General features: G+C 36.5%; 5 protein-coding genes and 4 pseudogenes across 6 annotated transcripts; 5 read left to right on the plus strand and 4 right to left on the minus strand.

Moving 5' to 3' along the window:
* Nucleotides 1-20,613: 20,613 nt before the first annotated feature.
* On the plus strand, nucleotides 20,614-23,482 carry LOC143558146 (polyamine oxidase 2-like; annotated as a pseudogene).
* Nucleotides 23,483-23,531: 49 nt separating this feature from the next.
* Nucleotides 23,532-25,153, minus strand: LOC143558147 (pentatricopeptide repeat-containing protein At5g08305 pseudogene; annotated as a pseudogene).
* Nucleotides 25,154-31,301: 6,148 nt separating this feature from the next.
* LOC143558148 (membrane-associated progesterone-binding protein 4-like) lies at nucleotides 31,302-36,002 on the minus strand. Its single transcript, XM_077047044.1, has 8 exons — nucleotides 35,873-36,002; nucleotides 35,681-35,757; nucleotides 34,887-34,958; nucleotides 34,544-34,581; nucleotides 34,335-34,378; nucleotides 34,177-34,223; nucleotides 33,915-34,089; nucleotides 31,302-31,539 (listed from the first exon to the last, which is right to left on the minus strand). The coding sequence occupies exons 1-8, from the start codon at nucleotides 35,993-35,995 to the stop codon at nucleotides 31,372-31,374; spliced, it is 744 nt and encodes a 247-aa protein (XP_076903159.1). The 5' UTR covers nucleotides 35,996-36,002; the 3' UTR covers nucleotides 31,302-31,371.
* A 9,710-nt stretch (nucleotides 36,003-45,712) lies between these two features.
* LOC143558149 (succinate--CoA ligase [ADP-forming] subunit alpha-1, mitochondrial-like) lies at nucleotides 45,713-48,802 on the plus strand (annotated as a pseudogene).
* A 1,284-nt stretch (nucleotides 48,803-50,086) lies between these two features.
* LOC143558164 (glutathione S-transferase T3-like) lies at nucleotides 50,087-50,721 on the minus strand. The gene is made up of 2 exons (XM_077047059.1): nucleotides 50,652-50,721; nucleotides 50,087-50,568 (listed from the first exon to the last, which is right to left on the minus strand). The coding sequence occupies exons 1-2, from the start codon at nucleotides 50,719-50,721 to the stop codon at nucleotides 50,087-50,089; spliced, it is 552 nt and encodes a 183-aa protein (XP_076903174.1).
* Nucleotides 50,722-61,935: 11,214 nt separating this feature from the next.
* LOC143558165 (uncharacterized) lies at nucleotides 61,936-63,012 on the minus strand. The gene has a single exon (XM_077047061.1). The coding sequence runs from the start codon at nucleotides 63,010-63,012 to the stop codon at nucleotides 61,936-61,938; it is 1,077 nt and encodes a 358-aa protein (XP_076903176.1).
* A 987-nt stretch (nucleotides 63,013-63,999) lies between these two features.
* Nucleotides 64,000-66,310, plus strand: LOC143558166 (chaperone protein dnaJ C76, chloroplastic-like). Its single transcript, XM_077047062.1, has 4 exons — nucleotides 64,000-64,326; nucleotides 65,085-65,341; nucleotides 65,419-65,602; nucleotides 65,687-66,310. Exons 1-4 carry the CDS (start codon nucleotides 64,000-64,002, stop codon nucleotides 66,308-66,310), a joined length of 1,392 nt encoding a protein of 463 aa, XP_076903177.1.
* Nucleotides 66,311-90,984: 24,674 nt separating this feature from the next.
* LOC143558150 (cytochrome P450 CYP72A219-like) lies at nucleotides 90,985-95,367 on the plus strand. Its single transcript, XM_077047046.1, has 5 exons — nucleotides 90,985-91,264; nucleotides 93,469-93,689; nucleotides 93,779-94,020; nucleotides 94,355-94,727; nucleotides 94,907-95,367. Exons 1-5 carry the CDS (start codon nucleotides 90,985-90,987, stop codon nucleotides 95,330-95,332), a joined length of 1,542 nt encoding a protein of 513 aa, XP_076903161.1. The 3' UTR covers nucleotides 95,333-95,367.
* Nucleotides 95,368-123,347: 27,980 nt separating this feature from the next.
* On the plus strand, nucleotides 123,348-127,458 carry LOC143558151 (cytochrome P450 CYP72A219-like; annotated as a pseudogene). Its single transcript, XR_013139686.1, has 5 exons — nucleotides 123,348-123,633; nucleotides 125,502-125,722; nucleotides 125,811-126,052; nucleotides 126,432-126,804; nucleotides 126,978-127,458. The product of XR_013139686.1 is annotated as a cytochrome P450 CYP72A219-like (transcript).
* The last annotated feature ends 7,810 nt before the right edge of the window (nucleotides 127,459-135,268 follow it).

Here is a 135,268-nt window from a genome sequence, read left to right on the forward strand (position 1 = left end):
ATAGTGCAGGTACCAAGGGAAGAAAACACTGAAGCAGATGCCCTAGCAAATTTGGCATCAGCTCTCAAGATACCAGGAGATGTCAAGATACCTATCGTGCATATCTTGACTCCAGCAACAAAGGAGAACCTCAAAGTCTTAGAGACTTCAAATTCTAAGGATAATCCAGCATCTTGGACCAATCCCATAATACGGTATCTTCAGGATAACGAGATCCCAGAAGGGGAAAATCCTAGAGCTTTCCGAATGAAGGTAACCCAGTACATTATCTTAAATAATGTTTTGTATAGAAAATCACTTGCAGGTCCATACTTGAGATGCTTGAAATATCAAGAAGCACAAGAAGTTCTCAAGGATATACATGAAGGTAATTGTGGAAACCACACCGGGGGGCAGAGCCTTAGCATCCAAGATACTGAGGACAGGTTATTTCTGGCCAACAATGAAGAAGGATGCAATGAACTTCTCTAGAAAATGTGATGCTTGTCAAAGACACAGCAACATATTGCATCAACCAGCTGAACCATTATATCCTATCATGTCCCCATGGCCATTTATGAAATAGGGAATAGATATTGTGGGAAAGCTGCCCAAGGCTCCTGGCAGAAAGGTCTTTATGCTGGTCATGACAGATTACTTCTCCAAGTGGATCGAAGCAGAGGCATTTGTCCAAGTTAAAGAAAAGGATGTGATCTCATTCACCAAGCGCAACATCCTGACAAGATTTGGTATCCCAGCTGAGATTTTTTGTGACAATGGATCACAGTTCATCGGACGAAGAACAACCAACTTTTGTGAAAGTTGAGGAATCAAGATGGTGACTTCAAATCCAGTACATCCTCAAGCTAATGGTCAAGCAGAATCCAGTAACAAGATCATCATCAACAATCTGAAGAAGAAATTGGGGTCCAAGAAGGGAAAATGGGCTGAAGAACTACCATTTGTTCTTTGGGCCGATAGAACCACTTCAAAAAATGCAACGGGACAAACACCATTCTCTTTGGTGTTTGGGGCCGAAGCGGTTATCCCTACAGAGATGGTGATCCCCACAGCAAGAACCAGCACCCAGGATATTGAGTCCAACAACCGAAGTCTTACCGAAGACCTAGATACCATCGATGAACTCAGAGACCTCACCAGGATCAGAATGGCAGCATACCAACAAAGAATAGCGAAGTCCTGCAACAAGAATATCAGGGTTCGAAGGTTCCAAGTAGGAGATATGGTATTGAGAAAGGCATTCCAGAATACCACTAACCCATCAGATGGAAAGCTAGCTCCAAAATGTAAGGCCCTTACTTGATCGATTCAGAAGCAGGTAAAGGGGCCTACATGTTAATCACTATGGAAGGTGTTCCTATACCAAGAGCCTGGAACGCTATCCACCTTAAAGCATATTTTTGTTAATATCCTCGACTGGTATGTTGGTATCCTCAGGATAAAGGTATGTTCCCTCATCTATTTTTATATTTTAAACTTTATTATCTCTAAATCAAGTTTACTGACTTAAGCATCGGAGGGGTGTTAGCCAGGCTAACACCCACCCCTCATCAAGAACTCGGTGTTTTTTCAGTTATCCCAAGGATATGTTATCTTCATAACGGTCAGAGGCTGATCACCTCACACACGAATAAGATATCTTGGATATCTTCTAAGGTTTAAAGGTCTTCACATTTCCAACGAACGCCTGGAGCGCACGAATAAGATATCTTGGATATCTTCTAAGGTTTAAAGGTTTTCACCTTTCCAACGAACGCCTGGAGCGCACGAATAAGATATCTAGGATATATTCTAAGGTTTGAAGGTTTTCACCTTTCCAACGAACGCCTAGAGCGCTTGGATATAGTTCGAGGCAGTCGGACCAGACCAGCTGATAATCCGTTTGTTGTTGGCTATATACCGAATCCTTAAGATAAGTGGAAGACGTGTCACACATACGGTTTATAACATTTTCATGTTATCTAAGGTTTATAACATTTTCATGTTATCTCAAGTTTTGGCATTTACATGCCCGTACATTTGGACTTTCCCCAGTATTATCTCAAGCTTAGACATTTTCATGTCTCCTAAGTCAGGGCCTAGTCGCCAGTGAAAAGGCTTTATCGCCAGTACAAAGGCCTTGTCGCCAGTAAATGGGCTTTATCGCCAGGATTATCTAACTTTGTTTTGACAGATTGAAGATCGGACAAATCGCTAAATGTAGATATATTACAAAGTTGTTTTTGACTTAGCAAAATTCCAGAAACATGATACTCCAAAAAGATCAACAGTTAGGGACATCATATGTAAGCTTGTTAAATTTATATATGTTCTCTACAAAGGTACTCTTTACACTTAGTCTTTTTACATGTGTTGTCTGTCGAGACGTAATATTTTGGTTTAATTGTGACAATTCACATTTACACAAGACTTAAGTATATATTATCCTTAAGATATTTTATCTTAATACATAATAGGTCTTTTTTATGTCTCTCATGTAAAGGCCTTGTCGCCAGCATATCGGGTTTACCCCAGTAAAGGCTTCTTCGCCAAATTTGTCTAACTTGATTTTGCTAGATCGAAGATTGGTAAAATCGCTGATGGGAAAGATGTTACTTAGTTAATTTTAACTCGAATAACACAAATTCCGAAAGTATGATGCATGAAGACTCAGCAATTGGGGACATCGTATGTAAGTTTGTTAGCTTAATATCAGCTGCAAAGGTACAATTTTATGTTCAACTTTCCCTTTGCATTTTTTTTTAAATATGATCTTTCGGCTTAATTGTATCAAATCTCACTTATAGAGATTTTAGACGTGTATTTTCTGGATATGTTATTCTTAAGATATTTTTCTAAGTATATTAAGGACATGTTTTCTACACATACAAACTTAAGATATTTCCCTAAATATAATAAGTCTTAAGGATATATTTTCCATATATATTATCCTAAGATATTCTACTTTCAAACATGATAAGTTTTGAAAATGTATTTTCTAGATATATTATCCTTAGGATATATCATTCTGAAAATAGATAAGTTTAAAACCATTTTGGACATATTAAGTTTAAAACATATTCAGATAAATTATCTAAAAAGACATACAAAACACAATGCTAAAGCCACAAGATCATATCATTACTAACATTAAATGCATATAGATAAAAAGACAATACAAGGGCTTCGTCTTCAACAAGTGGAAGATCCCTCCACCCAAGCATTGCTAAATGTTCAAAAGTTAAGATAACACGGGCTTTATCTTGAAAAGTCAAAGATTCCTCCACCCATGTATCCTGTTATCTTAAGCCCAACTGTTCAAGACACAAGTTCCAATTGTTCAAAATACCACAAACCTACAACCAACCATCATAAACCCCAAACAAACATTCATAAAAACCGGGCTCAGGCCTTGTCTTTATCGCCATCATTGCCCTGTTGATCCTTCACCGCCTCATCAGCCACCTTATCCGCCGTGCCCCGGCTCTTCCACATTCTCTCCGCTCAGCTCCGCCACAATCTTCTTCCAACCTGCCACATCCCAAAAGGGAATCTCCAACCCTGCAGCCTTAGCCTTCTGAGCCTGGACTTGATGACGGAGAACTTGAGTTTTTTACGCATGGTGATTGAAGATGAAGAGCAAAGAGAGAAAGAGGATTACCGAGAAAGATGACCGAATGATTTGGGAAATATTTATCATGGATAAATGTAAAGATATCCAAGTGTTTGATATGGTAGCAGATGAGTGACACGTGCAGTGAGATCCTTCAAGCGTGTAGAATTCAAATTTCAAAAGTTTTACAGTTGTAATCTGTGACAATCGTCAATTTCAGGTTAACTCCGTTAACTCAACTCCGTCAAATCAAACTTAAGATCATTGAATCTATAACGCACACTTCATTACATTTAAACTAGGGTTTAAATGACGCTTAACACTTACTACATGTGTAGTCTTTCAGGAATTGCACCGAAACGCAAACGAGTTGACGCAAACGATTGATGAATAAACGAAAAATGTCAAAACAGTAATTATGTGATAATTATGTGTTAGACTTATGTGTTATGTGATAACATGGTTATAAACGTTAACTCAAGATGTAAACAAGTTAGTTTAAGCTAGGAAAAGTAATACTTAGAAGTGGAGGGGCCAAAGTGTAACATAGATTATTATAAATACATCATTAACAATTAACCCTAACTTAATTTTCTTTTTCCTTTTCCTCTACCCCGATCGCGGCAGCCCCTTCACCCTCCATCTTTGCGATCGGCAGCTCACACACACCCACATATCACCTCGTTTTGATATTGTTCGTCAAAATCGGAGCATCCTACACTCGTTTCTAAGCACCCCTCATGTTTCCCTTGGTTTACTTCTGCGTTTTAAGGTATAAATATGAAACCCTAACTATTGAATATCATATTAAGTGTTCTTATGATTGATTATGTATTGGTTGTTGATATTGAGGATCATATGTGATTTTGAACGGTGAAAGATTGATGAATCGTTGATTGTTTGTAAACCCTAGAGGGTTGCTACTGATTTTCTATGATTAATTATGTGTATTACATGTTTTGGGTTATGTCGTATGCTTAGGATGCATGTTAGATGATTGTTTAGGCTTGCTGAGTTTTTGACAGCAGTGATTGTTAAGATTGAATGATGTGTAACTCGTTGAATATAAAAGCAAACTGAGCAAATTATGAGTCTACAAGGTAGTACTCTGAGTCTAGTTTTCAGAAAGTCCAACCACGCCAAATTTGGAGATGTTTTGGTTGGTTAAACGATTTAATTGTGATTAAAGGTCAAAACTAGTACTGGACAGATTGTAAGTTATGTTTAGACGACTGTAAATAAATGTTAATGTGGAAATTGGTTGAGGTTGTTAACACTACAGGGTACTTTGTTGAGTCTAGTTTTCATAAAGTCCAAACTTGTAATTTTTGGACAAGTAAAGGTTAACTTTTATGATTTTACAAAAACGTTGTGCAAAGCTGAGCTGTTAGACCTGCTGTTAGGTTGTTTTGTAAATGTTATATCTCATGAACTACGAGACCAATTGGGTTGGTTCCACTTCTGGAAGTTGACTCATTGAGTTAGGAACCAAACCCAAGTGGTCTTGCATTTATTGGATTTTTCGTTTAACGGGAATTGCAAATAACATTCTGTTGTGCATGAATCTGACTGTTATGAGTTTGCTGTAATGATTTGATGATTGTGAGAAAACTATGAGGAATAAAAATGTAATAAAATATGTTCTGGAAACCTAAGACATATGTGCTTCTGTGATGATTTTTGGTAAATTAATTGAGATGCTATGATCGGTGAAACAGTACAATCTTTCTAGTAGGATTCCTGTCTCGGTGAAACTAGCTGCTGAGTTGTGTAAAAATGCATGAAATATGATATTTGTTATGTAATTGTTATGTTTTGACCAAAATACCCTTGCGGGGAATAGTTGCTAATTGATTGCCATGATTTGACCAAATTGCCCTTATGGGGAAAAATGGCTAGTTAATTGTTATTTGTTGACCAAAATGCCCTTACGGGGAATAATTGCTAGTAATGTACGTTATGAATACATGACACGTATATGATTGCTTACACATGTGATGTGTCACAAAAACACTTGTGAAAGTCACACACGATTCACAAACGAAACACGAAACATGTTATGTGCATAGGTATTATGTGCCGGGTCTAGAGACTCGATAATATTCCGACACTTAGAAAAATCTCTTTGTTGTTTTAGAACGTTAGAGAGAGTTTTTCGGTGACGCGCATCTTGGTGATTTATTTTGGGAAATTCTTCGCAAACAGTGAGTTTCACTTTCCCCTCTTTAAACTGTTTTTAAACGCTTTTCTTTTGGGGGAGATAACATACTCCACAACGCATTTTAAGATTTTGTTATAAATTATATATCACTTGTAAAGGCTAAGTGGCAAACGAAACATTTGAAGTCCTACACATCGAACCGGTTAATATTTAGAATAGGGAGTCACTGTTGAGTAGTACTACTGGGTTTGACAAACCCCACCCAACGCTAAACTCGACCGGAGGTCGAGCGGGTGTAATTTTGGCTAACACTTACCATGGTCTGGAGGACCTGGTGACAAGGCACTTACTAAACGAGTCAGCTCCGGTGTCGAACACTTAGTAATACTTGTTGTATAGACTAGCTACCTATCGATATATAATTTGACATAACACTATCTGGTAACGCAAAACGCCGTAACGTGGTTACGCAAAACACAAAACGCCGTAACGTGGTTACGCAAAACGCAAAACGCCGTAACGTGGTTACGCAAAACGCTTAACGCAAAATGCCGTAACGTGGTTACGCAAAACGCAAAACGCTTAACGCAAACGCTAAACGATTTATTTTTATATAACTTGTGAACTCACCAACCTTGTGTTGACACTTTTAGTATGTTATTCTCAGGTAGCCGAGGCGGGCGCGCGGTTTAGGGACATGCATTGTGTGATAAACTTTTAACTATGCAAACTTGTTTTAACTGTTATCCTTGGTTTTTAAATCGTCCTGCGTGACGTAACATTGTTCTATGGTTTTACGCTTCCGCACTTATTTTCATTTAAACGTTTTTATGGTTTGATTATAACTGATGATTCCGATCCTGCCAGTTCACACCCTCTGACGGTAAAACTCCGTTAGTGGATTTTGAGGGTGTGACAGATTGGTATCAGAGACATTGGTTATAGCGAACTAGAAGCTGCATGCATACTAGACTATAACCGCGACGACCCATTAGTTATAATGATACGCACTGCATAGGTTTGTGTAGTCTTGTAATCTTATCTCTTTACCTCTTTCACTCATACGCGCGCGCATACGCGGCTTACCTGTAGAAATGTCGACGCCGCCACCCTCATCATCATCTGATCCGATGACTCATGCTAACGGGAAGGAACCGTAGTTACCCACCGCATCGCCACCCCGAGTAGTCCCGGAACTCGAAGCTCCCGCACCAAAGAGGTACCGCCTATCCGGAGGCATTTACGAAAACGACGTTAGCTGGGATTGGTACCCAAACATGATCAGACGTATGGTCTATCGCGAACAAGTTCCCCCGTTACCTCACCCGAACCATCCTGCTTATCCCAACACCCTACCACCCATAACCGAACCTGTAGAGCGAGTTCTCGCAGTTGTTGTTTCTTGTTTGGAGTGTGATGTTGGTTACATGCGCTATACGAGAGCGAACGTTTCCGGACTGTTAAAAGACGGAACCGAGACTAAGGAGGAGATCGCCCGCATGGCAGCGGCAATGAAGGAAATGCAAGAGGCTAGTGATCAACAGATGAAGATTATGAGGAAGATGCAAGCCGAGATGATAGACTTGCAAGAGCAACTCCAAGTAGCAAGGACCCGAACCGAGATAGCTCGAGAGCGTTGCGATGTCTTACAAATGCAACTTGCTCAGAACGCAGCCGAGCCTGAGGCGGAGCCTGAGGCCGAACCTGAAGAAGATCCCGAAGAGGAGCCTGAAGAGGAGCCCGAGGAAGATTCCGAGGAGAAACCCGAAGAGGAACCGGAGGAAGAACCGGCTGAGCCAGAGGCACACTCAGAGGTGTCCCCAGACGATGTGCAAATGTGCAAATTCTTGGACTGGAACTGGCTAACGCTATGAACTGAGAGGAGTTCAAGAACATGATGCGAGAAGAGTACTGTCCTAGAGAAGAGATTTCAAAGTTAGAGTCGGAATTTTGGTCACTGAAGATGGTGGGCTCAGAAATCGAAGCCTACACCACCCGTTCTCACGAGTTGGCTGTGATGTGTCCGCGGATGGTGGATCCGCCGAGTAAGAGGATTGAAATGTACATTGATGGGTTAGCACCGCAGATTCAGGGCATGGTGACGTCTTCCAGACCAGCCAAGATTCAACAACCGATCCGTTTAGCTCACAAACTGACGGATCAGGCTGTGACCCAAGGTGCGTTACCACCTAGGGGTTCGACCACTAAGGCCCGTGACAACCCGAGTAACGAAAACAACAGCAACAGCAACCCGAGCAGCGGAAAGAGGAAGTTGACAACACCAGATCTTCATCCTCGAACCTCCCACCGCAACAGCACTACCGTAAGCCCGAATTCGCTCGGAGCTTTAACTCTCAGAGTCACAACAACAACAACAACAACGGTAGCGGGCAGGTTTCGAGCGGATATGCTGGGAGATATCCAAAGTGCAATAGGTGCAACTATCATCATGTTGGCCAATGTGACCGCGTCAAGTGTCAAAGATGCGGAAAGATGGGTCACCAAGCGAAAGAATGTAGAGGAGACCTTGCGGCAAAGGGTGCTCCTAAACCACCTATAACAACGAAGGGATGTTACGAATGTGGGCAGGAAGGTCATTTCAGGAAAGATTGTCCCAAGCTGAAACAGAACGACAACAATGGGGATAATGGAAGTGGCAGTAATGGTGGAAGCAATGGCAAGGGAAGAGCTTTTGTGATTGGGTCGGGTCAAGCCCGCAATGATCCGCACGTGGTGACTGGTAAGTTCCCTGTGAACGATTGTTTTGCTTCTGTTTTGTTTGACACTGGAGCTGATAGGAGTTTTGTGTCGAAAGCCTTTAGCCAACTCTTAGACTTAACTCCAACTCCGTTAGATGCTAAGTTTCCTGTTGAATTAGCTGACGGTAAGACTATAGTAACAACTCATGTACTTGCGGGATGTAAGTTAAAACTGTCAGGTCATGTCTTTGATATCGACCTTATTCCTTTTACGCTTAGTAGTTTCGATGTCGTTGTCGGCATGGACTGGTTATCCGAGAACCGAGCGGAGATTATATGCCATGATAAGATAGTCCATATTACCACCCCTTCCGGCGAGATCATTTCGGTCCGAGGCGAGAGAAGCGGCATGACCACCAGCGTCATTACCCTTATGAAGGCGCAGAAGTATCTACGAAAGGGTCATCCGGCAATTTTGGCACAGATTGTTGAGAAACCCGCGGAGGAGAAACGAACTGAAGATATACCTGTTGTGCGAGATTTTCCGGAAGTTTTCCCGGAGGAATTGCCTGGACTCCCTCCTATTCGTCAAGTCGAATTCCAAATCGAGTTGACACCCGGTGCAGCACCCATAGCACGAGCCCCGTATCGGCTCGCACCGGCGGAGCTTCAGGAACTGTCCACTCAGTTGCAAGACTTGTTGGATAAGGGTTTTATCCGACCTAGCTCATCGCCATGGGGAGCCCCTGTCTTGTTTGTCCGAAAGAAGGACGGGACTTTCCGCATGTGCATCGACTACCGGGAGTTGAACAAGGTGACGGTCAAGAACCGTTATCTTTACCCCGAATCGATGATTTGTTTGACCAGCTTCAAGGATCGAGTTACTACTCGAAGATCGATCTGCGATCCGGTTACCACCAGCTGGGAGTGCGCGAGGAAGATATTTCAAAGACGGCTTTCAGAACACGGTATGGTCACTACGAGTTTTCGGTTATGCCTTTTGGCCTAACCAACGCACCAGCCGTATTTATGGATCTCATGAATCGAGTATGCAAGGCGTACCTCGACAAATTTGTGATTGTTTTCATTGATGATATTCTCGTCTACTCCAAGAACGAAGCTGACCACGAAGAGCACTTAAGGGTAATTCTGGAATTATTGAAGAAGGAACAACTATACGCTAAACTCCCGAAATGCGAATTTTGGCTTCGCGAGGTTCACTTTTTAGGACATGTGATCAACGAGAATGGTATCCATGTCGATCCCGGTAAGGTAGAGGCCATCAAAAACTGGGAAGCACCTAAGACTCCGACTGAGGTGCGACAATTCCTAGGACTGGCCGGCTACTACCGGTGTTTCATCGAGGGATTTTCAAAGATTGCTCAACCCCTCACCGCTTTGACTCACAAGGGCACTAAGTACAATTAGGGTGACGCGCAAGAATCCGCTTTTCAACTGTTGAAAACCAAACTCTGCAGCGCCCCTATTCTAGCCCTCCCCGAGGGAACGGAAAATTTTGAGGTACACTGTGACGCATCTATACAAGGTCTCGGTTGTGTGCTGATGCAACTCGAGAAGGTTATAGCCTACGCCTCTCGACAACTACGGGTTCACGAGAAGAATTACACGACCCATGATTTGGAACTCGGAGCTGTGGTGTTTGCCCTTAAGATATGAAGGCATTACTTGTACGGTACCAAGTTTACCATTTACACCGACCACAAGAGTCTCCAACATATCTACGATCAGAAGGAGCTGAACATGCGACAGCGTCGTTGGGTCGAGCTGCTCAAGGATTATGATTGTGCCATCAAGTATCACCCTGGCAAGGCCAATGTAGTGGCCGACGCCCTCAGCAGAAAAGAAAACAGATAAACCCAGACGGGTGAGAGCATTGCAACTCATGATTCATGCCAGCTTACCCGATCAGATTCGCGATGCGCAACTTGAAGCTTTGAAAGATGATAATCTTCCATCGGAACTCATGCGGGGCATGAACAAGCAACTTGAAACCAGATCGGACGGGGTCCGATATTTTGAGAACCGGATTTGGGTTCCACGATACGGAGAGTTGAGAACTCTAGTGATGGACGAAGCTCACAAGTCCCGATATTCTATCCACCCTGGCTCAGATAAAATGTATCATGATTTAAAGGCACTTTACTGGTGGCCGAACATGAAAGCCGACATTGCCACCTACGTGAGCAAATGCTTGACTTGTGCCCGAGTCAAAGTAGAATACCAGAAATCATCTGGCCTACTACAACAACCGGAACTTCCAATGTGGAAATGGGAACACATCTCAATGGATTTTATTACGGGTTTACCAAGGACACCGACGGGATGCGATACCATCTAGGTGATCGTTGACCGGTTGACTAAATCGGCACACTTCCTAGCGATTAAAGAGACGGACAAAATGGAAAGACTAACTCGTGTTTACATGAAAGAAGTGGTGTCTAGACACGGAGTGCCTGTCTCAATCATTTCTGATCGAGATTCTCGTTTCACTTCGCACTTTTGGAAGTCGCTGCAAAGCGCACTAGGCACCCGTCTCGATATGAGTACAGCATATCATCCTCAGACGGATGGGCAAAGTGAACGAACTATTCAGACCCTGGAGGATATGTTGCGTGCATGCGTTTTAGATTTCGGAAAAAGTTGGGAACCCCACTTACCCTTGGTAGAGTTTTCGTACAATAACAGCTACCACGCAAGTATTAAGGCAGCGCCGTTTGAAGCGCTGTACGGACGGAAGTGTCGATCACCACTCTGCTGGGCAGAGGTGGGTGACAGCCAAATCACTGGTCCAGAACTGGTACTCGAAACCTCGGAAAAGATTGCTCAAATCCGAAATCGCATGGCAGCAGCACGAGATCGCCAAAAGAGTTACGCCGACAAGCGCCGAAAACCTCTCGAATTTCAAGTGAACGATCGAGTGTTACTCAAAGTCTCACCTTGGAAAGGTGTGGTTCGATTTGGTAAGCGAAACAAACTCAACCCACGATATGTTGGTCCTTACCAGATAACTGAGCGCATTGGTCCGGTGGCTTACCGACTGGACCTACCAACGGAACTCAGTGGCGTACACGATGTATTCCACGTATCAAATTTGAAGAAATGTCTATATGACGAAACCCAAGTAGTCCCTTTGGAGGAACTACAAGTTGATGAACAGTTACGTTTCATTGAGGAACCAGTCGAGGTTTTGGATTGGGAAACCAAAACGCTCAAGCACAGCAAAATTCCAATCGTTAAGGTTCGATGGAACTCGAGACGTGGACCGGAGTTCACGTGGGAACGCGAGGATCAAATGATGAAAAAGTATCCTCACCTTTTTGAAGGGCTAACCAAACACAGAAAACCGCGAAACCCGGCAAACCGTCAGACATCACCGGAGGTATGAATTAAATTTCGGGACGAAATTTCTTTCTACTAGGGGATGATATGACAAACCGAAAATTTTTCTTACTTTTTCAGACACTCATCACGACTTGACTCAAATTTTCGGGACGAAAATTCTTTAACATGGGAATGATGTGACAATCGTCAATTTCAGGTTAACTCCGTTAACTCAACTCCGTCAAATCAAACTTAAGATAATTGAATCTATAACGCACACTTCAATACATTTAAACTAGGGTTTAAATGACGCTTAACACTTACTACATGTGTAGTCTTTCGGGAATTGCACCGAAACGCAAACGAGTTGACGCAAACGATTGATGAATAAACGAAAAACGTCAAAACAGTAATTATGTGATAATTATGTGTTAGACTTATGTGTTATGTGATAACATGGTTATAAACGTTAACTCAAGATGTAAACAAGTTAATTTAAGCTAGGAAAAGTAATACTTAGAAGTGGAGGGGCCAAAGTGTAACATAGATTATTATAAATACATCATTAACAATTAACCCTAACTTAATTTTCTTTTTCCTTTTCCTCTACCCCGATCGCGGCAGCCCCTTCACCCTCCATCTTTGCGATCGGCAGCTCACACACACCCACATATCACCTCGTTTTGATATTGTTCGTCAAAATCGGAGCATCCTACACTCGTTTCTAAGCACCCCTCACGTTTCCCTTGGTTTACTTCTGCGTTTTAAGGTATAAATATGAAACCCTAACTATTGAATATCATATTAAGTGTTCTTATGATTGATTATGTATTGGTTGTTGATATTGAGGATCATATGTGATTTTGAACGGTGAAAGATTGATGAATCGTTGATTGTTTGTAAACCCTAGAGGGTTGCTACTGATTTTCTATGATTAATTATGTGTATTACATGTTTTGGGTTATGTAGTATGCTTAGGATGCATGTTAGATGATTGTTTAGGCTTGCTGAGTTTTTGACAGCAGTAATTGTTAAGATTGAATGATGTGTAACTCGTTGAATATAAAAGCAAACTGAGCAAATTATGAGTCTACAAGGTAGTACTCTGAGTCTAGTTTTCAGAAAGTCCAACCACGCCAAATTTGGAGGTGTTTTGGTTGGTTAAACGATTTAATTGTGATTAAAGGTCAAAACTGGTACTGGACAGATTGTAAGTTATGTTTAGACGACTGTAAATAAATGTTAATGTGGAAATTGGTTGAGGTTGTTAACACTACAGGGTACTTTGTTGAGTCTAGTTTTCATAAAGTCCAAACTTGTAATTTTTGGACAAGTAAAGGTTAACTTTTATGATTTTACAAAAACGTTGTGCAAAGCTGAGCTGTTAGACCTGCTGTTAGGTTGTTTTGTAAATGTTATATCTCATGAACTACGAGACCAATTGGGTTGGTTCCTCTTCTGGAAGTTGACTCATTGAGTTAGGAACCAAACCCAAGTGGTCTTGCATTTATTGGATTTTTCGTTTAACGGGAATTGCAAATAACATTCTGTTGTGCATGAATCTGACTGTTATGAGTTTGCTGTAATGATTTGATGATTGTGAGAAAACTATGAGGAATAAAACTGTAATAAAATATGTTCTGGAAACCTAAGACATATGTGCTTCTGTGATGATTTTTGGTAAATTAATTGAGATTCTATGATCGGTTAAATAGTACAATCTTTCTAGTAGGATTTCTGTCTCGGTGAAACTAGCTGCTGAGTTGTGTAAAAATGCATGAAATATGATATTTGTTATGTAATTGTTATGTTTTAACCAAAATACCCTTGCGGGGAATAGTTGCTAATTGATTGCCATGATTTGACCAAGTTGCCCTTATGGGGAAAAATGGCTAGTTAATTGTTATTTGTTGACCAAAATGCCCTTACGGGGAATAATTGCTAGTAATGTACGTTATGAATACATGACACGTATATGATTGCTTACACATGTGATGTGTCACAAAAACACTTGTGAAAGTCACACACGATTCACAAACGAAACACGAAACATGTTATGTGCATAGGTATTATGTGCCGGGTCTAGAGGCTCGATAATATTCCGACACTTAGAAAAATCTTTTTGTTGTTTTAGAACGTTAGAGAGAGTTTTTCGGTGACGCGCATCTTGGTGATTTATTTTGGGAAATTCTTCGCAAACAGTGAGTTTCACTTTCCCCTCTTTAAACTGTTTTTAAACGCTTTTCTTTTGGGGGAGATAACATACTCCACAACGCATTTTAAGATTTTGTTATAAATTATATATCACTTGTAAAGGCTAAGTGGCAAACGAAACATTTGAAGTCCTACACATCGAACCGGTTAATATTTAGAATAGCGAGTCACTGTTGAGTAGTACTACTGGGTTTGACAAACCCCACCCAACGCTAAACTCGACTGGAGGTCGAGCGGGTGTAATTTTGGCTAACACTTACCATGGTTTGGAGGACCTGGTGACAAGGCACTTACTAAACGAGTCAGCTCCGGTGTCGAACACTTAGTAATACTTGTTGTATAGACTAGCTACCTATCGATATATAATTTGACATAACACTATCTGGTAACGCAAAACGCCGTAACGTGGTTACGCAAAACACAAAACGCCGTAACGTGGTTACGCAAAACGCCGTAACGTGGTTACGCAAAACGCTTAACGCAAAACGCCGTAACGTGGTTACGCAAAACGCAAAACGCTTAACGCAAACGCTAAACGATTTATTTTTATATAACTTGTGAACTCACCAACCTTGTGTTGACACTTTTAGTATGTTATTCTCAGGTAGCCGAGGCGGGCGCGCGGTTTAGGGACATGCATTGTGTGATAAACTTTTAACTATGCAAACTTGTTTTAACTGTTATCCTTGGTTTTTAAATCGTCCTGCGTGACGTAACATTGTTCTATGGTTTTACGTTTCCGCACTTATTTTCATTTAAACGTTTTTATGGTTTGATTATAACTGATGATTCCGATCCTGTTAGTTCACACCATCTGACGGTAAAACTCCGTTAGTGGATTTTGAGGGTGTGACATAATCCACATCAATAGCTGTTAAATTTGGGGACAATTGTTAGGGCTCGGATTTTCGGTATCCTCAGCCAGCAGTATGTTCGGGATAACTTCAAGATATGGTATCTTCCGAGGTAACAGGTATCCTAAATATATTGTATAAATTAACAATTTGCTCGCTATTTTCCTTGTTTAAACAGGTCAAAGGACGTTGCCATGATCTCCCGGAGACTCGGACCTGCAGTTATTAGTGCGTGGTTAAAAAGGAAACGTGGGAAACAATTTATTTGCAGCCTTTCCATGTTTACCAGGTCAAAAGATGTCACCATGATTGCCTAAAGACCCGGACTTGCCGTTAATAGGACGTGCTGGAAAAGGAAAACGTGCTAAATTGAGGGAATAAAATCCTCGTGTTCAAGCATTTTTACATTCATTTCATACAAGCACCAAGTACCGATTACTAATTTAGTTACAAAATCATTGTTGTTAATTTTTGACCAAAAAAAGTTTCAAAACACAATTCAAGGTAAATAGGGAATGGTGGAAATCCCAACTTGCTGGACGATAGGCTGAAGGTTCTCAAAGGTCAAGGTTTCAGAAGTATGCCCAACTGCCTCACCCTTCTTTCTCTTCTTCGATGAGGAGGGCTTGCTCTTGGAAGACGGAACAGATGGTTTGGAAACTTCAGCAATGGTTGGCTCTTTTCTCTTGATGATGTTCTCAAGATCCTCCAGCATAAAATCTTGCTTGGCTAAGAAAGAAACTAGAATCCACATAATTATGAAAAGACAGCTTGGAATCATGATTGGGATACTCACCAGAGAAGGATCCTTTGAACGTTTTTAAATTCAGGATCCTCTAAAGTAAAAGGATAATGGATCTTGCCGATCAAGACATATTTACAAAATGGAGAAATCCCAGCTAACGAAAACAATCATAGATCCTTTCGAATGAAAGTATCTTATTTTATTTTGTTATATGATGTTTTGTACAGGAAATCATTAGAAGGTCCCTATCTTAGATGTCTTGAGGATCCTGAGATCCAAGAGGTATTAAAGGATTTTCACGAAGGAGATTATAGCAACCACACTGGGGAGGGGGGGAGACCACTCTTCTCCAAAGTACTAAGAACATGATACTATTGGCCAACTATGAAAAATATGCTATGGATTATGCTAAAAAATGTGATGCTTGTCAAAGATATAGCAATGTGCTTCACCAACCAGCAGAAAGCTATGAAATGCAAATGAGTGTTTAAAGTTAAACACAATGCAGATGGGACGGTTAAGCGTTATAAAGCAAGATTGGTGATGCGAGGTGAAACTCAAAAAGAGGGGATTCATTATAATGAAACGTTTTCTCCTTTTATCAAGATGACTATCAAAGCTTTATAGTTGTCGCTACAAAACGAAGTTGGCCTCTATTTCAGCTTGATGTTAGCAATGCTTTTCTTCATGGGGATTTAGATGAAGATATCTATATGTTGTCACCACCTGGTATGCAACTTCCTGATAACCAGGTGCTTAAACTTTAAAAATCCTTATATGGTTTGAAACAAGCTTCTCGACAATGGTATGGGAAATTGTCTTCCGCATTAAAGTCAAGGGGGTATGTGGTTTTTCAAAATGATCATTCCTTGTTTTCAAAGTTTATGGGATCATCAGTGGTTTATGTTGCTGTATATATCGATGACATTTTAGTCACTGGGAACAATTTGGAAGAGATCAATAAACTCAAGACTTTCCTGGATTTATCTTTTAAAATCAAAGATCCGGGAAGTCTCAATTAATTTTTAGGAATGGAGGTTCTTTACACTACAGAAGGTGTTATCATGTGTCAACGCAAGTTTGCTAAAGACATGCTTTCTGAATTTGATACTTCCAGTCTTTCTGTCACTAACTCTCCATTGCCTCATCATTTACAACTCAAAGCTCATGAGGGACTCGTTCTTGATGATCCTTTATGATATAGGAAACTTGTTGGTAAACTTAATTACCTTACTCACACAAGACCTGATATTGCCTTTGCTGTTCAATTTCTGAGTCAATTCATGCAAGATCCGAGGATGTCTCATTGGAATGCAGCTCTTCACACTCTCTTATATGTCAAAGGAACTTTATCTCAATGATTATTCTTCAACAATAATCCTTCCTTTACTCTGTAGCATTCTGTGATTCGGACTGGGTAGGTTGTCCTTATACTCGTTGCTCAGTTAGTGGTTTTTATGTTTCACTTGGGGCTCCGATTTCTTGGAAATCTTAGAAGTAGCCTACTGTTTCTTTGAGCTCAAATGAAGCCGGGTACCGTTCTCTTAGACGTGTGACGGCTGAACTTGCATGGCTGACAAGACTTCTCTCGGAATTTAATGTTCCTAACATTACTCTTGTTAAACTCAAATGTGATATTCAGGCTACAATCCATATTGCAAAGAATCATGTATTTCATGAGTGGACTAAACACATTGAAATAGGTTGTCATTTTGTTCGAGCATAGTTACATGAGGCCTTAGTGACTCTGGTGCATACGAACACGCAAGATCAATGAGCTTACCAGGGCCTCATTTTCACTCTCTTTTATGCAAGTTGGGGTTTTCTCAACCTCCAACTTGGGGGGGGGTCACACCCCAACCTAAGACGGAAATGCCGGGGCATGATCCGATTGCTCACAGCTCAAAGATACTATCATGAATATAAATGACAATATCTAATTAATTATTTTATTCAAAGAATACACACAATATCCAAATACAACAAAGCTATTCAAGTAAACAAATATAATAAGTTTAAATCCATGTTTGTCTTCAATAAAACCCTAAGGTCTTTCTAAGTGTCCATACTTCAAATTCAAGCAACCTGCATATGCGTAGAAAATAGAGTTTGTCAACATAAAGTTGCGTGAGAATATCGCCAGTTTTTCATGTCAATATAAATAAGCATAATGTGATAAGTGCGGTAAATGTAATCAAACCACAAACAAGTATGTAGACCGTTGCCAAGCGAATCGGACGTTGGTCAATAGCATGAGCACCCAATACATGGGAATATGTTGTACCCCTCCGAATATACGAATAAATGAATAATTAATACAAGTAAGCATGTAACACGTATATTTAATTAAGTCACACACAATTACACATATGCTATAGTTTGATATACGTATATATATATATATATATAGAGAGAGAGAGAGAGAGAGTATGAAATACGAATAATACGCATATGTCCCCAAAATGTTTAGAAAAACTTAGTAAAATAGGGGAATGATAAACTCACCTTAGATTAATGACAAGCGAATATAAAAATGAATAAGCGAGTTAACGAATAAGCGAGTCGTCTAATACGCGTCAAACAAGATTAACAACTCAGAACCTGAAACTTTGAGATATGATAATATAAGTAAAACTAACTCGTTGCCGCTGGAATCAATCCAAACGGACGTTTAGAATTCAAGTTATGTTTGTTTTAAGATTTAAGCGAGCTGGTACTGACCAGAATTCGAACAGCGAGTCAGAAGTCGGGTTTTGGTCAGTAGCCTTAAAACTTCGTTACAAGAATAAAAATCTTCTAGACCGAATGTTGAATCCGACCAGAAGTATGAGAAAACGTTAAGTCGAACTTGTTGACTGATTTGCCCTTTAACGAGTTTTAAACGACTTGACCAGTCAACACCCTTCAACCACCAAAATTTATTGAAGGTTATTAACTAGGGAATATGTATGAACGATTTCTATGTTTACAACTAACTCGGAAAGTGAAAGAATAAACAGAAACGACGAGTCAAAGGTCCACACGTATGCAATGTCAATCGTTTATGAGTGTATCTTTAACCAAATAAGCAAAAACCGAAGAGTTTATGATGAGCAGAGGTATGTGACGGCTGGGATTAGTATATTAGGGTATGAGGAAAGTTTATGACAGAGATTATGAGGATTGTTTATATAGAACACTAAAACGAACCATATTTAGTAAATTCACTCATTTAGGAAACCGAATATGTATTTAATGACTAAATCAATGAAATAAGTTGTAGATTTCGTACATGATCAGTAATTTATGAATATGGACTTGTATTTTAGTTATAATCCTTTTCTTGGGGCTTAATTCACTCGATTTTGTCCTAAAATAAGTGATTTCGATGCTAAAAACGAACTAAGAACCAAAAATAACAACACGATCTGACTAGTTGCACCATGGCGCTGCACGGCCACCTTGAGGGTGTGCCGTCGCGCAGCGCTCCGGGAACCAGGAGAGGGAAGTTTCAATTTTTACATATTTAGTCCTTGTAGTTTGTTATTTGGTCAATATTTGAACATTTTAAGAAATAAATAGAAAATAAACAATGTGTAAAGGATAAAGGGCCTAAAGTGAACATTATAAACTTAATTACTTATAAACATTTGATTTTTAATTTATAATAAAGATCCCAAAATATTCCGGGTTGGGTTAAACGCAAACGAATACGGGTTTAGAAAATTCCGAAATGTTACAGGGTGTAAGCGTATAAGTATATTAGAGACATGCACGTCGTGTATGTTATACGGCTGTAAGTACTTAAGGGGGTGTAAGCGTATACGTATATTAGAGACATACACACCGTATATGTTGTACGGCATGCAACATACACGCCGTATAACATACACAGCGTGTATGTATGGGTATATATATATATGGTTTGCTTATTTCTTGTATGTAATTTTGCATTATGAGGTAATAGAATTTTCCTTCCCTGCTTTATTTTTTCTTTTCTTTATGTGTCGTTCTTCTATGATTACAAATTGTCCACATCTCAAACGAGATTTCAATCGTTCATCATTACATTCATTAGTGTGACGTTCAAGGATGGCACCAATCCATTCCAAGAGAAAACCGACAGCTCGTAAAACCCCTGAATTGCCTATACCTGAGAGCTCATTGACAACAAGAATTTTATGTTGGAAATAAGATCCGAACTAGTTGCCAAAGTCTTATCCACCCCAGCTTAGTGTTAATGGACCAAGTTCATGACTTTCGTTTTAATGTTTATTCCAAAGGCTACATAACTTTTTACAGGATCAAATAACTTCTTCCTTCGTTTTTTCTTTCCTTTTTTTTTCCCAGTTTTTGATCGGCAACTTTCATTAAACAACTAGCAAGGTGTTGGAAACCGACCAAACAAAATAAGATTTGCTATAAGAAATGACACAAATCCTTCCATAAAATGCTATCCCTAGATGATTTATTTTTAATCTACAGGTAACCCAAGGATTTAATGTCCTCAACTATCTTAGAAATATAAATATTATCGAATATAAGCTCGTTCCTTGTCTTCCAAATACAACAACATACAATGAGAATGATGTCGTGTATCACCTTTTTTTTTCTTCAATCAAGATTCCTAGATTCATGAACTTAAGCAAGTTCCGGACAAAGAAAACGTAAATAAGAGGGATAAATACCAACTATTAACAAATTGGTAAACCAAAAGGCAAAATAGCATGAGGAAAAGAAGATGATCGCTACACGATCAAATAACTATTTAAGTGTTTACTTTTGTTAAGTCGAAATCATTATTTTTTGAACGGACTCTGAAGTTTGACCAAAACCGTTACGTTGACCATGCCCTGTGATACGCTGTTTTCCTTACCACCGACCTTATTAACACCAAACAGAAAGAAGATAAATAAACAATGAATTATTAATCAACATAAAGCCACGCAATTCATGTGTCTATGTCACTTCTTCTTCCCTATAAAAATTAACCACATATCATATCCATCACCAGTGTCACAAAAATCTATAAATCTGCATCACATCATCTTCATTCATTCATATATCAACCAACATTTGAAAAAATTTTAAGGTTTGTATGTATTAATAATATTTCACATATGAACTGGGCTAACACTTTTTTTTAAATGTAGCATCTTGTTGTAAACATGAAAACAAGGCATTTGGGCTCACCTTCTGTGATCGTAATCGGTGGTGGGATTGCGGGTATAGCTGCGGCTCGTGCTCTCCATGATGCTTCATTTCAGGTATGTTATTAATTGTCTTGATCATATGTAAAAGGGGATATGCTAGTAGTGTTAGTGTGTTACTGATCAAGTTACATGATATTCAGGTTGTTTTACTCGAGTCTCGTGAGAGAATTGGTGGCCGGACGTGTACCGATTACTCGTTTGGCTTTCCTGTAGATTTAGGGGCATCGTGGTGAGTGGTCATGTTATAGATCCTTGATTTATTTGCATACACTTGTTTGTAGGGGTATTGGTTCAATATGGGTTGCAAGCAAAACGGGTTTGGGTCAAAAATGGGTCGTTTTTTTAAAAAAAACATCAATTTGGCTTGCTCCTGGAGTTGGGTTGAAATAAGTTGTTTTTAGAGAAAAAAGTACCAATAAAGGGTTTACAAGCTATATTTTCTTATGATGGTTATTGGCGGAGAAGGAGGTGGCAGGCGGTGGTGCCATGGTGGTGGAGACAGTGGCGGTGTCGGTGCCAATGACAGTGGAGTGTCGGTGGCGTTGATGGTTTCGTGTCGGCAACAAGTAGTGGTGGAGACAAACAATAGCCATGAGTGGAAATAACCCATTTGGACCCTTTTAAGTTAGCAAGTTTACATTAGTTACCCGTTTTTACCTGTTGACTAATTTAAGTAAACCAAATTGACCCGTTGACTAATTTAAGTAGACCAAATTAACCCGTTGATTGATTTGAAATGACTCAAATGAACTCATGTATAATTTATTTTTGCCTAAATCAACTCGTTCTTTGAAGAATGGGCCATGATTGCGCCATATACCTGTCTGTAAGTATATCCCCAGACTCTACTTATAGACAGGTACACTCTGGTATGATTGAGATTACACCGGGTATGTTTGCCGTTGTTGCTATATGTAACTATATGCTTATGATGCTGCAGGTTGCATGGTGTTTGCAAAAAGAATCCCTTGGCCCCCATCATCGGAAGACTTGGATTACCTTTATATCGTACAAGCGGTGACAACTCAGTGTTGTATGACCATGACTTGGAGAGGTAAGCTCATTTCTAAAACTAAAGTTAAGGTTTTTAAAAATTCATTGTTACAGATGTATTCTTTCTTCAGTTATGCCTTATTTGACAAGGATGGGAATCAAGTTCCTCAAGAACTAGTCTCACGGGTCGGGGAAACATTTGAAATCATATTAGAAGAGGTATTGTAGGCAATTTTTTTTATTAAACAAGCACGGTATATAGTACAAGCAATATCTTTTGTTTGACTTGTGGAGTGAATTTTGTGCAGACGAATAAAGTTAGAGAAGAGTTTACTGAAGATTCGTCTATACACCGGGCATTGTCAATTGTGTTTGAAAGAAACCCAAAACTAAGGTTAAATAACTTAATTTAAACTACCATGATGACCTATGTAAAGAGATAATAATCATGACAAAATGTAAAAGTTTTTATTTTTACAGGCTGGAGGGGCTTGCTCATAATGTGTTACAGTGGTACTTGTGTAGAATGGAAGGCTGGTTTGCTGCTGATGCTGATACCATCTCTCTTAAATGTTGGGACAAGGTTTGTTTTTGTTTTTTATTTTCATTTTTTAAGGTAGTTAGAAGTGTCGTCTTACGTCTTATTTATGCTACCTGATGTACAGGAAGTGTTGCTTCCAGGCGGGCATGGACTCATGGTCCGGGGTTACCAACCGGTCTTAAACACGCTTGCCAAAGGCCTCCATATTTGCTTGGGTCACAGGTAAAGAAAACTGTTTCTATGACTATCTGATTATATGTGTTTGCGTGCATTTCTTATATGCGATATGTTAATTGTTTTTAAAGGGTAGAGAAGATAACGAGGCGGACTAATGGTGTGAAGGTCACGGTTGAAAACGGTAGAACATTCTTTGCGGATGCAGCCATAGTGGCGGTCCCGCTAGGTGTTTTGAAGTCAAACACAATCAGTTTCGAGCCGAGACTACCCGAATGGAAGGAAGAAGCCATAGCCGACCTTGGAATTGGAATCGAGAACAAGATAGCTTTGCATTTTGACAAAGTGTTTTGGCCAAATGTAGAGTTTTTAGGAGTGGTTGCTGAAACCTCGTACGGATGCAGTTACTTCCTTAATCTTCACAAAGCCACGGGTCACCCAGTGCTCGTTTACATGCCTGCAGGCCAGCTGGCAAGAGATATTGAGAAAATGTCGGATGAGGCTGCAGCTAGTTTTGCTTTTATGCAACTTAAGAAAATTCTCCCTAATGCTTCCGACCCGGTAACATACATTAGAAAACCGACTTTCAAATGGCTAGACCGTTAAAGTTTTAATTTTTTTGGTGTCTTGTTTTACGCAGATTCAGTTTCTGGTATCTCATTGGAGCACTGATGTAAATACACTAGGTTCATATAGCTATGATAGAGTCGGGAAACCGCATGAGCTATATGACAAGCTAAGGATCCCAGTGGATAATTTGTTTTTTGCAGGAGAAGCAACAAGTGCTGATACCCGGGGTCGGTACACGGGGCCTACTCGACCGGATTAATGGCTGCAGAGGAATGCAGAATGCGTGTTCTTGAACGGTATGGCGAGTTGGATCTTTTCCAGCCTGTTATGGGTGAAGATTCCCACGCCTCGGTGCCATTGTTGATTTCTCGTATGTAAATAACTAGTAGTGTATAGTTCAATGCTAATATAAAAAATATAAACTTAATGTTTTTCTACTGCCAAAAGGATCCGATTACAAATCTACAATATTAAGCATGTAATCATGTTGTGGCATTTCAAAATCTGCATCGGTTAATTGTTTGGCTATAAAATTCATCATGTCGTATATTTGTTCAAACTGAGGATGAGTTTTATCATGAGCTATGAACCTGTGGGTCGACCCGAGAATCTCTACGAAGCTCCAACCAGGCGACTTCTTCACGCCTCTTTTCTCCATTGCTTCTCTCAAAGTTCTGGCTTTATCCCATCTCTTAATCACTGCATAAACGTTTGATAAACCGACATATCTCCCGTCATGATCGGGTTCTAGTTCTAGAAGCTTCTTTCCCACTAACTCAGCAAGATCAAGATTTCTATGGTTGATGCAGCCATTGAAAAGAGCACCTAACATGGAAGCTGTCAGTTCCATTGGCATTTGAGTTAGAAATGTGTACGCCTCCATGAGTTTTCCTGCTCGTGCTAACGCATCCATCATGCAAGCATAATGTTCAGTCTTGGGTTTCATATTGTTATCAGTAAGGCACTTGAAATAGTGCCACGCTTCGCTTACTAAACCGCCATGAGCACAAGCGCTTAGTATGCATACGTACGTGATCTCATCAGGGGTAATACCAGCATTCTGCATTTCTGTAAACATGTCAAGTGATTCATGAACGAACCCGTGTGTAGCAAGCCCACCAATCATTTCATTCCAAATTAAAACATCAGTTTGCTTCCTGGAAGCTTCACGAAACACGGTTAGCGCCTTATCTACCGCTCCACATTTAGCATACATATCCACAAGTGAAGTTCTTAAAACCAAAGTTAAAGTTATTCTCTTATCGGTAATGTAACGATGCATCATGATCCCTTGATCAAGTGCACCTAAATGAGCACAAGCACCCAACACACTCACCATGGTCACCTCATTCGCATTGACACCCGATTCATGCATCTTTTCGAAGATATCTAGCGCCTCATTATACTCACCACTCTTAGCATACCCATCAATCATCGAGCTCCACGACACCACATCACGCTCCGGCATTAAATCAAAAACTTCCCTTGCCAACACCACTTCCCTACACTTAACATAACAATCCAACATCGAGTTCCACGAAACCAAATTCTTCTTGGGCATTTCATCGAACAGTTGGCGTGCATAGTTTGCGTCCTTAAACGAACCCACAAAATGAATCGACGAATTCTTAACGAACCTATCCGCCACAAACCCGACTCTAACAACCCGCCCGTGGACCGATAACCAAGCCGAACTTCCTGTAAATGCGACGCGGCCTTGGTTAAAAACGGATAAGTTAAATGATCTGGGGCCACACCAGTTCGCAGCATTTCGATGAAAACAGATATTGATTTGTTCGGGTTTCGGGTTTTTGAGTAGCCCCTAATGATGGTGTTCCAGTTGAATACAGTTGGGTTAGGAAGCTGGAGAAAAATGGCGTATGCATAGTCCATGTTATTGGAATAAGTGGCTGCAAAAGTTAAGAATCTTGATGTGAATGCATCTTGTTGAATCAGAGGGATCCCAAATGTAATAATGATTGAATGCATTTGCTTGAATTCATGGAGTGATTTGCAGTTTTCGAGTAAGGTGATTAGATTGCCATTTTTGCATAATAATGCAGCAGCATTCAACATCGGATGTGTTTAGCAATACTTGGTTTCGTTGGTTGCCAACTTATCCTGGTATTTATATAGCTTTATCTGTCGTCCGTTTTCATCTATCCATTTGTCCGATTTGTAACCCAATGAAATCCTTCCACCTGTTAACAATATTGGCCATCTGACTGTTTTGATTGGCCACCGACTGTTTTTTATAAAAATCTAACCCTTTAGATTGGCCACCCGACCGAACTTTAAAAAGTTAGATCCGACATAAACAAAACTTTAAACAGTCGCCGGATGTTTAATAATTTGTCGGTTTTGAGCAACATCTGTCAGTTTTTTTTTTAAACAAGCGGACCTGCCTTTTTATACGAACATGTGTCCGGTTGTGGATGATGTTTCTACAAATGGGGGCTATTTATACCATTATTATTCTCATTATATAAATATGATAAAATAACTAAATAAAAATTGTTATGTCACATTTAATATATATATATATATATATATTTCATTATATCTATATTTATATTTCATTATAATACATACATGCAACCTTTCAAATTCCTATCATCTCTCTTCTTAAGACGTTGATAAATTAAATACCTCATTAATCTCTCGGGCAACTCTCCAATCTCCGGCTTTCCGTTCAATCAATTAGTCCTCCCTCTACGTTTAATCGTCTTCTCGCCTACCCTAATTAATGATGGATTTCAACTGTAACATCATTGTATATTCTATTGGGCAGTTGAACATCCAATGATTCCTAAGCTCATCCTGATTAAATCCCCGCTTCTCCATGGTAGTTGTTTGCAACAACCTCCAGCCCTAATCGATTATCTGCTTCTTAATTCCCCAATCTCATCAACTAATTCTGTTTTCGATTGATTTCGTTGTCTCAATCCGGATGAAAATGTATTGTGATAACATATATTCATGTCAAAATCATTTGATAACGGTTCAGGTAAGCGTTTTTGTGATTTCAAACTGATGACTGTTGGTTTTTAATTTGGTCATTTTTTTGTGAATATTAGTATCCATGTAGTGGCAAATATGCACAAAAGGAAAGCTGGCAAGGCACGAGAAGCTAATGCGTTTATTGCACCTCCTGATATTTTTATAATTTTGTTCAAATTATATGATTTTTGAAAAAAAAAAAAAGTAGTATTCAACTATTGATGTTTATTGCACTTATAATTTTGTTCAAATTTTATGATTTTTGAACATAAAAGGAGTATTCAACTATTGATGGTTTTTCAGGAGGTTATGGAACCATGGAGGAAGCTTTAGAGATGATCACATGGTCACAAGTTGGAATTCGTAAAAAACCCGTGAGTTGTTTCAGGTTATATTATTACATCTTTAATGGGCCAAACACATATAGTAGATAACTCAATTTGTGGTAAAATTTGATGAATTTGCATGTATTAGTTGAAGGCAATGCATGCTCGAGATCCATGGTGCTCAACAGACTGTCATTCCTAAATGCGCTCAATGCTCCCATGGTTACATTTCTAATCTTGGATTTTGGGTCAATGGTTATCTTTTAAGTTTTAATTACATGGTAGCTTAAAAGGTAAGTATTTAGTTTTGTTTCAGGGTCATAGGCGGTTTCCACGAGATAAGCTTATGCAAGGATATGTGCACATCTTACCCCGTCTCTAATATTGGATTTTGGGTCAACGGTTATCTTTTAAGTTTTAATTATATGGTAGCTTAAAATGTAATTATTTAGTTTTGTTTCAAGGTCATAGACGGTTTCCACGAGATAAGCTTATGCAAGGATATGCTCACATCTTACCCCGTCCCGGGACGCAAGGACGGTAATTTTGTTTTTTTTAAATAACATAACCTAACTTTTTCTCTTTTTACCACTATTGTTGACTTTTTGTTTCCATTCTATTACCTTATAGCAGTTTTCTTTACCACCATTGACTTTTTTTCCATTCTTTTTACCACCGTTGTTGGCATTAATCTTGAAGTTTTTTTTTCCATTCTATTACCTCAGTTAAAAAGCTCAGAAACATTAATTGACCAGCTTCAATTTAAGTTTGGTATATATTGTAATAGTTCAAGCTGTTTGTCGAAGAGGCCTAGATTGTCTTCTGCTTCTAAACCTTCTATTGCTGCTTAGGTTGTTGTTAACAGGTATGGAGTCTGTTTCAGGGTGTTAAGTCGTGATGCTTATGCTGTCATTGAGTGAGACCTTGGTTTTGATTTGATACATTTTTGTTATAAGTTTGTTTGACCTATTGATTATCGTTCATTAATGTATTTTGATTATTGATGGCTTTATGCATCATTTGTCATCTTGGATCTTTAAGATATTGTTGCTTATACTGAAACGGAATAGATCTAATTTGTTCAACTTCATTAGAAGTAATGTTGAAGCGATATGATGTGCCGTTGTCGTAATTTTGTGTTTTTTAAATAACATAACCTGACTTTTTTTTTTTTTACTAACGTTGTTGACTTTTTTTTTCCATTCTATTATAGTAGTTTTTTTTTACCACCGTTGTTGACTTTTTTTTCCATTCTTTTTACCACCGTTGTTGGCATTAATCTTGAAGTTTTTTTTCCCATTCTATTACCTCAGTTAAAAAGCTCAAAAACATTAATTGACCAGCTTCAATTTAAATTTGGTATATATTGTAATAGCGGGCCTCAATCTATAAACTTCAAGCTGTTTGTCAACTACGCTTAGCTTAAGTTAAGTACTTATGATGCTTTTAAATAGTTTAAGTTATGCGTTTAATTGTGATATGTTTAGATTAATTATTTTAGATTATTCATTGTTTATGGTCGAAGCTAAAATTAGCATTAGGCTGAGCCACCGGGCCATGTTATTCTACTTAGAAAATATGACTTGATGTGCATTTTAGTGGATTATTTGCTCAGTTTGAGTCCAATAACATGGTTTTGTGTAATTGATTTCAATATTTTACTTTTTTTTTCAGGTTCAAAATCATTTGGTTACTTGACAAGGTATGCACAAAGAAAGAAGTGATGGTAATATTTCTTATAATGGTATTCTGATCTAAATGGTTCTGCACCAGTTGATCAAGTAGAGAAGGGCCCACATAGTAAGAATGGAAAATAAAATGTTAAAGATGATAATGGTGATGGAAATATATCTAACAGCTCTCCAAATTTACAAGATATAGACACTTGACCAACCAAAGAGGATCATGCTATTCAATTTGGGGTATCTTATTTTGTTGACTATCGTTGTTGTAAAACCAACATTTTTCTAAATATTTTCAATATTAAGCTTTTTGCTTGTGGAATATACAGGAGATGCTCAAGGAGCGTGGGATGGCTTCATTTTCCAAATGTGAGAAAGAACTTCCTAAAGTTTTGTTTGATCCACATTTTAAGGTTTGCTAAAGTCCAATATTTGTCACTTGTTAAATTATCAACATGATATTTTTCTGTTAAGTGTGTAGAAACAATATTCTTGTTGCAGCCAATACCAGTCTATAGTGCTCGAAGAGCCATATGTGATCAACATGTTTGTTGAGGTTATCATAAATGCTTTCTTTATAAATAAACATGGGAGAAATGGAGGGAAAGTGAGTGGGTATTGTGTAAGAGAAAAGAGCGAGAAAACAAGTTGAGCGGGTGTGTTCAAATTTTTTTAGAAAGGAAGCTATTGAGTCATATTAAGCATTACTTGCAGAGACAATTAAAGATTCACTTGTATTCTAATAGTAAGTTTTTTAAGTCAATGTTTTGTATTTAAATAATTCAAATTGGTGATAATATTTCTTGATGTTGGGCTTTTCATATATTGTTCCAAGTTTCAGAGACGGATACAAAGACTAACCTAGAGAAGGATCCTCAAGGGCGTGCTGGCAACCCTTATTTAGATCAATCAGATCTCAAGAAGATTTTCCTGTGAACACATTAAGTCATTATACGATGTGAGTTGTATTAAACACTTCAAATCACAAATTTAGACCTTTTAACATATTTTTCCTAATTTGTCTTTTCTTCTAACCTTGGGTGCTGTCATGTTTTAAAGATATGCAAATGAATATAAAGCATTGTTAGCTAACGTAATAACCACATATGCAGCTACAAAAGAATATGAAGAGGGTAAACATAGTTTTACTTCATGGTCGCCATCTTGATAGCTGCTCAAAGATGACACGACACAACAAACGGCTAAGGAAAAATAGAGAATAGTTGTGGTGGTGGCATGTTGAGGACCTGCAACTAAGGCAGAAGTCAACAGTTGACCAACATTCTGAAAAACATCGAAATGGTAAATCAGGTAGTTCAGTTGATTCTAGAACAGATATTTCATTTCATGGAATGAGAGGACCCTTGAAAGCCAGTAACTTTTAATGGGGCTTTGTATCCCTTGACATATTATAAGTCTCTTTAACTGCTTGCATATGATCTCTTAAATAGTCTTTTTATTTTGTATACTATGCAATGGCAAAAGATATTATTGTATTGTTTATTTAGTTTTAATTAAGTTGGTTTTTTGTTCATCTTGTTTGCTTTTTGTTTTTCTTTTCTTTTTGAACTCTATAAAGTTGTCATTGCTAAAGAACACTTGAAAAGAAATTTCATGTGAATCTAGTTATACTGTTTGTTTCTTTTTTGTGCGACTGGTTTCTTGTTTGTGAAAATCTCACCCATAGCAAAGCTATTGGTGGGGTACGTGGAGGGTTGGATGTAGACAAACTATTATCTCTAAAAGTTGCTTCACATATATACAAGTAATGGAAAATCGCAAAGAATCGTAACAGTAATTTATTACTGATTAGTAACATCTTATTTATCAATGAACAGGCATAAGTGCTGGTAAGTGGTCATGGGCTATAGTTGGGAGTAGCATTTAACCATAATCTTTTTATTATGTTCAGTTTTCTATTTGGTGTGCAATTTACAAATTATACATTTTTGATGATGATGGAATGAAGTGCATTATAATTTTTTTTCTTTTTCTTTCATTAAAATTTGTTTAAAATATTTATTAGTGATTAAAACTTAGTCAAGTGTATGCTCGCCTTGCAAATCGCCTTGTGTTGGCATTAGCATTGTTTTTACTTGACCTACACTAGCATATGTTGCATTAACCTATAGCAAAGTACAGTATCGTCACAAAGCGTTCCAATGTTATCGAATTTATGTCGCGTCTCCGCCGCAAACCTAAATCATACCAACCTAATCCTCAATGCATCCCAGCCGCAACGCACGGGCACATCTACTAGTATATATATATTATTTTACATATATGCGAATTGATTAATAATAAACTAGTTGAGAGTTGAGACTAAGCCAAGCTCCAAATTAAAAACAAGCTATTAACGAGCTAAAATAAATTAAATGACAGTAACTTTAAAAATACTCTCGACCCCTTCCTTGGCTTGCTATAATATGTTTTGTTGGATCCTATTGTGAAGGGTCTTAATAGTGATTTCCCAAAGTGACCCTATGGTCGACACGCGTACATCACGTGCTTCTTATAACAACACATGACATGAATACCTCATGAAGGGATGTGGTCCCCACACTAACCGTTTCATCTGTCTTCACACTACAGGACCACACATTCTATGCAGTTCCACCACAAGACCACACATTCTATGCCGTTCCATTATAAGCCCACACATTATACGATCTTATGCAATCAAAAGAGTGTTTAAATAGGTAAATGGCTGTGTTAATAACCAATGCCTTTTAATTTATCACTTCATTGTATGCATATCAACATTTCATTTCCTTTTTTTTTTAATTTTCATCCATTTTGAAATTTTATTTATCCAGTCACATGCTACTTTAGGCTACTTTAGGTTTGCTACTTTAAGTAAAAAGAGTTTTTTTTTTTTAGCATTTAAAATTTTAAATGGGCACTGACTTGGGCCTATAAAATAGAGCTCAAAACGAGCTGAACTCGAGTTTAGGCGGGCAAATGCGAGTTTAGTTAAAATTTATCCATTTTATATAAATTTTATTAAATAAAAGGTAAAAGTCTAAACATTACAAGTTAAATGCAGCATAAAGTCATAAAACCCCAAATTCAAACCATTTTTGATTTTCAACAGTCTGATAATCAAATGCTATTATAGATATAATTCTTTTGACTATTAATAATGTAAAATGTGATCTTCCACTATTCCAGTAACGTCAAAGTACAAATGAGTAAAACTAAGGCGAAAACGTTTCCTATAATAACATATAAATAATCAAAGTCGCAAAATATAACCCACATCTCGTTGATAATCGTATCACAACAATTAAAGACGACAAGCTTTGGATAAGAAATCGCATCCTTCATAAACTTCTAAACCCGGTTGATCCAAATCTGCTTCATTGTAACACGCACAACGTTTGCTCATTTTTCCTGTTATTGCTATTTCTAGTGGTCTCTGAACGAGCCGTGGGTATCCATGGTCACACCACACCTGTCACACACACACACACCCCAAGGCACAAAGTTACTACTTTTGTGACTTTTGACTTTTGAGTCAAAGAAACAAGCTATAAATTTCCTATAGCTATATCAACTTTGTACATTAAACACATTTTTTGACTGATATCTGCATTCGAGTTGCTACCAAAAACGAATAAGCAAAAGCTTTGGGATTACTGCTGTGATAAATCCATATAACTTTAAATTATGAATGAAGTATGTTTGACCTCAAAAGTCAAATAAATACCTCAGAGTAGAGATGGCCAAAAAAACCGGTTGGGGAACCGGTTTACCGGTTTAAACCGGAAACCGGTTTTTACGAAAACCGGTTTTTTAAAAACCGGTTTAGAAACCGCCGGTTCGTCTTTCGGTTACAAGTTCTAGATCCAAAACCGGTTAACGAACCGGTTAATGGAAAAACCGGTTTTTTTTATTAACCGGTTATGGAAAAACCGGTTAACCGGTTTATAAAAAAACCGGTTTATAACGGCTATATGCCCGTTTTTTTTGTTTTTGGACCGTTTTTTTTTTTTTAATCATTAATTGCGTTTCATCAAATTTTGTCAAGTAGGGGTAAATGTGCACCGTACGATCCTAGAAACTGGTTATTGATTGAGATCGTTACGAAGGTCCTTCAAATTTTTAAATCTTGCACAACTATTTTATCCGGGGTTTACTACCAACAAGCCCCATTGCTTTACCAAAAATTGCTGTCATGTGAACAAAGTTGAGTGAACTTCATTGTAAGGGTACACCTTATTTTGATATGGGTGTAAAAATGAAAGAAAAATTTAGAAAATATTTTCAAGAACTACCTGCTGTTTTGACATGTGCTGCTGCGTTAAACCCTTGCATCAATGTTGGTGGTGTTGAAGCTTTAATAGAAAAAATTTGTGATGAGCTAGAGTTAAACAACGATCAAAACCCCTATTATAGCCAAACTTTAAAGAATGCTTTCAACACCACCTTGTCAAACATGTATGATGTCTACCTTACAAAATACGGGTCGTCTTCCCAAATTCATGACTCGTTAAGAGCTGTTGCCCAATCCCAATCCCAAACCGACCTTGAAATGGGGATGTACTACATGATTTGGGAAGACGCCGGTAAACGTCAAAAGGTAAACACCCCAAGCAGTGAACTTGGAAGGTATGGTGGTACCAACTTTGTGAAACACATGACTCCGGATGAATTTAGAAGTCTTGATTTGCTGGCTTGGTGGAGAGGTAAGGAGGATGAGTTTCCGATCCTCGCCGCCATGGCCAAAGATTTACTAACTGTCCAAGCTTCCACGGTAGCTTCGGAGTCTGCTTTTTCTGTTTCTGGCAGGGTTATATCGATTAGGAGGACTCGACTCACTGCACCAGCTATAGAGATGTCGATTTGCTACAAGGATTACTTGGACTCTTTAGATAGGGCACAACATCAACGCTCACTCGAGGGGGAAATGGAGTATGAAGCGGGCTTGTATGAAGACGAGGTCAATGAAGGACACACTCAACCAATGACCGATGAAGAAGCCGCGTACGACGATTACCTAAGAAATAGCTCGGGATCGGGTAGCGAAGAAAATTAGTTAAAGAAACAGCAAACATGGAGGCAAATCATGAGTAAGAAACAGCAAGTTGTTCATGTAATCGTGTCTAAGCATTCTTTTTCCTAATATGTGCTCTTATTTACTTGTTGATTTGGATTTTTCTAATTTAGTTAAAGAAACAGCAAACATGGAGGCAAATCATGAACAAACTGCGATTGGGAACAACAGGAGCATCTGCTAGTTCACGATTTAATGTTTGTATTTTTGAGTTAAATCATGAACAACAGTTCTTGGCAGAGATTTCTTCAGTGTTAATGATTTAATGTTTGTATTTTTGAGTTACGAATATGCGATAACGATTTAATGTTTGTATTTTTAATGTAAAAACTATAAATGAAAGTTATGTGTTTTTAATCTTTGGTTTGTTGAAAACACATTCACCAACACACACTCATACTCATCTTCCAAGCAAAGAACCCTAACAACGAAAGCAAAGAATGGCTTCGGTCAGTCCGTTTTGCCTTGTAGTTACCGTTTTGCCTTGTAGTTACCGGTTTGTTTATACTATGAAAAAATAATGGTCTTCATTAAGTACAAAATATAAAAAACAAATATTCGTATTTGAAACCGCGAAATTTAAAAAAAAAAAAAAAAAAAAAAAAAACCGGTTAATAAAAAAACCGGTTAATAAAAAAACCGGTTTATTAACCGGTTCTAACCGGTTTCCCGGTTAGACCGGTTAGGGTTTTGACAGCAAAAAACCGGTTATTAACCGGTCCGGTTATTAACCGAACCGGTTTTTTTAAAAAAACCGGTTTGTGCACCTCTACCTCAGAGCCTTCATCCTGGCTCCATTTGGAATTGCAGCCAGGTACTTTGGCTTCTTCCTTCTTTTGTTTTTCAATTAACTGTGCACCTCTTGCTGCCTTGGCTTCTACTCCTTTAAGATATTTTGTCGGCTTCCCTTCACTGTCATAATATCTGCCAACTAACTTGCCAACGGGTCTGTTGATTAGCCAATAATATAAAGATATTAATTACCTATATTTTTCACTTGTGATCCATGATAAAAAAAAATGGCTACGCACTTACATGTACGTCCTTATATAGAAATCTCTCCATTCAACTACACTCTTCACCTATAAAATAAAGATAGAATGTCAAACTTTTCATTATCATGCATATATGATTCATTATGGCAATCATCAAAAAACCATTATCGGTAGATTAGGAAGCTAAACATTAATTACCTCAGTGCTAGATAAACCAGCTAAAGAATCCGTAAGTCCGTCTCCTGAATCCAATAAATGATAAAAACCAACGATAATATATGTAAGTTCACGATGAAAAGTTCTTTTGGAACTTGTTACTCAAATTATGCAAAATGCATCTTTTTTCTATTATATGCAAATCAGCATCCCAAAAAAGTGCGTTGTTTGACAAGAATTGACAAATGTACCTGTGAAGTTTCCGGAAACAAATGCTCTGGAAGCATCTCTGGAAAAGAAAAGACAGAAGGAATGAACGGTAGTATAAGATGAAACAGATGGATAATGCAAACTACAATTTTGTGATTAAGGTCGACTTTAAGTCATTGACTTTTTAATCATTAAAATTTAGAACTCTTGAGTTAGGTCATTCTAGTTTAAGCTTGCGTGACCTTATTGACATGAGGTGACGAAAGAGTAGCACTAACACCTTTTTAGAGACATAATATACAATGTTCCTACAGTTTTATCTAAACAACCAATATAATTTCTTTGATAGATACACTTGAAAATAATAAGGAAAAAGAATAAAACCTTCCGGCAAAGTGATTGTAGCCACCTCCCTTGCCATAATGAGATTTCCCTTTTGTCACATCAAACACTGACCTGATATTCCACACATGAAAGAAAAGGAACACATTAAAACCCGATTCACCAGCATTTATCATCTACGCATAATACATTCGATAGACCTAATTACCAATGTCCCAGAAAAAAAAAAGTCATGAAATATCATGATACCGTTTCATTTAGCTAGCATTTAGAAGTTAGTCATCTACTAATCATAATCCTTACTTCCTTGTATTTCACTACAAACTTAACGGGCAAATTAACTATTTCAATCATAATTGACTTAATTAAAAAAAAAAAGTAACCCCTCCTTCAATGAATAAGGGATAAATATCAGAAGTAAAATTATTGTAAGCAAACTTATTATAGATATGTAATCAATGGTATCAAAATATCAAACAAAATAATTAAATTAATTCAGAAAACATAACAGTCGATATACACTTGCTGTGCTAGTCTAATTTTAAACTTGCCAATTGAGCATGTTTCCACGCTCATCAGCCACTGACAAATCATTCTTTAATCGTCGGCAATCAAATATACTATCCATCAAAGTTAATTACCGAACATTCGGCCATATCTCTAGTTTCAAACTAAACAATTACCTAGACAAGGTAACATCAGATGCATACAATCACCAATATTCCTGCCCAAACCCAAACCGAAACAAAGCTATAATAACAATATCCGGAACTTAAACAAATCATCGAAACCTAAGTATTGATAATACTTGAAGGAATGAATATTAATGAAAGTACCCGAGAATTCCTAACAAGATTGGCAAGGCGACATCGGTCCCGTTGTATATAGCCAAATCTTCAGGTGTAAATAATCTCTGATCCGAATGGTGAAATTAACAGGCTTAACTTAAAATATATAGAAAAACAAACAAGCATTATATGATATGAATGAAACTGAAATCATAAATTAAATAGAAGTTATATGCATACAAGGGATGAGGGTGAAATAGATGCAGGAAGAGGATGAAAGGTGAGTGGATATAAATATGCGAAGAATAGAGAGATGAGAGCGATGGTGATGGCGATTCCAACGAAAGGGGAAACCACCCTCATGTTTCTAGGGTTTGAAATACTCTTTTAGAGGTTTAACTACCACTACCAGTCCTTTTGTCGGATCCAACTGCAAGACGATCGAATTTCAGCTAACTGACATTTGCAGCCAACAACGTTGAGCATTCAGGTTGAATTAGGGGTGTTCTTCGAGTTATTTATTCGGGTTTCGAGTTGTTTGGGTCAGGTTGTTCGGGTTTGAGCTCAAAACAAATTGACCCAAGAACCGACCCAAATAAGTTCGGTTTGTTCGGGTTTCTGGTTATACGGGTCGGGTAAATTCTGGTTGGGTTTCGGGTTTAACAAATTAAAAAAAAAATCCACCTTTAACAATATCAAAAATTAAAAAACCAAATTCCAAGCCGTTAGAAAACCACAATATACAGCCATATTCAACAATAGCATATATTGTTTAGCAAAACATGAAATTTATCATACAAGAATGTATTAGACGGGATGAAGGAGTGTTGTAGCATGTGGATTAATACTTGTGTAGATTGAAGAAACATGCTCAATATATATTGGTTTAAACACAATACTATTTAAGTTTGTGAAATGAATATACATTCTCCGCATGCTTTATGGCCATTAATACATTGGGATGTGCTAGATCCAATATTAATTGGAGTCTTGAGAACAACCGAACAAGAATACATAAGGTCACTGTGCTTGTGACATTTGTCAATTTCGGGTTATTTTATACTTGTATTCTTAATGTAAACCCGACCCGTTTTGTATCCCAAACCTTTCGATATTATCAAAATGATGAATTGTATGTTAAATATTTGTTTTATAGTTGTTGGATAAAAAAAACACCCTTTTCGGTTCTTAAAATTCCCCGAAAACGCTCAAAACGAACTCCAGGGACTAAAACTACCAAAATGGAGACTTGAAGGACCCATTTGTAGTTTGTGCTTTCTTGGGTCTATAACCAACCCATTTTCATGAAACACCCTTTATGAAAGACCCATTCAACTTACCCTATATATACACACCCATCTTCTTCATTTGTGCTTGCTCATTTCTTCATTTCTCTCTCAAATTCTTGAATTCTAAGGTTGTTCTTCATAAGCTAATCTTTCATTTTAACTAACTTCTCAATACTTAAAGCTTGATGTTACAACATATATATAATATACACTCCTTGTTTACCTTCGGTCTTTCATTTCTCCGGTCTCGGCCGGTTGAAATGTCGGACTAGTAAGGCAAGGTTACATGGAGGACTTTGTAGTCCTTGTTTATATATTTAACAAATCTAACCATATAACTTGTTATACTTGCTTAAATTCTACATATTTTAGTTTATTTTTCATATTTGTCAAGTTCCATGGTATTGGGTATGTGGTGACTAGCCTCGGTTTCATCCCGAGTTGAGAATCGAACCAAAAACCGAACTTTTGTTTAAAAGCATTATTGTTAACTTTTTGAATGTAAAACTTGAGTATTATTATTTATAAGTTATTTTACAAGTTCCATGGTAATTGGGTATGTGGTAACCATCCTCGGTCTTATTCCGAGTCAATGACCGAACTAAAAACCGAACTTTTATTTAAAAGCATTATTGTTAACTTTTTGAATGTAAAACTTGAGTATTATTATTTATAAGTTATTTTACAAGTTCCATGGTAATTGGGTATGTGGTAACCATCCTCGGTCTTATTCCGAGTCAAGGACCGAACCAAAAACCGAACTTTTGTTTAAAAACTTTATTGTTAACTTTTTGAATGTAAAACTTGAGTATTATTATTTATAAGTTATTTTACAAGTTCCATGGTAATTGGGTATGTGGTAACCATCCTCGGTCTTATTCCGAGTCAAGGACCGAACCAAAAACCGAACTAAACCGAGTTCACTCGCTTAAGACACACAAGTGTGTTTTTAGCCACCAAAACTCATATTTTTCTTCAAGATTATAATTTAAATCAATTTTAGTTAATTTCTAAACATACTTGGCATGTCGGTAACCAACTTGATCTTATAACAAGTTCGAACCGATAAGGTCGTATACTCGCTTAACGAACGTTAAGGTTCTTCACAATAGAACTACATACTTGGTTAAGTCTATTTTGATTTTATCGAGTTATCTCATAACATTTATTATTTTGGGAAGTTAACTGTGAGCTTGGTCAATTATCAAGTCTCGAACCGACAAACCCGAACACTCGTTTAAACCTCGTTTTGGTATTCTTATAACCAAAGGTTTTGCAATATCGCATTTTAACCCACATTATTACTTAACATAGGTTGAGTAAAAAAAGAAAAAAACTAATGAATAGAATACCGAGACCCGGTTTCGAGTAAACTTATTTTACAAAACTCGTTTCTTTAATTTCTCAAATATTTACATTTTAAATTCTAAACTTTATTTATTTACTTTATTTGTCATGTATTTTATTTTAAACCCTTCCAAGACTACCTACTAACACAAGACCCGTTTAATATAGGTCTTGCTCGTTAAACCGATCTCTCCGATTATTCACGACACTATCTTTCAAGTTACTTGTTAATGTGAGTACTTTTTCATCCCCCGTTTTCCATCTTTCGTTTTGGGGTGGCATTGCATACTTATTCAAATTCAAATGATTTATACTTGAGTCTTAAACCACAACACGTATTGTATATGTTTACTTAAATAAATGCTCGATTTGGTATTATATGCTTTACATGATTATGTGCAAATTTATCAATGCTAAGGCGGGTAGCCTCATCAAAGTATGATCATACGTTAATTCCGAGTATATATGGTATCCCCATATAGAAAGGTGTCGTCAATGTATTCTTATTGACGATTTCATTATTGTCGTCAATGTATTCTTATTGACGGTTTTATTTTCTAAATTGTTGCTATTATTTATTGTTTTCATATACTAGTTGTGGATTTCATACTATATACTTATTGTCCAAAACTATGAAAAATTGCTCACCAACCTTCGTGCTGACAAACTCTATTTTATGCAATGTTACAGGTTTGATGTTAGCTTGATTGGATTACTTGAAGAAACTTATTATCTTGGCTTTAGGATATTAGAAAATAAAAGAACAAGTTATTCGTTTATCTATCTATTTGGCATTTTGTATTGTTGTGTTATTTATGATGATATGGATTTAAATGAGTTGTTTAAATATTCTAACTTTATAGTGTCATTGTGCAATGAGCAATCATGTCGCGCCTCGACGTTTCCGCCTTCATTGGTCGGGGTGTGACAGTGCTACTTCACCGCTAACCTACCCTACAAAATTAGGGATACATGCATCGATGTATTATACTTCGGGTTATACGGGTCAACCCGAATCTGGGTATATCAACACAAATATCAACCCGAATATTTTATCTCGGGTTCGGGTTAGGAGTTTAATCGGTTCAGGTGAATTCGGATTGGGTTATTTGGGTCTCGGGTCGCTTCGGTTTGGGTTTGTTATTCGGGTACGGTTAAAAAACACACCTCTAGGTTGAAGAGACAATCCCCTTTGTTGGAGTCGAACTTTTTATTTTGACTATTTTTGTTATATTAAAAGTTTATTATAAGATAAATTCCAGAATCTGTCATGTTACGATCACAAGTTAAAATATCGGCAGGATTTTAATGAAATTCAAAATTTTAAACGATAACCGCAAAAGGCTAAGTTACCAACCATAATTTACAAAAGGATTTCTCCGATTTTAGGTTGCACACACTGATTTATTTGGTTCTCTAATTCACACAATTTACATACTAAGAACTTGTCAAATTACTAAGTTTTATCCGATCGAATTTTCAGTCGAACCGCCGAAATAATTCAATATGAATATGCTTAAACGAATGACTCTTAGAAAATTTAAGTTTTCAATTTCAAAATTTCCCACAGGTTCAACGGCCTTAGCCGAACTATTTCATTACAAGTTCAATAAAACTCAAATTTGTTGAATAAAACATATTTTGATAGACTCAACGAATTGATTGCAACTTGTGGTATTTGTATATTCATCCTTGCAAACTTTATTTCAATGGAATAATTTTGCATGCATAATTGTGATGAAAGAAACTCGGTTTTATACTTACACACGAGTAGAGTGATCCTCCGCGATGCGGCGATGTTTAGATGATGGTTAACAAAGGTAGTCATGTATAATTGTTTTATCAAGGACATATGTTTGCCTTCCGTAGCATTTCTAATACAAAATGTGTTTGTTGCTTACTAAATAAATTGCAATTTGTGTATTGAATATGCCACCTAATTACAGAAGATCTACCCAGTAGCTATTGCTGGTTAGAGTTAGTGATATACAAAAGCAACAATGTCTAGTTACACAAAAAATTGATATCACTTCCTACTGCATGGTGCTTACATTTTATGTACTTGACTATTCTGCTGCCTTGTTTTCTTGGTTGGTGGTTCTGCTTCTGTTGCTGCAAAACGGGTGTAAATAAAAGTCACTGACCAAATGGTTTATCAAATGATATCATATGTTGTAATTTAAAACTAATATCTCATATATTGCCCGCTTGCCTTCTGTTTCGATGTAATCCAATGAACATGATTGTTTTAACATATATTCTTCAATTATCTTCTCAAAAAACATATATCTCATATAGTTTACCTTATTTGAACCTGAAACACATAACATTTTTGCTGTCTTCATTTCCATGATATAATAGGTCCCAGCTGAAAATCAGTCCGTAACCTGGGTGACTCTATAGCGAAGCCTGATTGAAGTTAAGAATTTATTTGTACATCCAATGACGATGTGGTATGCCTATATTTTGAAAGATCTCACTTTTGGCCCTAAGGTTTTTCGCTATGGAAGGGCTTTAAAGCCTCTCCGTGTCATCGTCACGTAAGAAAACGCAGCTTCGAAGCCCTTCTTCATAATGCCCTGCTGTGGTTTAAAGCCCCTTTACCGCCCTATTATATGTATGTGTGTATGTATGTGATGTACTAAAAGTAGTTATTAATTTATTAACTAAATAAACGCTAATCTAGACACTAAGTAATAAATTCTAGACTCTTAAACTTAACTAAACTACTAGCCGGCAACTGAACCGATAGACTCTAGTACAGCTAAGTAAGTCCGGATATCGAACCCACGAGACTCTTTAAATTACGTAACCAGCTAAATTAGACTCAACTACAGACACGACTATTTATTTGTTATTTGCCTAAGGAGGGTTTTACTAATAAACTAATTTTAACTAATTAGGAAAACTAAAGACGACTAAACTTAAACTTAGACTTAATTCAGATGATGATGAACAACCACCTAGGCTAGAATCCCCTAAGTTTCAGTTATCAATTAACCGAGAGACTATTTAGTTATGGAACTGGGATCGTAAAATAGACGCCTAAGAGAAAACCCGAACAGGACCACTGACCCTTCTCAAGAGACACCTATGGATTTCTAATAAGTTTTAACGCACACCAGTAGTAAAAATCAAGTTTCCTTACGGTCACCTAATTAATTACAAACTAGTTCCTTTATACGAACTCCTACCTTACAGCGCGGAAATCAAAGGCAGTCTAATATATTCAATTGACTCGATAGACAAGTTAATCAATCAAACCTAGACGGACTCCTTACGAAGAACTAAATCTAGCAATCCTGATCAACAAAGACCTATCAATAACCTAGCACCTTACAACTATTTAGGTTAGCAGCACACTTAGGTTTATTTGATTAACTAATTTTATTCCTATGATCTTATCGCGAAATCAATCATAAAATAGTCCAAAACACAAAGTAGATGACCTAATAGAAACCTATCATAATGACAAACAATAATCAAGGCAACTATGGAATAATAAAACTTAATTAAACAACCTCAAGCACACATATGCATCAATTTAATATAATCAAACCTTTTAACTAGTTCATAAAAACCATAACGATAAATAAATCCCAAGTCAAAATCAAACGTCAACAAAGGTTCATCATAAGCCTAGGCAGTCTTTAAAGTTTAGCCTAACATCATAAAAGCAAACAAAACGATAATAAAGGAAATCATGGCGAAAATAAATAAGAACGGAAGATTAAAGGCGATAAAACCCGTGGTATTCGTTCTTGATCAATTGGCACTTCGCCGGCTGATTCCTAGCCTTCAAACCCACCAAATATTGCAATCCTAAGCTCCAGGAAACTCCAAATTCGACTCTGGTTCGCAGGGTATTCAGGTTATGATTAGGGTTAAGTTTATGGGTGTTTATATAGACTTTCAAGACCCAAAACTTAAAATTAGTGGAAGATACTGGAAATCTGAGCCCAAAAACTTAAAATTCATAGAAGATTCTGGAAATCTGAGCCCATGGACGTAAAAATTCGTAGAAGATCCTCCGGTTCTCCGGTTTGGCTTATTTTAGCTCGTTTTTCACCCTTTTTAACCACGAACAAGTCCCGGGACCTACATTACTCAAATATGTTAGTAATATACAAATCCTAATAAAAACCGAACATAAACTAATAAAATATTATATAAAATATACAAGGGAATTATATATATTTAGTATTATATCAGTATGTATGAGAGAGAGAGAAACACATGGGCCCACCAAAACCCCCTATATTGCGGTCTTCGTGACCCCCCCCCCCCCTCTTAGCGCCCACTTTAATGCCCATAGAGGAATGTATAACTATTTGAAAAATACATAAAAGTTTAATTGCACTTTTCTTGTTGTTACCCATATCAATCAATCATACCCAGTAAATCCCACCGACAGCAAAGCTATAAGTAGGGTCTGGGAAGGGTGGGATGTAGGCACACCGTACCTCTATCCAAAGGAATAAAGAGGTGGCTTCCAGAGAGACCCTCGGCTTGTTGTTACCCATAGTCATTATCAATTACCAAGAACATTGCTTGTTTAAAGTCTTCTTTGTAAACTCCATCAATAAAAATCAATGGAGATCAAAGTAACTGTCCTATATATTTGGATAGATATAAGAAGGATTAAACAAGTGCTTACATGTTCTAAAACTTCTGGACATGACTTGATTAGATATAAAAACTAAGGAACCTGATACGAAGCAGCCAAAACCCGATTAAACAACACCCAAAGCCCGAATGACCCCACCCAAGAAAAAATGAGTTTCTTTTTCCTTTTTTATATTAACCCGAAACCCGATTAGCCTATCATAGCATGACTCAAAAAACCCAAAACCCGAGAACCAAACCCATTTAAACTATTTCATTACAAGTTCAATAAAACTCAAATTTGTTGAATAAAACATATTTTGATGTACTCAACGGGTTAATTGCAACTTGTGGTATTTGTATATTCATCCTGCAAATTTTATTTCAATGCAATAATTTTGCATGCATAATTGTGATGAAAGAAACTCGGTTATACTTATACATGAGAGAAAAATATGATTTCATCACATTATAATATCTTAGTATACTATTAAAGCAATACAAGGTTTCTACATGACATTTAACTAGAATGTTCACATAGACTTCAACTCGTCAATTTTTCATTTATAGAATTTCCACATGTTAATTTGAAGATTAATTTTAAATATTAAATCCTAAGTTGAGGAAAGTTTCAAAATAAATTGTTATGATTCTCATTTATTAAATAATAAAGACAATTGTTTTCATTGTTATTTTATTAAATTTTGAGACTCTGTTATATTTTTTTTTTTAGATTTTAGGAAATTATTTATGAACGTTTGGACTGGATGTTTGGATTGAAATGGTAGTATATTGTTATATTCATATTTTTAGCATTTTTATGTTGTGTACTTAAATGTTTTGTAATTTCAATAAAAATAGTTTTTATAACACACAACTTATGTTACTACATCGAGATGCTTACGCTTCATAGTTTACAACATATGACTTCAGTAGATGATGAAATTTTTAACTAATGTCTTTTTTGTTTCAATGGTATAAGTTATAAATATGTGCCATAACTTAGAATTATGTTTTAAATGTTGTTTTTCTTTATTTTTCTTTGTATGTTGGGTTCTTTTAATTAAAGTAACAATGTGATACCTTATAATAATAATAATAATAATAATAATAATAATAATAGATTGTCCGACGTTTACAATTCGTTAAAATGTATATAACATCTACATGCTTACGTTTCATAGTTTAAACCATATGACTTAAGTAGATGATGAAGTTTTAACTAATATGTCTTTTTTGTTTCATGGTATAAGTTAGAAATATATGGCATAACTTATAATTATGTTTTAAATCCTTTTTTTCTCTATTTGTCTTTGTATGTTGGGTTATTTTAATAAAAATAACAATATGATACCTTATAATAATCTTACTATAATATTAAAGCAATACAAGGTTTTCACATGACATTCAACTAGAATGTCCACATAGGTTTCCAACTACTCAAGTTTTCATTCATATAATTTCTACTTGTTAATATAGACATTAATTTTAAACATTAAATTATAAGTTAAAGAATCAAAATAAATTGTTATAATCATCATTTATTGAATAATAAAGACAATTAATTGTTTTAATTTTTTAAATTTTGAGACTTTGTTATTTTTTTATTTTTATCTTTTTTTTTGAATTTTGGTAAATTATTTATGAACGTTTGAATTGGATGTTTGGATTGAAATGGTGGTTTAAGTCACGAGCTTTGGATTATATTGTTGCTTTATTAAACGCACGGTTTAATAAAAATTATAATTATATATCATTGTTATATTCATATTTTTAGCATTTTTATGTTGTGTACTTAAATGTTTTATAATTTCAATAAAATAGTTTTTTTATAACACACAACTTATCTTACAACATATAAATGTTTACGCTTCATAGTTTATAACACATGACTTTAGTAGATGATGAAGTTTTAACTAATATGTATTTTTTATTTCATGGTATATGTTAGAAATATGTGGCATAACTTAGAATTATGTTTTAAATTATTATTTTTCTCTATTTGTTTTTGTATGTTGGGTTCTTTTAATTAAACTAATAATGCGATACCTTATAATAATAATAATAATAATGCTAAATTATCTGACGTTTACAATTCGTTAAAATGCATATAATACACACGCGTATGCGCACGTGCGTGCGCACACACTCACACTCACACTCACACTCACACACACATACATACATATATTTTCTATCCGTATGTAACATGAGATCTAACCTACTATTTAAATCAAAGAATGACGTGAGCATTTAATCAAGTGACCTAAACAAAGTCTCACATAATGTGAGTATCTAGCATTTAAATAAGCAGAAAAAGTATCAAGATATCAGCTAGCATCTTCAATCATACTTGTTAATGATTTCATCACATTATAGTATATTCAAACCAAATAATCATTGGCGTCTTCGAACAATCAATGATGAACTTAATTGAGCATCAAGTTTATGTCAAATGACAATTATATAAACACATTTGTAGAAGAATATTCAAACCTAAAAAAATCATTTTGGGTCCCATTAAAATTGGTTCGGGTATACAAAATGGCAGTTTGAATCGAGTTTTGTGTTATATGGTCAAACCGTTTTTTGCCACAAGTGGGGGCACCGTATCTAAACAGTTTGGTAGAAATCGATTTGAGTTAAACCGGTATACCGGGCTTAAACCCGACCCGTTAGAAAAAAACATTGGTACATTCATCATAACCCGACTCGACCGAGATTCATAATAATTCTCTAATTCCTTAAAATAAAATAAAATAATAATAATCGTCTCCCTCCATTAGGTATTAGGTCTTTGCGGACGAGAGATTTGAAGCAGCAGTCGGTCAGTCAGTCAATCAATATGTCTCGACAAGCCGCTAGATTCATCGCTAATCTCTCATCAAAACTCTCGATCTCTCAGTCTCGTTCATTCGCCACCGGCTGTCTTCGTCGACAAGAACACTCGCGTCATCTGCCAAGGAATCACCGGCAAAAATGGCACCTTCCACACCGAGCAAGCCATCGAATACGGCACTAAGATGGTATAATTACGCACGCTCACTTTATATACCTCATTTGATCTCGTCTTGATCTAGGGTTTAGATTGTTCGCTGATCTGTAAAATGACTGTTTTGTGTTAAAATTAACCCTAGCAAACAGAGGAAACTTGTGGAACAAGTCAATTTACCTGTATTTTGTATGAAATGTTGCATCCATTATGATCCTGCAAATGTGTATTAACTAATATCAATCAGGAATTATGGAAGAGTGTTTTAACTTTCAAATATTATTGTAATCAACTTTTTTTGAATGTGTGCCTTCTAAGGTGATGCTATGCTGTTCACTGCAATCTGTAGTGTGTTGAAAGTCATGAATTTAGGGGTGAGCAAATATCAGTTCGGCTTTTACTTATAACCGAAACCGATAAAAATCCATAACCGAAACCGGTTAGGTTATATCGTATAGTAGGTCAGTTTTCGGCTCTAAATTTTTAAACTTAACATAATGCACCAACCAACGTTTTACTTATAAATACATGAAATGGAGGTACAAAAGCTAGAAATTGCTGGTGTTTTATAGGTTGGTGGAGTTACCCCAAAGAAGGGTGGGACAGAGCATTTGGGGCTCCCTGTTTTCAACTCGGTTGCAGATTCTAAAGCTGAAACCAAGGCTAATGCATCTGTAATTTATGTACCTCCACCATTTGCGGCAGCAGCAATCATGGAGGCATTGGAGGCTGAACTGGATTTAATAGTTTGCATTACTGAAGGAATACCACAACATGACATGGTAAGCTGCATTTCTCTTATTTGCTTAGATTAATCTTTGTTATCTATGTATTTAGTATTTGTTTGTGAGTCAACTGTAAGAGTAATCTTAACTGTCTTTAACCTTACGTATGCATACAGGTTAAGGTAAAGGCTGCTCTTCTTCAGCAGTCAAAGACTCGGTTAATTGGTCCTAACTGTCCTGGTATTATTAAGCCCGGAGAATGCAAGATTGGAATTATGCCTGGTTACATTCACAAACCAGGGCGCATTGGCATTGTATCTCGGTCCGGCACGCTAAAATATGAAGCGGTGAGATGTTATTTTGAGTTATTATTAATTTATTACCCCATCAACTTATAATTTATTTACGCTTATGAGGCTCATGATAGTATTAGAGGCTTAGAGCTATGCAGTTAATGCAGAAAAATAGCGTATATCGGTCAAGGACTGATATTTGAAATATCAGTTATCGCGGTGTGATAGCAGTAACTTTAATATCATGCGAAATTTATATATTATGTATATAATAAAATATAAAACACTAAACCTTATCAAATTTTAATAGCAAAATCAAAAGTCAAAACCCAAAACTAACAATTAACAAACTAAATGACTGGATGAGATGAATTGGAGAAGTAACTAATCACCTGGATGGTAAGGTGGAGGATTGGCGGGGTGGAGCGATCGACTGGATGAGGTCGTTGTTCACTCGTTTATTCATCAAATGCGATAGGGTTTAGGGTTAAAATGAATGGATATGGGTTCTGGGCCAAAAAATTTAACGGGTATGGTCCTGGGGTAGTAAAGCTGGTCATTTTGGGCAAAAAACTTTTCAATCGATAAACTTTGTGATAAGACCAATATAGTGGTAGTAAAATATTGGCAAAATATCAGTAAATATCGCCGATATTATCGGAACCGATATTTCGACTGATATATTGCTGCATGTCCATAACCGCTATAGCACCAAAATTGATAGCATAGTACTAGAGAAACTTATATGCTTGAAAATTTTTAAGGCAGTTTGCTCATCGCCTCATCCCTTTTGAATAGTTTCTTCTACTTCGTATAAAAATATTTACATAAAGGCAACAACCAAAATTTATGCTTCTATGGCATTGATATCATGTTTATAAAGGCATTGGTGTGAGCTGAAACTGTTTGCTACTTTGCAATTTGAATTAAAAAGCATCCTATGAAATTTTCTGAATGCTCTGTCTCACTTTGTTATAGATTTATCAAACGACTGTTGTTGGTCTAGGCCAATCTACTTGTGTAGGCATTGGTGGAGATCCTTTCAATGGGACGAACTTTGTTGACTGCATGAAGAAGTTCATTGATGATCCTCAGACAGAAGGTAAGTTAAGTCTAAAACGTATTGATATTTGGTTGTCATTACATGGTATTGTGGCCTTAGGAATTTCGTGTAGTTGCTGTCTCCATCAGTCACCTTAAAGTACTTGTGTTGTTCTGCAATTATGTTAACTTACAGCCTTGCAGGTCAAATTTCCCTTTAAATTATTGCTCAATATTCGCCATTTGCTATTCAGGTAATGTTCTGATTGGTGAGATAGGTGGTACCGCAGAAGAAGATGCTGCTGCACTCATTAAGGTTAGATACGCCACACTCGTATAGAATTCAGTGAATTGATCTTAATAATGTTATAATGATGACTTCAAGTGAAATTAATTAAAATTTGTTTATATGGTAACAGGAAAGTGGGACAGAAAAGCCTATTGTTGGCTTTATTGCTGGACTTACCGCACCACCTGGTCGACGTATGGGTCACGCTGGAGGTATTTCTTCATTGACTATATTATATAACAATTATAACCTTTTTGATGTAATAAGAAGGTTGATTTTAGCTCAAGTAATATCTTTTTTGAACTTGCAGCTATAGTATCAGGCGGAAAGGGTACAGCACAAGACAAAATCAAGACCCTAAAGGAAGCTGGTGTGACAGTTGTGGAATCACCAGCAAAGATTGGATCTGCAATGTTTGAGGTGTTTAAACAGAGGGGTCTTGTGTGATTGCTCTACTCATGTATCAAGAACTTATTTTCAGTTCACAATAAATACCACCCAGGCGAGTTTAAGTGATTCTTGAGTATTTTAGCAATCTTTTGTTTCTCTTTTATGAAAAGCCAAAGTGTTATGGCATTGTTTTTGCAAATTCGAAATTGGAAAAACTTAACACGCATTTGGATTCAGATTAAACTCACCAAACCGACTTTTTTCTGCCTATTTTACAACCTGAGTGCAAATTTCTTTATACATGTCATTGTCTATGTTCTTGGAAAATGAGATGGTTTGGTTTCTTCTAAATAAGGATTTATATGTGTAGCTTTTGTTATTAAAACTTTATTTTAAGCAATTAGACAAATTGTACAAACCTCCAAGAATATTGGTAGACATCTGGCAAAGTGTATTGGCTTTATTCTATGATAGTCAAAGTCAATGTTGGAGGCTGATGTTGATGTTCCAAGTTCAAACCGGGCCAAGCTTGTAGAATAAGCAAGCAGCATACGTGGTCAACTTTTGAACTAATTGATACTTTGCGTGCGCACAAGAATGAAGTTTAATTTATTAGATATTATGTTTAATAACATGTATAATCACAATATAAATTCATAATGTTTCAGTGACCTTTACTCAGACTCAGATCCAGCCATAAACCTCTATGGGCTGCTGAACCAGGCCCAAACTTTATACCTGTTTGTGGATATATATTGATCAATGTTTGTAAAATTAATGTGAAGTTTTGGATGTATGATCTATTACTAATTAAATCGTGACTCGTGTCGTGTAATTAGTTCTTTTACTTATTACCAAAGTGTATGCATGAGATTGGTTCGATATAAACTTTATTGCTGGTTAGGCTGTATGCTATGGTGGGGGGCTTCGAAGCCCCTCCACAGTGCCACGTCAGCGCCATATAGGCACTGGAGGCATCGAAGCCCTAGGGCATAATGCCCCTCTATGGTGAAGGGGCTTTGAAGCCTAGCCTTTTTTCTTTTTTTCATAAAATAAAAAAGCCAATACAAATAAAAATAAAAAACATACAAATAAAAAAACCAATACAAATAAAAATAAAAACCCTACAAATAAAAATAAAAAACATACAAATAAAAAAATATAACTAATGTTCGTCGTCGTCCTCGTTTGCATATTTGGTCAATATCATGGCTTTTCTTTTTTCCATCACCGCCCGCGACATAGGATCTAGATGCGATAGATCTTTTGAGATGAGCTCGAATTCCTTTTGTTTCTTTCGCTCCAAGTGCATCGCTTTGTATTCCGCAAGCATCGCCTTTCTTTCTTCGTGCACTTTCAAGAGGCCTTCCTGTTTTTGTTTTTTAATGTTGGCAATCTCGGCTAGCCTCACCTCCAAGTTTTCAAGATGCAAACTCATGTCGGAACTCTTAGATGATGTGGTTCTGACAGAGATCCTCCACCTCTAGCCTTTATCTCTTCCAACCGGCCGTGGCAACTCATCCAGTTCGTCAAAAATTAATTCCGGATCCAACTCGTTTAGATTAAGTTGATAACGACCATCGGACATGGGCTGAGACGGCGATTGATTGGCCGAAGTAGACGTTGTCTTTAACCGTTTGGACAGTCGCGGTGGTGATGATGTCGAGACCAGATGCCACTTTGGCGAGCTTATGCATTGTCTCCAAATATCCAACATGCTAAAATCTGTTTTATAAAGGGCTTTGTATTGTTTTAAGCAGGCCTCCAACACATCGGCATCGCTTATGCCACTTTTTTTGTTGTTCACAACGCGGGTGTGAACGCCTGTGAAGTCGGTTATTTTTGTGCGTAATGACTTCCATTTGTTGTAGACGGAATCATTCCCGCGATACTTTACGCGACCCATTAAAGCAAAGAACTTGGTGAGTATTTGTACCCAAAACTCCGGCGAATGTTTGCCGTCATCTTCGATACATATAAAAGCTTAGTATTAGTAAACAAAAAAAGATATATAACATGGAAAACATATAAATATTTTTATAATATACCTTCAATCGAGTCTTCGGAAGAGTCGATCCACGCTAACGCTAACGCCATTTCCTCGTCCGCTTCCCACATTTGTCGTTAGACCTTTTCGGTTGTTCGAACGTCACCCAGGTTCTTTTTTTTATGACTTCTTTTTGGACGCCGGACTTTCGTTTTGGGTATTTGGGTTTGTGGTACTTGCGAGGATGTATACGACATTGGCGCTCGAAAGAACATATCGGGGGTAAACGGTGGCATCGGTGGAGGAATCATCAGTCCTTATTGGTTTGCATAGAACGGGTTGCTAAGGTCGACGTTATTTGTGAGCAAACTAGCCCGCCACATACAACTCGGATCCCACGGGTTTTGGTTCGGGTTCGGGTTCGGTTTTGGGTTCGGTGTTGAGCTTGAGCTCGTGTTCGTGTTTGAGTTCGGGTTCGGGTTCGAGTTAGGATTCATGATTTGGTGTGAAGATGAAAGTTATGAAGATGGTTAAATTTGGTGTGAAGATGGTTAAATTTGATGTGAATATGAAAGTTGTTTAAGTAAAATGGAGAAAAAGGTTTGAATTTATATAGAAATGTTAATTATAATTTTATTTTTTTTAACGGCTCTATTTTGTACCGTTGGGGTGGGCCCCCCATCACCAGCCTTTCCGCGCCCGCCTTCCCCTCCATAGCCGCCCCTTCAGCGCCCGCCTTGAAGGCGCCCCCCGGCGATGTTCCCTCCTCTTCCGCGCCCCAATCCTCCCCCTACCGCGCCCATAGCGACCAACCTTAGTGTGAGAACTAAAATGAGTGGAAACCTTAAGTAAACTTTTGAAAACTTGAAATCAAAACCACATTAATCATCTATGTAATTAACTCATTTAACCATCAACTAAGTGTATGTGTGAAATTCATTAATCATCTATGTAATTAACTCATTTAACCATCAACTAAGTGTATGTGTGAAATTCTTTTGTATCCTGTACGTGTCTTCTCTAATTAGGACCGTAACAAACCAAACCGAACAAGGCATTGTTCATGCTTATCCTTTAAGCTTTTATTAAACAAACGTGTGGTACGTACACGAACACCTAATTGAACGAAATTTCTTGTCCGTTTTCGTTCATTAAAAAAATGAATTTGTTCGTGAACAGTTCATGAACACAAACAATGTTTTATTTGAGTTGGCTATTCAAAACTGGTCAATGTCAATGGTTTAGTCCAATTACAAAAAGTTTGTATTGGTGTTTTTTATCTTTTAACATTCATATTTCACGTAGGTGTGAATTGATATTAACAGAAATAAACGATTGTGATTTTGGAATAACTCTTCAATACTTTTTATTAATCCAAGAAAAATAACTCAAAAACTTAGATTACAATCCATACCATAACTAGGTATTTATAACTTAACCTATACGTGTTAGACTATAACTAGGATTGCTAATAAAATAATTAATTCAAATAATTAATCCAAACTTGATAATTATCTTTTGAAGAGGTAGGTCCCAGCAGAGCCCAGTTGGACCCGCAAGACTCACCTTAAACAGGGACGTCTGCGCAAAGACCAACTGGTTCCGCAGAACCAACCATGCTCGGAGACATGACGTCCTTACGCGCAGTATGCAAGCTGGTCCCGCAGGAAATGCCTCCCAATGGTGAAGGACTCCGCCTGTCCCCGCAGCCTCGGATACAAGCCATTAGGGACTGGCCACCCGCGCAGCATGGCTACACGCACAAGGCACTTAACTCTCCCCAGTGTCACCTGAAGGAATGAGCAAAGGCGGGAGGGGGAAAACTCCCGCCTAAATGAGCCAGTCCGTATGATGGAGGATCTTTTGTGTGATACCTGACGAGGTACAGACAAAAGATCTGACCAAGAATGCGACAGCTCACTGACAGCAGCATGGCAGACAGCACGCCACAGCACTGTGACCAATAGCCGCCGCCTACCCACCAACTCCTGCCATACCACGTGCCTAGCCTGTAGTTGGCAAAAGAGGAAGAGTGCACGACACGCCTGCTCTGTGTCAGCCGCTACCTATCCACCACTCACAGGCAGGGCACGTGCATAGGTTACAGTTGGTAGCGTGTTGGGCCGGCTAAACCCCTTGGAAACCTACCTTCGGCTATAAATACCCCAATGGTATGAACATCTTATCTCATCATATTATACCTGATATCTGCTCTAGCAATCTCTTAATATACTTTTATATTTAAAGAGCAATCTAGTCTGATTCTCACGCCGGAGGGTGGTCACAAGGAGGAACCCCCCCTTCTCAGTGACGAGCTCACGGTGTCTGTTTTGCAGGTTATCAGAAGAACCATCTTCCAAGGGTCTAACCCCTCGTGGGAAACAGTTATCCAACCCCCAGGTTACCAGTAATCTGTCCGGGGTCCGGTTAGTGTTTCTTCATTGGCGCCATCCGTGCATAAAGCTAGAACTACATTTTTCTCCAGTTTTTTCAAACTTCAAAGATGGTTAGAGAAATTCCGGTAACCACAACTCCAGCTACTGGGGAGAACACCGGCAACACAGTTTTTACAAACACTACCCCGGCTACCCAAGTCGGGCCAAGTGAAGCAAATTTTACGAACACTACCCCAGTTACTCAAGCTGGGGCAAGTGCAGTAAAAGATCGTCTACTGAGGTCCACTGATACCCAGTTTGAGAAACGAAGGCTCCCCCACCAAACTCTTGATGAAGTTAAGGCATGGGCGGAAACACGGCAAAAGGAATTCCAGGCTGAGTTGGACGAACGCTTGCGTTCCGTGCAACAGGCCGACGAGTTCGAATGCTTTGACTCGGAGGAATCCGACTCCGACGTAAACCCTCGCCACAGGGCGAAAGGGAAGCGTAAGGAAACGGAACCCCAACCGAAAAGGCAGTTTGGACAAGCCTTCAAACCAAAAAATACAGGTGGAAGTTCACGAGACTTCTCCAAAACGTTCAGACCGAACGTTGCAAATGCGGGAACGTCCAAATTTGCAAGGGACATTGCGGAAGCAATTGCCCCAAAAAGTGCCAAACAAATGCCCAACATAGGCACTTATGATGGTATATCTGACCCAGACGACCATTTGAACAGGTTCATAGCAGGGGCAACCGTCAGCAACTGGACGGAACCCACGTGGTGTTACATGTTTCAAATGACGCTGGTGGGGACTGCTAGGGTTTGGTTTGATCGTTTACCGGTTAACCACATTTACGACTGGGCAGACTTCCAGCAGAAGTTTAGCCAACACTTCAGCCAGCAGCGAAAGTATACCGAGGAGCAATGGACAATCCTCAAATGCATACGGGAAGAAGATGAATCTCTGCCAAACTTCATCACTCGCTTCAACTCAAAGAAGTTAAGTTTGGGCAATATCAGCGAGGACCTTGTTCGCGCAGCCTTCATCCAGGGCGCGCAGGACCCAGAGCTTATCCGCACCCTAACGGGTAAAGATGGAATGCCATCCACATGGGATGGCATCATGACAGCAGCCAAACGCTATGCGGAAACGGAGAAGCAACTGGGTAGAGACCTTCCGCAGAGCACAAACCTTTACACCCAGAGGACGAGAGAGGACAACGTCCTCACCGCCCGATTGAACAAAAAACGGAAGCAAGGCATTTGGCAGTCAAGGGTAAACTTTGACACCTCATCCGGCTTACAGCACCGATTGGGTGAAAGGGATAATGTAAAGCTGCACCGGAACTCCAGATGGACGCCACTTACCAAAAGCGTCACTGACATATTTGCTACTGAAGAGCTCCCATGGCCAAAGCCTCCAGTAATCCGACATCGTCACGATGCTGATCGGAGCAAGTACTGTGACTATCACAGAACAAAAGGCCACAACACTGAAGAATGCATAGACGTAAAAGACATGGTCAAAACATTCGTCAGAGATGGGACGCTCGCGCACCTCGTGGCGAAATAAAAGCTAAGCAGGCAGGCAGGTGCGTGTGGAACCATGGCTGGGGTAAACACGAATAAAAAATCAGCTTCAATATGGAGACTACGCGCCCGAAATCCCGTGCCCACGCGCCTGAAAAAGCAACTGGAATGACCACATAATGTCATGTCGCCATAACTTCTGGCACGTCCTGACACCGTCAGAAGAAACCGTCACACGACGTTTGAGGTATTGGGTTGTTCTTATCCATCTACCAACTCTTCAAATTTCAAATTTAAAATTTGAAGACAAGATTAAAAAAAAAAAAAAAAAAAAAAAAAAAAAAAAAAAAAAGCGGGAAAATACCCCTTACCTTGGCAAACAAGTAACCGTAAGACGGATGCGGGTACAGTGTGAAGGCAAAACATTTCGCATACCTAGCACCCGCAGGGAATTGAAGCCAAGTAAAACCTTGGCAAACAAGTAACCGTAAGACGGATGCGGGTACAGTGTAAAGGCAAAACCCTTCACATACCTAGTACCCGCAGGGAATTGAAGCCAAGTAAACTTTGGTGAACAAGTAACCGTAAGACGGATGCGGGTACAGTGTAAAGGCAAAACCCTTCACATACCTAGCACCCGCAGGGAATTGAAGCCAAATATTCCTCGGCAACCAAGTAACTATAAGACGGGTGCGGGTACAGTGTAAAGGCAAAACCCTTCACATACCTAACACCCGCAGGGAATTGACGCCAGGAATACCTTGGAAGTAAAGTAACCGTAAGACGAGCGCTGGTACAGTGTTAAGGCAAAACCCTTCACATGCCTAGCGCTCCGCTGGGAATTGAAACCAAGAAGGATCTTCTGGGCAATGCTTGCGGAAACGGAAATAACATCCCCGCATAGCGGGAACGTCGAGAACTACGTTGTTTGAAGCTCTAGGATGGAATTGGTGGTTTTAACATAATTGATCACTATGTTCAAAACCACCAAAACCTCATGGAGAATCTAAACAAGTAGGACTCAACGCTCCCGACTTGCGAGGAGGTTATAGACCTACCCGCATCATACCCAAAGACCAAGCAGGAAACTCGGGCATTTCTGCAAGTGACAAGGACTTCCGCGGGAAGAATCCCCATGGAAAACCTTACAAAAACCCTTTTCAAAACCCTCTGCTTAAGTCCAAAAGTTCACCTCACTTTATTAAACATGCATGAGACGAACATTGGACTGGGGGGACTTGAAGAGGTAGGTCCCAGCAGAGCCCAGTTGGACCCGCAAGACTCACCTTAAACAGGGACGTCTGCGCAAAGACCAACTGGTTCCGCAGAACCAACCATGCTCGGAGACATGACGTCCTTACGCGCAGTATGCAAGCTGGTCCCGCAGGAAATGCCTCCCAATGGTGAAGGACTCCGCCTGTCCCCGCAGCCTCGGATACAAGCCATTAGGGACTGGCCACCCGCGCAGCATGGCTACACGCACAAGGCACTTAACTCTCCCCAGTGTCACCTGAAGGAATGAGCAAAGGCGGGAGGGGGAAAACTCCCGCCTAAATGAGCCAGTCCGTATGATGGAGGATCTTTTGTGTGATACCTGACGAGGTACAGACAAAAGATCTGACCAAGAATGCGACAGCTCACTGACAGCAGCATGGCAGACAGCACGCCACAGCACTGTGACCAATAGCCGCCGCCTACCCACCAACTCCTGCCATACCACGTGCCTAGCCTGTAGTTGGCAGAAGAGGAAGAGTGCACGACACGCCTGCTCTGTGTCAGCCGCTACCTATCCACCACTCACAGGCAGGGCACGTGCATAGGTTACAGTTGGTAGCGTGTTGGGCCGGCTAAACCCCTTGGAAACCTACCTTCGGCTATAAATACCCCAATGGTATGAACATCTTATCTCATCATATTATACCTGATATCTGCTCTAGCAATCTCTTAATATACTTTTATATTTAAAGAGCAATCTAGTCTGATTCTCACGCCGGAGGGTGGTCACAAGGAGGAACCCCCCCTTCTCAGTGACGAGCTCACGGTGTCTGTTTTGCAGGTTATCAGAAGAACCATCTTCCAAGGGTCTAACCCCTCGTGGGAAACAGTTATCCAACCCCCAGGTTACCAGTAATCTGTCCGGGGTCCGGTTAGTGTTTCTTCAAACTCTTCAATACTTTTTATTAATCCAAGAAAAATAACTCAAAAACTTAGATTACAATCCATACCATAACTAGGTATTTATAACTTAACCTATACGTGTTAGACTATAACTAGGATTGCTAATAAAATAATTAATTCAAATAATTAATCCAAACTTGATAATTATCTTTTATCCTTAACTAACTTTACCTGCACTCAAAGACTCCTTCCTTGACCGCAAGCCACATATAATTAAGGACGATTCGGTAATTAAATCCAACAATCACCCCCTTAATTTCTGAACAGGAACACGAAGATCTTTAACACCGAGCAAATCCCGCATCTCTTTGAACTTAATTCTTGCAAGAGCTTTCGTCAATATATCGGCCCGTTGCTCTTTGCCACTGATATGTTCAGCTTCCAATTCACCATCTTGAACACAGTGCCGAATAAAGTGAAAACGGGATTTGATATGTTTGGTTCGACTATGAAAAACGGGATTTTTCACGAGTGCTTTGGCAGACGTATTATCAATCTTTAATACCACCTTCTGCAAGCCTCTTCAGTAACCTCGGTTAACAACTCTCGAAGCCAAGCGGCTTGACCCGTGGCTGCCGATGCCGCCATATACTCGGCTTCACATGAAGATAAAGCAACTGTACTTTGCTTTTGAGAACACCATGTAATGGGAGCATCACCATAGTATTACAGGTGACCCATGGTGCTCCGACCGTCATCTTCATCGATATTGTGACTACTGTCACTAAACCCAAGTAGTAAACCGGCTCCACCTCGACCATACTTAATGCCATAATTTAACGTGCCTTGTATGTATCACATAATCTATTTCACCGCCACCGAATGAGGAACTCTCGGGCTTTGCATATACCGACTCACCACTCCAACCGAGTACGCGAGATTGGGTCGAGTATGAACCAAGTACCGAAGGCAACCGACTTGTCGCCGATACTCCGTTGCATCTACTTCCAGTGCTGACTCGAACTTTGACATCTTGTCTGCGGGTTGCATCGGATAATAAGTAGGATTACATGATTGCAAATTAGCCTCTTTCAAAATATTCAACGCGTAGGCTTCTTGTTTAATTGCAATCCCGTCCGCCATTTGATTAACTTCAATCCCCAAGTAATAAGATAATTTACCCAAATCGCTCATCTCAAACTTTTCCGTCATTTGTTTCTTGAACTCGTTAATTTCGGTCTTATCCGAACCCGTCACCACCAAATCGTCCACTAAACGCCAATAATTAGGACCGATTTCGGGGTGTGTTTCTTGTAAACTGCTTGTTCTTTTTCACACCTTTGAAATTTTAGACCTTTAAGAATCCCGTCTAGCTTGGTATTCCAAGATCGTGGAGCTTGTCTTAGACCGTAAAGAGCCTTCGAAAGTTTGTAAACTTTTCCCTCACACCTCGGTTTTTCAAATCCCTCGGGTTGTAAACCATATCTTTCTTCCTTGGGCTCGCCGTGTAAAAACGCGGATTTAACATCAAGATGAAGTAAATCCCAACCATTACTAGCTGCAAGGGCAATAAGAAGTCTTACGGTTTCAAGTCGAGCTACGGGGTGCGAACGCATCTTCGAAATCAATCCTGGGTTGTTGCACGTAACCTTTTGCAACGAGTCGGGCTTTATACTTATTGATTGTCCCGTCGGCATTTCGTTTGATCTTACATACCCACTTTAGGCCAATAATTTTTGCACTGTTTGGCGGGTCGACAAGAGACCACGTTTTATTTTTCTCAATTGATTCGATCTCTTGTTTCATGACCCGTTAACGTCTCCTTTCGCTTCGGAATACGAACCCAGTTCTCCGTCGGTAGTTATTAAATGGACTTCATCACCTCTTACCACCCCATATTCGATCACGTAATCATTTAATCGTAACGGAATCGCGCGCGTTCTGGTGGATCTGCAGGTCAGATTTTCAGCCGCGTTTTGGGCCGAACCTGGGCTGTTTTGGGCTGTAATTGTTGGTTAATTTTCTGCAGCAGCTTCTGTATCTTCTTCGTGTGTTGAATGGGCCGGGTCAGCCGTGTTAACTGATTCTGTAGCTGCAACCGAGCTGCCGAAACGAGCTGAAGACTGGGCTGCGGATTCTGTGTGATCAGAAGACTCGGTGGGCTGCTCCTCTTCTATTATAAAACCTGGGTCCAACTTCAATTTTAAATTCTTCATGTTCTGGCTCGGTTTGTGTTTTAACCCATTCCCAGCTTTGTTTTTCATCAAACCGAACTTCCCGACTTACAAAAATTTTCCGATGAGCCGGGTCGTAAATTCGGTACGCTTTCGTGCCCGTTTTGGTTCCAAAATGTACCATCGGTCGACTACGATCATTTAACTTCTTTTGAATCGGTGTGGTTTCTTTAATGTAACCCACACATCCAAAAACTCTAAGATGATAGACTGTTGGTTTGTGACCGAGTAGAGCTTCATATGGGGTTTTTGATATCACGGCTCTCGTTGGTGATCTATTTAAAATATAAACTGAGTGTCTTGCGGCTTCTTCCCAAAAATGTTGTGGAACTTGCATCGCCTTTAACATACATCGTACAGCCCCAATTACCGTTCGGTTTCGTCTTTTCACAACACCGTTTTGTTGTGGTGCGTGCGGTGCGGTAAGATGTCTTCAGATAGCATTATCTTCACACCAATTTTTGAACTCGTTTGATGTGAATTCGCCTCCTCGATCGGTCCGAAAAACACCAATTTTACCGCCAATTTCAGCTTCGATCAAACCTTTGAATTTCTTAAAAGCCTCGAACGCTTGGTCTTTCGTCTTTAGAAGATAACACCACATATAACGGGAAAGGTCATCAACAATAAGAAACATATACCTATTCCCGGCAGGTGTCGATGGTGTTATCGGGCCACATAAGTCACCATGAATCAACTCGAGTGGCTTTGTTGCTCGATACTTGGCTTGGTCCGGGTACGGTTTGCTCGTTTGTTTCCCTACTAAACATACATCACACAAATTAGTAGCATGAGAAATTAAAGGAATTCCACGTACCATATTTGTCGTGCCTAACGCCTTCATTGCCTCGAAGTTTAGGTGCCCCATCCGCGCGTGCCATAGCTATGCCGGATCATCCAATTTTGACAATAAACAAACCGGAGCTCCCATTATTAATTTAACCGTATACAGCGGATTTCTTGTTCGAAACACTTTCATCATCAATTTACCCTCGCCATCGTACAAGAGTAAATAATTCTCCTTAATCCGACGTCACACCCGTTCTCAGTTGCTTGACCGGGAGTAATTATATTGCTTTTTAAACTTGGTATAAAATAGACGTCGGATAAAACCAGGTGATCTCTGGTTTTTGAAGTAAACAAAATTGTTCCTTTACCGACTATATCAACACACGACCCGTCCCCGAATTTAACCTTACCCGTTATATTATTATTGAGTTCAGAAAAATACGACTGGTTACCCGTCATGTGGTTCGACGCTCCATTGTCGAGATACCAAGTGCCTTCTTCAACTTTCTTGGCTTCTAAGCTTTTCGGGTTGATGTCATACCCCAACCTAAGGCGGAAATGCCAAGGCGGTGAGCATGATTGCTCATAGCTCGAGGTAACTATCATGCATTAAATGGTGACAATATCTAATAATTATTTTATTTCAAATAACCAAAATATCCAAATATAGCAAGTCAATCAAACAAGAATCCATAACAATAAAAGAAATAATCCATAATTTAAACTTGAATGAAATAATTCTTGATAAAGCCTATGGTCTCATCTAGCAATCCAAACTCCAAGTCTTCAGTTTAAACGATAACCTGCATATATGTAGAAAATACAATAGTTTTGTCAACAAATATGTTGAGTGAGCAAGTCATTAGTTTTGCAATGATATATATAATATGAAAAGATAGCAAAACGTAAATAAAGCTGTAAATAAACCAAACCAATGAGCAATTAAAGTGTCAAGCGAACCATTGCCAAGCGAAACGGGCGCCGGTTAAACTAGACAGTCGTATGATCATACTATAATGAGAATATGGTGGACCTCTCCGAATGCGCAAATTAAATAGGTAATCAATTAGCATTTATGTCTAGCAATTCACACACAATATAACGTTTGCTAATGATTGAGATATGTATAATATGAAATACTATAAGTACGTATACGCCCCTAAAACGTTTGAAAATATGTGAAAACGGGGGAATGACAAAACTCACCTTAAAATAAGCGAGTTAGTTAAAATATTAAAGTTTAAATAAGAGGTATTCGATTAATGCGCCGAACGAGGATATCCAACAGAACCTTAACGGTATGAAAGTATAAGTAAAAGGGAATCTAATGCCGCTGGAATCAATCCAAACGGATAAGTATAGCTCGAGTTATGTCGATTTTAATGTTTAAACGAGCCGAGTCTGACCAGAATCTGAACTTCGATTCGGGAGTCGGGTTTTGGTCAAAACCCCTAAAATTTAATTACGAGAAGAAAAGTATTCTGGACCGAACATTGAATGCGACCAGAAGTATGAGAAAACAAGAAGTCAAAGTTGTTGACTGTTTTACCCTTTACCGGGTTTTAAAGCAATTGACCAGTCAATACCCTTCAATCTCAGAAATTGATTGAATTTTATCGACTAGAAGATGTTTATGAACAAAAAATCAGTTTACAACTTACCCGGAATATGCACGAATGATGAGATATATCGAGTCAACGGTCGTTAAACATGCAAAGTCAACAGTTTAATGAACGGTTCTTCAACAAATCACCAAAAACCGAAGAGATTTGAGAGAGGCAAAGAGGGTGACGGCTGAGGTACGTTAGCTAGGGTTTAGGTAAAGTTTTGGGGTAGGGGTTTATGGCTTGTTTATATAATAAAAGCTAAAACGAACTAATTTTGGACTTTTGGCCCGTTTAAGCAAGAAAATAAGTCTTTTATGATCAAATCACTGAATGAAATCAAAAGATATGGTCTTGATAGTTATGAAACGCATTATAACATGTATCTCAGTTATATGGAGGTGTCTTGGCCCTTAATTCTCGTTAATATGCCGAAAATACACGATTCCATACCTTAAACGAGTTTAGGAAAAAACATAACACGAACTGACTGTGCAGCTCACCCACGGCGCCGCGCGGCGGTCGGCCTGAGGGTGGCCGGGCAGCGCTCCGGCGTCCAAGGGGGGGTTTCATAAATGGCAATAACGGTCCTTCTAGTTTGTTAATTCGATCATTTATGAACTATTTAAGTTAAAAATAGGAAATGAATAATAACTAGATCATGAAGGGCTAAATGTGAACATAAGGAAATTTAATACTTATAAATGCAAATTCTTATTGAAAGATTAGGATCCGAAAATGTTCGTACAATGATTAAAATGAAAATAAACGGATACGGAAAACCCGAATTGTTACAGTTGACTCGTTCTTCGTTTAAATAAACAATCTCGTGAAGGTTTAAATAACCATTCGGGTCACGATCGGCTGGTTGGTTTGTTTCGGCTAGGTTTGCTTCCTGATTTGCTCGTCTTCGTTCCGAACACGAGGACGCGAAGTGTCCCATCTCGTCACAACGAAAACATTTGATTTGAGAACGGTCCTTCTTTACCTTCACCTGTCCTTCAGTTTGGTTCCAACCCGTTCCTCTTTCCCCTGTTTCCCGGCTCCGTCCATGATCCCGTGAACTCGGTCCTCCTCTACCTTTCCCTCTCGGTGTGCAACTCGACTGACCACGGTTCGAATACTCGGTTTTATGGAACATCAACTTCCCTTGACCCTCGGATTGACCTATCTCGTCCTTAATCCGTTCTTCATAAGCTTTTAAGCGTCCCACCACATCATCGAAACCAACTGTCTTCAAGTTTACGAGTTGTTCGATCGAGGCTACCATATGTATAAAATTTTTCTTTGGTAGCCTGTTAAGAAATCTCTTAACCATCTTAGATTCTTCGATTGTTTCACCAAGAGAGGCTGCTTTCGAGGCAAGAGCACTTATTTGGCTTGCAAACTCATCGACCGTACTCGATTCTTTCATCTTCAAACTATCAAATTCATCCATGAGAGTTTGAAGTCGTGCTTCCCTTACCCGATCAGCTCCTAGATGTCGGGCCTTAATCGTGTCCCACATCTCCTTAGTGGTCAGTAGATTCCCCACTTGCAAGGTCATTGCCTCCGGAATCGATTGGAATAATAAAGCAATTACCATGTTGTTGTTCTTGGCACCTGTACTCGTTCCCGGGTCGATCATCTCCCACACCCCGTGAACATTAAAGATAGCTCGTAACTTCATTGCCCAAATCGTGTAGTTCGTAGAGTTTAGCATCAGACAAATTAACGATGTCGAGCTATTCTCTTTTGTGTTTCGGTTACTGTTACCTTCGTCACCCATGGTATTCGATCTTCTTTGCCTGCTGTATTTGACTAGAAACCTTGAATCTTGTTCCAGCCCTATACGACTCCTTGGCCAACTCCAGAAATTGACACGTATCAATCAAACCCTTGGTTCTTGGTTTGATTAGAACGAATTCGTGTTGCTGAAAACACCTGTTGTTGCCTCTACTGAATTGAATTGAACCCTAGTTCTTGGTTCAACAAACCCCGCCTACTTGCTTGAACAGAACCCTGTTGAAGTCGAACAATCCCTTGTTCGAGCAACAGCCCTCGTATCGCCGTCTGAACATAGACCCGGTTGATTCTTGGTCTGCTCCTGCGATCTTCAGGTGATTTGATTCTAGCTCTGATGCCAATTCACGTAGATGAATTTATATTAACAGAAATAAACAATTGTGGTTTTGGAATAACTCTCCAATACTTTTTATTAATCCAAGAAAAATAACACAAAAACTTATATTACAATTCATACCATAACTCGGTATTTATAACCTAACATATATGTGTTAGACTATAACTTGGATTGCTAATAAAATAATTAATTCAGATAATTAATACAAACTTGATAATTATCTTTTATCCTTAACTAACTTTACTTGCACTCAAAGACTCCTTCCTTGACCGCAAGCCACATATAATTAAGGACGATTCGGTAATTAAATCCAACAATATTTATATGTTAATTTACATATGAATTAATCGCATAAGACTCGCATACATTTTTCTTTTATAGTTAACAATATAGGTTAAATCTATATGATAGGACTTGAAAATTCAACAGAAAATATGAAAATTAGAAACCTTGAATGAATATCTACATTTAAAACTTGCTTGAATGAATATCTATAAAAGTGATTTTGGTTAGGATAAATAGGGTCAGTGGCCAAGGAAAAAGAAAGAAAAAAATAAAAAAGAGGAGCAAAATATCTGTGAACGTAGAAAATATCTTTCCCTCCACTCCACCGGACCGGACTTGAACATCAACATGCATACCGTAATCCTCTCATCAATCGTACAACCAGTAACACCTTTCAGTTCCAGAACATCACCAACTAGAAAATTATCTTCTCATCACTCTCCTCGGGTATGCAAAGCAGCAGCTTCCGGACATTCCATCACAGACTTCGATCTGTACGATCTTCTAGGTGTAGACAGTTCGTCGGACCATACGGAGATTAAACAGGCGTACCGATCACTCCAAAAGAAGTGCCATCCGGATATCGCCGGATTGGCCGGCCACGATATGGCAATCGTTCTCAATGAAGCTTATGCTGTTCTATCGGATCCTCTCTCACGCTTCTCTTATGATAAGGTATCATTCTATTCAATTCATCGATCATTCTTTTATATTAATTGATACTTATTCCTGCATCTTATATATTATTGCTTCATATATGAAAATTGCATGCAACATCTATCACTTTGTTGAACACTAATTTCAATGTATTGATTATGAACTAAAATCTTAAATTCTAACTTTTCTTTGTTGACACAATAAATGAACGAACATGAACAGAGGCCATGCTCATTCTATTGTGTTCGATAAGGTTATCATTTGCGTCTGCTTATGTTCGTTAATGTTTTCATTAAAGGTTTTTTATATTATTTAGTCATCTTTAATCTTATTAACTTATTATATATATTTAAGCAAAATTATTAACTATAAAACAAATTTATATATATATGTGTGTGTGTGTTGATTAATTTAATGTAAATTAACATATGAATATAGATTAAAACAAAATTATTAACTATAATACAATAATATACACGTATTATCTGATTAATTTATATGTGAATTTACATATGATTATGAATATTAAAAAAAAAACACCAACACAAACTTTGTAGCCGGACCGAACCCTTGACAATGACCATTCTCGGTTAGCCAAATAAAAAAACAACGTTGTTTGTTTTCATTTGTGTTCGTTCGGTTAGGTGTTTGTGAACCGTTCGCTTGTCCGATAAAAGCTTAACAGACGAACATGAACAAGGCCTTGTTTGGTTTGGTTCGTTTACGCCCTACTTGCAATATCTTCCTATTCTGATTAACATTGATTTCTTATACAGGAACAAGCTAAGGTTGCAGACTTCAAGGGCTACACAGGGAAACCTATCTACTCAGTATGGTACGGATCCGAGAGTGAACAGAGAGCCGTTTTTGTTGATGAAGTTAAATGTGTCGGCTGCTTAAAATGCGCCTTAATGGCTGAAAAGACATTTGCAATCGAATCTGTTTATGGTAGAGCCCGGGTCATAGCTCAATGGGGTGATCCTGAAAATAAAATTCACGAGGCCATAGAAGCATGCCCTGTTAATTGCATCTCGTAAGCTTATAAATCTGATCACTTGTTACAAACAAATTGCATTTTGTTAAAATCTTGATTTTTTTGTATTTGTTTAGGATGGTGGAGAGGTCTAAACTTGCAGCATTAGAGTTCCTCATGTCAAAGCAACCGCGTGGTAATGTTAGAATCGGTGCAGGCAACACTGTAGGTACACGTGTTTCAAATATCTTTGTCGATGTTGATAGATTCCAAGATAGTTATTTAGCAGCCATGAAAAAAGGATCTTCCAAACGCTCTAAGGTAGACGGCCTATAAGTTGTATAACAATTATAAATTCAGATTTTAAACTTTTAACTAATTCTGGTTTTATAATATGTGGATCAGGAGCAAGATCTCCATTGGGAAACAAGAATGTCAGCCATTCAAGCAATCAGATCAATTACGAACTGGTTATATTGGCAGCCACCAATTCCAGGAATGCCTGCAGATCAAACAAGCAAAAAACTGTTGCAAATAGCCGAGAATTGCACGCAATCAAGCTCACCAAGTATCAACAAACTCAAAGCAGCCGTAGCTGCCCGACAACAAACACAAACGAGCAGAAAACTAAAACCAAACACTGCATCCGAGTACTGGACTCCATCACAGTATACTCTCCCAGAATCATCAAACAACAAACCCGACCCCGAATCTTCTTCGCCTAGTACAACTTTCAAGAAACCGAAAGGGGACCCATACAATGACAAATTTGTGGTTCCAAACAAGGTTCAACCTAGTAATCCTTATGAAGAGGGTGTTCCTGTTGGAATGGCTCTTGTTGCTGCGATTATAGTTCGGTTACAACTTGGAAATAATGGTGGTGGTGGGATTGAAACACATGTTGGTGGCTCTATGTTAGTTGATGTTGTTAACAGCTCGTGGTTGCAAGTTATTCTAGCTGGTGTTACTTGGTATCTCATTGGTATGGTTGCGGTTGAACTCGTAGCAGTCCTCCGGATGAAAAAATAAAACGATATTGGAGAATGAATAAAGAGTATATATATACCCACATATACATGTATGTAGTATGTATAGGCGTATAGGGAAGATGTGTTGGACCATGCTTAAATTGCTTATCATTTAGCTTCATTAGTGGCCAGCACGTTTATTTGACTTTGTGGGATATATCCTTGATGAATATTCTTTTATCTAATGCTTCCCAATAGTGCAAGCGACAGGAAACTAGACGCTCAAACAACAATAACATATCTAAAGCCATAACAACGACAACAAAAGGCACAACTAAAAAACTATTGTGAAATGATCTACCACTGCGACGGCAAGAGCTACAATTCTATGATATGATGGCGGCAAAAGAAGAATAGATAGAAGCCTACTTAATATGTATGTGTCCTAGGCATGACGAGAGGGGTACGGAGAGAAATAAAGGCATCATGCTAGGGGGCGACCGGGAAAAATGACCGAAAACCAACCAAAATTTGTTAGCGCGAAAAAAAAAACCGACCACTAAGGTTCATAAATCATGTAAATATAAAAAACCATGTTAGGTATCATGCATGATTGATAATTGTAGAAACATGAAAATGAATCTGACCTGATCCATGACGATGTTCCTCGGTTTTCGAGATGAACGAACCACAACTCGATCTTCTTCTTCGGTAGCTTGAGATCTGCAATGGCTTTTTAGGGGTGTGGAGGTGACTGCTAAGAAATCTCGAGGATCTCTTGTTTACAAACACAAAAATGGTTATGGTGATGGCTCTTATTGAGAACAACAACAACCCTTAATAAGGAGGTGGAGACCTCCTTATATAGGGAGCCTCATGGCCACCATCATGGTACCCTAATGGGCCTCGCCCAGTTAGGGTTACCTCCACAAAACCCCCTCAGCCCAATAACATTGTATTAGTCCATATAATAAAATAAGCCAAACATAATAAATTAAGGTCGTAAGCCGGGTTTAGTACCATACCCCTACAAGCCCCCCAAGTCCAGTGTTGCTCCTAGGCGTGCAAGCGTTTAGGTGGAGCGCTGGACTTCATAAGGTGTGTTATGATATGAGGCGGTTTTTTCCCTTTTCTTCGGCCTTGTCTTTGGGTTTTGAGAGGTTTTCTCCATGATGGTGATATGTTGTGATCCTTATGATAATGATGGTGCACTGGCATGAATAAGATATAGCACGCATCATAACAATAGTGGCGCGGGGCCTGATAAAAGATAGAGTGCGCATCTCGATAATAATGTAATGCAACTTGCGCGCGAGGCAGCTTACAAGCTATAAAAATAATGAAGCTTGCGCGCGAGGCGACTTACGAGCTATAAAAATAATGAAGCTTGCACGCGAGGCGACTTACGAGCTATAAAAATAATGAAGCTTGCGCGCGAGGCGACTTACGAGCTATAAAATAATGAAGCATGCGCGAGTTGCGGCTTATGAGCTATAATATGATGATAATGACTGGCCCACAAGGGCCTCTTCTACGCAGGATGACTATCCCAACTTGTTTTCAAAATAATAATGGAGGCACAAACGGCCAGATAATAATAATAATGTCATAGGTGCGACTCGTAGCCGAACCTGCAAAAACATATCAGCTAAAAATGGATGTATTACAAGGTTCCCATCCTCGGACAAATTATGAGGTGTGCCCAACCTACGTTAGCGCGTGGCCTTTTGGGATATTATTAGGCTCCCGGCCTTTATGTTTGGCGCGTAGCCGTATGGGTTTATGAGGATTCCCAACCTTTAAGCATGGCGCGTAGCCGTATGGGTTTATGAGGATTCCCAAACCTATGTATTCGGCGCGTAGCCATATGGGTTTATGAGGATTCCCAAACCTATGTATTCGGCGCGTAGCCGTGTGTTCTGCATTAATATAAGCACAATTTTTTGTGCCATTTCATGCAAATCTTATATACTCATACTTTTCGTTTTGTTTTATTTTGATTGTTAAACCAAAATCAATATAAGCAAAAAGTTTGAGGTTTTGTAAAAACTTGTGAAGTAATTCACTTACTTGTCAAGATGTATGCGTTCTTTAGTGATCGGTGTTGGTCTAACGGAGTGTTGATCTGCGGTGCGCGCATGCATGGAGGCGGAGTGGTGATCCAAGGTCGCGTATGCATGGCGGCGTATGCATGGCGAGGAGTGTTCCTCCGATGTGACATGCATGACGGCGGAGTGGTGATCCGCGGGCGCGCATGCATAGCGGCTGAAAGTTGAGCGCGCATGCATGTCGGGAGTTGAGCGCGCATGCATGGCGGAGAGTTGAGCGCGCATGCATGGCGGGAGTTGAGCGCGCATGCATGGCGAAGGGTTGCGTGCGCATGCATGGCGTCGGAGTGGTGATCCGTGAGTGCGCATGCATGGCGGCGGAGTGTTGGTCCGCGGGCGCATGCATGGCAGTGTGTTGTGAAAATGAGTAAAGGACTTAGAATATATTTTCTTGCCTGGCTCCAACTGTGGAGGTGGTGTGGTATTTATAGTATTAGGGTTTCCAATGATTGGGCTTAGACCCAATTAGGGCCTTTTTGGCCTCCTCCTATTGCTTCGCGCCACGTGTACTTAGGACACCTGGTGCTTTTTCATTGATGATTCTCTGACCAAGGTATTTCACCTGACCCATGTGCCATCACGTGGTGGCACATGGGTTTTGCTGAGTTGTCCACCCTTCATTGGCAGCTGTCAACTTCAGCACATTCTTTATTCCTTAAAAGATATCTTCTGGAAGGTTGTCTGATGAGTACAATCATGGTTGTCCTTATCCTGATTTGGATTAGACTTGTCTCATTTGTTGTGTTGTCCTTTATGCGCCTATCCAGGGGATATGATATGCGTGAGCATGTGATATGCGTAAGCATATGTAATATGCGTGAGCATACGTGATGCGTGAGCATACGTGATGCGTGAGCATACGTGATGCGTGAGCATACGTGATATGCGCCATGCGCATAGGTTTTGGCTTTGTGTCTTCATGACATCCTGATGCGTGAGCATATGTGATATGCGTGAGCATATGTAATGCGTGAGCATATGTGATATGCGTGAGCATATGTGATATGCGCCACGCGCATAGGTTTTGGCCTTGCGTCTTCTTGACATCCTGATGCGTGAGCATATGTGATGCGTGAGCATATGTGATATGCGCCACGCGCATAGGTTTTGGCCTTATGTCTTCATGACATCCTGATTTCAAGCCTCTTGTCTATATCTTGTGGGTTGACCTGCCCCGCTCGATGTTAAGGCGGGTGCATACCCCTTCAAGCCCCCCAAGTCTAACGTGTGTCTTGTCTCGCGCGAGCGGGGTAAGATAGATATTAGACTTAATAGTTTGCTCTTTTAATAGGGCTTGTTTTTTTTTTCTTTTTCTTTTCTTGTACGTGCGTTGCGCGAAATTCCATCCCTTTGGTTAAAATGAATCGTCAATACATGTGGTTGGTTGGTGTTGACATGCATCAGAGATGGAGACGTTGTCAGACCTTCGTGTGCTCGGCGCTAGCGCGCATGCGTGATGGCGCGTGGCATGCACCATGGCGGTGGAACTCATGGTGGCATGCACCATGGCGGCCAGATGATTATCCGCGGTGGCGTGTACGCGTGGTGGCGCAATGACATTACTCAGTGGCGAGGTTCACTTGTCGTGGCGCGTATGAATGTTGACGGAATGTTAATCCGCGACTGTGCGCATGTATGGTGGAAAAGTATTGAACCACGGTGGCGCATGCGTGGTGGCGATGTACTGAACCGTGGTGGCGCTTGCGTGATGGCGATGCATTGAATCGCGGTGGCGCATGCGTGACGGCGGTGTATCGAACCGCGGTGGCGCATGCGTGATGGCGGTGTATCGAACCGCGGTGGCGCATGCGTGGTGGCGGTGTATCGAACCGCGGTGGCGCATGCGTGGTGGCGGTGTATCGAACCGCGGTGGCGCATGCGTGTGCTTGTTGAATATAAGGTATGCTTACACATTGAAACTTGAACAAGGTTGTAAGGAAATTATTTTTACTTAATCCTTAACGGTTGTCATATTTCAAGTTATTTTGCGATATTCTGAACATGCTGACACGTGCTTTGGCATTTCATTATTCCTCTTTTGCGCGACGTTATCGTGCATTTATTATAGGGAATTATGGTTTTTTAGCCTTTACGTGTCAGTATGTGTTACTCTGCCTATATCCATTATAATCCCATGCGCGGCCCCGACCTGAGACCTTAACAACTATGCTTTGGCATGTGTTTTGCCTTAGTTGTGCTTAGGTATTTTTATGGTCTAGCTGCGCAATACGTAGGATGGATGCTATGAGTAATTTGAGCTAAGGCTCATATATTGGGCTAGGGCCCTGACGTTTTAGAGTTAAAACTAATCGACGCGTCTGAGCTTGGAGCTCGCGCATGTATGTTTTACTTCGTTTTATTTTTAGTTTGATGTCAATACAATGTTGTCATATTGCTCAAAATTAATAAAGGGAAGTGTGAAACATGTATGCAAAAGGTAATAGAAAGCATATTAGTTTGGTGAGGGGAGTCCATATTCTTGGTAAAGGTCTGTTAGGCTCTCCGCCGCCTTCCTTCTTGTCACCTTCTCCGTGATTAAGAATTGTCTTTTTGGGGTTGGGCGCGCATGCATGGCGGGAGTTGAGCGCGCATGCATAGCGGGAGTTGTTTCGCAGGGCGCCTGTTCATAGCGGCGGAATACATCATTCGAGGCGGCGCGCATGCATGATGGCGGGTTGTTGATCCGCGGGGTTGCGCACGCAAGGCGTCGGAGTGTTCCTCCAATGCGGCTTCCTCCGAGGCGGCGCATGCATGGCGAGGAGTGTTCCTTCCGATGTGACATGCATGGCGGCGGAGTGGTGATCCGCGGGCGCGCATGCATAGCGGCTGAAAGTTGAGCGCGCATGCATGACGGAGAGTTGAGTGCGCATGCATAACGAAGAGTTGAATGCACATGCATGGTGGAATCTTTTATAGGTGGTGGAGTGTTGATTCTCGGCTGCACGCATGCATGGTGGTGCATCAGCCGCGACGCGCGGATGCATGGTGACAAAACCTTCCACGGGCGGTGGAGTGTTGATCCGCGGCTGCACGCATGCAAGGCTGCGGAATCTTGATCCTCGGCAGTGCGCATGCATGGCGGCGGAGTGGTGACTCATGGGCGCACATGCATGGTGGCGAAGTCTTGATCTTCGGTACTGCGCATGCATGGAAGCGGAGACTTGATCTCCGATGGCGCGTATGCATGGTAGCAGAATCTTGATCCTCCGCAGTGTCCTTGCATGGCGGCGGAGTGGTGACTCGTGGGCGCGCATGCATGGCGGTGAAGTTTTCTGCGCAAAACCAAAGGCATGGAGTTGTCTTCCGACCCGCATGGTGGGTTTTTACGGACGCGCACGCATGGCGGTGGAGTGGTGACTCGTGGGCGCGCATGCATGGCGGTGAAGTTTTCTGCGCAAAACCAAAGGCATGGAGTTGTCTTCCGACCCGCATGGTGGGTTTTTGCGGACGCGCATGCATGGCGGTGGAGTGATGACTCGCGGGCGCCCATGCACGGCGTCGGGAGTCTATAACCTAGATCTAGATCTGTAAACCAGATCTAGATAGATCTGAAGCTCGGAGTGGAGAGAATTTAAAACCATCACAGATCCGGAGGCTTGACCGTCCGAATCAGGTAGTTTCTTTTTTGGATCTCCAAATCTTTTTCAGCTTCATTTTTGCACAGATCTGGAAGCATCTTTTAGATCTATGGATCTTTTTGAGCTTTAATAGAACGAATCTTGAAGCATTTTTCTGTAAACTTCCAGATCTGGATTTTTCTTGGATGAACAGATCTGAGAACCGAGACGAAAATCGAAGGCTGGCTCGTTGCCGTCCCACGGATGGCGCCAATGTAGAAACATGAAAATGAATCTGACCTGATCCATGACGATGTTCCTCGGTTTTCGAGATGAACGAACCACAACTCGATCTTCTTCTCCGGTAGCTTGAGATCTGCAATGGCTTTTTGGGGGTGTGGAGGTGACTGCTAAGAAATCTCGAGGATCTCTTGTTTACAGACACAAAAATGGTTATGGTGATGGCTCTTATTGAGAACAACAACAACCCTTAATAAGGAGGTGGAGACCTCCTTATATAGGGAGCCTCATGGCCACCATCATGGTACCCTAATGGGCCTAGCCCAGTTAGGGTTACCTCCACAAAACCCCCTCAGCCCAATAACATTGTATTAGTCCATATAATAAAATAAGCCAAACATAATAAATTAAGGTCGTAAGTCGGGTTTAGTACCATACCCCTACAATAATTATTCATATGCACGAGGGATGAGGGAACTCATCAAACAAACACCACTAATTACATGAATGATATTGTAATAAACCCTAATTCATTTATTTTATCTAACAAAACCATTCATGGAGATACGTAAAGAAAAAAAGCTAGCTACAGCCTAAAAGCTAGCAAATGGGTTATAGCCTAGCTATCAAGATTGGATATATTCACTATCAAGTTGCTGAGATTTCTGGACTAAAAAGTAAAAATAGACATGAATATGCATGGAGTGTGAAAAAAAAGGAACGATATTACATAATGTTTTCACGTATTTCATAACTCAAGTGGGTTTTCATTCTATACTTCCTCACATATATATACACACAGTTTTGAACGACTAATTTGGATCACTCACGGACCACTGGAGTATCATCATGTCACCAGTGGTACCACGCGATCATATCCACCACCAGGGGCGGACCCACGTATAAAGGACCGGGGTTCCGGGACACCAATGTTTTTTAAAAATTTCTTAGAGTCGATATATTAAAATTTTAAAGGATCCTATATAAATTAGCAGATGAAACCCATATCATAAATGATTGATATGGTGTAATGGCAATTCTTTTGTTTTGGATTTGGGCAGGTGAAGGTCGCATGTTAGATCCATTCATTGACTCAATTTTTTGTTGTTTTCTCAATAAGGTATTAATGAATGCCTTCTTTTTCTTTGTTGTCATTCAATGTTTATGCATACTATTAAATATAGATAAGAGAAGTTTGATTTTCTTTTTCTTTTTATAAATTGAATAAAGTAACTATTAGTTTTACTAAAACGTTATTTATTTATTAGTTACCTTTTTTTTCATTTAATTCTTACTTTTTATTAATCAGGTTATTAGATTATTTATGATAACTTTTATTCATTTATTTATCTTTTTCTAAGTTTTCCAATCCTTTTAATAAAATATATAAATTAAAGAATATTTTTTACTATTTAGTATTTACATTAGATTTATTGAATTTGTTTGACTTTTTCCAATTTTTTCTTTTAACAGAATATATAATTAAGGAACATTTTTTTGTTGTTTAGTGACAAGTTTTTGTGATAAAAGATACTTATATAATTACGTGGCTTTGGAGGTTATTTATAGTATAAAAAAATGTTTATGTCGTAATCCTTAGATTGATATATTCTGGTTTCGCTACTAATTTTATATAATTAGTACTTATATGTTATATCAAAAGAGAGCTCTTTGTCAACGTGGATGTCGAAGATGTAATGGTTCGTTCTCAAAATATGAAAAGTCGTAGAAAGGAACTTTAAAACTTTGTAAGTTTTTTTCTCGTTTTGAATGACATTGTATTTTGTGAGTTTTCTAATGACTAATGATCATATTTCTTTTTATTATGACATTTTTTATTATTTTTTTCGTTTCGACCCGACTCGAGTATCAACCGACCCAATAGAGCTAAACACCCAAAAAATAGGACCCCGATGGATAAAAATCCTGGGTCCGCCACTGTCCACCACCAAGCCACTAATTCAGGAGTAAACTCAATATTTGAGAAAAACCCCCTCTTGTGAGATTCGAACCAAGAACCTTATGGTCACTAAGTCTTATCCACTACCAAGATACCATTGGACTAGAAGTCCTTTGGTGTGTGTGTGTGTATTATATATATATATATATATATATATATATATATATATATAGGAGAAGTATAGTTTGAAAACCCGTGAAAACCCTATGTAACATCGTTTTTTTTTTGTTACATTTAATATATGTTGTTACATTTAATACAAAACATCGAAAACATAAAAAAATGTTTTGCTATTTTTTTTATATTTTTTTAGTAATTTTTATATATGTTTTCAGGAGAGAGAAAATGTAAATAAACTTTTACATTTTTTATTAAATTTAATTGTGGACAACAAGATTTAATCTTTAATTAAAAACATATGGTTGAGAATGGGTTTCTAGAGTTTTCACAACTCAATTGGGTTTTTATTCTAACCTAACCCTATATATATATGATTAGGTTCATTTCAGAAGTGTTTTTTATAGCGAGAAGTGCGATAAATAAATCCAACCAATCATATTTTTCTTTTATTTTATCATTTATTTAATAACAAGGGTGTTATAGTAAAATGTACATTTTTTCTTATTTGGTAGGTCATAATGTATGGAGAAGTTACAAGTAATTTGTTTTCATATTTTTTAAAATATAATCAAATCAACCTATATTGAATTCTTGTTTTTTTATTTTATCATATTCAATTTTGTTGTTTACCAATATTATTATTTTTTATTCTCATAATATGATATTCATACCTTATCCAGATAGTGATTCTTAAATTCAATAGCACCGATATATTTACACACTACATAAATGAGCATACACATGAACAAAATTACACATACAAAATTCGAAATACCACCTACGTAGTGCATATATGAACCTACACGGTACATAAATGAACCTACACACAATAAAAGTTACACATACACCATTCAAAATACCACCTACAGAGTACATATATGAGCCTACACAATAATGAACCTACATAGTACATAAATGAATTAGGATTAGGTTCATTTCAGAAGTTTTCTTATCGCGAGAAGTGCGAGAAGTCCTTCTAGCCAATCATATAATTTTCTTTTTATTTTATGTTTAATAAATTAATATGGCATATTAGTAAAATTTTCATGATTTGTTTTGGTAACTAATAAATAAATTAGGAGTTTCAAACATGGTTTTCTTTTTATCCTTTTTTTATATTATATTGATTGTTAATTTTTTATTATTTCAAAATTCTTTTCACAAATTCAGATTTTTATATTAAAATAAGAAAAACTAATTCCAAATAATTATTCCTAGACATTAAAAATACACGTTACAAGTCAATGCTAATAACATATCCTATACACATAATACAATATATCCTACACATTAAAAATACATGCTATACATCAATCTTAACAATATCCTACACATCATATAACATATCCTACACATTAAACAACAAATCTTACACGTCATACATCTTGTCCTGCACACTAAACTATTTACATCTTATTTACATTTTATCAACAAACAAATCTAAATCTTTTTTTAATTTATTTTTAATTTCAAGTTTTTTATATAAATTATACATACACACTTCAAAATACCACCTACACAATACATAAATGAACCAACACATGATAAAAAAATTGCACATACACAATTCTAAGTATCAACTATACAGTACATATATAAACCCACACATTACTTAAATGAGCCTACATGTGATAAAAGATACACATACCTAATTCAAAAATACCACATATATACAGTACATATATGAACCTATAAAGTACATAAATGAACCTACACACAAGAAAAATTAAACTACACTATTCAAAATACCACCTACATGGTACATATATGAACTTGCATATTACATAAATGAACTTACGAGATAAAAATTACACTTACACAATTCAAAATACCACAACATAGTACATAAATGAGCCTACACAAGAAAAAATACATATACACAATTTGAAATATACCACATACACTAACAAAATAAATAATGTAACTTTTATCATAATCATTTTTAAATTTTGAATTTAATTAGTAAATTAATTATTTGTGAACTAATTAATTCCTAAATAATGTAACTTTATCATATTGTTGGTCAACTTTTTTTATGAACATTGAAGAACGTGTTAGCTTGTATAAACTAGAAAACGTATGGTGAAACCCACAAATTTATTTGGTAATAAAAAGTTTTGGTTATATGACTTTTTTTGCAGGTTGTGATAACTTCTTGCGAGCTTAAATTATTAGAATATTTTATTTAAGAGATGATAATTAAAATTTAGGAATATAATAATGAAATGTAAGTTACAAATATGGCTTCTACAAAGCAAAATACCAATATACCCTTTTTGTTTGAAACTCCATTAATTTCCATTAAGATGTTGAAACTCATAATTACACTATTACCATTTTGATTGTAGACCATAGATCAATCATCATCAATGGTTATGATTAACTTCTCGCACTTCTCGTTATAAAATCACTTCTCGCAATATCCATCCCCTATATATATATATCATATAATTATATTAAAATTATTGTCTTTTCTCTTTTTTGTTAAATTAAATAATATTTTTATACGTTTATTATTATATTTTCTCTCTCAATTACTTACAATCGCTTTTAGAAAATATTAAAAAATTATACGGTGTGAAAAGTGAAACACCAAATTTAACTTTCTCATGTAACATTTCCTCTCTCCTCTACTCATAATTATTAATAACCATATCATATAATTTACATAACCCTCTCACAAAAATATACGAAATAGGCTAAGTATGTTCTTATGGAAGTATGCTATAGAAGTAATCAAAAAGAAAGTACATCATGTATAAGGAAAAGTCAACGTAAATGAACTAATGAAGTGTAAAACTAAAATCTATACTATATAAATATAATAAATAAAAATTTTTAAGTGTCAAATGTCATTATCAAAGTAATACTTATAACAGTCTTCCTTCTCTCTCTCATATTAAATACGTTTGAGATTTCTTTTGTTAATAATAATTTTGTGTTTCATTTTTTTTTAATCTTTCATCTTTTATTTTTAATAATTCTTTCCTAATTTAAAAAATTTAATACAAGCATAAATATGTTATTTTATTTTGTATAAATATATTGTATTAGTTATTAATATTAGGTTTTTATAAATAACCAGTTTTCACTTTGATTTTGAATAATGATTCCAAACATTAAGGTTTTAAACTAAATCTAAAATATATATAAATGAAACCCCTAAAATCCTACGTGTCGCGATGTGGTCGCTCCCCTCTTTTATGAAAGCCACTAAATTGCTTGATTTTTAAATGGAGGTCTCTCATTGATTTAACCCAAATTCATGGGTATGAGTCTTACCAAAACCAGATGGCTCTTAAACGGGTTATAACATCTCATTAAATTAAAAATTAATCTTACCAATTATTTGATATGAAAATCCTATAAAATAGGGATATACTAAATTTTAATATCCAATTTAAAAAGAAAAAGATATTATTTATAATTAATAAACAATTTTATAGTAAAAAACATAAGCGGGTCATGGGTCAACAAATCCAAATATCTTTTATAAGGGTTATAACATATCATTTATTTATGAAACCCTTTCATCATCAAACCCTAAGTATATTATTAACTTTCTTGCAATAAAGAAAATTAAAATCCAAAAAATAAATATTAAAAAGCGAAAAATGTAAAACAACCATTCTCTCAAGCCATCAGATTGCTTTATTTGTAAATGAAGGCTTCTCACACGTTTGACTCGAATTCACGGGTAAAGGTCTCACCAAACTCAGATAGCTCTTAAACGGGTTATAACATCTCATTATATTAAAAATTAATCTTATCAAATATTTGATATGAAAATCCCATAAAATAGGGATATACTAAAAATTAATATCCTATTTTATTTAAAAAAAAGATATTATTTATAATTAAGAAACAATTTTATAATAAAGAAAATAAACGAGTAATGGGTATCACCAAACCTATATAGCTTTTAAACTGGATTATAACATATCATTTATTTGTGAAACTATTTTATCATCAAACTTCAAGTATATTAATTATTAACTTTTTTACAATAGATTAAATTAAAATCCATATATATGTATATATATATATATATATATATATATATATATATATATATATATTAAAAACGAATACTGTAAAACAACCCCCGTAATACGGGGGATAAAATCTAGTATATAAATAAACCTTTAAAAACTCTCTGGTTGCTCTCTATATTTTCTCAAGCCACCAGATTGTTTATCTGCAAATGAAGGATTCTTATGCATTTGGTCCGAATTCACGGGTATGGTTCTTACCAAAACCCAGAGAGTCCTTAAACGGGTTATAATATCTCATTAAATTAAAATTTAATTTCACCAAATATTTGATATGAAAATCCTATAAAATAAGGATATGCTAAAAATTAATATCCGTTTTTTTAATATTTATAATTAATAAACAATTTTATAGCAAAAAATAAATAAATAAATAAATAAATAAGCGGACCATGAGTCTCACCAAACCTAGATAGCTTTTAAACCGGGTTATAACATTTTATTTATTTGTGAAACTTTTTCATCATCAAACCTAAGTATATTATTAACTTCCTTACAATAAACAAAAATAAAAATCCATAAAAATATATAAATATTATAAACAAATAATATAAAACAATATCCCGTAATACGGGAGATAAAAACTAGTATATTATATTAATTAAGGTGTATAAGAAATGATATTATTGGATGAAGAGGCAAGATTAATTTAAATTAAAATTTAACTAATTAAATATATATGATTATTTACTAAATTAAAGTTTTTTCTTTCAAACCCTGAAAAGATAAATTCACTATGATGCATTCTCAGTGTTTATATTAACTTAAACAAATGGGTTTCTTTAACCGGTTAAAATATCAAACATGGTTCACGCCACAGTTTATAATTAGAATGAGCTTCGGTCCATTTGTTGGTTTAAAAAAAGTAGCCATTTATAACTTCTTTTTTTAATTGACTCTTTAATCAACCCATCATTTATATTAAGTTCATCATCTTAAAAATACACAAAAATATAAACACTTGACTACATGTTTTAGTTTTTCAGGTTGATAAGGTAACTTCTTATCTTTGGAATAAAAATGTTAGACATCAGCACACTATTAATCATATGATAAATTAACTTTATATATCCTTCTATTATTGAAATTTAAAAAATATAGATACGTTTAGTGAATGAATTATACTTGCACCGAAAAACGAGGCCGTCAAAGAAATTAGCAAACGTTTGCTATCCATTTTTCTAGGAGATGAAAAAAATTACCATTCTTCCGATGGAATCTATCAGGCATAAAATGATACGTTACAAGAAAGTATTAGTTCCCTGATATTGTAAGGGCCTCAAAATTTAAGGTTGTCAAGCCATATGTTAGTCATAAAAGCCGATGTTGAAGTGACGTTGCTTAAAATATTAACTAGAAAATTGGTCTATACAATGAAACTAAACTATATGTGAAAATACCCATGTGATAACTGTGTTATAGAAGCCGAGATCATATCCGGAAGTAATATTGAAAATCATACGTTTATTCTAAAAAAAAAAAATAAAATCCTATACCTTTAGATAAAATTACTAATTTAAAAGAGTGAAATTTTCACTTTATTTTTGCTTTACAATAAAGATTAATAAAAGCTATGGTCAATTGTTATAGATAGTTAGTTTGTTTATGAAATAATTTATTTTAACTCATGATCAGTTATGTGTTGTATCATTTAGAGTTAAAAGTAAAAATAATGTGAAACTACAAAGTTTGGTATAGAAAGTAAAGTTACAAATAAAACTACAAATATTATGTATGAAGAAATATTTAAAGATTTATGAATTTTCTAACAACTTTATATTTCTATATTGTGTCATTATATAAATAAATTTATTTATTTTAACTAGTATATTACACAGACAGCTAACTAGTATTATATATAATCAAAATTCACAATAGATAGGTAGCAAAATGCCATTTTGCAAATTGCAACCATCATGCCTGAGCCCACACACACGTCTAGAAGGACTCACTCTTTGTCCATTTTGTTTGATACCATGGCTAAAATTCAACCGTATAATTTGAGATTTGGTTCAATCGACCTATTGCAAGCGTTATCTTTTAAGTCCTTTTTTTTTTTTAAATTTATGTAATTAATACCCACACATGATATCTAAAAAAAAAATAATAAATTCATCCGACGAATAAATGATAATAAAAAAATTCCCATAATAACCATTTTAAAAAATGGTTTTTTGAATTTGTCCATTTTTACAAAGAATTTCCAAAGTATTCATTACGAAATTGGCGGGACGACTTTTTAATAATCTAAGACGACTAGTTCGTAGAGCCAATGAAAAATGAACATATGTCCATAAAGCTGATGCGACAACTAATTTGTGAAGACAATCTAAGCGCCAACAAAGCAGTCGGCCCGACAACTGCATTTATGTTTAGTCGGGCTGACTAGATCGTGAAAACGCCGACTAAATCACAACCGACTAGATCACATTGTTAAAAAACCATTTACAAACCATTTTAAAATGATAATCTAATCGTCCCGGTGTTTTGTATCATGATATAGTCGTCCTGGTTTTTTTGTATCATGATCTGGTCAGCATGTTCACGCTCTAATCGCCATGTTCACGATCTAGTCGTCTCTAATTTTTTATAATGCTTTTCAAAATCTTCATTTGATTTGATCTAGTCGTCAAACATAATTTACTAGTCGCCCGTGTTTTTTAACAACGTGATCTAGTCAGTTGTGATCTAGTCGGCGTTTTCACGATCTAGTCGGCATGTTCACGATCTAGTCGGCCCAGCATAGACATGAATGCAGTTGTCGAGCCAACTACTTTGTTGGCGTTTAGATTGTCTTCACGAACCAATCGTCGTGTCAACTTTATGGACACGTGCTCGTTTTCATTGGGTCTACGAACTAGTCGTATTGGATTATTAAAAAATCGTCCAGCTTATTTCATAATGGACATTTTTGAATTTCTTTATAAAAGATGAACAAATTTAGAAAACTATTTTCTAAAATGATTATTATGGAAATTGTCCCGATAATAAATCGTGTCATACGTTACAATTCTATAAGTTTGATATTCTTTTTATGGTTTGCCTATTTCACTCATTATATGTACTATGATAAATAGCACATGCCGGTGCCACATAAAAGTTTCTAGACGCAATTGGTTGAGTTTTTATATACTTAAGTTAATAAATCAATTGATTGTTTGGTTTGATGGTTTAAGTTGTGTTTTCTGTGTCTTGAAATACGCATGTTCCCAAGTTCGAGCCCATGGGAATCATATTCTTTGTTTTTATTTTGAGTTAGCTTCCGGTGTTTATTTGTTATATTAATGTTTTTTTTATCTATTTATGCATAAAAGTATGTTTTTTTAATATGATAATTATTTGTAATGAACCAAATTGATACCGAACGAATTTGCGTCAACTCGTTGAGGCAACGCCCATGTTTTACTTAAGTATGTTAACTTGACGAAATTAGTTTTTGGTTATAGCTTTGGTACCATAAGTCACCACAAACGTAGTCTGATACCGTCTGAATAAACGTTGGTTTAAATATGTTATTTTTTGTATCATAAGCTATACGAGTTTCAATACTATTTTGGGCGTATATTAATTTATGTTTAAGGTTTAATGCATATATTGACACGAATCTAATCGATGGCGACCAAATTTGTGTTGCTTTGATTAATATAAGTTATATGTGTTCCGATACTCTTTTGAGCGTTTACAAACTTAGTTTTTATTTAGTCCTGATGTTCTAACAAACTTAACCGATACCAACTTAATTCATGTCCCGCCGCCGCAACGTGGGGGTTTGCTGCTTGTTGATATTTAATATTTAACTAGGAAGATTCACGGCGCGTTGCGCCGGATTGATGTATTGACAGTCGTATCCGTACAACTTATCAAATCGTGCAGTGTGTCTGTGAGTCGAGGTAAATTCGATCGGTGTTAGGTTACGAAACTAGTAATAACCCCCCACCCCACCCGAAAAAAAAATAAAAAATTTAACTTTGTTAACGCAAAAAACCAACAAATTAACATAACAAAACAAAACATGCGTTGCGGTTACGAACCGATAACACTTTGGTTGGTATCTACTTATGAAGCCCAAAATAAAGCAAACCACCACATCCAAATATAATAATTTAACATATTTAAAATATATTAAAAATGTGGCGAACAAAAAAACATGAGCGTTGTAGTTGCGAACTGATACGAATTCGTTGATTCTGGAATCGAGGGACAAAAAAAAGTGATAAAAAACATGCACGTTGCGTTTGCGAAGTAACGCGAATTCAATTGAAATTGAAGTTGTCGGCACTAAAGCGTACGCAAAGAACCATGTGTTGTGGTCGTGAACGGTCGGATGGTACCAGGTGACGACACCGAAATTAAAGCAATAAGTTAATTCATCAACACTCAAAATATATCAAATTAACATAATTACATAACAAAGACCGTGGCGAAAACCAAAAATATATGCGCGTTGTGGCCGTGACCTGACGCGAATTCGTCTAGAATTTATGGACAAAAAAACTCGTGGGTAAAAAAAACCTTAGGTTGCGATCGCGAGCTGACGTGAATTTGGCAGGAACAATTTGACGGTATCAACGGTAAAAAAATCCCGTATTTTACGGCAGCGAATCGACACGAATTTAAATTCAAAAAACAAATAAAAAGGCCGACGAACCACGTGAGACAACGTTTATGTCGTCAAACTCCTTAATAATAATATATAAAATAATAATAATAATACGTGGTGCCCAAGTTTATCAGGGGTTTATTAGGTATTTACCATGGCCGTGGTGACAAAGAAAGTCGAACAACGTAGATCCTTAGATCAATAACAATCAAATGGCTGAAAGCCAACCAAGGAAGTCAAGAGCTAGTCGTATTTATTTATTGTTAAAACATAGTACATTAAATATCTACACTTGATATCGACAAATAAATAAATAAATAAATAATTGATCATGTCATATGTTATACATATGTAAGCTTAATATTTTGTTTTCCTAATTTACTTATTACATCCCTTCGTATTTATAGTGATAAAATATCAAACACTAAAATAAATATAGCTGTGACTTGTGAGGTGAGATATACGTACTTGGTACTTCCAATCACATTTTATATCTAAAACTTTTGTTTTATAATTTATAAATTTTCATTACTAACTATTTAATATCTACACTTGATACCGACAGATAAATAATTAATCATGCCATATGTTACAATTATATATATATATTGGTTAGCTTAATTCACTCATTCGTATTTATAGTAACAAAACATAATATATTAAATATATTAAGTTAAATACAGGTGTGAGGTGAGATGTATGTACTTCCAGAGTTCCAGTCGTATTTTATATTTCAAAAGATGGTTTTACAATTCATAAATTTTCATTACTAACTATTTAATATTTTAATTATTTAACTCGTGTAATACACCGGTTTTTGACTTTGTATATGTGTGTATGTATGCCGATAAAAATTTTATAGCATCACCAATAATTATGCAATTACGTATTTGTATTGTATATATATAACATATACAGGATATTAGAGGATTGTTTAATAACTAATTTCACGTAGAGGTTTGCATAAACACTTATATTGTTCTCACAACTCTCTGTGTTATAATGGCTGTGTAAACTCTATTGGGTGTGTAGTGTATATCTATAAGGGTGCGTTTAATAGGAACCAATTTCAAGTAAAGAAATTTGAAGTAAAGAGCCACATGAAACTCATAATACACTCGTACCAACAACTTTCTATGTAACGGGAGAGAAAAAGAAAATAAGGTGAGTTGGATACATTCACACCTTATCTATTACCCTTTATGCTTGTTTTCACGTCCAATCAATGTTTTAAAACTGGTATTTTATTCGTAGCGGATTTAGTTAAAAACGGAATAACCAGTTGAACCGGAATGTACCATGAGGGTTCAACCGGTTGAATAGTTTACTTGTAATTCCATATAAATATAATTTCGACTCAAAAAATAATCCAAAAGTAAATTAATAAACATCACACTTACCAAATATCACACATGAATAATTGTCAAATCAGATATAAAGGGGCTGTTTGGGATTCCTTATTTTCACCTCCTTATAACTTATAAGGAGAAGTCATAAGTTACAAATGTGTAACTTATCAACATTTCCACTCACATAATAAGAAAACCCAAACACTTTTTTTAACTTATCATAAGTAATAAGTTATAAGGAGGTAAAAATAAGGAATCCCAAACACCCCCAGAGTTTCTACTTCAGTAAAAAAAGATGTAAATGAACCAACATTGGATTCGCATGATACAAAATCAACAAATCGTTGTTTACCATGTCTACTCGTTTCAATTTTATCCGCTATGTTATAAAGTTATTTTTAAAAAATATGAGCCGCAAAAAATCTCAAAACCTCTTGGAATTAAAACCGGTTTGCTAGTTTAAACCGGTACTTTAAAAAAATCGGCGATACGATATTCTAATAACCCACCAAAAAATATCGGGCTCTAAATATCGGATGTCTTATGAAAATCCGGTATAACCGGCCGGTACGTACCGGTTTTTAAAGCATTGCATCCAATATAAATCCTTTAATCGTACACTTGTAATTTCATATATTATCCATATATATATATATATATATAGGGGAAATATAAAATAAAAACCCACTTGAGTTGTGAAAATTCGTGAAAACCCTATGTAATATCGTTTTTTTTTTGTTTTTTTTACACACGTAATATATGTTGTAACATTTAATACAAAACATCAAAAACTAAAAAAAATTGTTTTGCTATTTTTTAACATTTCTGTACTAATTTTTATACATGTTTTCAGGAGAGAGAAAAAGTTATATTTATATTTTTTATTAACTTTAATTATGTACCACAAGTTTCAAACTTTAATTAAAAACATGTGGTTAAAAATGGGTTTATAGAGTTTTTACAACTCAAGTGGGTTCTTATTTTAACCTTACCCTACACACACACACACACACACACACACACACACACATATGGGAGATTTCAGTGAGAACCCCTTTGAGTTTTAAGAACTCAAAAGAACTCAGTGTAACGATTTTTTTTTAATTTTTTTTACACATGCATAATATATGTAGGTTACATACACGTGAAAATATTACAGAATTTTTTAAGAATCGAGTCAATCTTTTACACATGTGTAACGGACGTAAAAGTTAGTGTAACCACTTACATCTTTATTCTCTCTCCTACTTTGATTTTTTTGCCAGATTTAATCTCAACCACATATTCCAGTCCATTTAATTAAATGTTTGGCCAATAACTAAGTTCTTAAGTTCTTAAAATTCAACATGGTTCTCAAAATATCCATTCCCTATATATATATATACACACACTAGATTTTATCCCCCGTATTACGGGGGTTGTTTTATATTATTCGTTTTTACTATTTATATATTTATATTTGGATTTTAATTTTATTTATTGTAAGAGAGTTAATAATTAATATACTTGAGGTTTGATGATAAAATGGTTTCACAAATAAATGATATGTTTTTAATTTGGTTTAAAAGCTATCTGGGTTTGGTGATACCCACTACCCGTTTATTTTCTTTATTATAAAATTGTTTCTTAATTATAAATAATATCTTTTTTTAAATAAAATAGGATATTGGTTGTTTTACATTATTCGTTTTTAGTATTTATATATGCATATTTAGATTTTAATTTTATTTATTGTAAGAAGTTAATAATTAATATACTTGAGGTTTGATGATGAAATAGTTTCACAAATAAATAATATGTTATAATCCGGTTTAAAAATTATCTGGGTTTGGTGATACCTATTACCTGTTTATTTTCTTTATTATAAAATTGTTTCTTAATTATAAATAATATATATTTATTTTTAAATAAAATAGAATGTTAATTTTTAGTATATCCCTATTTTATAGGATTTTTATATCAAATATTTGATTAGATTAATTTTTAAAATAATGAGATGTTATAACCCGTTTAAGAGTTATCTGGGTTTGTTGAGACCTTTACCCTTGAATTCGGGTCAAATGAGTGAGAAACCTTCATTTACAAATAAAGCAATCTAATGGCTTGAGAGAATGGTTGTTTTACATTTTTTGTTTTTTAATATTTATTTTTTGAATTTTAATTTTCTTTATTGTAAGAAAGTTAATAATATACTTAGGGTTTGATGTTGAAAGGGTTTCATAAATAAATGATATGTTATAACCCATTTAAAAGCTATCTGGATTTGGTGACCCAAGACCTGCTTATGTTTTTTACTATAAAATTGTTTATTAATTATAAATAATATCTTTTTTTTAAATTGGATATTAAATTTTAGTATATCACTATTTTATAGGATTTTCATAACAAATAATTGGTAAGATTATTTTTTAATTTAATGAGATGTTATAACCCGTTTAATAGCTATTTGGTTTTGGTAAGACTCATACCCATGAATTTTGGTTAAATGAATTAGAAGCCTCCATTTAAAAATCAAGAAATCTGGTAGCTTCTATAAAAAGGAGGAACGAGCACATCACAACACATAGGATTTTTGGATTTTCGTTTATATATATTATAGATATATATATATAGTAAATATGAAGTTTTGTGTCGTACTAACATAATTGATCCACTTTGATGGGTGGGCCAAGTAGTTTATATATATTTTTTAACTTGATAAATCTATTTATTATCTATATATAAAGTTAAGATGAATGTTGATGCTGTTGGACTGTGATTGGCCATGTGACGGCACTAAATTCATCTAATAATTTTGTTTTCTTTTCTTAAGTTCTGTAACGAATTTTGTTTTCTTTTCTTAAGTTCTGTAAAGAAGGTAATGGTAACTAGATGAACATTATTTATTATTATTTTTTTTTGTTTTAATTGACCGAATTTGTTTAAACTCGTCGCTTCATGTCCAGGACCAGCAACGCTGGTGTTTGATCAACGCTCGGGTTTTATTGACCGACATCATCTCATCAGTCCATCTCAATTTTTATATATCTTTTTGATTTAGTTCCGGTATCGTGACGAATGTAACCAAGCAAATTTCTTTTGTTTTAAAACATGTACCGTAACAAACATGACATAAATCGACCGAATTGTCGTAGACTCACCGCCTTAATGACCGAGACGACAACACTCGATTTTTACCAACGTTGCTTATACTGTAACGAACTAACCGACACCGATCGAATTCATGTCGAATCCCCGTCGTAATGCTCAGGTGTTACTTATTCCCGGGCACCAGTAGCCGACTTTTTCCCACTGAATAAATATGATAATTTTGTTATAATACGTTATACGAGTGTGTTATTTTTGTTTTTATAATTTTAAACATATTAATTTAAAAAAAATTAGGTTTAGTTCCAGTATCATAACGAACATAGCCAACATCCACCAAATTCGCGTTGACTCTCCGCTATCACACCTAGCTTTTACTGACCAATTTCTCCGCGCAACGAGTGAGTTATTTACTAGTTTATAGTAAAGATGAAGTTCGGTGTTACACTAAGATGATTAGTCCACCTGACAATGCGTGAGTGGGTCAAGTAATTTATATGTAGTTTTTTTAATTTGATAACTAAATGGGTTATTCGTATCAAACTACTGCCGCCACGCTTTGGACCGGCAATGTTACCAATGGCCAGCTTATAACGGCCCTTTTGTTTTGGTTCAAACATCGTAACGAACGTAACCGAAACCGACCGAATTCGCCTCGTATAGATTATAAGAGAGGCCTGGCGCCGGTAAGTCCTCATTGGGCTACTTGGCAGCACCATATTGGTCCATGACAATTTTTTGTTATTTTTGTTTTAGTTGTTGTACCGTAACAAAAGTGACGGAAACCGGCCGAATTCGTGTAGACTCACCTCCTCAACGTCCAGAGTCGCATAGACTCATTGTCTCAATGTCTGGGATAAAAAACAATCGATTTTACCAACGTTAAGGTTCTACTAATGCCCGAGTTTATCGACCGACACCACCCCATTCTCTCAGCTCAATTTTTCTTTTTTTTCTTCTCGTTTTTTAGCTACGGCACCTTAACGAACGTAACCGAAACCGACCAAATTCGTGTCGAGTTACCGCCTTAATGCCCGAGACCAACAACGCTTGAGTTTTTCCACCGCTCTGGTTTACCGACCAAATAAACGTCGTTTTAAATATTTTTTTATATGTTAATTTGACGATTTATTTTTTGGGTTTTAACGCTCATCTTTTACCGACGGTGTCTATATCGTAATGAATGTAACTGATACTGTTCGCATCGACTCACCATCGTAAGGCTCGAGCTTTACCAACACCCAGGTTTTAATGCTACTGCCTACTATATATATATAAAACTAGTGTTTTACCCAGCGCGTTGCATAGGTTAACTAGCTGTTCCGGCGCAAGGCACCGGGTAAAACGCTAGTTTATACCATGTAGAAAGAAGCTTTTAACCACAAACGAATAGATACATTCTTTAGGCAAGGTGTAGTAGGCGACAAATGTGGCGACAGGGGGGCGACATGGGCGAGAACACTGCCCCTCGTCGATAAGAGGGGCAACAAGGGAGGGGGGAATTTGTCGCCGAGTTGTGTGATGGACATGTTGATGTGACGATCAAGTATTGAAGGGTGGGGTGATTTGTGGGCTACAACACCACACCCTTACTACATATTGCCCCCGCCATGTGTCAACCCCCCTTTCCTCCCCTTCTTATTTTGTTATCACTCCACTACACATAATTTTACAAAGTTTAATCCTGTTAAACTAGTTATCCTCATTTGTATGTATTACTTTATATACACAATAATATAACATATTGCCTTAAACATCATCATAACACTATTTTGACCTTTTTATTCTTTGATTACATGCGATTCTTACATATCCTTAAAACTAGATTCTCACATGGCGCGTTGCGTCGGAGTAATTGGTAAAACATCAGCGTTGAAACCTATTGAACATTGGTAAAGTCCGAGCGCTACTTCGGTGAATTGACGCGAATACACCTTTGGTAAAACCTTAGTGTAAAAAATATATATGTATTCGTCAAATTAACATATTAAAAAGTAAATTACTTAAAACGACGTTTGTTTGGTATGTAAACTTGGTGGTGGTAAAACCCAAGTGTTGTCGGTTCACGGCATAAAGGCAATAATTGGACATGAATTCGGTCGGTTTCGGCTACGTTTGTTACGGTGCCGGAGCTAAAACAAAGGAAAAATATAAAAACCGAGTGGACCAATGAGGTGGTGTTGGTCGGTAAACTCATGCGTTGGTAAAATCAAGTGTTGTCGGTCCCGGACGTTGAGTTTATGCAAATTTGGTCAGTATCAGTCACGTTTGTTATGACATCGGAATTAAAACAAGCAAAAGAAAAAACAAAATTGTCATCCTGCAGCTTCCATTATGTTCGTTAATTACGTACCAGAACGAAAAAAAATGCCATAAACAAGTAAGGTGCCGCCAAGTTGCCCCGTTACGGCTTAGCGGCGCCAAACTGTCATTTATATTATATAGGGTATGTTTGGCAAAACTAGCTGGTAGCTGTAGCTGGAAGCTGGTAGGTGTAGCTTTTTAGATATATTTATATGTTTGGTGAAGTAGCTGGAGCTTTTAATAAAATGCATAAAATGACGAAAATGGGCATAACTAAAAAAATTAATATTAAATGTACTTATTTTGAAAGGTTATTTAAGTAATTATGATACTAAAATCTTGTAGCCTTTTTTAAATGCTATTAGTAGGAGCTTCAAGCTTTTAAGTTTTTTCTTATTACCTAAAAGCTTCAAGCTCCTTTAACCAAACAAACCTTTTAATTAAGTATGATATTTTTCTAGAAAGCTTAAAACTTTAAACCCATAAAAACTCCTAAAAACTCCTTTACAAACATACCCATTATAATTGGTTAAGTACGTCTAGATGTATCAAAGATTTATGATATTTTAAACAAGATAAAAATGGAAACTTTTGCAAGTCACTATTCCCGAAGTCTTCGTGATAGGCCCACCCTTGGAAATTGCAATTAACATTTATGATTTTTGTGGGATGATCATGCTTTAATATATTGGATGTTTCCTACGAGCGTAACTTGTTTACAACGTTTGTCCTTGGATTTATCATCACTTGGATATTCGCGGGGCTTATTGAAAGCCTTAGACATGTCATCGATAAAGACTTTAGCGGTATTGGTTTTTATTAATTTCAATTATCATCTTTTGATTGCTATCGTTCTTAAACAAAGAATTAGATGCAGACGGCCCTATCTTTTAACGCATTTGTTTCCGGTGGTCCGCAACTAACAGTTGGGATTTCGTTAGTTGCGAACCGTTGGTAACAAATACATTAAAAGATATGACTGCCAGCAACCAATTCGTTAGTTGGAAACAACAGTAAACAAAAGATTATAGTTAGGATTAATAAAAACCAATATACCAAAACTTTATTATTGGAAAAGAAAACCGATACAAAAACTCGTTAAAGTAACTAATCTTTATTGATCACACACCTAAAATCTCTACCCGAGCCTTATATGTTACACCTAGAAAACTAAACCAATTTGACTCATTTATCAACTTAGGTCATTCCATATTCCCGCATTACCAATAAATATCACAAGTTATGTATCAAAATAGCAACAACACCAACATGAGGGACTTTAGACAAACTTACTCATCAATAAATATCACCTACTTGATTTATTTAGTCCAACTTAAAAATCAAGCAGCAGTTTCAAAATGGAAGTGATGATGAGCGCGGTGTGTTTTGGTGTTGCAGTGGCGTTGGCGGTGGCAATATGCGGGTGGAGATTCTTGAAGTGGGTTTGGTTACGGCCGAAGGCGATAGAGAAGAGTCTTAGAGAGCAAGGGTTGGATGGAACTCGTTACCGGTTATTGTTCGGAGACTTGAAAGAGATAGTGCAGATGACAAATCAGGCCACACTTAAACCCATCAAACTATGCGACAGTCTTGTTCCACGTGTCATACCGTTTTTCTATACCTCGGCAAACACTTATGGTACGCTCAATGAATATTTTGTCATGTATCAATATTTCGTTTTCCTTTTCACTTTGGTTTGATAATTGGGAAAATTATCAAAATAAGCATCTGTGAAAACAAATTTTAAGTTTTAGGTATCATTTGTAAGAAATTTTAAAAATATTATATGTATTATAAACTACTCGTGACGAGTAATTTGTAGAACCAATTATAACTTGTTACGCGCCCCTAAACTAACCGTAACGAGCACGTTCACTAATCATTTACTTGTCATGACTAAATAAGTTTCATGCCTCGTAATTAACGCCCACGAGTAATTCATAAGTCCCTTAGTCGCGACGAGTAGATTATAAGGTTAAACTAGTCGCGATGAGTTAACTGCTAATAAACTACTCGTGTAGGGAATGTAAACCGGGTAAACTAGTCGTCGCGACTAAAGGACTTATGAATTACTCGTGGGCGTTGATTACGAGACATGAAACTTATTTAGTCGTGACGAGTAAATGATTAGTGAACGTGCTCGTTACAGTTAGTTTAAGGACACGCGACAAGTTTTAATTGGTTCTACAAACTTTTCGTCACAACTAGTTTATAATACTTATTTTTGTCACGACTAGTTTATAATACCTATTTTTGGAATTTTTTGTAAATAGTAACTAAAACTGGAAATTTATTTTCACAAATGCTTATTTGGGAATTTTCCCGTAATAATTCGGGTTACAGTTAATTTAGTCAAACATGAGTATTTTTAAACTTTATCTTTTAAGCGGACCATTAAACTTTACTATATTATAAACATCAATTAACATATGAAACTTAAAAATAGCTAGAATAATTATATCAATTAACAACGAGTGTTTTTGTTTTAGTGACTTGTATTGATGTTTCTAGCGTCTTGCTAGTTAAATAAAATTTTTGTTGGTCGTTTAAAAGAAAATTTATATCCATTATCTAGTTCAAGCATAATTACTCCGTATCAACATGAATGTAGCAAGTTAGATTGAATGATCAACGCATCCATACGCAGAAGCTACAATGGGGGAACATCATTAGGGCCCACCAGGGTCGGAATGGGCCCTGGGCACTGACTTTGGGCTTTAGAGTTTAGCTAAAAAACTGCTTATGTTCTTTTTCTTAACGGTCACTTGGATCACTGATAACATTGACCGACCGACCCAATCATACCATTTCACCCTCATGAGAAAACTCACCATTGATAAGAAAAAAAAACACTAGCACAATCTAAAACCAGTGTACAACATGGACACGAGTTCGTCTGAACCCGGTCTTTTATGTAGCTATAGTATCGAATTAACGAGCAAACCAATTCTATTTCAGTGAGGGAACCCATCAGAAAAAGAAAAGGTGAAAGAAGTAGAAAAGAAAAGGTGAAAGAAGTAGAAAAGAAAAGTATATTGGTTGTGTTTTGGATTTGAAGATAATGTGTTGTAAAGGGAAGAAGAAAGATGCGTGTTGTAGTGCTCCCATTCCGGAATCTTTTTATTTAGGGTTAAATGTGTTTTGAGCTTTAAGCCCAATGTAATACTTTAATAGTGCAAGATAATATATATTTACTTTTGTTATTTTCATTTAATTTAGTGTGTAAATTATACTTCAAAACGATTTAGATTCTTTTAACGATGGTAAACAAATTTATTATAAGGTAATGAATTCTAAAAAATTAACTCTGACCCCTGGTTAAAAACTTTTGGTTCAACCTGTTAAACATAACCCTGTTTAACCCATCAGGTTTGAGTAATATTAGTTCTATTAGGTATGGTCCCTTTTAATGTAAAAGTCCAAATTTAACATATATTTTCGGTCCCTTAACTTAAATGTTTAAGTTTCATCATTACGTCCATCCATCTTTCTTTGATTTTTGTTTTGATTTCAAATAATCAAATCCTATATGAGTTCAAAAGGAAAGGTTAGTTTTTTTATGGGTGAGGATTACATAAATGATGTTTGCATTTGTTATATCGAAATAAATTCCGTTTTAAAATGGTGATTGAAAGTGTTAAGAATTATTTTCAAAACATGAAAACGTGTAAGAAACAATTATAATACGTAATTTAAAATAACTTTGTATTTTATTGAATGTTGACAATGTTGTTTTGTTATGATAGTGATATTGCATTCTATTTATCCTTATAATCTACTATAATTTAAAATAATATGCACCAATTTATATATGCACACATGTAATTCTTGTTGCTATATAGGTAGCACATTCTTTACCTGGATGGGACCACGACCTGCGGTGCACTTAACAAAACCTCCATTAATAAAACAAATATTGGCTGATTATAATCAATTTCAAAAGCCAAAAGGAGGCAATCCGTTAGCAACGATGCTAGCAAAAGGAGTTGTAAGTGCGGACGGGGATCTATGGGTCAAACATAGAAGGATCATCAACCCTGCATTTCACGTTGAGAAACTTAAGGTTCCATTTACGCGCTGTTTATGCTTGGATATTTAAACTAATTGAAAACTTGACCTTTGATTGATTTCAATGTGTATTTCTTGCTGTAGCTTATGTTACCAGCCTTTCACATTAGTTGTAGTGAGATGATTAGCAAATGGGAAGGGATGACAAAAGGAAGGTCATGCGAAGTTGATGTTTACCCTCATCTCCAAACAATGACCAGCGATGTTATTTCACGTACGGCATTTGGTAGCAGCTATGAGGAAGGAAGAAGGATATTTGAGCTTCAACAAGAACAAGCAAAGCTAGTTATACAAGCCGCACAATCAATCTATATTCCAGGATCCCGGTGAGTATTTTTCCCATTGTCGAAAAGTAACAGTCACTCAAAATGGACAGGTAAAAATGGTATGGGGTTAAGTTGTGCTTGGGCCAAACTGGCATCAATTTGGTTAGATACAAAATGATTTGAAATGGATGATTTTATAAAAAAAGAAGTATCCAGTAACTAAATTCGCTTTTGTGGCAGCTAACAATGGTGGTAGTCTAAATTGACCTGCTATGTATTTTTAGTAGACCTGAATTAACTAATAAACATTTTTTTTTTACCTGAATCAACCAATTTCTTGAAGAATTGATCATAATTGCTAATAATATTGATTTTACATATGTATGATTGATAGATTTTTGCCTACAAAAAGAAACAGAAGGATGAAGGAGATATACCGAGAAGTGAAAAGTTCGATAAAGAAAATTATTAATAAACGATTAGAGGAAAGTGGAGAAAAAGAAGATTTGCTGGGCTTATTGTTATATTCAAATGACAAAGAAATCAGTCAACAAGGGAACGATAGTTTTGGACTTAGTATTGATGAAGTCATTGAAGAGTGCAAACTCTTCTACTTTGCAGGGCAAGAAACTACTGCAAATTTGCTTACTTGGACCATGGTTTTGTTGGGTCAGCACACGAATTGGCAAGATCGTGCTAGAGATGAAGTTCTAAAAGTGTTTGGGGACAGAAGACCAGATGTAGACGGATTAAACCATTTAAAAATCGTAAGTCTCTTTTGTCCTTTGTAATTGTCGAGACCTGACACGATGGATATGAAGAGTTTTTATATGTAAAGTTACCGGCTAAAGTTTACAACTTCATTTATTAACTACCTATTACCTAACCAATAACAAAAACACAAGTAAACCTGCTTTGATTCCAAACTATTTCTCTTGGTTTGCAGATTAATATGATCTTGCATGAGGTACTTAGGTTATACCCGCCCGGTTCGGTTTTAGGACGGATGATTCATGAAGAAGTTAAAATAGGAAACTTAACATTACCATCGGGATCGATGCTTATGCTGCACATGATGCTTTTACATTACGATGCTGATATATGGGGCGATGATGTGAACGAGTTTAATCCAGAAAGATTTGCTGAAGGCGTGGCAAACGCAACCATGGGTCAAGCTTCGTATTTTCCTTTCGGAGGGGGGCCACGTATATGCGTTGGACAAAATTTTGCTGTGTTGGAAGCAAAACTCGCACTCGCTATGATTCTAAGACGCTTCTCCTTTGAGCTCTCGCCATCATACTCACATGCTCCACATATCATTATCACCTTGCAACCTCAATATGGTGCTCAATTGATTTTGAGTGAGGTTTGATGATTATTGTGGCCAAAACTAGTTGCATACGTGTTTATTGTGTTTATTGTTAAATATGTACCACCATTTGAGTGAGTTTTGATTATTATTATTGTGGCTAAAACTAGTTACATATGTGTTTATTTTTTACTAGTTTGAGACCCGTGTATTACACGGGGAATTAATAAAAATTATAATATTTAAACATTAAGCAAAATACAATCAATAACACATAACATAATTATCATATATTATTAATACAATTACAAATTACATTAAAATTACAGGAATTACAAAACAAACATTACGCAACTATTTTACATATAAGAAAAAATTTCCTTGTACACTACATTTGTGGTTGTATTGGTCAGATTACCTTGTTTATCAAGAATCAGAATCTTTAGCACACACCTACTTGTAACTATTGACAAGGCGACATATAGCTGTCCATGTGAGAACACAGGTTCTTTCAAGTACGAACCAACCCAAGATAATGATTGATCTTGGTTTTGTTTATGGTCATTGCAAAACATATTGCAAGGGGAAACTGTCGTTTTTGAAACTTATATGCTATTTTGTTGTCTGTTGGAGTCAGTGGTGATCTGTGGATCAAAACTCTATCTCCAACGTTAGTTCCAGAAATAATTTTTGCTTCAACTACACGAATATCTAAATATATAATTTGTAGTCGAGTACCGTTACATAAGCCTTCTTTCTGGTTAAGATTTCTAAGGAGCATAATAAGAACATCGGTTTGAACCCGATATTACAAAAACCGGTTTGTAGTTATAAACCATCGGGTTAGGACCGGTTTGGAGTTTTTCTTTTAGCTAAAACCAGTTTGAAGCCGATATTTTGGAACCGGTTAGACAAAAACAGGTTTCATCCGGTTTAAAACACGTTTGTAGCTCAAAACTAATTTATAGCTTACATATCATATCTATTTATAGCTCATTAACCATTCCATGAAATGCCCCACTGAAAAATCAATTTATTGTGAAGGAAAATATGATTGCAATTATAATAATGATATAAACAATTGCTTATGTTACAATAAGAAAGATATTTTGAAACCGATTAGTCAAAAACAGGTTTAACCCGGTTTAAAACCCGTCTGTCTATATACGTCAGCTTCAAAACTAATTTATAGCTCACATATCATATCCATTTATAGCTCATTAACCATTCCATGCAATGCCCGGTTGAAATTTGAAAATCAATTTATTGTAAAGGAAAATAGGAAATATTAATTGGAAATCAATATATGGTAATTAGTTCCAGCTGTAATGACAGTATCAATACATAGATACCAACACTGATCGGATAATATCAATTGACGTAAGTGTTGGTTGACGTACGTGAAGACCCAAATTTATTGGTAGCATATGGTAAGTAAAAGATTCTTGGTAATGCTTTGGTTGACAGTTTCTCAAGGTTATAAAAAAAGATGATGATATATACAATCTGCCAAAACGTCTTTATAAAATATAAGCCTTTAAAGTGTAAAGAACTGGACGTTCAATGAATTGCTCGGGTTTAAACCGAAACCGGTTTGCGCACATCTAGTAACAAATGTGTCAACTACTATTTTAAAAAGGAAGTGGTAAATAGCAAATGTTGTTTAATAATTTATTGTTGTATAATAAAGGAAAATTACTTAAAATGAAAAGTGACATACCTTTACACTAAATGTGTCAACGGATGCACCAACAGTAATGGAGTCAGATTTTTGATGCTATTGAATGAATTAAACAAACAAATTTAAGTAAGACAAAACAAATCAAAATATCAATTGATTTGAAATTGGAAATAATTCTTTATTAAAAAGTGTTGATTGGCCATGTAAAGTTTAAAATATCAATTGAAAAAGTGTTGGTTCACCATTCTTTTAGGCAATTAGCAAACCAAGGATAGGATAACAATAAACTATTGACGAAAATAAAAAATCATTCATTTTGAAAATTAAAGTTGAAATCCAAGCATTAGTGAAAAATAATTGAATAGAAACAATTCCAAGTACAACAAATCTAGATTTTAATTAAAACAGATAAACTTTATTGTCAAAGATCAACATTTTTAGTCGTCAGCATTGCTTTGATTTTTGAACAGTTATTAAGTGAAATCCAATACTTACAAGTTACAATCTTAAAAGTTAATACAATATAATTGCTAATATATTAAATGCATAATTAAATTAAATTGATTTATCTAGTGGATATGGGTTAGAAAAAATAAGGAGTCATGAGAGCATGACAAGTAGCAAAAATTTGTAGCGTGCCAATCATGAAACCGAGGGAGGGCACCCCGAGACCCGTTTTTTTCTTTAGGTGCCAAGTTTTTATCCTAAGCGACCCAATACAACTAATTCGAGATTTGGTCATTCCCCACAAAGATACTTCCTACAAATACTTTTCACTTACCAATAACAGTTAAGGGGGCTCATAAGAATATTCACCAGGATTCAATTTCTTGTAAGGTTCATGCTGGCCCCAACGGGGAGCCGATGGTTGTGAATGTGCCTAACGGAAAATTTGCAGGTTGGCACTCAAGAATATTCATCATGGACTCGACTTGTGACTGCTCCACACCAATTTAACCCCAAATACTTATAAGTTATATTGTAGTTAACCTCGAGGCCGGAAACAAGGTGAAAACATCTAAGAATTCTTGTGATATTATGGAAATCTGAAGCGGCCTATTCTCCGCGAAAAAGCACATCATCTGCGTAAAACAAATGGGACACAGCCTAGTTTTTGTCAAACCATATTGAACAAAATGGTATTTAACGTACTCTAAATATTTTACAAGTTTACTGTACTTTTGTAGCTAACATTTTACGCACATCCATCCACACACAACGAGACTCTTTTGTCACATTCCTATCCTTACCATGGCTAAATTTAACCACATAAGTTGAGATAGGAGTCAACCGACGGCATTTCCAAACATTTCACATTTATTTATTTTAAAACTTATAATATATTCACCATTAAAACTGTTATATCGTCATCCTCGTCGTCGTCGTCGTCATACGTTATATACGATGTGTATAACCTAGCTACCGGTGAGTTCAACCAGTTAAACATGATTCTAGAAAAGAACAAATTGATAATAGAAACACAAACGTTCACACGATATTTAGGGTAAACCTCTCGTATTATTATAATTAAGAAATTAGCTCAAAACCTGAATACAATAATCCCTCTCATAATACAATAGCCCTATCATGGCTATGTATTTATAGTGTGACCCAAAATTAGCCAACAAATAATTACTAAATATAATAAACCCTAATTGCAACCCCATAAACCCATTACAACATTAATGAATTTCACGGGCCCAATAGGTCCAACCGGTCACCTACACGTGACGGGCCTATATTGATGGAAATTACCAACAATCACCCCTTAATTTCCAACTCGAAACTAGGAGATCCTCAACGCCGAGCAATCTTCTCATCTCGTTAAACTTGATTCTCGCAAGTGCTTTCATAAGAATGTTAGCTCCCGGTTCCTTGCCACTTATCTCTCCACCGCTAGCATTGCCGACTTTACATCCAAATGATGCAACTGCCATCCCTCAGTAGCTGCAATGACAATGAGCATATGAACGGTTTCAAGTTTCGCCACAGGAGCAAAGACCTTGTCAAAATCGATTCCGTGTTGTTGCACGTAACCCTTTGCCACGAGTCTTGCTTTATATTTATTAATCAAACCATCTGCATTTGTTTTCACCTTGAAAACCCACTTCAATCCGATAGTTTTAGCCCCTCTTGGTAACTAGGCTAACTTCCATGTGTTGTTTCGTTTTAATGGATTCGAGTTCCATTGCATAGCCTTTATTCACTCCAGTTTAGATTTTGCTTCGCCAAAATTTCTCGGTTCACCTTCTTCTAACAAAATAAGTTCAATGTCTCCCACTTCCGAACATAGGACATAATCATTGAACTTAATCGGTGCGATCAGAACACGTGTAGATCTTTGTAAGCTAATTTCTGGTTCATTAAGTGTTGCTGTCGCTAAATCAGTTGCTGTTGGTGTAGCTAAACTTGTTGGAATTAGCGACCAGAGTATCAGAATCCGTCGTTGATTCTGTTGCTGAATTTGGCGACAAAGCTGAATTTTCGTCGCTAATGCAATTGCTACCCATAGGCTCGGCTACAAATTGCCTAACTCCGGTATCAATAACACCGTTCCAATCAACCTAAAACAAAAACCCGAATTCTAGCTCCATTTCTTCATTGTTTTGCCTCGAGTTAGACCAAAACCACGTCTTCTTCTCTTCAAAAACCACATCACGAGATATCCCAACCTTTTGAGTCTTTGGATCGAACAACCGGTAATCTTTGTGTAACACCCCAGCTTTAAGCGAAATACGCCCCGGTGTAACGTACAGATTACTCATAAGCTCGCAACACTATTGATAACGACAATATATTTATTTTATTCCATAATTTCGCAAGTACACAAATAGTTCGATAATAAGATAAATAACATTGGATAGATATGAAACAATTATTATTCGGTTTAAGAGGGGAAAGGGCACCCATATGAGTAGGGTGTATGGCTTCCAACCCACATGGTAACACCACCCCACCCCATGTGGGTAAGGTGCATGGCTTCATTCTATGGCAAATGTTTGCCACACAAAATTGATTCATTGTTGACCATTGAAGAATTAAATTAATTAATAAAGTTCTAGGGTACTTGTGGGTAGGTGTTGCCAGTAACTTTGTGATTTGTGGGTAATCAAGGGTAGAAATGAGGTGGCGGTACATAATTGACTGGTGCATAGGTGATACCCATGAGTGCCCCTACCCCTCTAATAAATTCTAAGGTCAGTCTATTTTTGTTGTCCTGGCACTTCATCGTATCAACATGCAGCACGTTTAAAATAATATATTTTGTTAACAACACATGTGGGTGAGTTTTCATAAGTTTTTGTGTATATAATATATATAAAATGCGTGACTTAACGATCATCATGCAATAAGTATCCAACAAACACGTTGCACATAATTCACGTATAATCATAAACAAGATGCGAGAATAATATTAACATGAACGATATTTGTGAATCGCTTTGTAAACAATTTCATAACTAACGAGATAAAAATTTATGACATGCTACACCCCAAAAATATTAAAAGTGTTAAAACGGGTTATGAAAAACTCACATGTTAAATAAGCAAGAATGAGTAAATAGGCGAAGATGTCTTTAAGAGAGTGAACCGACAAGGTTCGGTTCAACAAGCGACCCTAGATAAATAAATAACTATGATCAAATTAAGGTTGAGGAAAGATAAGAAATAGATGGCCGACTTGTTCGGTTTATAATTCTTAAACAAAAAGTTTGTTAAAAATATATTTTTATTCTATTTTTATAAGTTAAATGAAATAGATTAGCTATTTGATTTTTAATCAATTTATTTTAGTTTTAGAAAAAAAAAATAAAGGTTATAATAATTATTAGTTAATTTTAATGATTTCGGTTCGTTTCTGAGTCGAATATTATTTAATAAAACAAGTTTAATGAGTGGTTCATGCTTTTAGTCGGACATGAACTCGGTTTGATTCGGGTTTATGTCTAAAATGCTTCAAATGATAATATGGCGTGACATGTTGGAAAATCTTAGTCTTGCTTGTTAGGTTTGCAAAAGTTAGTTTTTAACATAAAACTTATTTTTTAACCGGACATTAACGTGCCGACGAGCGATAGTGAAAACACAACCACGGTTGTTAATTTAGAGTGATAACATGATGGTGATAACATGATATGTTGTACATAAATAAGACAATAATTACCTGAGGATGGAATATGAAAGAAGAAAGAAGAACTTGATCGGGTTGACTTTCTGGGCCAAACTTGAATTTTAGCACCAATTGAAAAGCAAGAACACAATTGAGAGTTTAACATGTTGTGGTAAATAATTTGTGGAAGTATGAGAGGCTTAAAATAGGCTTCAAATAGTTAATAACAAGGTTGAAGTGATTAATTGCATAAGCTAGTCATAAGGCTAGTCTTAAGTAATAGTAGTCACCAAATAAATGAGTTTTGACCCAATTTGGTGAAGGAGGAAGTTAATTGTCAACACAAAAAATAGTCTAGGTTCATCCAAGACTTGCAAAACGAGTTAAAGGACGGGAATTTAGAGAGGATGAGAAGAAGACGGTCGACCCGTCTTGAAGCACCCCAATAATTATAAACAATTAAATAACACAATCAAATACTCAATAAATATGAAGATTTTATTAATAATTGATGATCTGAAAAGTATTAAAATTTTAAAATGGGTCGGGTTTTTGGGTTTTTAAAAATGACGAATGTCATAGGATTCATAGCTTTTAGAAATTTCGTCTCGAAATCAAATTTAAAATATTTTTTTTTAAAAAGAAAACAACTACTATATGGAATCATTAAAAGTTTTAACAAATTTTATATACATATAAAAAATAAAATTAATTAATAAATAAATTAATGACACTGTTATTTGAATGACCTGAAAAACACCACAAATGGGATGTATGGCAAGGACACTTATATATAGGATGTACCAGCGGCGTATCTAAAATGCCCTTATCATACTACATTTGCCCCGTTTCCTAAAATCATTCCAAGTTCCGAGTTATTCCACGCAACCGTACTTATTATGTTTTCCGTGCGACGAATTTGATAATTACGTGTCGAACCGTAATTGCCTTTATCGTCGGATGGTCTACATAATCCATCCCATTGTGTGGGTAGATAACAAATAAATTGTTATATGAAAACTTGAAAATCAAGAACAATGAACTGCAAGGATCAAACTTATAAAAATATATAAACAAACCCTTGAAGTCAATGATTACGCGAAAATATTAGGTAAAAATAAATAAATTAAACTATTAAAGTTTAAACAAAATAAACTACGTTATTGGGGTTTAAACGAAATAAATGATGGTATTAAGGTTGAAAACGATATAAACGATGTTATTGAGGTTTAAACGAAATAAACAAAACTATTGAAGTTAAAATGAAATAAGCGAAACTCTAGAGTAACACAAAATAATAAAAATAACGAATGAAAACATTAAGGTCATGAACATCTTAATAAATAAATGGAATATTGGGGGTCGAGAATAGCTGGGTGATTTGAACTAACAAAATATAACCAAGTAAGTCGATACCGCGTTGAGTTCAAGAATAAAAATACATAAACGGAATTTTTGTGGTCAAAATAGATTAAGTTCTTAGGGTCAATAATGACACGTTAAACAAGTGAAAATTTCATATAAAATAAAGAATCAACATGAATAAAGGTAACATTGAGATTAAGAATAACAAAGTGAATAATTGAAACTTCAAGATTGAGAGTAACAAAGTAAAACATCGGACTCAAATTGATGAAACATTAAGATAAAAAATAACAAGATGGTTCAATGAAACATTGAGCGCGAAAAGAACCAAATAAATAATCAAAATAATTCATGTAAAGCAAACATAAAATGAACATGTGACTTCTACCAGATAGCTATAATCATAGTCATGGTTATAAATAAACGAATCTGTTTAGAGGTAACTGGTAATAGACAACCAAATGTAGAAATACGGTTTCTATTAGTTAACTATGTACCCAACCATGTTCATAGTCCCAACTTCCACTAAACGAATACGTTCATGGGAAATCGGTCATAGACCGCGAGATAGATAACAAAAGTAAACCAAATCAACAATGCGACTATGTAGTATAAATGATGCATGTATGCGCGTTTCGTGCTTGACAGTAAATACAAACGAAAATAGCTCAACAATCAATAAATAACTAAACTCAAATATAAACTTCATAAACAACATTCGAAGGAATTAGATACATAGAATTATTTCAATAATATTCATAAACAACATTCGAAGGAATTTGACTACAGGGGCGGATCTACTTCATAACCAGGGGTAGCATCCGCTACCTCTCAACTTTTCGTCGGCAGTGTAATTTTTTTTCATTTTGGGTTGGTTTTCGTATTTCACCACCCTTGAAAAAAATATTACGTTACCCCTATTTGTTTAAAGTCCAACTAATTTAAAAGTTCATATCAAATAAAGCCCAAACAAAGTTTAAGGCCTAAAGCAAATAATAACCATTAACCTTTTTTTCTTCCGTTTGAACGAGAAACGTTAAACATAAACAAGCTCAAACAGAAACAGACTCAATAGAATCATTATTTTGTAAAAGTTCAAATCAAATAAGCCCAAACAAAATGCATAAAGCAAATAGAAGTCGTTAACCTTTTTTTTTCTTTCGTTTGAACGAGAAACATCAAACACAAACAGGCTCAACAAAATCATCATTTTTAGGTTGCATACGGTTTTGGATATGCAAATTCAAGAACTTGGAAACAGATTCAGCGATGTCTTAGCTAGTTTGTTAGAAAATATTTCTTGTTTAAATCTATGAGATTTGTTTTCCAAGTTTGACATATCTAAGATAGTGGCATTTTTGGAAATGTATCTAAATGATTTTAGTAATGAAGAAAGATTGTGTATTTCGAGTGATCGTACGACCTTTTATCACACTTAAAAGGAAGATGATAAATTTGCAAAATTGGGTGGAATGTGTGACCCTGCTCATGTAAGAGTGGAAACCAGAAAGTGTACCACTTTTCCTTTGATTCGTCAAATATTGAAGCTAGCGTTGGTTTTACCGATTGCAATCGCAACCATTGAAATGTGTTTTTGTTTATACAAAAAATTTTTTTTAAACGTTACCCCTGAGATTTATGTCTAGATTCGCCACTGATTGACTAAGTTTTTCTCCTCGTTATAGACACTTTCCGGGTAAGTTGTCTTATGTAAATTCGTTCATAATTATTCAAAGAACAATAAACCTTAATCAATTATGAGATTGAGGGGATTTAACGGGTCAATTGGACTCCGACCCGTTTAAGGGCAAATTGGTCAACAAAGTTGACCAATCAATTTCTAACACTTTTGATCTGAACCGACTTTCGGTCCAAAAGACTTTTATTTTTGACTCTAGATTTTAAGGCTACTGACCAAAACCCGACTTCTGACTCGCTGTTCGGATTCTGGTCAGTACCAGCTCACTTATTTGTTAAAAATCTCATAACCAGAGTTCTAGACATCCGTTTGGATCGATTCCAGTAGCACTGTTCTCGGTTTGAATTGTAGTTTATTGTCTCAAAGTTTCAGGTCTTTTTGGATTATCTCAGTTAGCGCGTTGAAGGATGATTCACTCGTTTTATAGTATTTTATTCTTATTATTTCGCAAACTCGCTGAAGTAATAAGGTGAAAGATCATTCCCCTCATATATTACTGTTTTTCAATTACTTTGGGGACATATACGTATTATCTCATATTTTTACATTATATATACTCAGCTACCAAACGTAAATCTTGTGTGTTATCAATTAAATGCTGATTGCTATTTGCTTAACTGTTTACTTTATCGCATTCGGAGAGGTCCATCATAATCACATTAAAGTATGACCAGACGCCATCTTAGTAGCCAAAGACCGATTCACATGGCGATGGTCAACCGACACCCACATTTTTATATGCTAGTCATAGTAGCCAATGCCCAATTCGCAAGGCAACGGACAACTGACACAACTATTTGCTCATGGTTTGATTGATTTATACTCACATTATTTTGTTTGCTCATTTATTATATATTATTATTAGTGTCAAAACTGGTGATTATCTCACTCAACCATCGTGTTGACAAATCTATGTTTATTTTGTACGCATATGCAAGTTATCAGTTAGTTTGAAGTTAAGGTGAAGAATATATAGAGAGACCATTAGATATTAAAATAAAGGATATTTTCGTTTTATTTCGTTTTAGAATTTTCTGTTTAATTTGGATTATTATTGTCACGTTTGGAAGTTATGCACTTATTTGAATTTTGAAATAAATAAATTAATTAGATATTAACATTATTTTTTTTATTGTATGATAGTAACTTGTGAGCTATGAACCAATGGGTTAGCAGCCCGACATTTCCGACTTAGGTTGGGGTGTGACAGATCACATGATATGTTGTACAGAAATAAGACCATAATTACCTGAGGATGGAGTATTAACGAAGAAAGAAGAACTTGATCGGTTCGACTTTCTTGGCCAAACTTGAATTTTAGCACCAATTGAAAAGAAAGAACACAATTGAGAGTGCAAAGTGTTATAGTAAAACGTGCTAAAATGTCGTAATGCATATACAAATCAGTAACGCAGATGCATACGTGTATGTAATACGAAAGATATGAAATGTCGAGCTTTAGCCTCGGTATTAGCTCTCGAGAATCAGGCGACACGCAACATAGCCCGAATGTTACCGAAAGCACAGTTAATAGTCAAATGGTGGACATAGACCAAATGATTAGCGATGATGAAATGCTGGTGTGTAAATACCTGACGAGTATTTCAGATTATAAAAAGAAGACGGAAAAAAGGGGAGCGGTGACAAATACCAGGCAACAAGCGTTGGAAGAAGAGGATATCAAGAGAACATACGGGTAATTGTCTTATTATTATTTTATATATTATATATCATTATTACACGTGAAAGATAAATTAGCGGGTACACGTAACAATGAGCCAATACAGTAATGCGTACGCGTATCGCATGCAGATAGTAATGATTACATGTACATACAAGTGAAATGGTAAATCGAGTAGACAATGAATTAACACAAATATATATAAAAACATAACATTTATTATGACATGACAAATCTGTATACGTGATGTGTGTTTAATAAATATTATCATTATTGTATATTTTAATTATATTCAATTTCTGGTTATATTAATACGTATACGTATCGGTACGCATATCAACATAATGCATAGGTGAAGTAACGTTTAAAACTATCGATGTTACTGTTGCGTCGCGTATATGCACTATTGGTATATGTATCGGTGTATGTACAATGCACGCATACAGTTATTCGTAGGCGTATCACGTGCAGATGGTATTGCATACGTGTACATATACGTGAAATGATAAATCGAGTAGGCAATGAATTAACACAAATATACATAAATTGAGTAGGTAATGAGTTAACGCATATATACATAAAAATAACATTTATTATGACATGAAAAAACTGTATACGTGATGTGTGTTCAATATTATTATTTTGCATTTTTTAATTATATCTATTTTGTTTGTTATATTAATACATATCGTATCGGTACACACACTAACATAATGCATATGTGAAGTAACGTTTAAAATTACCGATGTTGCTGTTGCGACGCACATATGCACTGCTGGTATACGTATCGATATATGTAACAAAGCGCATACAGTAATGCATATGCTTATCGAATGCAGATAGTAATGCATATGTGTACGTACACGTGAAATGGTAAAATCGAGTAGGCAATTAATTAACACAAAATGTACATAAAAAATACATTTATTATGACATGACAAAACTGTATACGTGATGTGTGTTTAATAGTATTATTATTATCATTGTATTTTTTTAATTATATTTATTTTTCTTCGGTTATATTAATATGTATACGTATGAGTACACATGCCAACATAATGCATACGTGAAGTAACATTAAAACTATCGATGTTACTATTGTGCCGAGTATATGTAATGTTGGTATACGAATATATGTAACGTCCCATTATTAAAATTACATATAGTTACACAACTTTTTTTCGTTAATACGTGTTATAAAACCATGATATACAGGATGGACCTGTTGAACATGCAAACAGTGTGCATACAAAAGGCTTGTTCCTGGTATCAATGCTACTGGGTAACCAGGTTTATTACAAAGTGGTCAACTGTTGGGCTGCGGTGTTGAACTACCTAGAAGGACACAGAAGCTCGGGATCAATATCATGATTATTTTGCAGAATGACAATAATTGTAAGTTTACACTATACACAACGTTATTTGTTTAAAAAGTTTTTTTTTAAATAACGTCAAGTGACATGATACTGTTGTGATAGATTTAAAGGACGGTTGAAAAAAGTTCAACCAAGAAAAAAAGAGATAAAAAACACAGTGAAAACATGTTAGCAGTGCTAGAAGGTGATAAAGAAAGGATTGATTTAAGATCATATGACGCTATGCTTATTCCCGTACATGAACGAAGCCAATTTTACATAATGGCGTTCAATTTGGTGAACCGAAGGACTCATATATTAGACAACATGGTGACAAGTGTGTACGATTGCAGATACAGTCGTAACTATGCGGACAAGAACACTCCATACAAAGTGGTAAGTTGGGCATAATTTAAGATAATTGGTGTTGCGAGCATGTAGTTCATATGTGTATTTATTAATAATGCATATATGTAATGGAATGCCAACATGTGCTATAATGATACACGTTTGTTAAAAAATGAGTTTCTTTTTTTTTTCGTAAACACAGAGAGAAATATTTTGCAACTATCTGAGCTCGGTCGGACACCCGAAGGATGAAGAGATGGCAATAACATTGGGGGCGGCCAGACCAAAAAAAATGGATTTGATATGGGCAATAATAGAAACTTTACCGAATGTAGAATTTTCGCAATGCGCCACATGGAGTTTTATGTAGGAGCCAACAAAGATGTTGATTGCCATTTCAGCACCGATGAGGTTAAAATGACTGAGCAGATTAAGATTCTTCGAATGAAGTATGCAGCCCGCATATTGTTATCAGAAGAAAACAGTGTCAAGAAAAACATGTTGAAGGATGCTAAAAAATGGGAAGTAACCAAGCAAAAAAAGGCCCGGTTAAGAAGGTTTCGTTCAAGGAGTTTGATTAGTTATAGTTGTTTTGTTTTTCATTGAAAAAAAAACATATACTTGGTTTCGTTAAAACATGTTGTGAATGGTAGCATGCGTTAACTGACGATTGTGGTAGAAAAATACGATGTTTGAATATTATGAAAAATCTGATGTTTGAATATTATGAATGGTAGTATGCGTTAACTGTCAATTGTGGTAGAAACATATGCATATTATGTTTGAATCATGTATCTGAATGTAACGTGCCAAAATAGGAACACACACACACATTATCTATTTCATTAATTGATAGTGCATTATAACGCGAGGTACACGGGCAACTACAAAACTCGCGCATGCCATGTCGATGGTGGTTATAAGGCATCATCAGCTTACATGTTTTACAAAAATGTTAAGAAAAGCATGTAAAACACATGTTACACACGTGTAATACACGAATGTCGGGTTCGGCCAGGATTTTATAATTGTGATGTTTTAAAAGAAACATAAAATATGATTTAGGACTGACACATATTTACATTCTGAACGGTGTATGGATAGGCACGTTTACGATGTTATGCACTATGAGGACGCACATGAAACGTACACTGACTAAGTGCAACACGAAGCATTAAAGGATGTATGGGAGTTTCACAAAAAGTATAAGTAACACAACACGCGTGTGAAAAATGAAAAATATACGCGCACATAAACAAACTGTATAGATGTCAGACTACACGCGTGTAACACATGTATAAAACTAAACAACACGAATGTACATGTCAACGCGTAAATGTTAATACATCGCATGCACATTACGAACACACGAAAAACGAATGGACCATGTCTATGTATGTAAACAAATGTGCAGATGTCGGACTACACGCGTGTAACATGCGTATAAATCGAACGACACGAATATATGTGTCAAATTGTGTGTAAATGTTATACATCGCGTACACATTACGAACATACGATAAAGAGCGAAACATATTTATCTATGCAATGCACATGCGCAATCTTCAAAACACAAAACGCAACACTAAAATAACACGCACATGTATTACATTCGTTTAGTTTTTTTTTCAAAACGGTCAATGTACATGTATTAATAACAAAATGTTATAAAGCATAATACGCAACCAAATGTACTATGCGCTTATTGAGTATATGTAATGATGTTACGCGCATACATAATGAAAAAAAACAAGCACGAAGTCAGGAAGAAGCCATACGGGCTGACCGCTTGACATAACGTTTAACCACATGATCAGACGTTAACCCTATCGCAGAGGTATCATGTTCAGACACATCAGCAGCGGGAGCCTAAACGAGTTGAAAACCCATAATTATCATCATATGTGTTAAACATGCGTTTAACATATTCTCATGTTTCAAACTCTACATGCATAACAGATATGAATTCTTTATGCACATCAGGTTTCCAATATGTTGTGCCATTTGGCGTCAAGTAAACAGTGATCGACATGCCTCCAGCAATATTAAACATAAAAAAAACAAATTTAAAATATGTGTACATTATCAAAAAATATAAAAAATTACAAAACACATGAAGTACGTGTTATATGTTAGCACGCATATCAAACGTTGTTGCACACTTATCAAATCGTTAAAAAGCGATTGGAACACGCATAGGAAAATTAGTGTTTAATACACACACATTATTATAATACATAATGTGTGTGCAGCACTGGCACACGTATCAGATCGTCCAAAGCGTGTAGAGCATGTGTAACAGGATCGTGTTAAATTCATATAAGATATTTGAATGTACAACTGCATATAATTTATAAACATTATTAGAATGTGTGTAATAATATACATTATTATAAGCTATTATGCACAGACTATGTGCACCACACGTATCATACACGTTAATGGACATCACGATAAGTACATGTAACAGATAATCAGTCGGTATATTTAGCATAATTAAACGTAACAAAAGCATTATCATATAGTTTGCACAGTGTGCGTGCGGCACGCGTATAAGAACAGTTAGCACGAGCAGGACATGTCACACCCCGACCAATGAAGGCGGAAACGTCGAGGCGCAACATGATTGCTCATTGCACAATGACACTATAAAGTTACAATATTTAAACAACTCATTTAAATCCATATCATCATAAATAACACGACAATTGTTCATACAAAATGCCAAATAGATAGATAAACAAATAACTTGTTCTTTCATTTTCTAATATCCTAAAGCCAAGATGATAAGTTTCTTCAAGTAATCCAATCAAGCTAACATCAAACCTGTAACATTGCATAAAATAGAGTTTGTTAACACAAAGGTTGGTGAGCAATTTTCATAGTTTTGGACAATAAGTATATAGTATGAATTCCACAACTAGTATATGAAAACAATAAATAATAGCAACAATTTAAATAATAAAACCGTCAATAAGAATAAATTGACGAACCGTCAATAAGAATACATTGACGACAATAATGAAATCGTCAATAAGAATACATTGACGACACCTTTTCTATATGGGGATACCATATATACTCGGAATTAACGTATGATCATACTTTGATGAGGCTACCCGTCTTAGCATTCAAGAATTTGCACATAATCATGTAAAGCATATAACACCAAATCGAGCATTTATTTAAGTAAACATATACAATAAGTGTTGTGGTTTAAGACTCAAGTATAAATCATTTGAATTTGAATAAGTATGCAATGCCACCACAAAAACGAAAGATGGGAAAACGGGGGGGGGGGGGGGGTGAAAAAGTACTCACATTAACAAGTAACTTGAAAGATAGTGTCGTGAATAATCGGAGAGATCGGTTTAACGAGCAAGACCTATATTAAACGGGTCTTGTGTTAGTAGGTAGTCTTTGAAGGGTTTAAAATAAAATACATGACAAATAAAGTAAATAAATAAAGTTTAGGATTTAAAATGTAAATATTTGAGAAATTAAATAAACGAGTTTTGTTAAATAAGTTTACTCGAAACCGGGTCTCGGTATTCTATTCATTAGTTTTTTTTCTTTTTTTACTCAACCTATGTTAAGTAATAATGTGGGTTAAAATGCAATATTGCAAAACCCTTGGTTATAAGAATACCAAAACGAGGTTTAAACGAGTGTTCGGGTTTGTCGGTTCGAGACTTGATAATTGACCAAGCTCAAAGTTAACTTCTCAAAATAATAAATGTTATGAGATAACTCAATAAAATCAAAATAGACTTAACCAAGTATGTAGTTCTATTGTGAAGAACCTTAACATTCGTTAAGCGAGTATACGATTTTATCGGTCCGAACTTGTTATAAGATCAAGTTGGTTACCGACATGCCAAGTATGTTTAGAAATTAACTAAAATTGATTTAAAATATAATCTTGAAGAAAAATATTAGTCTTGGTGGCTAAAAACACCCACTTGTGTGTCTTAAGCGAGTGAACTCGGTTTAGTTCGGTTTTTGCTTCGGTCCTTGACTCGGAATAAGACCGAGGAACTTGTAAAATAACTTATAAATAATAATACTCAAGTTTTACATTCAAAAAGTTAACAATAAAGCTTTTAAACGAAAGTTCGGTTTTTGGTTCGGTTCTCAACTCAGGATGAAACCGAGGCTAGTCACCACATACCCAATACCATGGAACTTGACAAATATGAACAATAAACTAAAATATGCAGAAGTTAAGCAAATATAACAAGTTATATGGTTAGATTTGTTAAATATATAAACAAGGACCATAAAGTCCTCCATGTAACCTTGCCTTACTAGCCCGACATTTCAACCTGCTGAGACCGGAGAAATGAAAGACCGAAGGTAAACAAAGAGTGTATATTATGTATATGTTGTAACATCAAGCTTTAAGTATCGAGAAGTTAGTTAAAATGAAAGATTAGCTTAGTTTGACCTTGAGAGTCAAACTATGAAGAACAACCTTAGAATTCAAGAATTTGAGAGAGAAATGAGGAAATAAGCAAACACAAATGAAGAAGATGGGTGTGTATATATAGGGTAAGTTGAATGGGTCTTTCATAAAGGGTGTTTAATGAAAATGGGTTGGTTATAGACCCAAGAAAGCACAAACTACAAATGGGTCTTTCAAGTCTTCATTCTGGTAGTTTTAGTCCATAGAGTTTGTTTTGAGCATTTTGGGAGCATTTTAAGAACTGAAAAGGGTGTTTTTTTTAGATCCAACAACTATAAAACAGATATATAACATAAAATTCATCATTTTGATAATATCGAAAAGTTCAGGATACATAACGGGTCGGGTGTGACATTCGTCAATTTCGGGTCTTGTTTGTATTCGTTTTTGTATTTGTTTATTATGTAAACCGACCCGATTTGTAAACCGAAGCTTATGTTATAATCAAAATGATGGATTTATGTTACAATATTGTTTCACACTTGTTGGGTCTTGAATTCATCCTATTTTTATTTTTATTTATTTATTTATTTATTTATTTATTTTTTTGTTGTTTTGTGTTTTTGTCTTGATCCATTTTGCATGAAAACTCTTGTGTCTCACACCCATATTTGACCACCAACATTACCCTATATATACACCACCTTTCTTCTTCATTTTCCCTTGCTACAACTCCAAAAAAAAAAAAACTCTCTCAAACATCAAAAATTCAAGGTTATATTCTTAAGTGTTCTTGAAGGATTTTCGTCTTTCATCTTAATTATTTTATGTAGCCTTATTAATATTTGTTTATGGTTGTGCAACATATATATAATATACACCCTTTGTTTACCTTTGGTAGTTACTTCTCCGATTCCGGTCGGTGAGGTTTCGGACCCCATAAGGCAAGGCTTCATGGAGTACTTCGTGTCCTTGATATATATACATCTATATCACTTGTTCATACATATTAATCTTGCTTATTTTAGTTTGTTGGTCATGTTTACAAGTTCCATGGTTATGGGTTTTTAAAAGTCTATGCTTCGGTTTAACCGTAAATAGCTCTAAACCGTAAACCGAACTTTGTTACTAGTTTTGTTTGTTTAAACATACTTAGTGTTAGATCTAAGTTTCTAAAATCATTTTTACAAATTCTATGGTTATGGGTTTGTAGAATCTTACCTCGGTCTTAACCCGAAACACGATCCGAACCGAAAACCGAACTTTTGTTTAAAGACTTTATTGTTAACTTTTGGTATTTTTTTTATTTGTACATTATTATACAAGTTCTTTAGTGTTTGGACATGTGGAAACCATCTATGAACTTGTTGTGAGATGGAAACCGAACCAAACCGATTCTTGCTCGCTTAAGACACACAAGTGTGTTTTTTTTAGCCATCAAGACTTGTATATTTCTTTAAAAATAGTTACAAATTGATTTTTAAATATTTTCTTAAGTACTTGGAAATGTTGGATCCAACTTGATCTCATAACAAAGTTTGGACCAACAAAACCGAACACTCACTTAACGTGCGTTGTTAGTTCTGAAACAATGGAACTACTTACTTGGTTAAGTCTTATTAAATTTTACTGAGTTATCTCATAACATTCAATATTTTGGAAAGTTGACTTTGGGTTTGACCAATTATCAAGACCCGAACCGACAACCCGAACACTCGATAAAAAAAAACCGTTTAGTATCTTTATTCCAAAGGGATTTGCATTTTTGCATTTTGTCCACCTTATTACTTAACATAGGTTGAGTAAATATTAAGGTTAGATACTTTAACCCGGTTTCGAGCAAACTTACATTTTTAAAGGGTTATTATTATAAATTCTTAAATAGTTACATTTTAAAACCTTGAACTTTAATTATTTACATTTCTCAACATTTATTTTGTTTAAATACCTTCAAGACAACCTTTCTAAATTCAAGACTTCTTTTTTTTAGGCATTGTGCGTTAAACTCGTCGTTCTGACAAATCTCCAAATTATCATCTTTCAAGTTTACTATTTGAAGGTGAGTACTTCATACCCTATTTTCCATCTTTTATTTTGGGGGTGACATTTCATACTTATTCAACAAAATGCTTTATATTTGAATCTTAAACCACAAACGTAGTTGTATACTTTACCTAAATAATTGCCCGATTTGGTGTTCTATGTGTGACAATCGTCAATTTCAGGTTAACTCCGTTAACTCCGTTAACTCAACTCCGTCAATTCAAACTTAAAGGTCACTGAATCTATAACGCACACCTCATTACATTTAAACTATGGTTTAAATGACGCTTAACACTTACTACATGTGTAGTCTTTCGGGAATTGCACCGAAACGCAAACGAGTTGACGCTAACCATTGGTGAATAAACGAAAACCGTCAAAACAATAATTATGTGATAATTATGTGCTAGGCTTATGTGTTATGTGATAACATGTTATATAACGTTAACTCAATGTGCAAACTAAGTTAATTAAGTTAGAAAAGTAACATTTGGAAGTGGAGGGACCTAGATGTAACATGATTATTATTAATAATATTATAAAACCCTAGCCTCTCTTTCTCTTCTCTCCCTCTAGACCGATCGGCCCTCCCTCCTATCCCTTTGGCAGCCGTCGACTTCATACACACACATACAATCAAGATTTTTCAAGTTTAATCGAAGATTAAGGTGCTAGGAAGGTATAAACAACTATCCTATGTATTTTACATGCTTAATTTTGAGTTTGAATGGGTTAATTATAAACCCTAAAATCTGGAAATTTCATATATTGTGTTCATATGATCTTTGTTTGATTTGATGATGTATTGATGATGATTTGATAACTAGAATTGATATTGTTACATGTTAATTGTTGTGTCTTTGATTTGAGTTCAAACAAAAACCCTAATCATGTATGTAATGTGTAATTGATGTGCATGGATAGTGATTATGGTGTTTAGAATGTTATATGAATGATTTGTGGTCCATAGATAGTTAAATTGTTGAGTTTGGATGCAAACAGTTTCTGGACAGACTGTGTTGTTGATTTTTGATTGACTATAACGGGGTGCAAATGTGAAAATTGGTTGAGATTATTGATACTACAGTAAACTAGATTGAGTCTAGTTTCTATAGAATATAAATTTGCAATTTTTGGACGTGTAAAAGTTAACATTTATGATTTTACAAAAACGTTGTGCAAAGCTGAGTTGTTAGACCTGCTGTTAGGTTGTTTTGTAAATGTTATATCTCATGAAATACGAGACCAATTGGGTTGGTTCCACTTCTGAAAGTTGACTTGTTGAGTTAGGAACCTAACCCAAGTGGTCTTGCATTTATTGGATTTTTCGTTTAACGGAAATTTCAAATAACATTCTGTTGCGCATGAATTTGACTGTTATGAGTTTGCTGTAATGATTTGATTATTGGGAGAAACCTATGTGGAATAAAAATATAATAAAATATGTTCTGGAAACCTAGGACATATATGCTTTTGTGATGATTTTTGGTAAATTAATTGTGATGCTATGATCGGTGGGATAGACTAGTTTTTCAAGTAGAAATTCTGTCGTTAAGAAACTAGTTGCTGAATTTTGTGAAAGTTGCATGAAACAACGTGATTGCTAATTTATTATCGTGTTTTGACCAAATTGCCCTTGAGGGGAATAATTGCTAATTGATTGTCATGATTTGACCAAATTGCCCTCGTGGGGAATAATTGCTAGTTAATTGTTATGTGTTGACCAAATTACCCTTACGGGGAGTAATTGCTAGTGATGTACATTATGAATACATGACACGTAAATAATTGCTCACACATGTAACGTATCACAAATACACTTGTTAAAGTCACACACGATTCACAAACGAAACACGAAACATGTTGTGTGCATAGGTATTATGTGCCGGGTCTAGAGACTCGATAATATTCCGACACTTAGAAAAATCTCTTTGTTGTTTTAGAACGCTAGAGAGAGTTTTTCTGTGACGCGCATCTTGGTGAATTATTTTGGGAATACTTCGCAAACAGTGAGTTTCACTTACCCCTTTAAACTGTTTTAAACGCTTTTCACTTGGGGGAGATAACATACTCCGATAAACGCATTTAAGATTTTGTTAGTAAATTATATATCACTTGCAAAGGCTAAGTGGCAAACGAAACATTTGAAGTCCTACACATCGAACCGGTTAATATTTGGAATAGCGAGTCACTGTTGAGTAGTACTACTGGGTTTGACAAACCCCACCCAACGCTAAACTCGACTGGAGGTCGAGCGGGTGTAATTTTGGCTAACACGTACCATGGTCTGGATGACCTGGTGACAAGGCACTTGATAAACAGTCAGCTTCGGTGTCGAACACTTAGCAATACTTGCTTTATAGGCTAGCTACCTATAGATATATAATTGATTTAACATTATCTGGTAACGCAAACGCAAAACGCTTAACGCAAAACGCTGAACGCAAAACGCTAAACGCTTTATTTTATACAAACTTGTGAACTCACCAACCCCGTGTTGACACTTTTAGTATGTTATTCTCAGGTAGCCGAGGCGGGCGCGCGGTATAGGATCATGTATGGTTTTTGAACATTCTGATATGCAAACATGTTTTAACTATTATTACTTGGGTTTTTAAGTCGTCCTGCGTGACGCAACATTGGTTTCTATGGTTTTACGCTTCCGCATTTAATTACTCGTAAACGTTTTCATGGTTTTAAAACTTTGTTTTTATGGTTTGATTATAACTGATGATTCTGATCCTGTTAGTTCACACCCTCTGACGGTAAAACTCCGTTAGTGGATTTTGAGGGTGTGACACTATGCTTATATGCCTATGTGTTTATCGCTTTTGGTTGGTGGAACTATAAAATCCTAGACTATTTGGCATCCCCTTATAGCAAGGTGTCGTTAACGTAATGCAATTAACGATAATTATAAAATCCTAGACTATCTGGCATCCCCTTATAGCTAGGTCTCGCTAATGTGTTTAGCGATATCTATTTATCCAAATTACCACTTTTATTTATCGTTTCGTATACAAGTTTTGTGGCTATCTTTATTATATACTAATATGATTAAACTTATGAATTGCTCACCGACCTTTGTATTGACAAACTTTATTTTATGAAATGTTGCAGGTTTGCATCTTGGTTGATTTATGATTGTGAAGAAAACGACATCAAAGACCTTAGGATATTAGTAAAAATGAACAATATCAATTTGCCATATTTTGTGATATCTTGTTTATGGTTATTTTATGGATAATTGTTATGTGATATTTTCGATGTTGTGAAATGTAATGAGTTTATTAAATACTGTCACTTTAATTAGTGTCATGTGCTTATGGACAATCGTTACACCTCGGCATGTTCCGCCGCCTTTGGTCGGGGTGTGACATCGGGTTTACATTAAGAATACAAGTATAAAATAACCCGAAATTAACAAATGTCACAATATCCCATACTTTAGGAAATTTCGTCCTGAAATTAAGATGTTGTAAAAAAATGTGGATATTTCTCCTTCATCGAGTCTTCTCATTCCCATGTAAACTCCGCGCCACGCCGTGATTCCCATCGAACTTTAACTAACTTGATGCGACTTCGCTTGGTTTTCTTTTCGTTGCGGTTCATGATTTCAACGAGTCGTTTAACCATGATCATTGATTCATTGACATGTACTTCATCGAGAGGTATATGGAGATTACCTTCGGCTAAGCACTTCTTGAGATTTGAAACATGAATGGTCGGATGAACACCGGTGAGTTCTTCCAGTAGTTCGAGGCGGTAGGCTACTTTTCCGACTCGCTCAATAATCTTGAATGGGCCTACGAAACGGGGAGCTAGTTTTCCTTTCTTTCCAAAACGAAACTCCTTTCCAAGGGGATACCTTGAGAAGGACGAGATCGTCGACATTGAATTCGATCTGTTTTCGCCATTTGTCGGCGTAGCTCTTTTGTCGACTTCTAGCGGTAAGTAGGTTATTGCGGATTTGGTCGATACGGTCGGTGGCTTCTTGGACTATTTCGGGTCCGGTAATTTGAGCTTCACCGATTTCATTCCAACTAATCGGGGAACGACATTTGCGACCGTAGAGAGCTTCGAAAGGAGGCATACCGATGCTAGAATGGAAACTGTTATTGTAATAGAATTCAATATAAGGAATGTGAGAATCCCAATTCCTACCGAAATCGAGTACACACGTTCGAAGCATGTCCTCAAGTGTTTGAATCGTACGCTCGGATTGTCCATCTATTTGAGGATGATAAGCGGTGTTAAGATCAAGACGAGTTACCAAGGTTTCTTGAAGTGATCGCCAAAAATGAGACGTGAATTGAGCATCGCGATCGGAGATGATAGTCAAAGGTAAACCGTGGCGACACACAATTTCGTGAACGTGGATTTGGGCAAGTTGCTTAACGGAGTATTTTTCTCGAATTGGAATAAAGTGAGCGGACTTGGTTAATCGGTCAATAATCACCCAAATGCTATCATTAGCTTTTTTAGTAGTGGGTAGTTTCATTATAAAGTCCATAGCAATGTCTTCCCATTTCCATATGGGAATCGGTGGTTGCTCGAGTAACCCAAAGGGTTTTTGATGTTCGGCTTTGACTTTAGAGCAAGTAAGACATTTCGAAACGTACGTTGCTACGTCTTTTTTCATACCCGGCCACCAAAAGGTAGAACAAAGATCAAAATACATTTTATCCGCATCGGGATGAACAGAATATCGTGACTTGTGAGCTTCGTCGAGTATGCAAGTACAAAGGTCATCGCGATAGGGAACCCATAAACGATTGAGATAATACAATAAGCCATCGGGTTTTGTTTCGAGTTGAAGCTCGGCTCCACATGACATTTCGTCGTACATGTTGCCTTCGTCAACGGAGGTACGTTGGGCTTGATAGATTTTGGCTTGGAGATCGGTTTGAACGGTGACGCTAAAAAGCATGAAGGATTTGACATTAACCTTTCGACTAAGGGCATCGGCCACGACATTCGCTTTACCGGGATGGTAGCGAATTTCACAATCGTAGTCACTAAGTAACTCAGCCCATCGTCGTTGTCTCATATTGAGATCATTTTGATCAAAAATGTGTTGAAGGCTTTTGTGATCGGTAAAAGCCACACATTTCGTTCCGTAAAGGTAATGTTTCCAAATTTTGAGTGCGAAAACGACGGCACCAAGTTCAAGATCGTGAGTCGTGTAGTTATTCTCGTTGACCTTGAGTTGCCTTGAAGCATACGGGATAACTTGACCTCGTTGCATGAGAACGCAACCGAGACCTTGATGAGAAGTATCGCAAAATACTACAAAGTCTTCGTTTCCATCGGGAAGGGTTAGAACGGGAGCATTGAAAAGCATGTGTTTAAGAGTATTAAAGGCGTCTTCTTGTTTGGATCCCCATTCATAAGGCTTTCCTTTGTGAGTTAGGGAAGTGAGGGGTAAAGAGATCTTAGAAAAATTTTGGATGAAACGCCGATAATATCCGGCCAAACCGAGAAAGATCGAATTTCCGTGGGTGTAGTCGGAGTCTTCCAATCTTTGACGGCTTCAATTTTTGCGGGATCAACATGAATACCCTTGTCGTTGACGATGTGTCCCAAAAATTGAACTTTCTCTAGCCAAAATTCACATTTTAAGAATTTGGGGTAAAGTCGTTCGTTTCTTAAGACTTCAAGAATGGAACGCAAGTGATACTCATGTTTGGCCTTGGTTTTGGAAAAGATGAGGATGTCATTAATAAAGACAATGACGAATTTATCTAGAAACGGTTTGCAAACGCAGTTCATGAGATCCATAAATACCGCGGGTGCGTTGGTTAAACCGAAAGGCATGACTAGAAATTCGAAATGTCCATATCGAGTACGGAATGCGGTTTTTGGGATATCTTCTTCGCAAATACACAATTGGTGATATCCCGATCGAAGATCGATTTTTGAGAAACACGTTGCAACTTGAAGTTGATCGAAGAGGTCATCGATTCGTGGCAAAGGATAACGATTTTTAATAGTAAGTTTGTTAAGCTCACGATAATCGATGCACATACGAAACAAACCATCTTTCTTTTTCACGAAGAGGAAGGGAGCTCCCCAAGGAGAAGAGCTTGGACGAATAAAGCCTTTGTCGGAAAGTTCTTCGATTTGGTTTGATAACTCTTGCATTTCCGACGGGGCTAAACGGTAAGGAGCTTTGGCTACGGGCATTGCTCCAGGCACAAAATCGATTCGGAATTCTACCAGGCGAATGGGTGGAAGACCGGTGATGTCTTCGGGAAAGACATCGAGGAAGTCACAGACGATAGAGATGTCTTGGATTTTTCTTTCCTTAAGGTCTTTAACCACCACTTGAGCTAGGAACGGAACATACGTTTGGCGCAAATATTTTTGGGATTAAGAGTATGACATAAGGTTGTGCCTTTTAGGAGTAGTCTTGCCATGGACCTTGAGTGTTTTACCGTTTACAAGCGGGATTCGAATGATTTTATCGTAACAAATGACTTCGGCACGGTGCAAAGATAACCAATCCATGCCTACTATGACATCGAAACTTCCCATTTGCATCGGGATAAGATCGATCGAAAATTTTCGCTTACAAAGAGTTAGAATACAATCACGAATGACCGAGATGATTGTGATGGAATTTCCGTTGGCGACTTCGACGAAAAAAGGTCTAGAGAGTTTAGTGCGAGGTACGGAAAGTATAGACTCAAATTTTAATGAAATAAAACTCCTATCAGCACCAGTGTCAAATAAAATTGAAGCCAAATATCCGTTCACTAAAAACATACCATTCACAACGTCGTTTACGACTTGAGCTTGATTGGCGTTTATCATGAAAGCACGCCCTTGGTTACCGGGATTTCCTTGTGGTTCTTGGGGTGGAGGAGGTGCTTGGATGGCTTGAATTGGTTGGATCAGAGGTGCATTTAGTTGTGGGATTTCAGGTTGGTAGGTTTGGACTTGGTAAGCTTGGGTTTGGTAATAAGGCACGGTTACGGCTTGGGCTTGGTTTACGTAAACGAGTCGGGGACAATTTTTGCGGAAATGGTTAGGGTCTCCACAATTATATCAAGTTCTGGGTTGTTGTGGGTTTTGCGTGATTTGCGGGTTGTTTCTTGGTGGAGCGGGATGTCCACGAGGTGTGTTTCGACATGTGGTATTAAAGTGACCATAACGGTTGCAAATGATGCAATGACGACAAGTCATGTTTGAGGGATGGTGAAATTGACATTTGTTGCATAATGGATGAGGACCAGTGTAGGGTTTTCGGTTTGGAGGAGCTTGAGATTGTTGTTGGGTTTGTTGTGGGTGGATGACGGCATAGTTTCGGTGATTGGGCTTGAATTTCTTCTTGGCTTGGTGGGATGAGTTGGAGTAATTTATGGCTTGAGGAGGTGGATCAACTTTGATTTGAGGGGTTGGTTCGGGTTTACTCTTGTCACACTTTTTCTTGTTCAAAAGTGTACCCGCCTTGACATGGTTTTCAGAGAGGGCTCCGGCTAGCGTAATAGCGTCTTCAAGGTTTTCCGGTTTACTACTTAATGTAACCCAAAGTGTACATCTTATTGCATTGAATTATCCTCATATTTGTGTTAAACTCTGGGATTGACAATCCTCGATTTTTACCAACGTTTAGGCTCTACCAACGCCGGAGTTTACCGACCGACACCACCCATTCGTCGAACTCAATTTTTATATTTTTCCCGTTTTTTTAGCTAAGGTACCTTAATGAACGTAACCGAAACCAGTATCGAGTTATCGCCTCAATGCTCGAGACCAACAATGTTTGAGCTTTAGCACCGCTCTAATTTATCGACCAAATAAATGTCGTTTTAAATATTTTTTTTATATGTTAATTTGACGAATTTATTTTTTGGATTTTAACGCTCGTGTTTTACCAACGATGTCTACAGTAATGAATGTAACTGATACCGTTCGGATCAACTCACCGTCATAAGGCTCGAGTTTTACCAACACCCAGGTTTTAACGCTACTGCCTACTATACATATAACTAGTGTTTTACCTAGCGCGTTGCACCGGCTCACTAGCTGTCCCGGTGCAATGAACCGGGTAAAACACAAGTTTATACCATGTAGCAAGAACCTTTTAACTGCCAATGACTAGATACATTCTTTTGGCAAGGTGTAGTTGGCGGCAAATAGGGGCGAAATGGGTGAGAACACCCCCCTCCCTGGTTCGATAAGAGGGGCGGGGGGCAACATGTATTTGTCGTCGGGTTGTGTGATGAACATGATGACATGGCGATCAGGTATTGGAGGGTGGGACGATTTGTGGGCTGCAACACCACCCTCGTCTACATATTGCCTCCCTTACCACGTACCATTTTGTAGCCCCTTCACTTTACATAGTGTTACAACCTTTCGTACTGTTAGACTAGTTATACTCTTTTGTATGTATTAATTCATATGCATATACATAATTATATAACATGTTGCCTTAAACATCATAACACGGCTTTTTTTACCTTTTTATTCTTTGATTACATGCGATTCTTACCTATCCTTAAAATTGGTTAGAGAGGACGGAGCATCTATATGGGTAGGGTGCATGGCTTCTAAACTATATGGCAACATCGTTCCACCCCATGTAGGTAAGGTACATGGCTTCATTTCATGACAAAGGTTTGTCACATAAAATTGATTAATTGTTGACCATTGAAGAATTAAAATGAATTAAGAAAGTTCTAGAATACTTGTGGGTAGGTAGTGCCAGTAATTTTATGATGTAAGTAATTAAGAATATAAATGAAGTGATGGTACATGATTGACTGATACATAAAGAATATTCGTGAGTGCCCCCGTCCACTATTAAGTACATCAAAAATTTTATAATCTTTTAAACAAGATAAAGATGAAAACTTTTGCATGACACTATTCCAGAAGTCTTCGTGATAGGTCCACCCTTGGAAATTACATTAACATTTATGATTTTTGTCTAATGATTATGTTTTAACAAGGCCGGTTCATATTCGAACGAATATGAAGGCCTAAATCGAAATAAGATTTTGGGGCCTTTTCATGACAATTGTTAAGAAAAAAAAATTGCTTATTAAACGTTTTGAACTCATAACCTATACTTTAGTAACAACCAAGTGTACCACAACACCAATACATTACTTTGAGTTTACTTTACCCATTATAATATATCTATATATAATGTTTTTTTTGGACTTGAGGGCCTTAATTAAGTGTAAGCCTAAAGCCCTATCCCACGAGCCACCCGTGTGTTTTAATATATTGGATTGCTAATAATATCACAAGTTATGTATCAAAACAGAAACAACACCAACATGAGGGACTTTAGTGAAACTTACACATCAATAAATATCACCTCCTTAATTTATTCAGTTCAACTTAAAAGCAAGTAGCAGTTTCAAAACGGAAGTGATGATGATGATTGCGATGTGTTTTGGTGTTGCAGCGGCGTTGGTGGTGGTGGTGGTGGTGGCGGTGTGCGGGTGGAGATTCTTGAAGTGGGTTTGGTTACGGCCGAAGGCGATAGAGAAGAGCCTTAGGGAGCTAGGGTTGGACGGAACTTGTTACCGGTTGTTGTTCGGAGACTTGAAAGAGATGGTGAACATGACAAATCAGGCCAAACTCAAACCCATCAAACTCACCGACAGTCTTGTTCCACGAGTCATGCCGTTTCTCTATACCTCTGCAAACACTTACGGTACCCTTTCCTTTTCACTTTGGTTTGATAATTCGGGTTACAATTAATTTAGTCAAATATGAGTATTCTTAAAGTGAACCATTAAACTTTAGGAAAATTGGATTTTAATTGGCAGATAATAATCCCAACTTTGTTTATTTCCATCAATGGTCCTAAATTTAAAAAAATTGGTTCTCAATATCCCCCGTTAAAAAAAACTAACTACGTTAAGTTTTTTCCAAATTTAAAACTGATATTTTAGTGCTTTTGATCGGAAGAAAGATACGACGCTCGAAACGATACTCCAAAGATCTTAATTTTTGTTAATTTTGAATTCAAACACCCGATTTGAAGCACTAATCAAGCCATTTGAAGTATCATTTCGAGCTAAGTTTTACGCTAATCGACTCGTATCCTCCTTCCAATCAAAAGCCCTAATAAATCAGTTTGAATTTCGGAAAAAACTTAGCGTCGTTAGGTTTTTTTTAACGGAGGACCATTGAGAGCCAACTTTTTTAAATTTGGGACCACTGGTAGGAATAAACAAAGTTGAGATTATTATTGACCAATAACACAAAGTTAGAATTATTAAATTCCAATTTTCCTAAAATTTATTATATTACAAACATTAATTAACATATGAAACTTAAAAATAGCTAGAATAATTATATCAATTAACATATGAGTGTTTTTGTTTTGGTGTTGTTTTCGGGTGGTGTTTTATTTTTCTTGTTTTTTTTTATTCGGTGGCTTGTGTTGATGTTTCTAGTGTCTTGCTAGTTAAATAAGTTGGACCAAATGATTAACGCATCCATACGTAGAAGCTAAAATGGTGGAACATCATTAGGGCCGGGGTGGGCCTTGGGCACTGACTTTGGGCTTTAGAATTAAGCTAAAAAACTGCTCATGTTCTTTTTTTTTTTTTTTAACAGTCACTTGGATAACAACTGATAGACACTGACTGACCAACCCAATCATACCATTTCACCCCATGAGGAAATCCACCATTGATAAGGAAAGGAAAAAACATTGGCCCAATCTAAACCCCCTACTTTTTGTCATAGGTAAAAAACTTAAACACAAGGCCTCTCTTTTTTCTAAAATTAAGTCTTTGACTATCTACTACGTACGTATTGTTTTTCATAACATATTTCTTAGTTTTTTAATTTGTTTTTTTTTGGTTCTTTATTACTTGGCTACGTTAGTTCTGTACCTCAACATGGACGAACCCCTATTTGTGTTGTCGCAGTTCGTCTACATTAAAGCATGACCTTTGAAATTAGCTTTTTCTTCTAGTCCCTGGCAATTAGTTTTTTAATTTGAGTGTTTTGACTAATAAATCTTTCATGATTTGAGTGGCTAGGCCGATTTGGGCTATGTTTTCTTAAACAGACTATATAAAAAGATAGTTTTATAAAGGGTACAACTCAAAGAGTGTCCAAAGTGTATTTTTATATATAGTGTGTGATGGTAAGTGATAATTTGTTGATCTGGTTTTGATATTTTCAATGCTGAAAATAGTAAAGAATTGCCTTTGCAATAGAATGTCAAATGATTTTCCTGCAAATAACTTAGTGGTTTACATAGAAAGAGAAATTGTTGAAATCAATACTTGATGAAATTAAAGACCTTAAATGTTGTCGAGCTGAGTTATAATTCTTCTTCCTTGTCGTTTATTTGTAAGAACTAGTTATTTTCTTTAGATTCGTTTCTACTAAAGATCAAGCTTCAAGAAAATTACAATGTTTAATTTCCATTTAGTTGAAAATTTATTCGCATAAGTCAAAATATGAATTAGATGTTGTTGTGTGGTTTGGTATATCTATCTTCTAACATATAACCATGCACCAATTTATCTATGTACACATGTAATTGTTGTTGTTATATAGGTAACACATTCTTTACCTGGATGGGACCACGACCTGTAGTGCACTTAACAAAACCTCCATTAATAAAACAAATACTGGCTGATTATAATCAATTTCAAAAGCAAAGAGGAGGTAATCCGTTTGCAAAGATGCTAGCAAAAGGAGTTGTAGATGCGGAAGCAGATCAATGGGTCAAACATAGAAAGATCATCAACCCTGCATTTCATGTTGAGAAACTAAAGGTTCCATTTATGCGCTGTTTATGTTTTGATATTTAAACTAATTGAAAACTGGCCTTTGATCGATTTCAATGTGTATTTCTTGTTGTAGCTTATGCTACCAGCCTTTCACCTTAGTTGCAGTGAGATGATTAGCAAATGGGAAGGGATGACAAAAGGAAGATCATGTGAAGTTGATGTTTATCCTCATCTCCAAACAATGACTAGTGATGTTATTTCACGTACGGCATTTGGTAGCAGCTATGAGGAAGGAAGAAGGATATTTGAGCTTCAACAAGAACAAGCAAAGCTACTTATACAAGCAACACAATCAATCTATATTCCAGGATCCCGGTGAGAATTTTTCCCATTAATCGTATGTTTTATTACGGTGCACTATTTTCTTTTGTGTAAGAAAAACTTGTCCAAAAGTAACAGTCACTCGTGGTAAAAAAGGTATGGGGTTAAGTTGTGCTTGGGCCAAACTGGCATCAATTTGGTTAGGTGCAAAATGATTTGAAATGGATGATTTTAGAAAAAAAGAAGTATCCAATAACTAAATTCGCTTTTGTGGCAGCTAACAGTGGTGGTAGTCTAAATTGACCTGCTATGTATTTTTAGTAGACCTGAATTAACTAATAAACATTATTTTTTTTTACCTGAATCAACCAATTTCTTGAAGAATAGATCATAATTGCTAATAATATTGATTTTACATATGTATGATTCATAGATTTTTGCCTACAAAAAGAAACAGAAGGATGAAGGAGATATACCGAGAAGTGAAAAGTTCGATAAAGAAAATTATTAATAAACGATTAGAGGAAAGTGGAGAAAAAGAAGATTTGCTGGGCTTATTGTTATATTCAAATGACAAAGAAATCAGTCAACAAGGGAACGATAGTTTTGGACTTAGTATTGATGAAGTCATTGAAGAGTGCAAACTCTTCTACTTTGCAGGGCAAGAAACTACTGCAAATTTGCTTACTTGGACCATGGTTTTGTTGGGTCAGCACAAGAATTGGCAGGATTGCGCTAGAGATGAAGTTCTAAAGGTGTTTGGGGACTGAAGGCCAGATGTAGACGGATTAAATCATTTAAAAATCGTAAGTCTTTTTTGTCCTTTGTCGAGACCTGACACGATGGATATGAAGAGTTTTTATATGTAAAGTTACCGGCTAAAGTTTACAACTTCATTTATTAACTACCTATTACCTAACCAATAACAAAAACACAAGTAAACCTGCTTTGATTCCAAACTATTTCTCTTGGTTTGCAGATAAATATGATCTTGCATGAGGTACTTAGGTTATACCCGCCCGGTTTGGTTTTAGCACGGATGATTCATGAAGAAGTTAAAATAGGAAACTTAACATTACCATCGGGATCGATGCTTATGCTGCACATGATGCTTTTACATTACGATGCTGATATATGGGGTGATGATGCAAACGAGTTTAACCCAGAAAGATTTGCTGAAGGCGTGGTAAATGCAACCATGGGTCAAGCTTCATATTTTCCATTCGGAGGGGGGCCACGTATATGCGTTGGACAAAATTTTGCTATGTTGGAAGCAAAACTCGCACTCGCTATGATTCTAAGACGCTTCTCCTTTGAGCTCTCGCCATCATACTCACATGCTCCACATGTCATTTTCACCTTGCAACCTCAATATGGTGCTCAATTGATTTTGAGTGAGGTTTGATGATTATTATGGCCAAAACTAGTTGCATATGTGTTTATTGTTAAATATGTACTACCGTTTGAGTGAGTTTTGATATTATTATTGTGGCTAAAACTAGTTAATAATTAATTAAATGATAAGTCTTCAATCTTCACATTAATTCATTTCATTCATTCAACACGGCACAATAATTCAAGTAAATAGTAAGTTGACAAATGCTTGAATTGACATATTCTAAAATCCAAATTAAGTGATAAGTCTTCAATCTTTATAATCAACCTAAAAATAAACCTTTAGCATGCATAAAAATAGATTTGATCAGCACGAATGTTGGTGAGCAATACAATAGTTTTGTTATATATATATAATGAGGCAAAAATTACAATTCACATGTGTAAATAGAACATCACAACAACCATTGTAAAAGTGTAAAGTAAATAACTAAGGCTCCTTTCTAATTGGTAATAACCAAAATACTTAGATAAATAAATGAGGCCTTATTCTATTAGCACAAAGCTAAAATAGTTAGGGGAGCGTATGATAATACTTAGTGAGGATAAGGATGAGGCCAACCCATAAACAATAATTAAACACTTAAGCACACAATCATAATGAGGCATAAACAAGTGACCGAGCAATTATTCGTGTAAACACATAGTGAGGAATTGTAGATTTAGCATAGAGGTCTTAAAACTGTTAGTTTGAATATGGTGTGCATGCTACCCCTAAAAGTATATAAGCGTAAAAAGAGGGAGTGTAAGTACTCACTTGGAAATGAAGCAAGTGATGAAATAGACAAGCCGGTCCTTAGGCGGGCAAATTGGAAGGTTCGACTTCTAACAAGCGAGTCTGAAAAATAAACGAGTTTAGGATTGGGAATGTGACGAGAGGTAAATAATAAATAAAAGTAAATAACTAAACTTGAATTCAAATTTGGGTTTAATTTGTAAAATGAGAATATATAAGTATGTATAAAATCATAAAAGCGAAGAATCGGAAAACTACGGAGCTAACTATGTAATTTAGATGGTTTCAATGGATATTTATAACTCTAATTGAGTATTGGGTTCGGTTCGTTGCATGCTGCAAGAATCCAAAAGAGAAACCACTAACTTTATAAGTTAAGCGAGTGCTCGGTTTAATTGGTCCGACACTCGACATAGTTGAGTTTAGTTCCGATTTATCCAAAGTGTGAAAACAGGAAATAAATTCATGTAAATCAACTTCTAAGTGAAACCCATGTCTTAACCGAATACAACTTAGTGTAGACGTCAAAACGGGTTTAACAAGTGTTCTGTTCCGTTGGCCCGGAACATGATAATTGACCAAGCCTGTTTCCAGTCTACCTTTAACAGTTATAAAACATTATCTAAGAATGGTAAAGCAAACAATAAATCAAATCTGAGGTGTGAAAACAAATAAAAGGATTTTAATTAGTTTTGGTCAGAATCTGTCCTTGATTTGAATAATCCTTAAAAATATAAATAAATTTCTAATAATTATAAAAATCATCAGTCTACTGAATTAGGACTTTATGAACATCTTTCATTTAGAAACTTCAATTGGTACATATCTGTGTACTAAAACTAAAACAGTTATTGTGAAGCCATACGAATAAATTAAAATGAAATTAAATAACCGTTGAACCACAACTCAATGAAGTTCATCATAGGTTTTGGCCTTGCACCATTCGAATTCGTTATAACTAAGTTATGGCCCAATCTTTGATAACCAAACTTCTGTTCATAACTAAAACGTCATTAGAACCAAAGTTCTTGGTGTTTTGAAATGGTTTTGATGAAGAATAATTTTGCCACTCATTATTTGATGTTAGTACATCTTTACGATCTTATTACACAAATACTCATGGTCCAATAATCAACAAACAAAATCAAATAAAAATCAAAAACTTTAAACGAGTAAAAATCCCAAATTTGACCAAAATAGTCTTGTAACACTAAAATGTTTAAACGGAAGGTGAAACCCCTTAATCAAATAAAATTGAAGAAAGGAAATTATTCCTATAATGTTATAAGAAATAAATTAACATAAAACACAACAAAAATATACCTGAATCATATTGAAAAGCAAGCAAAGGTTTCGTTTGACTCTTAAAGTCAACTTAGGCAAGAACACTTTAATTTGCTTTCATAAATCCGAAAATTATAGAGAAATGAATAGCTAAGCATTTGGAAAATGTGGAGAAATGTTGGTATTTATAGGCAATGCGGAGGGGACAAGTTTTCATGGATGGTTGGGCATTAAACCATCTTACAACCACTTTTATATTTAATGTGGGTGGTTGGTTTTTAAAATAAATAAAATGAAATAATTAATTAAATAAATTAATAATAAATTTCAAACCAAAAAATAGTGTTATGAACGAGTAGGGCTTAAGCCCCAACACTTTCTAGTTGAACCAACGCTTGCTTCACTCTTCTCTCTCTTCTTGCGGCTTCCTGGCCTCCTCTTGTTTAATCCCATAGGGGCGCTCTCCTTTACTTCACGGCTGCCTCCTTTTTATTGTTTTGCATTCTTTTTAAATAGACTCTTCATGACCTTCTGCGTTATACTTATACCCATGAAATTCGTTTTTAGTTGGGCTGACCACTTAATTCTTTTTCAGCCCAAACGCATGTCAGGTCCATCTTTTCCTTTAAACCCATGAATTATCTAGCCACAAGTCACAACCGACACAACGTATTAAATTTATGGAATCGTGTCTCGTTCTTCCATCTCTCAATTTGTTTATTTGGCTGCATAACATGCATCACATAAATGAAGTAATAAGTAAATCAAATAAATTAATTCATTAAACCAAATCACTTCAATTAATAATGAGTTCAACGATATATATATATATACACACACACACTAGATTTTATCCCCCGCATTACGGGGGTTGTTATACATTATTCGTTTTAAATATTATATATGTATATTTGGATTTTAATTTTATTTATTGTAAGAAAGTTAATAATTAATATACTTGAGGTTTGATGATGAAATGGTTTCACAAATAAATGATATGTTATAATCCGGTTTAAAAGTTATCTGGGTTTGGTGATACCCATTACCCGTTTATTTTCTTTATTATAAAATTGTTTTTTAATTATAAATAATATCTTTTTTTAAAATAAAATAGGATAATAATTTTTAGTATATTTCTATTTTATAGGATTTTCATATCAAATATTTGATGAGATTATTTTTTAATATAATGAGATGTTATAACCCGTTTAAGAGCTATTTGGTTTGGTGAGACCTTTACCCGTGAATTCGGGTCAAAAGCGTGAGAAGCCACAAATAAAACAATCTGATGGCTTGAGAGAAGGTTATTTTATATTTTTCGTTTTCTAATATTTATTTTTTGGATTTTAATTTTCTTTATTGTAAGAAAGTTAATAATATACTTAGGGTTTGATGATGAAAGAGTTTCATAAATAAATGATATGTTATTACCCATTTAAAAGCTATCTGGATTTGGAGACCCATGACCCGCTTATGTTTTTTACTATAAAATTGTTTATTAACTATAAATAATATCTTTTTTCTTTTTAAATTGGATATTAAATTTTAGTATATCCCCATTTTATAGGATTTTCATATCAAATAATTGGTAAGATTAATTTTTAATTTAATGAGATTTTATAACTCGTTTAAGAGCTATCTGGTTTTGGTAAAACCCATACCCATGAATTTGGGTTAAATCAATGAGAGACCTCCATTTAAAAATCAAGAAATCTGATGACTTTCATAAAAGGGGGGAGCAACCACATCACGACACATAGAATTTTAGGGGTTTCGTTTATATACATTATAGATATATATTTTTTAGTAAGTTCCACATTAAACTCTTGATATATTAATAAAATCTTTAACATACAAAAATTAAGTAAATATAAAATTTGTTTAAAGTTTCAATTGTCGATCGCAAGAGTAGTAAAAATACTATTTAAGCTCATTGTCTCTTAAAACCTTAAAAACTCAAACATAAACCAGGAATGATATTCAATAAAAACCTGATTCAAAAGTGCTTAAAAGTGTAAGAAATATTTATATAATAATATGTATATTTTAGACCACATCACCCTTATACACATACCAAAGAATCCCGCCCTTGCCTTGTCCATTCCGGAATGGCACAACTCCATGAACAACGAGTATCATGCCCTTATTAAAAATGACACTTGGGAGCAATCCCTCGTCAACCGCGGATGAATATAACTCGTAGCATGTGGTTGTTTAAGCATAAATTTAATGTGGGTGGCACGCTTGAGCGATACAAAATAAGCCTGTTTGGCTTGTCATAGTCGCTCTCAACACGTTGGTATTGATTGTGGGTTGGGAAATGTTTAGTAAGATTGTCAAATGGCTATGCTTCAAACTGTCTTATCGATTCCTTTATCACGGTCATGGTCAATCCACCAGTTAGATGCCACTAATGCCTTCTTACGTGGCACCTTAAATGAGGCTGTATATATGTATCAACCAATGGGTTTTCGTGAAAAAAACTACCGAAACCACGTATGTCTCTTGAAGAAATCATTGCATGGACAGAAACAAGCTCCTAGGGCGTTGTATCAATGAGTCATATATTATGTTTTAAGGTTGGGATTTCGGCAAAACGGGTGTGTCAGCTCGTTATTTATTCTTTTTAAAGGCAATGATTTTGCATATCTTCTTCTGTACATAGATGATATTCTTCTTACAACCTCCTCGAATGCTCTACGTAAAGAAGTGCTATTGCACGTGGCCACCGAGTTTGCCAAGAAAGATCTTGGTCAGCTCAGTTACTTTCTCGGTATTTCGATTACAAGAACGGGTGACGCTATGTTCTTAACTCAGAGTTCGTTTGCCTAAGACATCATAAAACGGGCTAACCTGTAGTCATGTAAGCCTGCTGCAACCTCGGTTGACACAAACGGTAAATTAGGCTCCACCTCTGGTAAACCCTTTGAAGATCCCACTCTTTACCGGAGTATAGCCGAGACACTACAATTAATCTTTAACTTTTATGTGCCCCGATATAAACTATGCGGTACAATAAATTTGCATTCACATGCATGCTTTTATTTATCTCTCCTACACTCACATCTAAACCATTCTCTGCATTATAAAAACATACTCACATAATATGATGGATAGCAAGTGAATGATTAATAATAGATATTAAAAAAGAGTCGAGGTAAATAAACTAATGGAGTGTAAAAGTATATATAATTAAAATATATAACGGAATGGTAGCAAAATGTCATTTTGCAACGACCACATGCGTGAGCCCACACACGCTTCTAGTGGGACTCAGTCTTTGTCCATTTTGTTTGAAACCGTAGCTACATTGCAACCACATAATCTGAGATTTGGGCCAACCGACCTATTGCAAACGTTATCTTTCAAGTCATGTGACGGTTGTGAGTTGAGAACATTAAGGGGTAGCGGCGTAACTTGTTGCCCGCTTGCCTTCTGTTTCGATGTAATCTAAACTTTTTTTTAATAAGATTTTAAAACAAAATTTTTAAATTAAATATAGTTGTGAGGTGAGGCATACGTACTTACAATGATATTTTATTTCGTGCAGTATACATGTTTCTAACTTGTATGTGTGTGTATATGCCGTTAAAATTTATATAGCACCACCAATAGTTCTCACCTATCCAATTGATAAGTATATAAAATTTTGCAAGTCACTGTTCTAGAAGTCTTCATGGTAGGGTCCACCCATGTAACTTGCAATTAACATTTAGGCTGCGTGCTATGGTGGGGGGCTTCGAAGCCCCTGCACAGTGTCACGTCAGCGTCATGTGGGCACTGGGGGCATCGAAGCCTTAGGGCATAATGCCCCTCTATGGTGAGGGGGCTTCGAAGCCCAACTTTTTTTCTTTTTTTTTATTTATAAAACAAAAAAACCAATACAATAATATATAATGCAATAATAAAAAAAATACAATAATACTAAAATACAAAATAAATTAAATAAAAAAAACATATAAAAAAATTAAAGCTATTTTTAGTCGTCGTCCTTGCCGTCATCTTGCTTATTACTCCAAAGATGTTCAACCAAATCCGATCGAAGGCTGAAATTCGTTTCCTTTTTTCGTGTTTTTAGTAAATTAGCAAGTTTCTCATATTCGTTTAGTGTACAGATCGGCTCTGGCTCATCGTTGTACTTGCCTTGGCAAATTGCTCTACCCGAGTCCTCCAATATCATATTATGCAAGATAAAGCAAGTGTACATTATGTTTCTTAACTTATCCATTTGTAGAAAACGAGCCGGTTGTCTAATGATAGACCAATGTTTCTTTAATACACCGAATGCCCTTTTGATGTCTTTTCTTGCCGACTCGTGTTTTTTCTTGAAATACTGATGTTTTTCGTCAGTCAGGCACGTAAAGCTAAGAACCAATGTGGCCCACTCCGGATAAATACCGTCGACTAGATAATATCCTTATTCGTAGTTGACATCGTTCATGGAAAATGAGATGTCGGGTGAGACTCCGTCTGTGAGGCGGTAAAAAATAGGGGACACATTAATCACAGCTACATCATTGTTTGCATCGGGCATCCCAAAAAACGCATGTCATATCCAAAGATCAAATGATGCAGCCGCCTTGCCAAGCAACATGATCACCCCGATGATATTGACCTTGCCAAGTAACAGGACAGGCTTCCCATTCCCAATGCATGCAATCGAGGCTACCAAGCATCCCAGGAAAACCGTGTCGTTGATGATGCACCTCGTATTTTTTGTACGTCGCTTTGAGTCGGCTTCCTCAAATATTTTTTATGATATAGTTGTGGAATACCTAAGTTTAACAAATTTTATGAAATTCATGCTTAAAATGTTACGGTTTAGAAATAAATAATTAGAATATTAATACTCACATTCGTAGAATGTGTGAAGCGCTTCACGAGCCACTGTCTCCGACATCTGTAAGTACTCTTCCATGGCGTCGCTTGCCGTCCCGTACGCTAGTTGACGAATTGCCACAGTGCATTTTTGCATTGTTGAATATACCGCCAGTTGCTGGAAGAATGCATAAACGCTTTCTAAATCACCAACTATTCGTAAAAATAGTTCGCGACTCATCCGAAAACGGCGCCGAAATCGTTCCGAATCAAAAATCGCGTCCGGCGAAAAATATTCTTTCATCAACCGGTCATGCGCACCTACGCGGTCCCGTTGAAGATGAGGCCGTCTTTTTAGTGGTTGTGAGCTTTCGCAATGCTGGACTACGAGTTGGGAAGCCTCTAGAACGGCACTAAATATCGCTCCATCCTTTGAATTCGAATTGGAAATATCGTCGATATCGGGCTGGAAGTCGGGTGTGAAAGATGAGTCGAAAGACATATTTGGGGAGAAAGTTTTATAAAGTTTAAATAGGAGAATGGGATGTTCGTAGAGATTGGGTGAATGGTATATATATATATATATGTATTTTATATTATTTAATTTTTTTTTAAACAGTATTATAGCCATTGGTGGTTGGTCCCCCCCACCTCACCTCCCTTTCGCGCCCAGCTTCCCCTCCACCGCTCCCCCTCTGCGCCCCACCCAACCGCGCCCCACAGCGGTGCTTGAAGCCCATCACGCCCCTCCCCCCCTTCCGCACCCCATAGCGTTCAGTCTTATGATTTTTGTTGGATGATCATGCTTTAACTTATTGGAAGGAAAAAAAAGGCGCCATCCAACCGCGCCCTAAATATTACGTTGTCTATTTCATCAATGGCGCCATCACCATCACCTCCATCTCTGTGACGGCGTTTTTGAAGAGTTTGTTGATGGAATTTGATGAAAAATTGATTGTCCCCATACCATTCTAGCCGTTAGGTAACGGCTATTACATAAAATTTTTAAATTAGAAATTATATATAACCTTCTCCAT

This window comes from Bidens hawaiensis, unplaced genomic scaffold (genome assembly GCF_021521415.1).
Source record: "Bidens hawaiensis isolate Kalapana, Puna unplaced genomic scaffold, B.hawaiensis_p1.1 tig00019341_1, whole genome shotgun sequence".
NCBI classification, from domain to species: Eukaryota; Viridiplantae; Streptophyta; class Magnoliopsida; order Asterales; family Asteraceae; genus Bidens; species Bidens hawaiensis.

Coding starts and splice junctions, on each gene's coding strand:
- LOC143558148 (XM_077047044.1), bottom strand. CDS start 35,995: ATGAGGGTGGTTTCCCCTTTCGTTGGAATCGCCATCACCATCGCTCTC. Junction 34,959..35,680: donor ATCTTGTTAGGAATTCTCGG/GTACTTTCATTA, acceptor GTGGAATATCAG/GTCAGTGTTTGATGTGACAA. Junction 34,379..34,543: donor TGTTTCCGGAAACTTCACAG/GTACATTTGTCA, acceptor TATTGGATTCAG/GAGACGGACTTACGGATTCT.
- LOC143558164 (XM_077047059.1), bottom strand. CDS start 50,721: ATGTGGGAAGCGGACGAGGAAATGGCGTTAGCGTTAGCGTGGATCGAC. Junction 50,569..50,651: donor TTCCGAAGACTCGATTGAAG/GTATATTATAAA, acceptor TATGTATCGAAG/ATGACGGCAAACATTCGCCG.
- LOC143558165 (XM_077047061.1), bottom strand. CDS start 63,012: ATGGGTGACGAAGGTAACAGTAACCGAAACACAAAAGAGAATAGCTCG.
- LOC143558166 (XM_077047062.1), top strand. CDS start 64,000: ATGCATACCGTAATCCTCTCATCAATCGTACAACCAGTAACACCTTTC. Junction 64,327..65,084: donor CACGCTTCTCTTATGATAAG/GTATCATTCTAT, acceptor TTTCTTATACAG/GAACAAGCTAAGGTTGCAGA. Junction 65,603..65,686: donor GATCTTCCAAACGCTCTAAG/GTAGACGGCCTA, acceptor TATGTGGATCAG/GAGCAAGATCTCCATTGGGA.
- LOC143558150 (XM_077047046.1), top strand. CDS start 90,985: ATGGAAGTGATGATGAGCGCGGTGTGTTTTGGTGTTGCAGTGGCGTTG. Junction 91,265..93,468: donor TACCTCGGCAAACACTTATG/GTACGCTCAATG, acceptor GTTGCTATATAG/GTAGCACATTCTTTACCTGG. Junction 94,728..94,906: donor GATTAAACCATTTAAAAATC/GTAAGTCTCTTT, acceptor CTTGGTTTGCAG/ATTAATATGATCTTGCATGA.